The 123978-nt window shown below is 41.8% G+C and overlaps 3 protein-coding genes across 4 annotated transcripts; 2 read left to right on the forward strand and 1 right to left on the reverse strand.

Annotated features, from left to right (window-relative positions):
• The first annotated feature begins 11882 nt into the window (after positions 1-11882).
• ZCCHC10 (zinc finger CCHC-type containing 10) lies at positions 11883-33820 on the forward strand. Of its 2 annotated transcripts, none has more exons than XM_045028816.1 (4): positions 11883-12012; positions 23102-23263; positions 28112-28153; positions 31826-33820. In XM_045028816.1, coding segments are annotated over exons 1-4 (474 nt in total). In that variant the 5' UTR covers positions 11883-12010; the 3' UTR covers positions 32094-33820. The 2 variants fall into 2 exon arrangements, with proteins under 2 accessions (XP_044884751.1, XP_044884750.1); XM_045028815.1 differs by lacking the exon at positions 11883-12012 and adding an exon at positions 15450-15594.
• Positions 33821-38714: 4894 nt separating this feature from the next.
• Positions 38715-113359, forward strand: AFF4 (AF4/FMR2 family member 4). Its single transcript, XM_045027022.1, has 23 exons — positions 38715-39126; positions 61262-61355; positions 61854-61980; positions 66232-67026; positions 68540-68584; positions 69237-69323; positions 75606-75642; positions 77656-77704; positions 85086-85106; positions 85610-85664; positions 86951-86988; positions 87388-87550; positions 88212-89126; positions 91996-92084; positions 94240-94477; positions 96715-96812; positions 99551-99614; positions 99755-99891; positions 100316-100387; positions 102431-102524; positions 103709-103752; positions 104866-105086; positions 108058-113359. Exons 3-23 carry the CDS (start codon positions 61858-61860, stop codon positions 108174-108176), a joined length of 3504 nt encoding a protein of 1167 aa, XP_044882957.1. The 5' UTR covers positions 38715-39126; positions 61262-61355; positions 61854-61857; the 3' UTR covers positions 108177-113359.
• A 691-nt stretch (positions 113360-114050) lies between these two features.
• LEAP2 (liver enriched antimicrobial peptide 2) lies at positions 114051-116621 on the reverse strand. Its single transcript, XM_045027023.1, has 3 exons — positions 116467-116621; positions 115855-115994; positions 114051-114325 (listed from the first exon to the last, which is right to left on the reverse strand). The coding sequence occupies exons 1-3, from the start codon at positions 116521-116523 to the stop codon at positions 114289-114291; spliced, it is 234 nt and encodes a 77-aa protein (XP_044882958.1). The 5' UTR covers positions 116524-116621; the 3' UTR covers positions 114051-114288.
• Positions 116622-123978: the final 7357 nt, after the last annotated feature.

A 123978-nucleotide genomic window follows, 5' to 3' on the forward strand; every position in this document is an offset into this window, starting at 1 on the left:
ACAGCAAGCAGCAATAACTACGGGGATATTCTTTTCGCTGATGTCCGAGCGAGTCAGTAAGCTCCGCCATCTCCCCTTGAGACGTCCGAAAGCACACTCCACCACCATTCTGCACTTGCTCAGCCGGTAGTTGAAGAGTTCCTTCTCTCTGTCCAAGGCGCCTGTATAGGGCTTCATGAGCCAGGGCATTAGCGGGTAGGCTGGGTCCCCGAGGATCACTGTAGGCATCTGCACATCCCCAACCGTTATTTTGTGGTCCGGGAAGAAAGTACCTGCCTGGAGGCGTTTAAACAGACCAGAGTTCCTGAACACACGCGCGTCATGAACCTTGCCCGCCCACCCAACGAAGATGTTGGTAAAACGTCCCCTATGGTCTACCAGTGCTTGCAGCACCATTGAAAAGTAGCCCTTTCGGTTAATGTACTCGCTGGCCTGGTGGGCTGGTGCCAGGATAGGGATGTGAGTCCCATCTATAGCCCCACCGCAGTTTGGGAATCCCATCGCGGCGAAGCCATCTATGATGTCCTGGACGTTTTCGAGAGTCACTACCTTTGAGAGAAGTTGCTCAACGATTGCGTGGGCTACTTCAATCACAGCAACCCCCACGGTAGATTTGCCCACGCCAAAGTGGTTCGCTACTGACCGGTAGCTGTCTGGCGTTGCAAGTTTCCAGAGGGCTATGGCCACTCGCTTCTGCACAGTCAGGGCTGCTCGCATCCGGGTGTCCTGGCGCTTCAGGGCAGGGGACAGCAAGTCACAGAGTTCAAGGAAAGTGCCCTTACGCATCCTGAAGTTTCGCAGCCACTGTGATTCATCCCAGACCTGCAGCACTATGCGGTCCCACCAGTCCGTGCTTGTTTCCCGGGCCCAGAATCGCCGTTCCACACCATGAACTTGACCCATTGCCACCATGATCTCCACGGCGCGGCGTAACCTGCTTTGTGAGAGGTCTGCGCCACTCTGTGAATTCCTGTCCTCACCGCGCTGCCGGAGCCTCCTCGCACGATTTCTCAGCAGCTGACTGTGGAAGAGGTGGACGATAAGGTGCGAGGAGTTGACAACGGCCATAAGTGCAGCGATGATCGCAGCGGGCTCCATGCTCGCAGTGCTGTGGCGTACGCGCTGTAACCGACAAGAGAAGGGCGCGAACAGATTTCCCGCCAGAGCTTTCAGGGAGGGAGGGCGTGATTGACGGTTCAATGACAACAGTTACCCAAAAGCACCCTCGACACATTTTTCCCCCAGGAGGCATTGGGAGCTCTACCCAGCATTCCAATGGGCAGCGGGGACTGCGGGAACTGTGGGATAGCTTCCCACAGTGCACCGCTTCCAAAGTCGACGCCAGCCCCGTTACTGTGGACTCAGAAATTCGAATTAGTGTATTTACTGTGGATACACAAATTCGACTTCATAAGGTCGAATCCACAAATTCGACTTAAGTAGATTCAAAATAGTCTTGTAGTGTAGACAAGGCCTTAGATAAATAATAGCCTACAAATATTATATAGCAGATTGAGTGCCCCCCTTCATTTTCCATAGCCTGCAAGTTCAACAGATACTTTAAGCAGAAATATTTATATATTGCAAATCTGCCTCTGTGCCCCAGACCTTGTTTACAGTGACATGCCCTGCAATTCACTAATGCAGGCCAAACATAAAAATCAATATGTTCTTAAAATAAGTCAGAGCTAATATCAGCCATAGACAATCCTTGAACTGCTATAAATAGTCTAAGCCTGTCATCTAATGTGTAGCTCATAGTGCTATTCTGGGACATTCAAACACAAGTGGAGTTTGCAATCTCCTGAATTCAGGGTATCTGGAGTATCATGTTTCCCTGCACTCTACTATGAATCATATATTGCGTAGAACATAGTTCTGAGAACATCCCCACTGTTTGTGATATAAAAGGTTACATGGAAGTCTTTTTCACCCAGTGCAAGCATCTCAAGTATTTGTAGGTAAAGAACCGTTGTAAAGATATGTTTTCTCTTACCCTGGTTTCTGTAAATCTCCTTCACACTTGAAAGATGCTTATGAATTATGTTTTCACATTTTATAAAATGTCAAGACTGGATGACCCCTTTCTCAAGAAAGAAAGAACTGTGTAAAGTAGTGAGTATTGAAACAATAACTCCCAGATCCAACAGCTACTGGAGTACTTCTAAGATGCCTGTTCTACTTCTTGATATTTGCTTGCTATATAAATCATAATTGTATGGTGTAAGGCCAGTTCACGGGCCAGGGCACCAAAATAACTCTCAATAGTAGCAGAATTTCAATCCCTTTTGTCATAGATGCATTTATTTTTCAAAACAGAAACAGTCCAATATGCTCCCTATCCCCCCTAAAATCTCTGCTTCACTGCCTCTGCCTACACAGCAGGTGTCTTCCAAGTCTCTGGCATTGAGAATCCCCTTCCAAATCCTTACCCCTAAACCTGGGCCTCTTCCAGGTTTTTCCCCTAAATGAGCTGCTTTCTGGCTTTGCTCTGAGGACCAGGTGACCTGATGGCTCACCTGCCCTCTGGCCTCAAACCCATAACCTGGCAGCTAATCAGGCTCAGTGGGGCTAAACCCATCTCCCTAAATGGCCCATACCTCCTCATGACACATGGCTTTTCTGTGACTCACTGATCAGTAAAGAGATTGGAAGGCAGAAAGAAGGAACAGTGTTAATTCAGGGGTGAAGATTGCACTATTACTGTACAGTAGTCAAGCATTTGCTTATATCTCCATTTTAATGAGATATGTATTTAAGCAAAATGCAAGGTAAACCTACACAACTCATCTAGCTCTGGATGATGCAGTCTATAGATTATTGTCCATCTAGTCCAGCATTTCTCAAGTGGTTGCATGCGTCAAACGGGTTTTTCTTGCGGCCACAGCCTTCTGGGTGGTGATGGGGAGGGGGAGGGGGAGAAAGCAGCAACCCCTCTTCTGGGACTGCCAGGAGGGGTTGGGCCCTACCCCCCTCTGGAGCCACAAACACTGGAGGAGCAGACAGCCAGTGAGAGTTCCCCATCTTCCTGGGGTTGGTGGGGCTCAGGCTTCTGGCTTCAGCCCTGGGATGGTGGGTGGTAGGCTCTGACCGCATGGCAGTGGGCTCCTGCCATGGGCTCTGACCACAGGGCTTTGGGCTCTGTGCTTTGGCTGCGCAGGCTTGCAGTGGTGGACTCCATCCCCGGGCTCACCACCCACCTCATAACCCCTGTTGCCTCCCTATCCACCTTCCCATCCAACGCTTAATTTGTCCCCCAGCTTGCCAGGGTTGAGTAAGTCTGCTGTGAAAAGTGATATAGACGCCCCCCAGATTACGCAAACCCGACTTACACAAATCCACACTTACGGAAAAAGTTCCATAAGCTAGAAATAGGAGGGGGTTTTGTTTTTGTTTTTTTTGCATCATGGTCTGGTATATGTTTCCGACTTATGCAAAATTCGAGTTACACAAGGCATTCTGGAACAGAATGCTTGTGTAAGTCGGGGAGTGTCTGTATTTGTACATTTGTTAATATCACTTGTGTCTGCCTCTCACCTAGCTAACAAGTCTGCTGTTGTGAAAACTGATATTAACAAACATTCAAATATCACTTTTCACAGAAACAGACATACTAGCTAGCAAGTCTAAAAAAATGCAACCAAAAAAGCAAAAGAAACAATAAAAAAATACAAGAATGTGCAAAGCACCTTATTTGTATTTCTATTCTGTTTAAGTCCAGTAAAGAATAGACAACTCTATGTTATTTTTATTATTGAGTCTGCAAAAAAAAAACCCTACATAAATATGCACATGTGCATGTCCAAATCATAGTTATTTTTTTCCTAAAGTTAATTAAGTGTTTTAGGAAAAATTGTCTGAGCAGCCCCTGGCAAGAGTTAGCTTTCTGACGCCACCAAAAAAATTGTTGTGAGAACCCCTCTAGTTAAGTGACAATGTTCTATATATTTTTTTAACATACTCAGTTTAAGGCTTGTAAAGACAGCCCTGGAGAATCAATTTTTCTCTCTCTCTGGCCTAGCCTGAGTAGCCAGGCTGCGATCTTGACAGATGCCACTCAGTGGTTTAGGGTGAGGGAAGATTCCTTCCTCCTGTGAATCCCCATGGAAATTCACTTCACATAGCCCATATACTTGGGATGTGCATGGGTTCAAGGATGGGGTCCAATGAGCCTTCATGCTGAAGTGAAGGGACCATGTTTTGGGATGAGAGGAGAGGTCAATCCCTATACCCATTCAGTCCTTACTCCCCGCTGAGACTGACAACACGCATTCCAAATGTTGCAATGATTTCTGTGGTGCAGGGACCTGTCCAGTAGGGGATGAGTGGAAACCCACCAAATTCATTTCATCTGGGCCACCAAGAAGCCACTGGTAACAGCTTTCATTCACTACCAACCAGGGCTGGATTTGAACTAATGAACAACACATGAAAGGTTCTGCATCCAGTTACCAATCCCTAACCTGAAACCTGTAGTACCCCACTAAGATGCTTTTCATGTATTGCATTCTGCTGGCTTTATTCCAGGATAGACATGCTTGTGGACTCATTTTAAACCAATTTAATAAATTCCAGTGATGTATTTAATGATGTAAGCTTCCACAAACAGCCCACATTACGTCTTTGCTACGCTGACATGCTTCACACTCCAGTGGGAGACATTTATGAACTGTTGACACACAAAGATACTTAGCATTCATTGAAATGTGAGCTCAGGATCTAAATATATCACAAATTTTTACAGGCCGATGCTTGGAACACTCACCGCACAGGAACTCAGAGAGGAAACAGTTAGAATGGCAACAATACGTTGGCATGGGAACATTACACCAATGATGCCCCCTCTAGAAAATGATATATAGTGTCAAGTTCACAGGCACAGTGTGAAAGAGATTTGAAACCTTCAGAAAGAGAGAGGGTGATCTTCAAAATGACAAGTGCACATGTATAAAATGCTGTTATTTTCCAAATAAAACATTTGGCTTTTCCTTTTTAAAGAATCCTGCCCTCTCCCAGCATTTTCAGCTGTGGGTATCTGAAGTTATGACAATAAATCCAAACTTAGCCACCTAAATAAAAGAGCCTGATATTCAGAGGCGCAGAGACCAGTGATTTCAATGGCAGTTGTGGGTGGTCAAAATCTATGAAAATCCAGCTACTTTAATTTAGATTGTATGCTTTTTGTGGCAGGGACTATCATTTTCAATACATTTGTACAGTGCCTAGGATAATGAAGTGCCAACCTAGTTGAGGTGCCACTGCAGTATAAATGTTAAATAATAGTAATAATTTAGCTACCTAATTTTAGGGATTAGGGTGACCAGATGTCCTGATTTTATAGGGACAGTCCCAATTTTTGGGTCTTTTTCTTATATAGGCTCCTATTATCCCCCACCCCCGTCCCAGTTTTTCACATTTGCTGTCTGGTCACCCTATGGCATCCACGTTTTAAATTATTGCTGGTAATTTGTCACCCAGCTTCCTTTCCATGTTAACATAGCCATGTAACCATGTGGGCTGTTTACAAGGTGTGTTCTGTAGCAATCTGATGTTACACAGGCTTGGAATTTTAACACATGGGTCCGTTTCCGCTCTCAGAGCTTCTCTAGATGATAATTTAATGCATGGCAAGCTGGGGTGCAAATCTACCACACTCCAGCCTGCTGTGCACGAAGTGACAGTGTGGACCCTGTTGTCATGCACTACAGCAATACATCAAAGTGCACTACAGGATTTTTAATATGTAGCAGCATGATTTACATGGCCACTTTGTGCATGGCAGGCCAGAGTGATGTAGATTTACACCTGGTTTGCTCTGCATCAAATCACTAAATAGACATATCCTCAGTTACATCAGTGTAAATCTTGGGTATCTGCGTTAATGTCACTAGAATTACTCTGGATTTACTTCCATGTAATTGGGATCACAATCTGGTTTACACAATATTCTGTGGTTTTTGCCAGATCTTCTATTACTTGTTGAATGATCAAGTGTGAAATTTTCAGTAATTTATTATGAAATTTCTAAAAGGGGATGCCATGGTCCCAGGTAAACAGTGTGTCATAATATATTTAGCAAAATATTATGCAACTCACAATAAAATATACAGAAGAATGGATGGGAGAATATATTACTTGCCTGGGAAGTTATGAAATAGAGAACAAATAGTTGTATGTTTTTTGCTTGTTTGTTTTTATGTTTGTTTTAGGGGGGAGGAGGGAGTGCTGGGGTTTAAAGACCTCACACAGAGACTGAGGGAGTAAAGGAGCAGTACTGGGCCAAGAGCTCAAACCCAGCTCCCCTTGAACATTGGGGAAGTCAAGATCCAAATCCAGATTTTATGGTTGACCCTCTCTCTGTAATGGTCCTGAACTAAAGTTCCAGATCTGAATGTTTTCAGGGCTCTGATCTAGGTTTTGACTCCACTGCTGGCTTTCTTTCTATAGGTAATTTGGTTATTGGCTGGAAAAACAGGGTAATCTGATGCACAGACAAAAAGAATCAAGTCACCTTTACATGGTTAGGTAACTCGAAAGTAGGAAAGATATTAATCAGAAAAAGAAAATGGTGGAATTGCTGACCCAGGACAGTTTCTGTCAGAAAATACTGATTAAAGGAAATAAAAATGTTTTGCCTGAATGTATCGATTTCATGAAAACTTTCCATGAAAAGTTACTGAAACATTTTGATAAGGCTGAAGAACTTCATTTCAATGTTATCATTTTGATAATATAATATAGTTGTCACAAGGTGAAAGGAAAAGCACCTGTGACCAATTGTCTGCTGTCCAATGGAATTAAAAGGAAGTTACCTGGGCTTTATAAGGCAGGGAAGGGTGGACTGGCAGGCAGGTAGGAGTATCCTGGGAAAAGGCAGTCAGAAGAGGAAGGGAGGTGCTGCTGGAGACAGAAAAAAGCAGCTTGGGAGTGGCTTAAGCTCAAGGGAGATCTCCTGAGAGACTGGAAACTGGAAAGTAGTTGTGGAAGCCTTCAGAAATGAGCAACCTGAGATTCCAGAGAACATAGTCCCATGGAGAGGGGTAATCACATGATTCTAAGAGGGAGAGTAAGCCAGTATGGAACAGTTTGGGAGGGCTGAAATCCTGTGTTTAGCAATGAACAGTTGAAGCCAGACCTCAGACAAGAAAGGCTATGTTTGAAGCTACAAAATGAACCTCAGAAAGAAGGGTCTGTGCCTGGAGGGAATCTGGAGTGAAAGAGATTGTGTGAAGCTATTGTATGTTAATAAACTAATCTCCAAGGAGGGGTATTATGTGACTCAGGCCTCTGTGGATTTATTGAGAAACTCCTGGGTGAAGGGAAACTGAGGCTAGGGGGCTGCAGAACCATCTGAGGCAGAAGGAGGTGCTGTGGAACAGGTGTGCTTGTTTACAAACATCAAACCAATAAAATTAAAACAATGTGTTTCAACTTTATTAAAATAAAATGTTTTAATAGAGTTGTTTTGATATTCCCAATTTTTTTCCACAAAATTTTAACTTTCTATTCCATTTGGGAGAGAAGAAAATTTCAAAATGTCAGTGTATTTAATGTGGAACGGAAATTTGAAGTTTTGAACAACTCTAATCTCTGACATGTTTGTATGATGAAAAACCTGGATAAGGGAAGGCTGTTCCACCACCAAAGAGAGGAAAAAGTCTTATTTACCTACAACAACCAGAGATGGATGACTGGTTAGTTAGTCAATAATCCTTCCAGACAGGGGTGAGGCTCAGATACATGCATGATGTGCTCTTCTGCTTTCCTAGGCAAACAGGGCCTGATTCTGTTCTGATTTACACTAGTGTAAATAAGGAGTACCTTAATTGAAACCAGTGTGAAACACTAGTGTAAAGCTGAAGTAAAATCAAAAATAGGCTGAGAGACTTTCTAATGTGAAAACCTACCAGTTTAGATAAAAAAGACTAAATTCTCCTCTCAGCCACACGGGCATATATCTAGAATAACTCAATTAAAGTCAATGACGTTATGCCAGTTCTACACAGCTCTGACTGAAATCAGGATCTGGTAAGGAATTTAATGTATTAGCTTTGTAAACTCCAATAAAGCTACTCAAACTTGTGACCGAAAAGACCCCTGTATTCACATCCTACACAATTTCATAGAATCATAGAACTGGAAGGGACCTTGAGAGGTTATCTAGTCTAGTCCCCTGCACTTGTGGCAGGACTAAGTATTATCTAGACCAGTTGTGGGCAACTTGTGGCCCGTCAGGGTAATCCGCTGGTGGGCTGTGCGCGAGACAGTTTGTTTACATTGACTGTCCACAGGCACATCCACCTGGAGCTCCCAGTGGCCATAGTTCGCTGTTCCCTTTTTATCCTGTTAAATTGTCATAATAATCTTTGTACAAAATATGCCTTGTGAGGTATGATTTGAAAACTAATAACTTGCTGATCAATATCATCATGAAATGCATATAGCAACAGTATAAATAAAGTATGATGTTAGCACATATTCAAAACTCTGCTCTGCCTCGGCAAAAGTTGTTAAACAGGCCTATCCTCAAAAAGGAATGTGTGTTTACCTCAGTTTACATATATCACTAGTAAACAGGGTCCTCAGAAAAACAGGGGGAGGAGATAGCAGGACACAGAACAATTTGAATTTCAGCAAACACAAAGCGGGGAAGAAAAAACTTTGTGCTTCCTTCGCTACCAGACTCCATCTCATCTTCTTTACCGATTGAATAAACTTTACTTTGAAGGGTAACCCTCAGAAGAATCTTCTTCAGAAGTTCACTGGACTATAAAAGAAAGGGCCAGAGAACTGCAACTTATCTCTCTTTCACCTAAGAAGACAAAGGTACCAACACTTTTGGGCTTCTGGGAGAGATCCTGACCAAGGAAAGGGTCATTCACCATCTTGCTGGAAGACTGGGGGTGAGAAAGGCCATCGTAAACAAAGCCTTGAATAAAAACTTACTAGATCAGGTTTTAGACTTTAGATGTGTGTTTTTACGTTTACTTGCTTGTAATCATTTCTAACTTTATCTCTTATACCTGAATTAACTTAAAATCCTGTCTTCTTTCGTCAATAAACTTGTTTTATATTTTAATCTAAACCAATCCAGCACGGTGTGTAAATTGAACTGTTTGGTAACTCCTCCAGTTAAAGTAGCAACTGGTAAATATTGACTCCTTACAGGAGCAACAGATTTGAACTGTCCAGGAGAGGCATGACACCAAGGTGTGAAAGAAAGATATATTCTCCCCTGCCCCCGCAATCCACAACTACCAAAAGCTCCATTGTTGTGTTTAGTGCCTCAGGCTTATAACTTCTTTGTTGTGTGAGACTCCTCTCTCTTTCTCTCCTTTTCTCCCTGTATTATTATCATCTATTGTCTGTTTGGTGACTTTAAGAAAACAAAATTGGTAGGTCTCAGTTCAAATCCTAGGGGCAGGCATCCCTGCCACTAAAGCCATCACCACACTTGGAATTAGTATAGGGCAGTCTTGACAAAGGAGAGATGGTCTATGTCTATGGAGACTTAACCACCCTTTCACGTTTAGATTTGGTCCATCACAGGCTGTGATGGGAAACGTGTACTGCTGCTGCCCAGGCTGTTCTAGTTCTGTGATAAACAGAAGACTCTAGTTTCACGGCCATTAATCCGATATTTTGCTTTCATGAGAAATAAATTTGCAGAAAAAATATGGGAGGGGCAGTTGGGGTGGGGGGCGGAAGAATGCTAAAGCTTAGACGGACTCACAGCAGGAATATTTGCCTGTTCCTTCTGATGAACTGCCATAGAGCTCAATGTTCATGTGATTGGCAGCTAAAGATACTTTTTCAAGGCTTTTCCCCCAACTTTGTGCCCAGTCTCACCTTTCCAGACAAAGGGTGCAGCATTTTGGAAAGCAATTTTCCTGCCAGGTCCACTTAGAAGTACGTTAATGATACTGCAGCTTTAAATAGCAACCTAGCATGGTAAGGCGGGATTGATGTGCACAGCCAGTTCATTGAGTAGAAGCAACTCCCTTGAGCCATCCTCTTCCCTTCAAATGGCCTGAGTGCTGTATAAGGACGCTGCACATTTAGTCTGGGTTTTGGATGATGTTTGTAATCAGATTCTTGTATTAATCAGCATGTCAGTGCATTAACTCTGGTTTTGCTGTTCAAGAGGCAAGTCAGGTCCTAGGCAGCTGCAGACCCTGAAGCCAGGGCCATCAGTGGAAGAAGGATGTAAAGTGGAATGCCCTTGTAGAAGCTGCATAATTGAAGCATCAACACAAGTAAAACCCCACCATGCTTTGGAAACAAACAACATACTACGGAACAGCTTGGCATGTGAGTTTCCTGTACAAAGCCTGCACCCTGTAATCAGAGGCCCTTTATACACTCAATTTTAGAGAAATCTCCTGCTGTTGCACTATCATTGGTGCAACTCCACTGGTGCTAGACACAATGGGAGCATTAGTAGAGCCAAAGGACAGGTGCTTTTACCATTGTGTTGTCAAGACCTCTCTGAACAGGATTAGATGAAAGTGGTATAAAAACTGGCAGCAGACAAACAAATTATAATAAATTATGGACTGTTACAAATATATGTTCTCAGCTATCTTGTCTTAAGGGAGTTTCTTAGCTCAGTCCTGGGACAGGAAGTTCTCCTTCCTTACTTTCACCATGAGAAGTGAGATACCACCACCAGGATTCAGGCTGAACACCAGGTACTGGCAGTAGATTCAGTAAACAAGAGTCAGATACTACAGAAGATAATTATGAGTGAAGTCTCAGATATTGGACATCAGAAATTAAGAAAGGTGCAGGAGCCAGATGTGAGTAATCACAGGATTAGCACAAGGTATCACCCAAAAGGAGACAGGGATTAGAAGCCAAATAAAGCCCCAAATACAGTATGACACCCGAAGCACAGGGCAACAGCAATCAGCCATTAGACATTATAGTTGAAATTTTTGGGGCTGGGAACTGCCATTAGATTCAGGAATGAGCCATACAATAATTAACTCTGATGAGCTGGAAATGTTTATATATAACAAAACCTTTTACTATCTTATCAGCCATAGGCAACATTTAATTGGTTGCCACAGTATCAAGAGGATGCTGTTATTATTATTAGAGCACACATTGTATGACTGCTGCTGGCATAGCTGGGAACTCCATTCCTTTTGGGCCATATGGAGTGGGGCAAAAAACCTGCCTCATGATTCACCAGAATTATATTTATTTACACTTAATTATAGAATTTGTGGATTTAATATAGGTAAATGTGGCTTATTGAAATGAAATATTCCCATTAGAGAGATCACTATTATTTAATATATTATGGACCCATAATCATGGCTCCGTATTTGAGGCAGAGTTTAGCTTTTTGGTTGAAATAGGGGTATTCGTCTTTCTGTTATGGAGAGATATAAAAACTGGGCCTGATAAAATTAACGTATACGCATGTAGGGGTGAGATGGTATTTTGGGAAAGTTACAAGTAAATACTTTGAACTGTTAGGATTTCTAATGAGTTAAATGACTCCTTTTTTGAAATTTGAGGACTGTCTGATGTATGCTTGGATCTCTCTAGCTCAAAGCCAGAGTGTTTCTACAGCAGCAAATTTTACACAAATTTAAATTTCCTTGTACATTTGTGTACAGGCTAGTTTTTAATTATTATGAATTGTTATGTGAGGAAACTAGGTTCTAATATTATGAATTGTACCAAACTGTATGGTTACAGTCACGCATCTGTCAATAACTCAAGTAATTCAAAGTGGTGGCATTTAACATCAGCAGTACTTCTTTGCCACTTTATTTGTATACTGCAATTCTATTGGTTGAAATGAACTGGTAGAGTGAAGGGCTTGTATGTGTGTCAAGAGTTCTTATTGGTAGATTTAATCTGCAAACAAACGGAACACTAGATTGGCTCAGAGTTGAGATGCATTCCTAAATTAGTTGTATATATTAAAAAATATAACCAACCTAAGAAAACCCAGCAACCCACAGGAAGGGTACTTCTTTGTCCAAAATATAGCATGTGAGTATGTGTGAAATATGTTATATACATTTATACTGACAGTATCTCTAGAGCCTAACTTAGCAACAAAAACACAAAGTGGTTACACTGGTTTATGTAACTGCCTAGCATCACATAGGAACTCTGTGGCCAAGCCAAGGACACAGTCAGAACAAGCACTGGGAAACAAGACCAGTTGTTACACCTTATGACCTGAGCAGTTATCCAAGAATTTGGAGTCTTGTCCAGTTAGAAGGGGAAACTGGTGATGGAGTCAGGTATATGTTTGATGCAATCCTATTGATTTACAAAGTCCTGTTTCCCTGAACACAGCAGGAATCAAACAAAGTGTGGAGTGGCAAGCAACATGACCTTGATAAAATTGGGACAATGTATCTATTTTTGGTTTGTCTGTAGCACTCATCACTATGGTATCTAAGCACTAGAAATCCCAAATTGGACTGTGACTCCAGGGAACCTCTGCTCCTTTGGGATTATTTAAGTTTTAAAGCCATTTAAATTTATCATTCTTGTGATGAAGGATTTTTTCCTCTCTCTAATAAATGTTCCATCCAAACTAATCCAGGAAAGAATGAGCTCTACCACTCCAAACTCACTCAGTTCAGCAGTTCCCTGAAATGAGGGTGTCTGGGAGGCAATAAAGGGTCTAACTGAACCCTGTTGAGCCAAAAGAATCTTCCCCAGAAAAGGAGGGGAAGACAGAAGGAAATATGGGCTTGTGAGAAGGGCCAAATGGGGCAACCCCATTGGGGGAGGTGTTCACCGTGAGGAAAAAGTAATTAATAAGAGGATGGAGTTGTGTATAGGGATCAGGCCTCAATGGAGAACATACCTATGGGGGAGGGGGAGGGGCCCAGGCCCAGTTGTGGGTTTAAGAAGGCCCAGAGTGAAATGAACTTTGACCACTTAGGATTTAAACCATGGAATCATGTGCAGATCATATTGTTCTCAGACAGTTATAAAACAAAGTGTGGAGTGGCAAGCACCTCTTGTGGTAAATCTTGCAGACTTCCAGACAGCTTTTAACAGGATATACAGAGACAGTCTTTGAAGAATTAGGGCATATTAAAGAACACCAGCAAAAATAATTAGACTAATCAAGGATCTGTATGATAATGCCAAAAGCACAATCTGAGATGGTGACAACATCAGCCAACAGTTTGCAGTGAATTTTATGTTTTTGAATGTTGTTGTTGTTGTTATTGTCGAAGAATTGCGACTTTTAGGTCTGTAACTGAGTGTCCAGGGATGTTGAAGTGTTCTCCAACTGTTTTTTTAATGTTATAACTCTTGACGTCTGATTTGTGTCCATTTATTCTTTTGCGTAGAGACTGTCTGGTTTGGCCAATATACATGGCAGAAGGGCATTGCTGGCACATGCTGGCATATATCACATTGGTAGATGTGCAAGTGAATGAGTCCCTGATGCTGTGGCTGATGTGATTAGGTCCTATGATGGTGTCCCTTGAATAGATATGTGGACAGAATTGGCAACGGGCTTTGTTGCAAGGATAGGTTCCTGGGTTAGTGTTTTTGTTGTGTGGTCACTGACTTAAAAAACAGACTCCAACGACAAACTGCAGAACTGGAATTAATTTTCAAACTGGACACCGTTAAATTAGGCTCGAATAAAGACTGGGAGTGGATGGGTCATTACTAGGGTGACCAGATGACAAAAGTTAAATATCGGGATGTGGGGGGGGAGGGGGCGGAGGCCCCTCTGCACCAGCTCGCCTCAGGACCCCTTGGAATCCTGAGGCATAGTCTGTGGGCCTCTGGGGACCCCAGGTTGAAAACCACTGCTGAGTTCAGCCAGCCCCTCCAACCGCACCACAGGTGTCAGGGGAGCCCAGCAAGGGACAGGCATGATGGGGACCACAGCCGAGCAGCACAAGGAGGAGCAGAAACGGGGTCCCAGCTGCGGAGCTGCACCCACGGAATTCTCCAGTGGTGGCTGCAGTGAGTGACAGCCAGGCTGGTGGGAGTTGAGCCGGGGGAGCAGCGGCAACTCCCTGCAGCCCGGCTAGACCCCATGCAGCACTAGATGGGGGGCTGGCGTGCCTGCAAGGCAGAGACTTCTTGTGACGGCCGCTGTCAGGCGGCACAGCCCCATCTCCACCCGACTCTATGGTGGCCGCAATAGCTGAGCGCGCCCTGGCCTGGAGCTGCCAAGCCCATGTGCTGCACTAGATCCCCGGGGCAGCCTGGCTTGCTTCCCGGCCGCCCTCCCCGCCCGGGCCGGGCCAGGCCGCTCCGTGAGCCAGGGGCATGGTGCAGGAGGCCCAGGCCTGCCTCGCCTTCTAGCGGGGCTTGGGTGGAGGGAGCTGCTGCGGGATCTCTGCCAGGCCGTGCTTGCCTTCCAGGAGAAGCTGGACCAGTTCGCAGGGTGAGTGCTGGGTGCCACCCCTTCCCTCCAGCCCTTGCGCAGCCATACAGCTGATCAGCGCAAGCCTGGGAGGGAGGAGGAATGCAGTGTGCTTGGGGAAGAGGCGGGGCCAGGGTGAGGATTTGGGGAGGGATCCAATGGGGCAGTGAGGGGGCAGGGCTGGGGGCAGGGCCAGGGCGGGGATTTGGGGAGGGATCCAATGGGGGAAGGAGGGGGCAGAGTTGGGGGGACGAGAGCCCCTCCAGCTCCACCTGTGCACCGAAGCGGAGGGCAAAATTGCTTGTTTGTCCAGTGTCCTGACCGAACATCGGTTGGGACGCGGGACAAACAAACAAATATTGGGACAGTCCCAATAAAATCGGGACGTCTGGTCACCCTAGTCATTACACAAACTAAAAACTACTTCCCCATGCTAAATTTTCCCCCTACTGTTACTCACACCTTCTTGTCAACTGTTTGAAATGGGCCATCCTGATTATCACTACACAAGTTTTTTACTCCTGCTGCTAATAGCCCACCTTAATTGATTAGGCTTGTTATAGTTGGTATGGCAACCCCCATTTTTTCATGTTCTCTGTGTATATATATTGTCCTACTGTATTGCCCACTGCATGCACCTGATGAAGTGGGTTTTAGCCCACAAAAGCTTATGCCCAAATAAATTTGCCACAAGTACTCCTGTTCTTTTTGCTGACACCGACTAACACGGCTACCACTCTGGCAGCTAAATCCATCAATGTGACACGCAGACGTGTGAAGTGACCAGCACAAGACTGAAATGACAGGCAGCAACTGGGGCCTATGCACTGGGGGTACAGGAGGGTAAGAGGGGGATGGACCGCCCAGGGGCCAGGCATGCACATGGCCCAAGGAAGGGCGAGAGGCCCCTGGGGAGAAGGAGACTGGGCAGCAGCGGAGCGGAGCAGCAGCCACTAGGCAGGCAGGCCGGCGGGCCGCCCTCTCCCCACCCCCCGAAGGAGTAGAGCTGAGGTGGGTGACGGGCCCCAAGGCGCGTCCGCTCTAGCCGCCTGGCTCTTTGTGGCAGGCAGCTGCCGGCTTCTCCCCCAATGGGGAAGGAGGAGGAGGGCGGAATTGCCCAGCATGCAGCGCGGTGGCCTGTCGTCGGCTCCCCTCACTTTCCGGTCAGGGGCTAAGATGGCGACTCCCATGCACCGACTCATCGCTCGGCGGCAGGCGTGAGTGCGCCGGGCCGGGGGCTAAGGGAGGGTCCCCGGTGATAGCGGAACCCCGAGGGGCTTGGCCTCATGTGGCAGCCCGAGAGAAGCGGGGTCCCGTGGGCAGGGGAGAGGAGGGTTGTCTTGGAGGGGAAGCCTCAGAGACGTGGGCTCTCCTGGGAGGGGGCGCCTCGGAGGGGAGGCCCGGCGGAGTCGGTGATGCCCGTGTGCGTGGGGAGGAGAATTGCTGCCTTCACCCAACCCGGAGAGCCTGCAAGTTGGGTGTGGAGCAAGCCCTTCGGGAGGGGGGCGGGTAGCGCTGGCTGGCCGTGGTCTAGGCGGTGAGGGGCAGTAGATAATGCATTGCATGTGTACAGGCTCTACAGCTCCTCGGGTGTCTGGCGTGCACCTTGCAGCACTGGAGAGTAGCCTGCCCGCCCACCCTGCCCCCCCCCCCCCATAGGGGGACAGTCCTACGGGTAAAGGGCCGCAGCGTGAGAGCCGATTTTTCTTCTTTTAAAGTTAGGTTGTAAATCTTGGCGTGGATAATGAAGTACTGCCTCCCAGAAAGAGCTAATTTCAACCCTGTCTGTGAACTGGGACAGGCCTGCTGCTCACTGATTCCTAAAAACAAATTCTATAATAAAGTTTGGAAGATTAAAATTTAACCATGGTACAGGCCGTTTCTGGAATAATAAATACTCTTCACCTCTCTAGCTCCTTGCATCTGAGGATTTCAAAGCTCTTTACAAATGTTAACAAACTAAGTGTTTCACTATCAGCGTGAGATAGCTAAGTACCATTACAGATCAGCCCCCTGATAAACAAAGAAGTTAAATGGGCTTTTTTTCTCCCCCTTTTCAAAAGTTCAGAAAATATTCTGCTTGTTTTTTACACCAGAAATTCAGAACATGTGTGTCTTGGCAGACTATGGTGATTGAAGAACTAGAGAAATGATATTACAGTAGTCAAGAATGAAAGCTGAATGACTGAGAGGGGAAGAAAAAAAACAGGAGTACTTGTGGCACCTTAAAGACTAACAAATTTATTGTAGCATGAGCTTTCGTGAGCTACATGCTACAATAAATTTGTTAGTCTTTAAGGTGCCACAAGTACTCCTGTTTTTTTTGCGGATACAGACTAACACGGCTGCTACTCTGAAACCTGAGAGGGGAAGGATGTTTTAGTCCGATTTTTTTGAGTAGTTGTTAACACCAATGTCTAATTAATCAATCATGGCATTCTTTCCACAAAATGTTAAAGGTTCAATATGCCCACCTTTCAGTTAAGGTGTGAGAGCTCACAATACACCTCTCTGGGAGAATTATGAGGTCCACAAGTAAACCAGGGAGAAAACACTATTTTATCAAAAGAAAGGCAGAAAAAAATCACATCAGGTCTCTTTTATTAACACCTCTACAGCAATAAAAACAAAAATGTAGGCTTGTGCTTTTTTGTGTGCAAGTTATGCAGGTCACCTTAAAGTAACTTGGCCAAAGTAATTTCAAATGAATTTTTGTTGTTGTTAGGTGTTTTTTTTTTATAGCCTTTCAAGCCAAGTGAGCAAAAGATAAGCCTGGGGTACCAGTAGATAAAGTACATCAAACATCTGGTTAGGGTTTCGCTATAGTTTTGGGAGTTCATTCCCTGTAATGATTTGTAATATTTGTCTGTTTCAGATGCAATTAATGGGGCTGGATAGTGTTCTTGCATTTCTTCCTTTTTCCAGGATTACATAGTTTTTCCTTGCTTTTCAGTGGAAAGTTTCATAATTTCTAATGATTTATGGAATAATTATTTCCCTTTCATTTTGGAACAGTCTCTCCATTTCAACTTATCCTTTTACATGTTGGTTGTATGTGTTTTGCATTGTGCTACTTATCCCCTAGCTTCCATTTATAGTTTATAGTTAACTGATCCCATGTTCAGTATGAGCTTGCCTTAGGCCTTGTCTACACTAGAGAATTTTGTTGACAAAAGTTATGTTGACACTCAAAAAGCACTATAATAAAAATCGGTATTGCATGTTCACACTCACTCCCTCTGTCAGCAGAGTGCATCCATACTTGGGGCACTAGCATCAACAGTGTGAGTAGTACACTGTGGGTACGTATCCCACAGTCCAGCTCGACACTTTCTGCTGCTAGGTTTTGTGGGAAGGTGGTGCAGATCGTGGCGCATCTTGGGACTGGGCTCAGTGTCCTGTGATGCATTGCTTTCTGTCCCAGCATTCCATGGGCTTCTGGCTTTCTTTTGCGGAATTTTTAATGGCCTTTCTTTGCTGTGCACCCTGGCATCTTTGTGGATTCTGCACTGCTCTCTTATGTTCTGATAACTGTCATGAAGACATCATGGATGGCAGTGCAGTTAATTGTGAAGTTCCTAACTGAAGAAGACTCCCAGTAGCCTGACATGTTGTGTGAAATGCATAGGAGCAACTTTAGATTGCTTTTGGCATTTACAGAACAGCTGCAGAGGGTGGACCATTGCTTTTGGGCTCAGGAAACAAGCACTGAATAGTGGGATCGTATTGTCATGCAGGTGTGGGATGACGAGCAGTGGCCACAGAACTTTTGGATGCGGAAAGCCACCTTCCTGGAACTATGTGCGGAGCTCTCCCCAGCACTGTAATGCAAGGACACCAGAATGAGAGCTGCCCTATTGGTAGAGAAGTGTGTGGCAATCATTGTGTGAAAGCTGGCAACTCCAGACTTGCTACTGTTTGGTTGCGAATAAATTTGGAATCAGAAGGTCAACTGTTGGGGATGCATTAATGCAAGTGTGCAGGGCAGTTAATCACATCCTGCTATGAAGGACCGTGACTCTGGGAAATATGTGTGAAACAGTGGACGGCTTTGCAGAAATGGGTTTCCCTAACTGGAGGGGTGCTAGATGGCGCACACATTCTAATTTTGGCACCAGACCACTTTGTGATGAAGTACATCAATAGGAAAGGGTACTTCTCCATGGTGTTGCAGGCGCTTGGGGATCACCAGGGGCGTTTCACTGACATCAACGTGAGGTGGTCCAGGAAGGTGCATGACACACGCGTCATTAGGAACACAGGCCTGTATAGAAAGCTACAAGCGGGGACTTTTTTTCTGGACCAGAAGATTACAGTGGGGAATATTGAAATGCCCATAGTGATCCTGGGAGACCCAGCGTAACCCTTACAGCCATGGCTCATGAAACGTTACACAGGAAACCTGGACAGCAGTAAGGAGCAGTTCGACAGCAGTAAGGAGCGGTTCAATAACAGGTTGAGGTAGGTGCCGGATGACTTTGGGATGTGCCTTTGGCAGATTAAAGGACCTCTGGCGATGCCTTTATGGCAGGTTAGACCTCAATGAGGATAATATTCCCATGGTTATAGCTGAATGTTGTACATAGCGTAATCTTTGTGAAGCTAAGGGTGAAAGGTTTGCTTAGAGGTGGAGTGTTAAGGCAGACTGCTTGGCTGCCGATTTTGAGCTGTCAGAAGGGCCCAGAGGGGGGTAATTTGAATCAGAGAGGCTTTGAGGGAACACTTTGAAAATGAGAACCAGTAATGTATATCTCTGTGATTGGTGCTGCAATGTTACATTACATGTAGTTTTCCTAGGAAGCAATGGTGACATTTTGGGTATTACGTTCCAGTAAGCAAATGATTAAACTGCCTGTGTATGTATTGGTAGTGCCTGGTATCTCAATTTGTAGGAAACAAATAAAGATGAGTTACTGTTCAAAAACTTTGCTTTTATTGTACAAGAAACAACACACACTCACACAAAGATGCTTGGTGGGAAAGGAGGTACCAGGGAAGAGCAGACATTCAGAGCTGTGTGTAGGTCCAGCTATCATTTTTAAAGTTGTCCGAGGGAGTGGAGTGAAGGGAAACCGAGAAGTCCAGGAAAGCAGAAAGGACTCTGCGGGCAGAGTTTGGGGAGGGGTGCATGGAAAAAAGTTCTCAGTGTGCTGCAGGGGAGGGCAGGCTTGCATGCATCTTCTCAGTCTGCAGCATTATTAAGGACTTCAGCATCTGCATTTGCTCCTCCATGAATTTAATCATCTGCTTAGTAGCATCCTTAACAAACTTCTGATTTTCTTTTCTGTCCTGCTTTTCGGCTTCCCTCCTCTCCTTGCATTCCCTTTTCTCTGCATTGGAGAAGTGCAATACCTCCTGGAACATGTCGTCTTTGCTCAGTCTTGGGCTGCCTTTTGTCGACAAAACTTAGTAGTGTAGACAAGGCCTTATACAAGTGAAATGGACAAGACTGAGATTTGCTATTAGGGCTGTGCTTAGAAATCTGTAGAAGTCTAGTTTGTTTGATCTTTTTTCCCCCGGTGATTAGACTGCATTTAGATTTAGATTTTATTTTGGTTTGGGTGGAATTGTCTGCTTTTTTGGTCAGGAGATGAGTGGCGCTGGGACCTGGAAGTGATGGTATGTTTCTGTTTGGTTGTACTATCTAGTTTTCTAGTGTTTTCCAGTAAAGAAGATATGTGCTGGTTTGAGTTGGCACCAAAAGCTGAATGTTTGTTTGTGTTTGTGTGTTCATTAAGTGGAGGAACTGTGCTAGTTCTGCTCACATATGGCATCTGTGGCAGAGCCAGAAGTCTAAGGCCAGGTTTTGCTTAAAAATTAGATCATCCTAGCTATGTCGCTCAGGTCTGTGAAAAGTTTTGCATCCTTAGTTAGGTCAACCTAACCCACAGTGTAGATGCGGCTACGTTGACAAAATAATTCTTCCATCAACCTAGTTACCTCCTCTTGGAGATCCTCTTGGAGATTGAATCCAGGTTTGTTTGTTTTGGTCAATGTAGTCAATGTACCAAACTTTCTCTTCCTCTGAGCTTCAGTTGAGACAAGGCTGATTTCTGTAGGAGTTGATGCAGTGAGTTGATGCAGCAGAAAAATCTTCCCTCTCTACTAATCTCCATGGATGAATAGGCAGGTGGCATAAGAATCTTCATCTATCTCTAAGCATGTCTAAAACATATATTGCTACAGTATATAGGTGTTTCAGCCCTTCTTCTTAGTGGGGGCTGGAAGCAGTATCTTTCCATTAGTTTGGATACCCCTCCAGCACATGGAAGGTTTTTATGTTACATCCAAACCTATACGGTAACATTTTAGTAGCAAAGATCTTTTTTAATATTTGTCTAAGTGTCATGTACCACAAAATATATCAGTGACAGTTTACTGGCTGTTTGGGGGCTCATTTTGTTTACAACTCCATGTATTCAGTAATCTAAATACACCTAGTTAGCCTTCAGTTATTTTTTTAACCTTTGTAAAATTTGAAGTAGAGTTATATTAATGGTCAGCCCCCCATTAGCCTACTGAGTGCAACATGTGTCTCAAGGCAGTTCAGTATTCACAGACATTCTCTCGGTGGAGTCTAGAAATGGAGCTTGAGAAAATAAAACTTCTAAAAACCTTTCAGTAGCCCTAGAATCTTGTTCAGCCTACTTACTAAAAGTACTGTTCCCTACTGAAATTAAATTCTCAAAGTTAATTGTGTGTAATTAATTGTGAGTCTTATTTGTTCCCTTTTGAATCTAAATTAGCACCATTTCTCCTTACAAGAAGCCAAAGAAGTTTAGTCTCAAAAAGGTGTTGGATGTTCTAGACAGGATGACTATTAGAAACTTGATAGACCTGGGAGCCTGAGTAAGTGATGGCAAAGGCCAGTAAACCATGCCATTCTTCTGGACCTCAGTAGGTGACTCATAGTTCCACACCAAATCAAAACATCCATCAATGCTAATAGCCTCTCTCTCCTCCTTCCTCCTCCTATTCACTGTGTCTAAATGCTAAATATGCAGTTAGGAATTTTCCTCTTTCTAGTAGTATATGGCTGTTGAGTGGCTCTGAATGGACTCCGAAGTGAGTCTTTCAGTTGAGGGAAGAGGGGTAAAAGGCAGAGTTGAAAGGCAGCGTGGTGCAATACACTGAGCAGAAGACTGGGAGTCAGAAAATCCTATTTTTAATCTTGGCTCTGGCACCAATTTGTGATGTGACCTTGGGTGAGTCACTTAATATCTTTGCTTTAATTTCCTCATTTGTAAAATGAGACTAATACCTACCTCACGGGAGTGTAAATATGAATCACAGTAAAAGTGCTAAACATTTTATTTTAAAGCTAAAGAAATTAATGAGGAGTGGTAGGGAAAAATAAAACAGAGGAAACAACTTTAGCTCCCTTCCTGTGTCAATGAAAAGTTGTTAGTGGGAACTCCCTTCTACAGGATGAGTATATCATCAGTCGCCTTTAACCCATATTAAACTGAAAGGAAGCTTTTTTTCCTCTGTGATTTCTAGCAAAGTATTGCAAAACTCTGTGACTATTTACCAGTGTGGGCTCAAAATTATTCACCCATGTTTACTTTGACGATGGTGAAAAATTAATAGTTTACACCTTCTCAGGAAGCAGGTGAGTAAAATTTTGCATGGCTAACTCTAGTGAATTATGCACACAAGACAGCCAGAATCAGGTTATACTTGGGATGGACAGAGTAAAATGTTACCTTCGAACTTCACATGCTTTAGTTGCATCTTTTGTGATAGCAGTCATTAACTGGCTGCTGAAATTGTAGGATCGCTCTTCAATTTCCCACAAGGAACACGGTGTCCTATTTAGTCTGACATTCTGTTCTGCCTCTAATCATTAGACTCTCATGATTTGAAAATTAGGCTGCCCAAAATATTGCAACAAACTGACTCAATGGATAGGAACAGGTTTGTAGGTGCTTGTTTGAAAAAACTATGGAGGCAGGTGCAAATTCTTCGGAGATTGTAACATCGGGTACAATTTACTAACATTTATCTATGTTTATGTAACCATATTGCCCGCAGTTGGTGCAGGAATATAAAACATGCTGCCAAAATATTTGCCAGTTAGTTTGGGACAAGAATTGTGTTTTCAATAATTGAATTACCTTTGTTCACTGGCTGAAACTTAAGAATTGCTCCACTTCCACTTTTCTTCAAACTCTTTAATAGTTGCTTATGAATTTTAAATTCTGAAGGGAATGGGAAATTATGAACTCCAAGCAGAGTGAGGAAAGATTGAAAGAGAGACCAACCAGTAGGAGTTACTAAACTAAAATGCTGGCCACACACCATTTGCCAATGTGTCAACCAAGAGCGAAGTGTAGTTTAGTCTTTACCATTTCAGCAGAAAGAGAGACTTGAGAGCTCCAGTTCTGGAATAGAAAAGTGTGTTTATGTTCATTCTGATAAATAACTGATACAGGAACATTCCAGTAATCACAAAGGACCCAATCCTGCCATTGACTATATGCAGGTATATGCATGTGCTTGTCTGCCCCAGTGAAATGCAGGATTGTTCTGACTTGAGAAAAGCTAAAGCACCAATAAATACAGGTAGACAGTTAAAGCTCAAATTAAACAAGACAAATACTTTGTCTTAGGACTGGTATGCTAAAATGCACCATGTAATTTTCAGTCGATAGTGTTGATTGTGCTTAAATATCCCAACTTTAAATACAAACCTGCTCTTAAGCAAATTCTGTATTTTTGTAGGGAGGCAAACAAGCAGCATGTGAGATGTCAGAAGTGTTTAGAGTTTGGACATTGGACCTATGAATGTACCGGGAAAAGAAAATATCTACACAGACCATCAAGGACAGTGGAATTAGCGAAAGCTCTGAAAGAAAAAGAAAACAGACTATTGTTGCAACAAAGGTAAGATCAGCCAGTCTAAGGCTTAAAAGCCATTAGCAGAAGTACGTATAGACTGTGTTTGGGAGATTGTAGTAGCGTGGTCAGTTTTCTTTGTGTGGTTTTTGTGTTCATTCTCTTCAGTCTGTATGTGTAACTCCCATTAACATTAATAGTTACTGTGCGTACATCAGAGGATATACACATGTATTTGTATCCCACAGTATCCACAGGTTATTTGGTCAGCCTCTCCCTGTTGTAACTTAGGTCAAACAGGTTTTTTAAACAAAAATAGGTCACTGGAATAAAGTCAAAATAAGTAATGGGGCCTTTTTGTAATGGGGCAATGTTTTCTGGACATCTTGACCACTTATCTTATTACATGTTTACATGGGGCTTAGAAAACCGTTTGTGTTCATCTTTCCTCGTGTGGGGACAATAAACATAGTTAGAAAAGTATGTGATGTGTCATTTTTATAGTCTCACCATAAATGTGTCCACCAACAAAAACATAGGTGCTACGTTAACGGTGTATCAGGAGCATGGTTTTTCCCTGTATTTAGTTTGAAGAATAAAAAGCAAATAGGGGAGCAAGATATGGATTCATATGTATTGCCAATTCTTTATTCCTAGAAATATCGGGGATACATCTTATTGGATTAAAAGAACTACATGCTTTGCAGTTTTGACATCTGAGACACCTAGTCAGGTGATACCTGCAACCAAGAAGAAATCTCCAAACTGGACTTTGCCTTAATCTGAAGTGTGACTTCACTTAATTCTTCTGGCCCCTAGATAGAATTTTGTTGTTTTCTCCCAGTGAAGAAGAATTCAGCACTCAAACATTTCATCCTTTTAATCAAAAGTGCCTTCAGAGAGAAAATGAAGTCATTTAATGAACTGAGAAGCTTTCCAAAATGTTGAACATAAAGGGATATTTCATATAATTTTTATGTCGACCATCCTCCTAGCTGTTATCATATACTGAGTAGCAATGGTAGGAACACTAGCATAGGGAAGAACTAATGGCTGCTGATGTGTTGAACCTTGTGTTTTAAGTAGGGTTAGACAACACAGTGCTTAATGCCATTGGCCAAGTGAAGCCCAAGAATTTAAGGTGTCTTAAGCATTTTCATTCTAACTTTATTTTTCCCTTTGTCAGTTGCTTATGACTTTCCGAATCTTTATTCTTTGTGGGGCTGAAATTTTCTATGCAAGTGTAACATAGACAGATCCCGGTTGTCAGCGGGGGGGACCTTACACAAGGTCTCCACCTAAGGGTTAATTTTCAATTAAAGTCTGAGCAAAAAATGGTTCGGACATTTTTAAAAACGTGAGTGGTGTGGAGGAAAATACTTTATTATAAAAAAAATGTTTTGAACTATTTCTTTTTAAAGGTTTAACGTGGAAATAGTTTGGCATTAGGTGAAATTTGGTATGAGTTTTAGCACAAGCACTTTTTAAATAATTATCTGTTTTCTAGAAAAAAGGGGGATGTGATGGGTGTGAGGGTTTTTAAAAAAAAAAAACTTGATTGGTGTGCATAATTACAGCATAATGAGATTCAAAATCTGTTTCACGTATGTTATGACCTGTGTACATAGTGATTTTTTTTTTACTTCTTAAAAAAACCCAACAAAAATCTATGACATTCCATATAAAAGCCTACGTAGAACAATATGGTTGTAAAAGCAATACACATTTACAGGGGCCAAAATTAAAGCCATTGTGTCAGTCTTAACATCTTCATTTTCTGACAGATGTAGTTTTTTAAATGGAATAACTACATATCTAATATAGCCTTGCACTGGCAAACAAGTCCAGTTGTCCAAGACTAGGTAATGTGGCAAAATAATTTTGCATTATGATCCTTCTATTTTGTTAATAGTTCTTGACTTAGATGGAGGTTGTGTGACCTAAAATTGAGGAACTTCAGTACAAAGTAATAATTCTGATTATGAAGCCCTCTAAGACATAATGACTGTGTGCTTTTAGACACTAAAATTTATTCAAATTTTGATGCAACTTTTGGGACATATTTCCTTGTCCCTACTTGTTAGGTGTCAAGTACTGTACAATAGCTGGGGTGAGGAAGGGAAGTGATGTAAGAATGAAATGTAGATATACTTTAAATACTGCAAATAATGTTCTTAATTAAGACAATGGAAAAAGCACTTTAAAAGCTTCTAAAATTCTAAAAAAATTGTTGTAAGATTCTAAAAGAGTAAAACTGAATTACTGCTCGTTTAAAAATGTAATACGTTTTACGTAGTACAAAGCTGAGACATGCAGTACCTCCTCAGCATCCTGAGGGCAAACACCCTGGCCTTTCTGTAGTGAATGATGACATAAGTACAGTACCAAATGGAGGATTGAAAGGTTTAATTCTAGTAGCTGCCAAATTTTGGGCAACTCTGTGTGATACATGCAAATTACTTAATTTTTCATATTTGTAACTCTTTTGCATACCAGCACAGACTCCAGCTCTGTGATTCTGCATAGGGGAGGAATGTGAATTTAATGCTCATGCATCTGTAGAGAATTAAGACATTGGTTTATCTATAGGGCAGCAGCAAGGCAATAATAAAACAACACAGGTTTGATCCCACAATCTTCAGATTTATGCCAGATTTGTCCCCTACTGTGGCAACTATAGGAATAACTGATAGGGGAAAGCTTACTGTTATCCCCCTTATGGAACAGATTGTAGAGGGGGACATAGCACACTTTATTACTGGGTTAGACAACTGCTTGTGAATGTAGCGTATGAAGATTCCTGATTTGTATTGCTGGCTCTGGGAGCCGAGTATGGTAGAGTAGAGATTGCATAGCCAAGTGTAATAGTGTCTCTGTTTGGATCATCTGCAGAGTTTGAACCTGGGAGTTATGGATTTAAGAGTATGTACCACTTGAGCTCCAGGACAATACACATTCGTATGGAGGCAATAGCAGACTCATAAACTGTCTTGGTTGGCCACTAGAGTGGGACAAAGAATCCACACTCTGTTATCATGGGTTAGGCTAACACATAATCTAGGCCGTTTCTTCTGAAAGGCATTTTGGCAAATTAGAGACCAGGGTTCTATTCGCAGCTTTGCCTGATGTAAAATGAATGAATGAATAAGTGCCTCCTCTAAGGTGGCACATGAGGCCCTGATTAGTGAAGGTTGTGGAAGGCACAGAAATAGGGAGAACAATTAGTAAAAGAGTTGAGATTAGAATTTGTGAGGTCCTGGTTTGTAGTTTAGTGAACCCTCTGCATGGCAACTGGGGATTATGTGAGGAAAGCGCTCTCATGCACACAGACCCAGGACGTTTTACCAGTTGTGTGGGAATGCTTGACACCTTGCAATATGCTCATTCATTTTGCAGGTCTATGTGATGGTAGGCAAGTCTGCATTGGCCTCGATGTTACCCAACACCATTTAATTAAAATACTATGTTTTAAAAAAAAAAACCTATTCTTTCAGAATCTGTATGGATGAGCTCTGTTCTCTAAAATCCAATGCCGCTCATCTTTTAAGTGAAATGTGAGCAACTGAACTGTAAAAACCAGGAATAGTTTTTGCTTCTATTTATCTAAGTTTGCTCCTAATAGTAGGCCTTGATTAAGGAAAGAATCCCCTTTTTTGGAAAGGTCTTAAATCCACTGGATGCCAAATGGGACGTAAATACAAGCTTAAAGTTAAACATATGCTTAAATGCTTTCCTGATTAGTTAAGTCAAAGTTCTCCGTAGCCAATGGCTCATTGGGCTGCTGTGGTTATATCAGTTTCATAGCCAACAGTATACAAGGGAGTGATGAGGCCATTATCACCTCAAAGATGGTCAGTTGGGTGACTTAGAGGTAACCTTTCAGTGTGAAGTTGACTGACACTCAAACTCTATGCATCTGAAGAAGTGGGTTTTTTACCTACGAAAGCTTATGCCCAAATAAATCTGTTGGTCTTTAAGGTGCCACCGGACTCCTCGTTGTTTTTGTGGATACAGACTAACACGGCTACCCCTCTGATACTTGGTACTCAAACCCAGGATCTTCAGGATTGTAGCTGAGGACCTTAACCACTCAGACACTGCACCTCCCCAAAAAGGGATGGAATTAATTACATACTTAAATACTATGCAAAATAGAGGCCTCATGTGGTTTACCTTTGCTGTTGGCTGAGAAGGTGATATGGCCATATGAATCAAAAAGGGAACAGTCATGGCAAATTTGGCCCAATACTGCTACTTTGTGGAAAGGTTTTTCAAAAGTTAAGACCAACAGAAATCTCTCCCTGGGATTTCCTTTTTAATTCAGAAGGAAAGTATTTTGTTAATCAAGCATTTCCCTGCAGTGTTTGAAACCCAAACTTTCTATCAATGTGTGAATGCATGAGGACTGAAAGTGAAATAGCTAGATGATATTAATAAAAATGGACTCTTTTTTCTTTCTATTGCACAGGAGAGAAATTCATGAAGAGCGTAAATGATGAAAACGAATTTAGATTTTGAAAATTTAGTTTTAATATTTTGAGATATTAGGTAAAGAAAACTTGTACACATCTTCTTTTCACACTGACAGTGTCATTTTAATGTAGAGAACCCTTAGCAGAAGGTAACTGAGAGTGTGGGATACTCAAATACAAAAAATGTTTGAGGGTAAAATACAACAGCTTTTTTTAAGTTATAGGGAATGTCTTCCTCTTGGGTTGAAAAATGGCAGAAAGTGAATGTGCCAAGTGAACTTTAATTATAACAACCCATTGTTTACTTTTCTGCCAGTGGGATGATGATTTTCTATTATAAATCTCAACTCCACTGTGCATCTGTTTATTTAATTTTTCCCACTGCATTAATCAAAGCCATTGTTTTTCCCCTCCCCTTAATTAGAACTGGAGAAAGTACTGCAGAAAGGAAGACCAAGAAAAAAAGGTATGTGGGAAAAGATTAAAAGTGCAGCTATTCCAGTGCATGATGTTGCACTCACTGTGGCAGAGGGTAATTTGAAAGAGGGTGTGTGGGATACTGGAAGTAGAAATTGCAAATATAGGATTGTGTTTGTCGCCTTTGGCCTCCTCTAAGTAGTCATGCTATGAGCATTTGAAGTTTCTCCAACCCCTTCACCTTCTAATTCTTTGTCTTCACTTTTTCCTCTTTGATCTTCCCTTCTCTACATACTCTTCCCTTTAGTAGAAAAAAATATTCCTTCCTTTGGCTAGAAGGGCATTATTTGTATTTCAAATAATTGCAATAATTGACTACTGTTTTCCAATTAATAATAGTTCCTTCTCCCCAGCTTGCTGTTCCTTGTCTCTTCCCCATTCCGAACTGCCATCTCCCTCTAAAAGTTTTTCTAGCGACTGTAAACAAAACAAAACCAAACCCAACCAAACAAAGCTATCGACACTAAAACTGGGTCTTATGAAGCAGTGATAGCGCTGCTGGGAGCCCACAGCTAGGCCAGTTTAATTATTGTGTTAGTATAAAAAAAACTAGTAGAACTTTGTTATAAGGTTGTCATTGGTGCTGTCATGTGCTCAGTATCTGCAGGCAACATTTTTGTGTGACAGTCCCTAATGGAAATATGGTCTAACTGTCTTCTCCCACTTCTAGCTTAATGTCTCCTTTATTGCTGCTCTGCTGATTGGAACAGCCACCCACACTCCATTTCGGAAAACGCCTTCTGTCTCAAAATCCTTCTTTTAAAGGAGACGTGCATAGGATTTTTAAATATTGGTCAGGTGCCCTTTTCTTTGCATCTTTATGATATATGTGGCCAGAAAGGCTTTTTAAAAAAGCCTGTATTTACCGTAAGGTATCAAGAATGTCAAGACTGGTTTTACTGGTGGATTTCTTGGGGCTAGTCTACACTTACCAGCCGGGTCGACCCGGTGAGTTCGACTTCTCGAAGTTCGAACTATCGCGTCTAATCTGGACGCAATAGTTCGAACTCCGGAAGCGCCGCGGTCGACTCCGGTACTCCACCACTGCAAGTGGCGGAGTCGACCTTGGAGCCGCGGACTTCGATTCCGCGGCGTCTGGACGGGTGAGTAGTTCGAACTAGGGTACTTCGAATTCAGCTACGCTATTCACGTAGCTGAATTTGCGTACCCTAGTTCGACCCCGCTTCTTAGTGTGGACCAGCCCTTGGTGAGCTCTCAGCTCAGCTGAAGAAGCAATGTTTTTTATTAAAAACATCCTTTTAGCAAAAAGATTTGACTTTATTTTTACATTGACAGACTCGTTTTTTTCTTTGCAGATCACCTTTAAAACATTATGTATTCTTGGTTTGAATTGTTTTCTCGCGTGTTATAGGCCTCCTCAGATCGAACCACAGTATTAATTTATTTGCATGTATGGCATCAAGTACACTTACTATGTATTAGGAAGAATGAAATACAAAAATACTCAACACAGCATGTTGTTGTATACTTAAAATCCTGAAGTTAAGAGATGCAGAAGTTAAGGTTCCAGTAGCATTGCTAGAGGCTTGACCAGAAAAATACGAAATGACAAAACTCCTGCAATTGTGCCCCATAACTTTTAGGTTGCTTTGAGCTTTCTTGTGCCCACACTAGCCCGTACCATCTCCCTCATGGCACTCTTTTGGAAGGTAGATTGCAAACTCCAAGACACTTGTTCTTGTACTCTGGCTGATTCTGCCTCCTTTGATCCATGAGTCTACTGCTTATTCTGAGGCACTTATCTGTATCTAGTGTGCCGTATCAGAGATCTGATTGAGGTTGCCTTAAAAAAAACTCATTAATATATTATGGAAATGGAATTTCAAAATCAATGCATCTATTCAGATACTGCAGACAGCATCATACCTTAGTGAGAAAGCTTGTGTTACAAAATATATATAAAAAAGTCTAGAGCATGATCTAAAAGTTACTTTTCTTACTCTACCTAAACCATGTGTGTATCTCTGCCTGTTCCAAGGAAGTAAATTTCTTCATCTGTCCCAACAATTCATCCCCCTTGTGTAACCAAACCACAGACTATGTATTATGTAACCTTCTGAAAGCAAGTACAGTAGAACCTCAGAGTTACGAACACCTAGGGAATGGAGGTTGTACATAACTCTGAACAAAACACCATGGTGATTCTTTCAAAAGTTTACAACTGAACATTGACTTAATACAGCTTTGAAATTTTACTATGCAGAAGAAAAATGCTGTTTTCCCTTTATTTGTTTAGGAGTTTATGTTTAACACAAACATAACATGTGGGTTTTTTGTTTGTTTGTTTGGTCTCGTTTCTGCTGCAGCCTGATTGCATAATTCCGGTTCCAAATGAGGTGTATGATTGACTGGTCAGTTCGTAACTCTGGTGTTTGTAACTCTGAGGTTCTATTGTAGATGACTTTCTGCTTCCTATCCCTGGCCCTTGCCCTCTCCCCCAAAATCTTCCATCAAGGGAATAGCTATTAGGCATTATCTGCAAATACCCACTCTACTACCTATGTATGAACAATGAGGCAGAGTTAATGAACAATGAGGCAGAGTTAATGTAGCTGTTATAACCTTAGCTTATGAATTTCCTGACTTAGTGATTTTCAGCTAAGCACCCTTAATCTTATGTTTGCATTTAATGTCCTTTTTTTCTGGAGAAAAGCAAACCTATGCTTAATATTTCTAGCACTTTACACAGTACCAGTTAGGAATGACATTCAGTTGATTGAATGGAATGAGAGCAAGGTGAGCTAACACCTTTGGTTTTTGGCTGAGGTATTTCTGGAAAACCTGTGTTGTTCATTTTTGGCACTTAGTAGCATTGTCCATACCAAAATCTCAAACTGCTTAGGAGTGGTAGCACATCTGCAATAGCTGCATCTTAATGGGAAAATGACTGATTTTTAAAAATCAAAATTAAAGCTTGGAGTTTGCAGAATATGAATTCAGAAAAATGGCAGAGCATTCAGGACTTCATGATATTTACCCCCATATTCATGTTTCTCCTTGCCCTTAATAAAGCTATTTTTAAAGGATTTGTTTTTCTGAAAGTTTCACTGAGATTATTAAAATCTCCATCTCACAAAATGTTACTGTAGTGGTGGGTACATTAGATTCCTTCTCCATCAGTAGCTTGGGAGCAGCATCCCTTGGGTGAAATTCTGTCCCACTGAAGTCAATAGTAAAATTCTCATTGACTTCAGTGGGGCCAGAATTTCATCCAGGGAGCACGTACAATAATGTGTCAAAGGAACAGAGCTTCATTAAGCTTTTCTAAAATCTTAGTTGTTGTCCAGTCACTTTTTCCTATCACTTAAAACTTGTATTCCCTCTTTCCCACTCTAACCAAACAAAGACCCCAGTCCTCAGTAAGGATGATACCCATACCAAGTGTCAAACCTTGGCTTTTTCTCCTGTAGTTCTGTTTTGTTTTATGATGGGGAAGTATGTATTGCACTGTCCCATTACTCAAATGGCTGAAGGGTATTTGTTCAAAATAGAATCAAGAAAGCGGGGGAAATACCACCTTCAGACAGGGTCACGTCTAGAAGATTGTAATGAACATTGTTTTTTGTAGTTGTACCTTCAGTTCAGTGACCACTGTACTGGGAAGAAAATCTCTGATCTGTCCTTTTCATGTTTCTTGCAGGTCTAAGAGCGTCACCAGTTCCAGCAGCAATAGCAGCATCAGTTCAGCTAGTGATTCTTCATCTGAGAGTGAAGATTCCTCTACCTCTTCTTCTTCTGATGACAGCGACAGTGACGAAAGCTCCTCCACTTCCTCATCCTCCCCATCTTCAAGTAGTTCTTCCTCTTCCTCAGACTTCGAGTCAGATTCTAGTTCCTCCAGTAGCAGCAGCACCAGCACAGACAGCAGCTCTGATGATGAGCCACCGAAGAAAAAGAAGAAGAAATAGTGTGGTGCCATGTGCTAATACAATGTAGGACTGGTATTAGTGAACGATAATGTCATTCTCTAAGGAGGTTTTGGATACATTATTGCCAAACAGCTTAACTGGTTAAAATTTCTACAGTTTAAAACTTTCTAAGTGTTTTACATATTTGGTTATAGGACATAAAAAGGTATTACATGGCAAGTGAGACTTATTGAAAGAGTATTTTTGTGGTTAATCCTTTAATGGGAAATTTTACTTTTTTAGTTTAAAAATCTGTCATCAGATTTGTTTATATGACCTAAAGTCCAGTAACCCTAATGTTTACATGCCAGAGAGCAAAACCTTCTTGTTTCAGATTGTGCTGTATACGTCATATACTGACCCTCTGTTTACAGCAGCTTCATTTATGTCTTAGAAAATCCTGTAAACTAGTTAGGGGGGAAGAGGAATAAGAGCTTCTGACACCATTGGCTGCATAGTACTCAAATAGCATTACCATTATCTGGCTAAACTGAATGCACAGTATTGCTCAGAGGGTGACTTCCGTCCCTTTGCTGAGAAATATATTATACTTTGTTGCTCAGCTTTTCTCAAATGGCTTTTCCTGAGATTTCCAGGTCAAAGATTAATTGCAACATAAAACCTTTATTAGTGCTAATTTGTTAGAGATCCATATGCTGTTTGTACTGTACAAAGGCTTTAGCTAGTCTTTTCAACTTTGCCTGTTTCCTGAGTTCATGGAACTGTAACATTCTCTGAGACAAAGAATGTCTCTTGCAGCAGTAGCATCGGAATAAGACGAGGGTTACAGGCAGGGAGTGGGTGTGGGGCGAATCATAATAACTGATGCTGCTTAGGAGTTTCATCTTTGTGCCTTTTTTATAAATGTATCCTAAAAAGAGAGGGACCATAGTGGTTCTCCCCCCCCCCCCGCCCCAACCCCCAGACGCTTTTAGCTTTCCACACAGAATATGAATTGGATAAATGGTAGTAAGATAAATATAATCGAGGCATTATTTTCAAAGCAAGGACAAAAAGCTATTTTCATTGGAAGTTTGGTAAGAAAAAATGAGTCACCTTTAAATATAGTTCCCAAAAGGAAGATATGTCCCTTTTGCTATTTTTGCAAAATTATTGTGTAGTGTAAGATTGTCATTTTATGTTTGTTGGGCACATGGTACCTGGCATTATAGTCTGTAGTATAAAATGATTATTTGGCTCAATCCATTATTTTTACATGACAAGTTTGTGCACATTTGTGAAAGAAATGAAAGAGGCATATTAGCCAAAAATTCCAGCAAACAAACATCACAACGCTGCATACTGCAAGATGTCTTTTGCAAGTTGCTAAATAGAACTAATTTGCTGCTGTGGTGAATTTAAGCAGATGGCATTAGTCATTTAATTTTGTGATGCAGTCTCCTTTTCAATTTCTTATTGATGGAGTTCCCTTTTTTTGGGAGGGGGCATCATATGTGAAAGAAAATTCTTAGATATCCTGGTTTAGGTAAAATATAGTAATTAAACTATTTTTTATATTTTTATGGAGAAAGTAGTGTGTAGAATTACTTTTGAATAAAATGTGCTTCTATTTAAATGTTTGAAAATATGTATGTTGTGTGTTTTAGTCTGTAATCATTACTGAGTTTTACAGAACATCCTGAAGACTGTAAATAAAATTACCAGGAAATTGTCATCTTAGCGAATGTACCATTTAATGGGAAAAGTCAATAAATTATTAAACACTGTTTGCTAATTTTATTTTCATTGGAAGTCCACTGAACTGCAAATTTACTGATATGGTAGAGATTGAGGACAATAACTTTAGAAAATGGGCACACTTGCCGATCCAAGAAGCTGTCTGCAGGAGATAAGATGAAACAATACAACTGCTAAAGCGATTAAGAAAACCTATGTTTAACTTCTGGTCTATTGGTCCCTGAGCTGGGAGGTCTAAGGAGATAGTATGCTATTTCTCAGGACACTTTATATCATTCAGTAGTGATTAAGCGATAGGCCATGAAAGGAACCTCTTCCAATATTTTATAGCCAGAAACATAGTGGCTTTTTATTTATTTTAATTTATTTATTTTAGATCACTTGCTCTCAGATGAGATATTTCTGCTTAATTTTACATCCATGCTCCGTTCTGTTTCATTTATCCCCAGCCTTTTTATCTTAGAGGGCAAAACCCCCCTGCCTGACCAGAGCTTTCAGCCATCCAACTCTTACTAGCTCAACTCCTCATTTGCTATTAAAAGGATCCTTTATTTCACTTTGATTTTACAAGGAAAGGTATTTCTTTAATCACCATCTTCCAAAGCTCTAAATTAGGCACAAATGATCATTAATTTAAAAAGATTACTAACTAGAAATTGTTACATTTACTCAGTAGTTATTGAGACCTGTACTGCTTTAAACTGGCTCAATTTAATGCCTCCCCATTACAAGTAAAACTGCCATTGCTAATTGAACTGAAGCAATTGATGCAGTCTAGTGGAAGAATAGCCTGGGGAGAAGTGTCATATTTCAAGGGGAAACATTGCTGACGGGTGGAAAAACAAAAGGCACAGGCAACTTGATTTTCTAGTTTGGAGTTTTATTAAATCAAACGTTCATGAGAGCTGGACTTCAGTTTTTGGTGCCCTAACTGAGATCACGTAAGAGGGCTGTATGTGAGATGGATTTGTAGATAGGAGTTTCACTCATAAATTGGAATTTCTCTAATTTAAGAAGTTCACTTTAAAAAGAAATGATACTGAACAGCCTATCCTCATTCATGGGTCAAACTGAGTTTATAAAAAAAAACAAAAACATTCTCCTAAGCCCTGTTCTCCTCTCACTTGAGATGCCACTCAAAGCTGCTTGTGCAGATCTTCACAAGTTAATTTACTCTGAACTTTCTTGTATGGTTTGATCAACAGTAAAATAATCAACTTGATTTTTTGAAAAACAAAGGATTTAAAAAGGGGTATTCTGTCAAGGTGAAAACTTTTATTTTTTTAAAAATAAAGGACTGCAAATTTAAAAATGCTTCCAGCTTTATTTTGCTCCTCTGTTGATGTTTATAATGGTATTTTCATCAAAGGAGAAACTGTGGATACACAAAGTGCTATTAAATGCACAAAGTAAATAAACTGCAAAAATAGATTTTTTCTTTGCAAGCACTTTTAAGTTATAGGAACCTACGGGGTTACATTTAACTATAGATGTTACAAAATTTTCAGGCAATTAGGATTTTGTTTCCTCCTTGATAGTATTTTTGAATAATGTTGATATTTAAATTATAATAAAGCCTCAGATTCAATACCCTATTGAAATGCAGTTCACATATCTCAGAGTTATTGTGTCAGGGTGGCAATAGACTTGGGCAGACGTTCTTTTTACATTCTGCTCACAATTTGAGGGGTCTTTGCAACAGTACGGGATAGAATAATAATTTAATTTTAAATGAAAAGTTAGATTCTGGAGCTTAAGATAACATTTACTGAAAAATACTATTGTGCTGGACTGCTGCCACTGGAACACTGGAGGGGCACCAGTTGATGTATTTATTTTTAAATGAAATAAATATTGGATCATACTCATTGGCAGAGGTCTTAATCTCACTGACATGAAGTCAAAGACCTGGAACTCTGCTTCAATATTTTTTAAAAATTAAACAGCAGGACTAGGAACTGTTTAAAATGTAAGACCTTATGCAGTAAGGAAGAGGACTCTGAAAGAGCCTCTTCTTGCAATCTGTATTAGGAGGACACAATACTGGTAAATCCACACAAAGTTGAAATTTTGAGCCTAAGTACAAATGCTATGTATGTTTATGTATGTATGTATGTTTTAAGAAAAAACCCAAAAAGACCTGTAGCCATATAACCAACCTTACCATGAATGTGAAGAAAGAAAGGAACATTCAGGATCCATACACACAACCATTGTGTTGGGTTGAGAGGGGGGGATTTTTATGAGCTGGAACAGAGATTGAATCCTCCCCTGGGATACTGAGCAGTAGTAGATGCTTCAGAGCTTTGACGTTGCAGTAACCACTGTGGCTAACGTGCACCTCCTTTTAATTATAAGTTTGCTGTTATGTTTATGCCAGACTAGTGCAGAAGCTCCTGCAGGCCACAGTTACCTACTGTGCAGGGGGTATAGACCTAACCACCTAGTGTCTAAATAAAGATTGCTGTTTTAAAGTACTGTAATTAGCTGGCTACTATGTATCTGCACTTTTGTCCCCTGTTGGGTGGAATCAGACATGCACAGCTGTACGCCTACCTCCCAACAGTGTTTGTCCTTTAGCTCAAGGAGTAGGGGGCCTGTGCTTTTGCAGCAGGAGAACTGAATTCTATCCCTGCTGGTACCATAAAATTCTGAGTGGCCCTGATGTCCAGAGTAGCAACAATGTGTGCAATTCTAGATGGATTTGTTTTAATATGTATGCAATAAAATGTCATAGAAACAAAAACACTTCATTAGCTGAATTGGGAAAAAAAGGAAATACAGAAAAACAGCTTTAAAATAGATTACACAAAGGAATATGGGTAGTTCAGGAGCAGCAGCATTACAGCAAATACTCAAATCAGCACTGGTAATTCATGCATTGATGATGATGGATTGGCTTTTTCTAGTGCCTTTTATGAGAGGATCTAAGAGGGTTTACAAACAGTGTGATTAACAGTCTCAACAGGAAGAGGGTCCATACTTTTCTGTGCATTCAACAATGTAACATGCTAAGTATAAATATTTAAACAGTAGGACCTCATCTGAGTAGCACACAACTGTATAAAATCAGAAAGCAGTTGTAGATGGGTCAGGATTACAAGGACACCTAAATCGATGCTGTGTACCTAGATTATGCTGCCGCCACCATGAATTCACTTAATGTCTGAACTAGCAAATATAGGAATAATGCTATAAGCAATACCCTGTGAACATATGTCAAAAAATAAGTTTAATATTATATTTGAGATTTTAAGTAGAAAGAAGTCCAGAGCAGAGGTTACCTTAATGACTTTTCTCTTGTGCCATATGCCTCCTAGATGAAATTCATCCTGGGTTGGCAGACCTGAAGTACTCCTGCATATGTGGGTATGGAATCTAAATGGTGAGGATGATGAAGGGGAGGGATTTTGGATCCATGTTTTCACTGATGTATTAAGTGACTGCTTCACCCAGTTCTTTACACACAGAACCTAAGTAGATATGACATAAGTAGGTAAGGAGCTGGTCCTTCAGTGACTTTTAGTTAAAGCATTTTGAGATCTTCTAAAAAGTGCTATATAATAGCTAAGGTGAATCTTATTTTGAAGTTAAATGTATACATGTGTAAGTATGGAAAAGGAGTCTAAAACTGCATGTAATCTTTTGACAAATAATAGGGGGAGTCCTTCCTTCAAACTATTAACTACAGTTTTGGTAAGTAATTATTGCACAAAGATCAAAGGAAGAAACCAAAGCAAGGAACAAAGTCAACAACAGCTGATATACTTGTCACAAATTGTCATTCAGCCACAAGTGTATTTCAAGTCTAATCTCAGGCATCAGACCAGGAAATACATCTCACAGATGTTGACAAATTCCTAATGTCCTGTTAACTCTTCAGTTTAACACTGCCATCTATTCACTGCCCAAAAACTTCACTAATATAGAGTCAAGGTTGACTAGCACTGCCTCCTACTCTTCTACACTAGCAAGTTCACTGATACTTAAACCACTAAAATCCAGTAAATATAGAGATATGTATGCACCAGCCCTGCCTTACAACCTTAACTGTGCCGTGATTGAGTGATGCTCCAACCTTCCCTGATTGATGTAACACCTTATGCTTTCAGATGCTATATAGTTCTGTGAGGTTGCAGCACATAGGTACAGTAGGAAAAACTGTCAGACTGTCCTCACAAAAGCAGGAGTTGCATTTACGGTAGTATGAATGTTGGCAGCTATGTACAGTATGTCTGGCCTGTCCTTGAGCACTTCATCCACTCCGCATAAACTGCTGCCAGCTGTCACCAACCTTAACGATTCGACTGTGGAACATCACCTGTGCTTACTTCTGCCCTCTAATCTCTGCATCAATCAGTTCAGATAGCCCTCATTCTGTGAAGGGCAGTTGGGGAACATATAGATGACAGAGGATGCAATTCAGGGGGATATACCCCATAAATGACCTGTTTATTTAGTCAGTGCTTACGACAGGGCAGCCCTGGCTGAAACATAGAGGCAATCAGTGGAGGCTCTTACCAGTGCCAGGGGGCAGAGTTCAGGTGGCGGGGCAGTGCATTCTGCATTGCCTGGTGTCTGGTGGAGAGGAGCACTAAGTGTTCTGGGTGGGCAGCAACCAAGCCTGGACAGCCTCAAAAAGTTTTGGGCGCTGAATGTTGGCAACTGCATCTCAGGGCCGCAGCGCATCAAGCGGGCACCTCTCCTCCGGCAGGGGGAGCCTAAACTCCTCCCCCTCGCTCTGCCCCTATCACGTGGCGGGATCCCGCGCCTTCCCTTGAGAAGGCGGAGCTTGTCTCGGTTGCCTTCGCCCGGGTCACATGGTGGGTTCCCCAGGCCGGGCCTGGGGGTCACGTGGCCGGCGGCGGGGCTGTGCGAGCGCGATGGCTGCTGGGTAATCCGAATGCCCGGCTGCGGGAGGAGCCGGGCTGGAGTCGCTGTCTGAGGAGCCAGCCAGCGGGACCCGAGACTGCCGGGCCGCGCCGGGACCCAGCCGCACGCCCAGCCCAGCCCGCAATGGAGCGGCGGGACCCCCGGGGAGCCGCCGCCGCCGCCGTCTCCCACCGCCTGTGACCCGCTCCCGGAGCTCCCCCGCCTCTCCGGGTCCTGCCTTCCCTCCCCCCGGGGCCCCCATCTCGGGGCCCGAGCCCGCTCCTGGGGCCTGGTCTTTGTGCCCAGCTCCGGGCCCTGCCCTGCTGGCCGCGCCTCGGTCCCCTTCTCCTCCTGGCTGTCGGCTCCTCAGTCCCCTTCGGGCCTCCTCGTCTCCCGCCCGGCGGGCCGGCGGCGGCGGCGGCAGCCGGGAAATGGTCCGGGCCTAGCGGAGCAGCGAACGGAGGTAAGAGGCGGGGGGTGCGGGGCCGCTCCGGCTCGGTCTCGCTCCCTGGGGCTGGAGGCGGGGGCTCCCGGGTGTCTGTCTGGACGAGGCCCGTTCGCTGGCGGTGGGTCTGTGTCCTCTTCCTCTGGAGGTACCCGGGCTTGGGCGGAGGGAGGGGGAACGTCTGCCTCCCTTCCGCCCCCGAGCATGGGCTGGGGAAGAGTTCCCCGGAATCCGCCTCCCCCTTGAGGGGGCCGTAGTATCTCCTGGGGGTGGGGACGGGAAAGATCCAGTTCCCCGTATCTGCCCCCCCGCTTATTCTTTAACATTTCCCCTCCCCCAAACCTGCCTTTTCCAACTATCTTCCCTCGCTTGAAACTCTTTCTGTTGCCCTTTCGGTTTTAGTACCCTCTCCCTCATGGACGGAGCCTCCTCTTGGTCTCTTTGTAAACTTCTGCCCACTCCTTGCCTCCCCCACCCTCTGTCCCCTGCAGCTCTGGATGGCCTCTTTCATGTCAGATGTGACCTGCTAAAAGAGGCATCAGTCCCTATGCTGTCTAGATTAATACATGGGGATGAGCAAGCCCACTTTTCCCCCCAGCACTCACGGTTGGGTGGATGTGTAGCCATACACATAATCTCTACTGAGATGTGCTGGCATTCCCTCTTTTCGAGAAAATGCAACTTACATGGCTCTGGGTAAATGTGACTATAGGTTGTTAGGTTTTTCTTGGTGGTGGTTTTGCTAATGAGGCCGCCTCCTCTTCCTCTCCTGGCTGTTAGATTTAATCCTCCAGTAATTGACGTCAGTGCTTTGTTCCTTCCACTTTGCTGTGTGTTTTAGGCACCAAGCAGTTCTAGGGATGGATCAGGCAAAGGAGTGGTGGGGAGGCCTAGGCTGTGGCTTCCTTCATATTGAACAGTTTTTTGTTGTTGTGTGGGTTTTATTCATTTATTTATTTTGTGGTAATGGGTGGGGTAAGAGGAAGTCAGAGTTTCTGGCTTATTAGCTGAGCCACAATCAAATCTTCCTTCTGAACCAGTAGGTGATGTTTTGTTGTTCAAAGCCACTTGGCGATAATTGAATTGCCCCTTGGCTAAACAGGGTACAACAACTTAAACAATATTCCTTGAAGTCAGGACAATGTTCTCCCTTTTCTATTAACAAAAAGCACAAAATACTTTAATAACTAAAACACAGATGGTTACATTTTCAGTTCCTATATTCATTCATTTATAGGAATGAAAAGATGACTAATTTTAACATAGTTTTGAGCCAATATACTAAATTCAGGGGTAATAAAGTAGCAATGTTTCTGATCCAGTCCAAAATAACTGAATACACAGTGTGTTCATAAGATCTACTGGTTAATGAAAAGGTGCCTGACGTAAGAAGTGTGGGCCCTTTAAATTTCCCAGGCTCACCTCCTTCGTTAACTACTGTATCTTTCAGTCTCTTGGTTTATCATGAAAATATCTGAGTGTCTGTAACATCCACATGATAATGTGCCTTGTCTTGCTTCATCATGTCAGTTAAACCTCCTGTTTACCTCAGTGGGTGCCGATCAGGCCCTTACTCAGCATGTTAGTCTTTGAAGTGAAATAGGTTTGTCCAAATTCCAGTTCTGTTTTTTAATTTATATTTTCTCCTCTATCAGTATGGATGAGTTCTCCAGTTTTCTTTCCTTTTCTTCTAATATTTCTGAACAGTAATGGATTGCCAGCTCAGAGGAGTTATTGTGAAATAGGGCGTAGTTAAGTGAATTGATGGAGTAGTGGTTAGCCACCTGATTTGTCAACTTACAGAATTTTCTCCAATGAAACTTTTTTTTTCTTTTTAAAAGTCAGATGCTACCATGGGTGCCATATATTATACCCTGCTGGTGTAACAATATACTGTTGTTTCTGTGGGTGATCAACATTCAGCATATTATTTTAACTGGGATCTGTGGAATGACTTGTATAATAATATTGCTTCTTTTGACTTTAATTCTTGCTGTTGATACATTTAATTACCCTATTAGGCTTTAAATATATCAACACTTTTTAATATTAGGATTCCTTTTCTGGTCACTATGAACATGCCTGTAACATTTAACATAGAAGTGCAAATTCTTTGTTCCCATTTATTTTGAATAGTTACAGCTAGTCTTAAAAGGATAGTCAATGTCAAATCTAGAATTAAAAGTAGCATTTCAGATGCTGTTTGTGTCCTTCAGTCTTTTTGCCAGTTTAGTTTAGTCACTTTGTCTTGTATCTAAAAGGTTGCAACAGGGAATCTGATTGTAAAGGGGAAACAGTGTAACTGACTACAGAGTGCTGTTAGATGCACAAAATGAAGTGCACATTTTTTATTATTTTCCTTGAATCTTTTCCAGTCACAATGATCTTGGATCAATAGTTAGAACTTCAGACAAGTGTTTTTTTTTTTAAAAAGGTACACTATTAGTATTTTATATTTATCTGTAAATCAGCGTGTTGAGTTGAGTGGCACATAATGGTCCCTTCTGATGTTAAAGTCTGAGTCGCTATCAAGATCCAGATATTTCTACTTCTAAATGTATATCCCCAAACTGTGGTAAATGACTTAAACAGCATTTTGTAAACTGTCTGACAAATATGGAACAGAAATTTTATATTAAAAAAAACAACAAAACTTCATGGAAACCAGAACAGTCATAAATCATAGTTGATGAAATAGCTGAATGATGAGGAAAATCTTGCTATGTTTAGGAGCTACTTAAGTCATAATATTTGCTTTATTCAAATGTTTGTAAATAACAATGTTGAAATGAAAGTCTCTAAACTTCTTGAATGGTTAAACATTAGCAAGTGTTGTATTACTTAGTTCCTTCTTTTTTTTTTTTTTTTTCTAACTAGTGGCTTCTTGCCAGGGTGCTCTGGCTTTCTTTTAGAGTTATAGTTGCTGTTTCTTGAATATGTCAGAGGTGATCTGTGACATGTGGCCTATACCTTAGGGACTGGAGCAATGATTCCCAACACTTCTGTGTTAGTTTGGATGGCAGCTCCCCTGCCACCACATATTCTTGTGCTATGGCTCCAGAACAGTTGCCACAATCTTCCCCCAACATCCCTTTCTGCCCATTTCTTGCTTGTCATCTTTTTTTCTGTTTGTTTCTTGCGTTAACTGTGGTTTGCTACTCTTCTCCTCCCCATTGCTTCAGCTCAACAGAAGGCACCATGCTGCTCACAGTAGGTGCAGAAGTATCAACTGGTGAGACCCATGATTGAACTTGAGTGTTGTGAGCAGAGACATGAAATTGAGGATGACAATTGGGGAGCTCTCTGAGCTGGCCAGCAGAGAGAGATGAGGGAATGTGGGTGCTTTTCAAGAAGCCACCTGTGACAGCAGAAGATGATTTGCATCAGGGAGAGAAGAGTTGATCTTATGTCATGTAGCTTTCCCGGCCATACTGTTTTGCCCACCTCCCTTCAGGACTAGTTTAATGTGCCCAGATAGAGAAAAACTGGTTGAAGGATATGGGAAAAAGCTTCAGATTTGTTATTGTCAATTTCTTGTCCTTACTACAATAACTGCTCTCAGCCAATTAATTTCAAACTGTTGTTTGTTGTTCATGTGGATTTGTTTCAGAAGTATTGTCTTATCTGGTGCAGGAATATGTGCTTGCAACTATCCTCAACATAAACACAAAAATATCCTTAGTATACTAGTCTTTTGTTTTGTTAGATTTAAATGCCAGTTTGGTAGCTTATATCAGGAGGATACCAATTTGGATGTCGTCATGGCTATAAAGAATAAAATATTCCTAAGTTGAAATGCAGAGGCATGTGATTGTGTAAGTATATTTGTGAAGACAACTTAACAATTTTATTGTCTTACAATGCCTGTAGACGGGCGGACTCACCCCGCGGCGCCTCCTGCTGGTGACTTCTGGGAATTAGCTCGATTCAGCTCTGGAGCGCCCTCTGCAGGCCGGTGATCCGCCTGTCCTCTGCGCGCCCCCCTCCCCCCCTCTGGACCCGGTGCCCTTTTCTATGGGGTGCTGCCCCCTGGCAGTAACCCCTTTCTCTCAGGGTCTCCCCTCTCCAGGGAAACCCTCACCCTCTATCCCCACCTCGCCTCAGTATATGGCTACTGCCAGTCATTGTCTAGCCCCTGTGCCCTGGGACAGACTGCAGTATCAGCCTACTCATCGCTGGCAAGGTTGAGGTTGGACCTACTGCCTTGACCTACCCCTGGGCTGCCCCCTGCAACTCCCAGTACCTCTTGGCCTTATGCTAGGCCGCAGCCAGGGGCTTTCCTGGCTGGAGCTCCCCAAACCTGCTTCACTCAGGTACCCTGTGTCTAGCTCCCTGCAGCCAGGCCCTTCTCCCTCTACAGGCAGAGGCAGGCTCCTGGCTCCCAGCCTCTTTATACAGGCCAGCTGTGGCCTGATTGGGGTGTGATGACCCAGCTGCAGCCACTTCCCAATCAGCCCAGCTTAGTAGCACCCAGCCACAACCTTCCCCCAGGGCTGTTTTAAGCCCTTCAGGGCAGGAGCAGGGTAAGCACCCTGCTACAATGCCCTAAATTAAATTCTTCACTGTTAAAGTATATAAAATACACTGATTTAATTGATAACTGTATTAAAAAAAAGTCTTGGATCACAAAATCATGGAACTAGAGATGGAAAGAAATTGTCTAGTCCATCCTTCTGCCTATGTAGGATTGTTCCTATTATGCAGTTACAAAAGTCCTGTCCAGTTCCTCTTAAATAGGCTACACTATTCCACAGACTGATGATTCTCCCTGTCAGTAAGCTTCCTTTCCCCCACCCCAAATTGCTGAAGTATTCAGACTGAATTATTCCTTATTTTCATAATATTACTGCTATATCCCTTGTACTATGTTTCCTCACCTCAAGGGGGCACGTGTCATGGGGTGTACTCACTGCTAGGGCACTGATTCATTGTTTCATGTATGCTTTAATTGCTATACATTATAATTGTCACCACTAACCTTTTTGGCAAAGGTTTCTTTATTTTACTTTGTCTTAATAAGCAATGTTTATTTTTCAGAATGGCCTTTTGTAACAAATGGGTATGTTTTTTTTTTCTTCTTCTCAGTATTATAGCACAAGATATGGCTTTTTTTTTTTTAAGCCAATGAAAATAAATGGTGGTGAATTTGGGATATCTTCCTCAATCTCTATTTTTAAGTGATATGCCTTAGTTCTAGGCATTATAACAACTAGGTTTTATTACTAGTCATATGTGCACTTAATTCTGTATGGCAGGGATCGGCAACCTTTGGCACGTGGCTCGCCAGGGTAAGCCCCCGGCGGGTTGGGCCGGTTTGTTTACCTGCTGCGTCCACAGGTTCGGCCGATTGTGGCTCTCACTGGCCGCTGTTCGCTGCTCCAGGCCAATGAGGGTGGTAGGAAGCGGTGGTCAGCACATGCCTCGGCCCGCGCTGCTTCCCGCAGCCCCCATTAGCCTTGGATGGTGAACCGCAGCCAGTGGAAGCAGCGATCCGCCAAACCTGTGGATGCAGCAGGCAAACAAACTGGCCCAGCCCGCCAGGGGGCTTACCTGATGAGCTGCATGCTAAAGGTTGTCGATCCCTGCTGTATGTGTCTATTTAAGGTAGGACAAATAATTGTGCAACACTTTTTAAATGGATTAAATATACTTAAAAGCTACCACTCTTTAGAGAAAAAAATGTATTTACCTTAACTCCTCTTGATTTTGAGTTTTCAAGATTTGACAGAAGTGACCTTTACATTTTCATGTTTGTCATACCTTCTTTAAAAGTCTCTGTTTTAGGAACTAGAATATGAAGTAATAGTACCTGTCTCAAGTCTTGTTAGTTTGGAATTATTTGTGTGTGTGTGTGTATTTTTAATGGAGGAATGTACCATATCACTGAATAACTTTAATACAAGTAATGAGGTCTTTCATTGGGAAAAATGGTTGGGTGTAGGTGTGTGAGTGATTCCCAATGTGAAATTATATGGTGATGGAAATTTTTTACACAAACAGAATTTTGGTAGTCCGTCCAAAGATCAGTATTCTGAATCTTGCTGCACTTCCAAGTTGTTAAACTCTTGTCTCTTCTTTCTCCCTTTGTCTTCCTCTCTTACTTAAACCCTCTTGGTTTTCCTGCTTAGGTGGAGAGAGTACTTCAGAGATCAGGATTATGATAAATTAAAACATGACTAAGGAAGGAATACGATGGAAGGAACTAGTAGACATTAAGGGCCATGTGATTCAAAAGTAGCGGCCAACAGTTAAACCTGAGTAGGATGGTGAATTGCCTTACCCTTCTAGCCCAGGGGTTCTCTAACTACATTTCACCGCGACCCCCTTTCTGATAACAAAAATTACTACACAACCCCAGGAGCAGGGACTGAAGCCTGAGCTTGCCCACCTGAGCCCTACCTCCCTGGTGGTGGGGGGAGTCCAAAGCCGAAGCTCAGGGGCTTCAGCCCAAGGCGGGGGGCCTGTAATCTGAGCTGTAACTTTCAGCTTTGGCCCCAGGCCCCAGCAAATCTAATGCCAGCCCTGGTAACCCCATTAAAACAGGGTCCTGACCCACTTTGGGGTCCTGATCCACAGTTTGAGAACCACTGTTCTAGACAGATCTCTTTGGTTTTTTATTAGCAAGTACAGCACTTAGATACAATGGTAGTAGATACAGTGAAATGTCTATATATAAATAAAATCCCTAAAACAACTCCCCTAAAAGAAGCCAGTATAAAAATGTCTTGAGTGGTCCTCCACCAACAGAAAACCTGGAAATAATAAAGGCTGCCATATATCAGGAAATACTTGTGTAAAATTTGTTTACCATTACATCGAGTGTTTTATCAGCCATGTTATGGGTTACATAATTAAAATAAAAATTGTCGGGAAATACAAGAGTCCAAACATGGAAAATTCAGCCCAAAAGGCTGTCGTGTATTTTCACATGAAACTGAGCATGTAATAATGTGGGGGAGAGGGATTTAAGGGACACTGTTTTACATAATTACAGCAGATACCACCATGCTCCAGCCGTAATGAAACAGAGTAGCATTTAATGTAATGCTAGTCTCTCTGATTGGTTGGCAAATAAAAAAACAAAACAGTTGCCTGTGAATTTTTTTCTTGTCAATTTAAAGGACCTTGCAATGTAGCACATAGTGGAAAAGTATGTTTATCCTGCCCTCAGTCTTTGTAACATAGGTTTGTTGGTATGGATTAAGGAAATGATTTGATCACAGATTCTGTGACTTTAATAGATCCCCATGACTTTGGCTCAGGCTTCAGCTCACCGCAGCAGGGCTTGGACTTTAGTCATGCCCTGACCAAACCCTAATTTTTTTTGTAGATTTTTACCATGACTGCTCCATGCATTTTGACTAATTTTACCATGACAAAATTGTATCCCTAATCAGGACAGCTCTGGGGGGGAGGGATAGCTCAGTGGTTTGAGCATTGGCCTGCTAAACCCAGCATTGGGAGTTCAATTCCTTGAGGGGACCATGTGGGGTCTGGGGCAAAAATCAGTACTTGGTCCTGCTAGTGAAGGCAGGGGGCTGCACTCAATTATTGTTATATCCATACTAACTCCCTACTGAAGACACAGCTCCACTGGTGTAAACCAATTCCTCAAGTGGCATAAAATAAGCTATAGTGGCAAAAGGACATTTTTGCTGGTACAACTGTGCCTACAATAGGGCTTTTGCTGTAGAGCTTTGCTGGTTTGGAGTGGTGGTGGTGGGAGGGCAATCATCCTGACATGGCCATGTACGTAAAACTTACTCGTGTAGACCAGGCCTTAGTATCCACTTGTATATTTGAGACATACAGAAATTAAACCGAGACATAAAGGTTCCCAACATAGATACAAGCTGCTAAATCACTGTTGGCCCTCTCTTTCCACTTGGTGTTCTAGTTCAGTGTTCACCATGGTTGCACAGGCTAAGTATCTCAGTAATTGCACTTATCAGTTCCTAGCTATTTTAATACTCTTAAAATGAAGGCTGTGCATACTACTTTGTCCAAATCTCTTGGGCCAAAAAAATTGACTTGGTCTTTATAGGTGTATCAGACAAGTGTAGAATTTGTATTTAGATCAAGTTTCTCTTATTTATTTTAGATATCTGTGAGAACAAGAATAAAGCATATAACAGCAAAGCTAGTAAACATATAAAGGTTTCAAAGAAAAATTGCACAGTATAAGACTGTTTTGTAACATATACTTATTCTTTAATTAGAAACTACAGAAAGGAAATGTCTGCTCTTATCTCTGCCTTATCTAATCTGATTGGCACAACTAAACAGAACAGTGGTAGCCTATGTCATTTTTAGAACCCCACTGATTCACTTCCTTATGACTCTCTTTCTGGGGTTCCAAATGTTAAGTTGCGCCTCAGCCACATTGCTGGAATAAGTTAAACACTTATTAAAAATATTGATTTACCAGGGCAGAAAATAAGTGTAGTCAGTGAGTGAAGAAAAAGAATAAAAAGGCAGTTCCTAGAACAGTGAATTCTTAGCCTATAATATCAATACCAGGTATATTTAATTAGAAAAAATACCGGTAACGCTTCACTTATACACACCCAAACTCAGTACTCTACCGGAAATACATTTTACCAGTGGAGAGTTTTAATAATCACTTAGTCCTAAGTGTAAATCAGCTTTTCATTAGCAAGCTGCTCAGAAAGGATTTTTCTTTTCTCCCTCTCTTTCCTATTTTCTTGCAATATTTTTCTTAATAAAAAAAAAGACTTGCATTCTCTTTTGGCTGAATGATGCAAGGTCTTATACTCAATCAGCATTTATCAATAGCCATTTTTAGAAGGTTTCCCTCACTTACCTATTTGCCCAAACAACTTTATTTTGTGTGTGTGTGTTTAGGGGCAAATCATGCCCTTAATGCCCTACATGCCTGCAGATGAGGTGAGTGAGGTGGAATAAGTGTTTCTTTTGTGTGTAGGGATGGGTGAGATAGGAGGAGAATGTAGGACTGGAATGGATTTTGAAACACAGTACCTATATAGTGTGAGGCTATAGTAGCTTTGTGTGTACAGTCTATTAATGGGACCCCAGTCCTGATCAGGAGCCTCTGGGTGATGCCATAATACACAAGATAAAATAACTGTAGGATAATGTATGGATGCTGGGTAGTGCCAGGAATTTTTACTTAGGCTGTAAACCCCTTGGGGCAGGGACGATCTTCTTGGTCTAATTGTATGGTCCCTAGCAGAATGTGCTCTTCCTGGCCCATGAATAGGGATCTTAGGTGCTATGGTAATACAAATAATTGCATTAAGGTTGGGATTTTTAAAGGACTTAATAAAAGCCAATAGGAGTTTGGTGCTTAACTCTATTAGGCTCCTCTGAAAATTCTAGTCTAAATATTCACCTCTAGAAGGTAAAGGTAACATGAAAATTATTTCACCTCACTTTAGCCAGCTCTCTAGTGGGATGTTATCCACTGAAGAAAATCTACTGCTTACTTGACTTTCCAAACACCATTTTCACTATGCTATTAAACACAAACTTTAAAATTATGAAATGGTCAGCTGTTGAATATTTATGCAGTACAAAACCAATATTTCAATAAAACTCCACAAACCTTACTAAAAATCTAATTTAACCAAAAACAAAACTTGCCATTCAAGTATTTCATCTCCTCATACCTGCATACTACAGCAAGGTGTAGGTTAGAGCAGCTGTGAGGCTGTTCCCCAGTTCCTGCATCTGGTTCAGCTCCCAGTGTAAATTGGGAGTGTAATGGCAACTGTGGCATACAGCCACCTTTGTGTTCTCATCCAGCTCCTCTAGGCATGTTTTGTGGTAAGCACCATTTTGGCTAGATCAAAGGATTGACTGGTATCTCCATAAGAGTGTGTAAATTTGAGTGTCTTCTCACAACAGACTGTAAAGAATTATCCTCTGGATCATTTCAGGGTGGGAAGAAATACTTTTTTTTATGGCTGGCTCTGGGAAAATAGAAAATCTAGTTTAGTCTGGAACTCAACACAATGAGAACCCCCAGGCATGTATCAGTCAGGGACTGAGTGTTCTCAACTCCACTATTGAGGGTGTGAAGAAATTAAGATAATTTGGTGATGAGCACTGTTATAAAACTCTAGGTAGAGAATAACGAGTGTATCATTATAGTTGAGAACCTTTTCCAGTAAATGGCAATATAACTTTTTTGAAACTGGGTTGATTGAGTCTGCCAATAGACCTAATTTCCTTCTCTTTGTTTACAGTGGAGAGCCCCTTATGTCATTCTGACTATATTAATTTAGCATGGAAGTTCAAATAATGCCTCATGCTGACCTACATAAGACACTAGAGACTAGACTATATTTATGGTCTTTCAGTGGATTGCTATTTATAGGTTAAGCGAGGCATTGCTTGTGAAGCATTTTAAAAAAAAGTTACCACTTGATATCAAATTATATATGTGGGCTGGTCAAACATTCTGACATTAACTTGGCCACTGTTATGCAAATTACACTAGACAGATTATTTCTTTGAAACTTCACTTCATCATTCTAGATGAGTGAATTGCATTTAGCAGTGTTTGTCTTTATTTAAAGATTGCTAGTGATGGAAGAACCTGCATTTCTTTTTTGCTGCAGGCATCTTCTGCTTCCTTTGCTGATCTGTGAAAATCTTTTCTTTTTTTGGGTGTGATGGTCTTTAATACCACTTCTTAAACAAGATAACTATGTACTTTGGTAGTCATTTAGACAGCATTTACGGCTTAAAGGAGCATTGTTTATACAGCTGACATCCGGGAAAGAAACTTGTTTGTTATTCAGTAGTTTATTTTGCAAATATTTGATTTTTCCCATTTTTGGGGCATAAAACTTGAAAACATGACGACCTTATGGTAAGTCTGATAAATTTGTTTAAAAGATGGATCTCCTGGGTGGAGGGAAAAAGTGAAACTAAAAGGCCAGTAGTGTGTAGGCATGTTGTGGTGTTATGAATTGTAACAACTCAAGTATCTTGCTGAGCATATAGGAATAAAATATTTCTGTAGAAGCAGTTAACTTGTGTGAAAGCAGAGGTGATGGGAGTGGGGAGGTAGGTATAGGAAATGCAGTGCCTTGAGAAATGTTGCAAATGCTTAAAATTGAATTTTTGTATTCAGAAAAGCTTTATAGTGAAGTTCACATTTTTATTACAAAGTTGATTAAAAATATTCTGTTAAGTATAAAATGACGATGTGCAGCTGTTCATCCTTTAAAGCATATTATTTATTCCCTTTTTGTAGCATGTATCTCTTTAATCAATTAAACATTTAGTTGCTCATCTTTTATAAAGCTATTAGAAACAGGATATCCGAAATAACTTGATTGCTTTCCTCTCCAGAATGAGAGGAATGAGTGCACTTTGTAGAATCCACTCTGTGATTGCACTTGCCCCTACACACTAATCTTGTGCTGGAAACAGCAACTTGAAGCTGACTAGGTAGCATGAATAGTCAATTTCATGTGTAAGCTGTGTCTGAACTAGAAATGGAGCTATTTTTGAAATAGCCAGCATCATTTTTGACACTCTGTCAAATATTGCGCCTCAATAATCATAATTAAATGCAGTTTGTAAGTTGATGTACACAGAGGCAGCCAAGGCCTGTAAAACACCAGTGCAGAAAGCATATCATGCCAGTCCCTCATGCCAGTGGGACATTCATTCTGTTTCAGGTCCTGAACATATTTTGGCCCTGGCAATATTAGTGGATAAACAATATTGAAGCAAATTGAGGGTATATCCTCAGGGTGCTGTATCTGCTTTTGGGTGCCCCATGACTCATTTCCTCCTGCAGAGGAACACCAGTTTGAATGAGACCATATCTCCTGGGAGAAGAGTGAGTTGTTCACTAACTATCCTTACAGCTTCACCACCTTTAAGAAAACTTGAGACAATGAATGCTGTGAAGAGCTGAGTGAGCTACGTAGTGTTCAGTTCACATTTATCAAAACTGAACATTGTTTTTTTAGCACAGTATCAATAGGATGCTTGACAGTGAAATACAAATTGAAATTCAAGATAGACACATAATGGAATGTCTCATGAGAAATTGTGAGAGGCAGTATCTCCATAATCCAAGGGAAGTGGAAGTTAAATCCAGATGTGTTTGACAGACTTGCTCTGTTCTGAGATTTGCTATTTTGTGTTTACTGTTCAATACTGTCCTTGTAAGGTCCAGAGAACTGGTGAGAGCAGAGGAGAGAGGGTGAACCAGTTGTCTGAAATAAACCTTGTTTTTTCCTTTACATCTCACCTGGAAGAATATGGGGTTATATTCCTGCAAATGATTTGACTAGACCCAAAGCTGATGTATACTGGTTCATGTCTTGTGTTAGAAAAATATAAGGAGGTTCAAAAGTCAAAACAGCTTACTGGGGACTTCATGAAAAGTCAACTCCTTTCCTAACCCCAGTGCCACAGGATTCATAGCAGTAAATGTGATGCTTTCAACTGAAGTTGTATAGTGTAAAGAAGTCAAAGCCATGTTAGTCATATTAATGTTTGGTGCATAAACAAGCTTCACATAATTAAACTTAAATGTTGCCTTGGTTCCAGCATTTGAAGCAAAAGTTAAAGACATGTATAAACAGGACTATGGAGACTTAATACTGCTTGACTTAAACAGCAAAACTTTGTTGGGAGACCATGTTATAACATGGCTTGATCTTGCCTTTGTGGACAGGACCTAACCACATCTAAGAATCTGACTTTAGAGTTTCTTTCCATTGTACTTAATTATAACAACCACTAGTGACCTAGAATTGAAAAGATGTGGAGAATTTGATCCTTTGGTTGTAAAATCCAGTTGGCTTTAGGTCTGATGAATTAAGATCCATGTAAAAAACTAAATCAGGTTGTTTCAAGTATCTGTTCACTTACAAAAATCTAATTAGAGTTAAGGCTTGTGCTTCACATTTGTCTTTTTTCTTCCCATATTCTTTTGGACTGTAGGACTTAGAACTCCAAACTCAATTGTTAGAGAACAAAGAAATGCCTAATTAAGGTTCCCCCACATATCCCTGAAAAGAATGTAGTCATGTTGCATAAGTCACAAATATGCAAAAACTAGCAGTACAGTTAGTGTGCTGCTTCATTTGCCACACAACCTTAATTCTGCCCACTTTTTTCCATTTTGATCAGCAGCTAGTACTGCCTGGATCAGTGGAGCTACAAACAGCACATAAGGATCTATTGGACTTTATGAATAGGAGACCTGATCTGGAGCTGTAGTAGGCATAGAAAAAATGGCAGTTTTAGTAAAGAATGTGAAGTACTATGATTTCTTTCTGGCATCCCCACAGGGGGAGAGTCAAGGTCGTGTGGTTGTTCCCGAAAGACATTCTTCTTCCTCCGTCCTCCTCTTCCCCCCAGTGGATTTATGTGGGTGACAGAGGGTGAGAGCTGATAGCTGAATGGCTCAAAGGCACACAGCTTCCAAGTGACTACCTGGGACAGCAGTCCAAAGAGAGGAACTGGTAGTTGTGCCCCTCAACTGTCAACTCTTCTCTCTTTCTTAGTTCCTTCATGGCATCTCTTAGGCTTGAGTGGACAAAGGGTAGAGGAGGAACTGTCAGTTGAGGGGCTGTGAATGTGTCTGCTGCTCCTCTTGCAGGAAGTGCAAAGCTAGGAACTCTACTTCCGGGAGCCCTGCAACTCTTTGCTCTGCCTGCCCCACAAACATACCAACGGACAGGGAGCAGTCAGAAAAGCGAAGCTCATAGCTGTGGGTTTGTTTCATTTGGAGGAGGCAGTGGGAGGAATGAGAACCAGTGCCAGCTGCTCTCAGGAGTATGGCTACCAGCTGCTCTCAGGGCTACTAGCTCAGTTGAGGAGTCTCAGCCTGCAGAGCCAAGAATGAACTGCTATATAGAACTGTTTAATTTTTGGAGCTTGTTCTTGGTACTAGGCACCAGGTATCAAGCTGATGCCTCAGTGAGATTCATTTGTGGAGCCACAGCTGCCTCCTCTCTCCCCCAACACCTGCACAAGGTGATAATTTTCTGATTTTAAGAATTTTGGTGGGTGACCTGTATACTGCGAACCCCTGGAGCAAATTACTTCAAATTTGCACCATAAATTCTATATGGATATACTAGTTTATTAAACATTTTTATGTGTATTTTTGGGTGAAGATTGGAAATTTGCCTTTAAACAGAAACCATGTTGCAACCTTAACTCTGGTGCTGCTAGAGCTGCCCCATAATTTGACTTTTTACCCCCCCCCCCAAAATCAGATTTTTAGTGTTTTTTAATTTCCTATAGTTTGGTCAAAGTGTAATCCTTGCTTAGAATATCACTAGTCTTCAACATGTTAGAATGTATACCCATTTCAAGTCTGAATTGCTGGCTTAATAAAAGTAGTACTATATTTATATGGCCTCCTTTTTTCTAAATAATCCAAGAACCCTTTACAAATGGGTTGTATGATGACAAATTATGTACAAAGATCACTTCATCCACCACTGAGATGCAGAGGTTTCTGGGGTAAAAATGATAGCTGTTTAATAGTGCACTGTAATACTATATAATGGTTAAGGGAAGAAAGTGATGAATACCACATCCAGTTGAAACTACAGAGCAGGATGTAATAACCCAAACTGTAATTTGGCCAGGGCACAAGAATGAATACCCTGCTACTGCTAACTTTACTTGGCCAAAAGTGCTTAGGACCATTCTGTCTCATCTCGGAGTGAGCATCTTCAGCATTACAGTATATCCTTTTACCATTCTGGAATATTGGTTCAGAGTTAACTTGGAGGGAAAATCACCACACAGCGAATCACCACTTTTTTGTTCCTTGGAAGCTTCTCATTCAAATATTGACCAGGCCTAACCCTGCTTATCTTGAGTGCTGACAAGATCGCAATGTGTTGATCAGTGTGTTTGCCTCCCACTCTTTCTTTATTATATGCCGATCTCATGGCGGAACGTACAGTTTTAGTTCCTTTCACATGAAGGATAATGTAGAACAAATATTAGATTCCTTTATATTCAGGGTTTCACTGCTGAAGTAGCCTGTGTTTTGCTTGACTAATATTTTTCCTCAGAGATATTTATGGAAGAGGAGATCCCTCCTTGTTAGAGGTGGAGTTTAAGTAAAAAGAGGAGTGTTTCTTCCTTATCAAAGTGAATTTATGGGCTCAAGTCCTCTTATGACCAAGTGTGAATATGATCTCTCTGCATGTGTGTAATCACGAATTTATTGCAATCCTTGAGTTATAACTTAAGAACTTATTTGGTATAGTAAATTCCTTCCTTGTAGAGCAAATAAAGCTCATAGTTGGAGGTATCCCAATCCAAATAAGATTCCCCCCCCCCTACATGGAATACAGCTTCTATATTTATCAGAGCCTAGAGAAAACTGCAGCCCTTTTGTTAAGAAATACGAGGGAAAGGAATGTGGAAATAAAATGGGGTATTTTGTTCTTTGCAAAGTTAGCAAGATTTACTTTTCCTGCGGCTTTAACCATATGTAACAATATTTTCAGAGTTCTGTGTAATTTATCTCTGGCTCTTAGTTACTTGGTGTTGCTGCAATTTTAGCTACCAGTTTTAATAACCTCTTACTAATCTTATTTGTGAAAACCATAATACTTTTAACCAAGTGTAGGATCTTCATGTCTAGGATAACTTTGCGCCTAAAGTATTTTAATGGATATTTAAAAAAAACGAACATCATCAACAAAAAAAACCCTCAATCTGTAAAAATGAGTGGGTTCAGAGGATCCAAAATCTTCCTTTTCTGTCTCTGTGATTTCCTGTCAACGCTTCTCTGTGTACTTTAGATAAAGTTTTCTGTTTGTACACACTACATTGTGCAAAGCTGCTTTGTGTACAATAGGCCTTCCCTTTCACAATGGAAGGGAGTGTTTTACTTACTGTTTTTTCCCTGGCCAAGAAAAAAAGAAATAGCTTCAAACTAAATGTTACCTTTAATACCTATTTAATTGAATCCATCTTGCAGTAATTTGCCAAGATTTTGGTTTACCTATGCATACCTTGCATTTCCAGTGCAATGAAGTCATGTGCAGTGATGTCACTTTAATCACCTTTTAAAATCATTTTTACTCACTCATGGAATGCATTACCGTAGTAGATAGGAGCCAGATACAAAAAAACAGATTGCTTTAGGCTGGTCTGTTAAACCATACTTTTCTTCTTTGCATCAGATAATTATTTCTCTTTCGCTCTCCTGTGTCTGAAATAACGTTGGCTTGTTCTTCAGCATAATTATTGGGGGAAGGCTCTTGTGAAAAAGCTGATTTGCATCATTCTTTGAAAATGTCCAGGGTTGGGCTCAGTCTTTGATCTCTGAAGGAGATCTACAGTTGAGCACCATCCACTAGATGTGCTTCACCTAAGGCACCATCACCTTTCCATCAAACACTGTTGTCTTGGTGGGTTGTGAAAGGAGAGGAGGTTTCATGGAGTATGTCTACACTGCAGTTAAAAAAAATCTGTGGATGACCCATGCCAGCTGACTCTGGCTAAGGGGCTATTTAATTGTGGTGTAGACATGTAGGCCTGGGCTCTAGGACCCTGCCCAAGCTTGAACATCTAAATCGCAATTAAACAGCCCCATAGCCCAAGTCAGGTGGCATAGGCCAGCCATGGGTGTCTAATTGCAGTGTAGATATACCCTATGATAGCAAATTAATACAGCGCTTGGCTATCAGTTTTCTGTAGCATTTGTAGAACTCTTATCCTGACTACTCTAGAATATATTCTCTCATGGGTTTTGCAGATCTTTTGGGTTCTTCAGTTTGGGAGTACTTGTGTTGCAAGTTGATACATTGTAGCATTTTAGCCTGTGCAAAGAACTTGGTGGCAAGTTTTGTAGTAAGTTGCTACACTTCCAGTATTAAGCCATGGGAGCACGTGTGATCATTAATCTGCTGGGCTGTCAATGAAATACAAAAAGGATTCCAGTTTTTTTTGTTTTTTTCCCCCTATGTCCGTGTAAATAATTTGTGAAAACAGAGTGGGCCTCTAAAGTGTAAACTACAGGATTCTGGGGTGTCGTTCTACATCTTGAGTATTGCGAAAGAGGACAGAATTTTCTACTTTTCTATTTGAAATATAGTGAAAAATGTCTAATATAGTTGATGAAACCGGGTGTGTCCAACATGAAGAGCTAGATACTGTATGTGTATTCTCTCTGAAGACTGTTTATCGTTCATGGCTAAATGTTGTCAAACCAGATTTTGTTGTTTCATCACAGCCAATTAAGCAGCACTGAATAAATGAATGGCTATTGCTTCATCTCTTGCTTTATGAAACCAGTTTTAGAAAAAGAAACCCTTGAGTGCAAATGAGTACTTTTGGAGGATACAAGGCAAAAGTGTTGTAGACATGCTTTAAAGACCCACTAATGCCTTGTTGAAAAGTTGGAGTTAGGGCTATCTTTCTGTATGGAATGCTGGGTGTGGGATTACTTGGGCACCCAGTTTTGGCAGCTATGTCTTTTATTGCTACGTTAATGGGTCTAAGAAAACTGAGCAATGCAGCTGTCAGTGAGGGAGCATGATGAACTTATGAAGGGATGGATTCTGAATTAATGAACTCTTTGATTTCTGTGATTTTTTTTTTTTTTAGTAGGGGGAGACATGGTGAGAAGAGAGGATGTTAAGCCTATCCCTAGACATGCGCCTAAAAAGAGATTTCTTTATCTTGATGTCTTTCATAAGAACAGCCATACTGGGTCAGACTAAAGGTCCATCTAGCTCAGTATCCTGTCTTCCGAAAGTGGCCAAGGCCAGGTGCCCCAGAGGGAATGAACAGAACAGGTAATCACCAAGTGATCCATCGCCTTTCACCATGTTGCCAGTAATACTTGGGTGGAAAGGGTGCCTACTTCCTTGTCTTCGCTTTATTCCTGTCAGATTTAAGATGTGTGGTTAATAAAAACAGCTGTTCGTGATTTAGTGAAAGATGAAAGCCTCCAAGACTTTGCACCACTTGAGACTCAGATGGGTTACTCTGACTTGCTTTGCATAGCTGTCTTTAGTTGGTGCACCATGAGCCAGTGGAAAAAATAAATACCAAACCTTTTCAGAATAAGTGTGTACTCTGCTTCCTCATCATTGTCTCTAGTATTGTATGAGAAACTATACTAGAGACATTTCTTAAGTACTGATGTAAGAAGAAATGGTTCTCTTTATAACATGGCAGCAGGGATTTAAGTAACCCTCACTTCACCATTCTCATGATGATTTTATAATTCTGTCCTTGTATTTTAAGTTGAATTTAGAGGAAAGTTTGAGCGTACAGAGAGCACAAGTCTAGAAAGTCAGCATATCTCTTGTTGTGTCCAGAGTTGTTGTTGTAGCTGTGTGGGTTGCAGGATACTAAAGAAACAAGAGGGTGAAGTAATATCTTTTATTTGACCAACTCTCTGTTGGGGTGAGAGAGAGAAGCTTTCAACCTACACAGAGTTCTTCCTCAGGTCTATAAAAGGTAGTGTCACAGCTAAGTACCAGGTCAAATAGATACTGTAATTTAGCATAAGTAGTTAGAACATTTTCTGTTTGACCTTGTATTTAGCTGTGACACTAAGTATCTTTTATAGACCTGAGGAAGAGCTCTGTGTAGCTTGAAAGCTTCTCTCTATCACCAACAGAAGTTGGTCCAGTAAAAGATATTACCGTACCACCTTGTTCTACTGACAAGAGAGAGATACTCCATTATCACAGTTGTTTCTACTTTTAAGTAATAGTACAGGGGAAAACGCTGGAACCTCAGATACCACTGTGGTAACTTGATGATGATCACCGCCATCATTTATAATAGTGTTTTAAATATAAAAAAGTGTTTTTAATTTATAAAGGGAGGGGTCACAATCAGAGGCTTGCTGTGTGAAAGGGGTCACCAGTACAAAAGTTTGAGAACCACGGCTTTTGAGTTTAGTGATGCTTTCAACCCAGCTATAGCCTGTGAGGGGTTGTGAGTTAGAACCTGGGGGCTTTCACTTGGGCTGGTAACCTGTTCACTGTGCAGTAAGGATGCAGGCTAAAGCACTTGTGTGGTGATAGTCTGGCAGTGACTGTCCACGGTTCCCCTTGTGTGCCCAGAAGAGACCACATTCTCCCACAATTAATTGGGCAGCTCAGCTTACTGCATTGCATAGAACCATGGGATATGCTCCCAGAAGTCCTAAAGAGATGCAGGGGGGAGTGCTGTACCAGTAAAAACATGGTAACTTGGGTAGCGCTTTGCAGTGTAACTGCTCAGACCCAGACTAGGCTAACGTGTGTACTCACACCCTGGTTTACGATCACCCGGGGTAACTGCAGTGAAGTGAAGACATACCCATCTCACACTAAGGAGGACTGTGAAAATGAGAAATAAGATGTTGAGTGAGAGGGTGGAGTGAGGTGGCAATAAGGATATCTTTTAGATAAAGATCAGCTGGTAATAGGTTTCAGCTTAAAACAGTTTCTTTTTAACATAAAACCCAACAACTGGACACAGCCGGATTCAGTGTTTAGTCAGTGTTTTTTTTGGGTTTCATGTGATGTCTGACTATTAATGTGCTTTCTTAGTGAGACACCCCCAGGTTTTCGTGTGTGCTCCAGTTCTTGCATTTTGACATTGGAATTGAGGAAAGAGGATCAGAGCATAGCAGAATCACTTTTGGTTGTTATAAACTTAATGAACCAACTGTGTAGAATATTTAATTTTGATGAAAGTCATTTATAGTTTTTAACTAGTTTAAAAAAATAATTAACTGAGAATTATAATTTGGCTGTAAAAGCCTTAACCTAAAGGAGTTTGCAAAACTAGTTAATTAATAGCAGTACTGATTTTAATAGACATACCTTTGTCATTTGCTTTTTAAAGTATCTTTGCATCTTGCTAGTTTTGTTTGAGCATAGACCTGCATCTGTTTCTCAGGTGATCATCTTGTAGCTGTATAGTGCCTGCCCATTGTTCAACCAGGGAGCTGAGATAACTTACATAGTTATGAAAATCCACCAAACCAACAGCCCATTAGTTTAATCTATTAACATAATGCCAGTATGCAAACTTGTAATGATTTTAATGGCTGTTATTCACTGGAAGTACTGAAGTTTTATCTGATTTTTTGAATCCCTTTTAAACTATTGGCTTCAGTGAAACAAATACAATCCAAATCCACCACCTGTGAAGAAATTTTTCTTTTACTATAATGTTTAAGATGGGGGTTAGTGGAAGAGAGAAATTCAGGTAGCTTGTCTAATATTTCTAATTACCCATTCTCCATAGATTTAGTAGTGTGAGCTGAGAGAGCCAGTTTAACTCCAGTGTTGCCCCTGACTGAACTCAGTTCCCAAACCAAGATTTCCATCTTTACTGTCTTTTCACCTGAAGTTGTTGCACACATTGCAGTCCCTCAGTGCAGTAAAAGACTATTTCCGTTACTTAGTTTGGATAGTCCTAATTATTAATGTAAGGTTGGAAGATGCTCCAGGTCTTCATTTGTAAAAGTTATTGCTGATCAATTTTTTCCCCTCATTATTACATTACGAACACTATACCATATTTTTAAATAGCTGCAAATGTTAAGTCTGCTTAAATGTTAATTAAACTTTAGATGTTTCTAAACTGTAGTAATTGAATGTCTTCTAGGTGTGCCTAGATTACCCATATGGATAAAGTATTCTAGGATAAGCAACAAAAAGTAAAGCCGAAAGGATTAATCAAAATTTACATTTTATAGTCAACAGGCACAGAAGTTAAATGCAGCTGTTCTAGGTGGCTTTTAACTGAACAGTCTGTATAATTAAATCTGAGATTCGTGTTGTCTATAATGTCTTTTTCTTTCAATACATTTTATAGGAAGACAGGATACTAGCCCAAGGAAGGATCTTATCTCTCAATTCTATATCCATGATCAAGTTGAAATGAATTTTCCAGGTTCCGTGTATCATGTGTATTGTCTCTCTTTTAAATTAAAGAATCCCTTATCTTTCCTTTGTCACAAAAACCTTAAATTAGTAGCCATTTTAAGAAAATTTAGTTTATTTTTTGCTGTTCAGTTTGGACAATCAAAGTGAACTAGTCAGTTTCATTTCCCAGGTGCCAGTTTTTATAGGGCTCAGTCTTGAAGAACAGATAAGCTGAATGGCTTTCAATCATTTTATCAGAGCTTTTTGTTCATGTTAACATTCCTGAAGATGCAGAGTAGTACATTCAAAGGTTTTCTAGCTGACAATTTTGTAGCCTGGTGTTAAGCTACCACAATTAAGAAATATCGTTTTTGCCCATCAAGACATGGTCTGAACGGACACACACTCTTATTCTGTTTGCATTGTAGACACTGCTGGGAAATACTTAAGTACAACCAAAATCTATCAATTTTCTTTTTAAATTGAATGTTTCCACTAATCAAGCTTAAAACTGTATTTTGGCCCTAATCTACTTTTTCAGTATCTCTTAAAGTTCATTATACTAACATAAAGTATGAGACAATCCGAATGAAGCTAAATATAGAGAAAAATTACAGTGAAAGTAAGCTAAAGTAAATATTTAAAAGGTTGAGTAATAGAAATTGAAGACGACTAATTTATTTAGAATAGAGTAACTGTTTTATCATGTAGATTTAAAATAGAATACTTCAGCAAACATTTTGAAAATAATTGGGCAGTTGTCTAAACTGTCAAATAATGGTCTCTTGAAATAATGTAACTTTTTATTTTGTTTGATCTTTAGACTGTAGCATCTTTCAGAAACCACTAATTTCTTCTTTGAGTAAAACACCTTGCATATGTGGTGCTACATAAATAACTGAATGTTGATTTACACTTACGACTTTTGTAGAAGAATAGTACACACAAACATCACTACTAGTGCCATCTTATTCATAGTCTTGTTTCCCTAATTACTTTGTCTTTATGCTTTCTCAAGTTCAAAGAGACACTTTTTAGACATCCTTTTTTTTTTTTTAATTTGGCCTTAGTGCTTATAATTAAAGCAGTGTGTCAGTTGAAGCAGACATCTCCTAAGTTAGATTTCAGTAAACTTTTTCTTAAAGAGAAATTTCCAGTTTCTTAACCCATAACGATTAGTGATTACTGACTATATGACAGGACAGTGGACGAGAGGCTGCAATATTGCTGTAACTGAGGTGTTTGCTGAAATATGTATTTAGAGCAGAAATGTCGTTTTTTAGGGAACCTAGAAACAAGAGCAAAGCTGAGGTCTAACTACGATAGAGGATGGACACCAAAGAAGCTGTGTTGGGGACAAAAACAAAGCAAAATAAGGTAGAGCAAAAGTAGAGGCCAAGCATTGGACACGGGAAGGGATGGAGTGTGGGTGGGGGTTGTATACTGAATGGGGGAAACACTCAGGGGATATTAAAAGGAAAAAAGTGGTGGAAGCTTTTAACAGTGAATGGCAAATCATACTACTTTTTTTAAACCAGCTTATTCTAACTTAAAATAATTATGCAGGTGAAATGGTTTGGAGGAGTAGGGGTTCGTTCACCTATGGATTCTGTGTGAATTTTTCTATTTTTGATCATTGCCTAAGCTCTACCAGTTTTACAGATATAAGCTAGTTGCTGATTGCAGGTTATAGCAAATACAGATGCCAGCTGTTTTTTAATTAAACTTCTGTTCAATTTTGGATATCTCCTGCTGTCATAAGGGGATTCTTCAATTGAACCATTCTGTTGGCAAACTGCATACAATGGAACTAGCTCTGTTCACTTTCATTCCTCACTTCTTTTCTGTGATCAGAAATTATGTTTTTGTTCATAGCAACATGAACCGTGAAGACCGGAATGTGCTGCGTATGAAAGAAAGGGAAAGGCGAAATCAAGAAATTCAACAGGGCGAAGAAGTCTTTCCACCTAACTCTCCTCTCTTTGCTGAACCATATAAAGTTGTGAGTTTATGCTATTATTAAAAATGCAGTTCCTTGTAGCAAAAGCCATATTTTTAATTATTTGGTTTCTAGACTTTTTTATGTGAATTTTTCTAGTGCACAGTTCTTGTGACAGTGATAAGAAGCAGGGCTTGAATGTGAGGATGGATGGTTACTAGGTAGCAGGACTAATAGATGCTCAAAATATCACTGAAGAATAAAGGCACTGCTTTATTTGAAAGGATGTGCTGAAAAGGATAATGAAACTTCAGCTAACTTTTCAGTTTCCTTCTGAATTTGTTCCAGCCACCCAAAACATTTCAAATGTTGGTCAAGTCTGTTATGGTGGCTAGCTTTTTTTTTTTTTAAATGCTTTTTAGCTTATTGTTTAGCATACTAACCTTCATCCACAGTACTCTAGCTACAGGTAAACCCAGGAACAGGAAGTTTGACTAGCAGGTTGATTTTTAAATACAAAACTGCTTAATAATCTGGGGTTACCACAATTTAATATAGCCAGGTTCCTTAAAATTAATTGACTATTGTGAGCGTAATTCAGGGTTTGGTGTAACTTTTTTTTTCTTTTCTTTACGAACTATTTAAAGTCTCTACCCATGACTTTAAACCCACACTAAAGTCTCTCCCAAGGATCTATTTAGGCCACACTCAACACCTATAGATGAACAATATTTGTGTCTGAGGCAGAAACTAATTTTGGAAGGGTAAGGTAATGACATCCATGATTTTAATTCTTTAGTATTCAAGAACCTTTTTAAAAAAAATTCTTTCAATGTACTCTCCTCTGGTAAGTGAGGAAATGAGACTTGGGTCTTGTCTGTATTAGACAAGAAAGTTTTGCTGCTTTAATGTTACTGTTATAGTTAAAGTGGTTAAGCCTCCTAGTATGGACATAGTTATACTGGCAGAGAAGTGCTTATTCCAGTTTGGTAAACAGAATTGGTATAGCTGCACATTAGGGCTCGGACCAGTAGAACTGTATCAATAAAAACAAAAATCACACCCTTAACTGACTTAATTCTACCAGTATAACCTTTTTAGGGCAGACTGGCCTTAAAATTCACTTAAGGGCTATTAGAGAAATAGCCTCAGTCTGAAAGATTAGTTCAGGGATTGCTTTTTTTGAACCCCTGCTATCTAGTCTACTGATAGTATTTGAGGTTCTTAATACTATACTCCTGAGGGCATTCTGCATGAAAAATTAAAAATTCTGCACATCATATTTTAAAATTATGCAGGTTTTATTTGTCAATAAATAAATGCAGAGGCTCCAGCATGGCAGTGGGGAGCACAGGCCACTGGCTGCCTGAAGGTGGGAGATCACCCTGCAGCCTCCTCACGGACTAGGTGATGAGGCTGCACCGGACCCTGACACAGCAAAAGGCCTGGGCCTGCCCCAGAAACACCCTGGGGCCCTGCCCCTCTGCACAAGGTGCACAAGGTGTGGGGCAGGCAGGCTCAACCAGGCAGGATCCAAGTGTGGAGAGGCTCTGGGGCGGGAGATCCACTTGCGGGGTGAGAGGATTCTGTGTGGGACAATCTGGGTGCAGGCAACTCAGTGAAGGGCCTAGGTGTGTGGGTGATCTCAATGCATAGAGGCTTTTTTTGGTGGTGTGTGGGGGGGTGTTTCCAGGTGCAGGGGCAATGGGACTCTGCAGGGACTTCCAGGTGAAAGTGCTTGGAGCTCAGTGGAGGGATCTGGGTGTTGGGGGAGTGGCGCTTGGTGGGGAGTGGGGTCTGGGTGGCACTTGGTGGGGAGGGGGGTCAGTGGCATGGGGATCTGGATGTGGGGGCTCAGGATGGTGGCAGGGGTTTAAGTGCAGGGAGCTCAGTGGGGGGTGGTCTGCGTGCAGGGGTAGGGGCTGGAGGCAGGGGGTTTGGGTGCAAGAGGCTCCAGATGCAGGGGTTGAGGTTCAATGTGGTGGGGTTTGGGTATGAAAGGGTAGGGGGGTTCTGGGTGTATGGGGTGAGGCTTGGTGGGGGTGTCTGGGTGTGGGAGGTCCGGATGCACGGGGGTTAGGCAGATGCAAGAGCAGCTCCTCATACAGTGACCGCTCCCCCTGCAGCTGAGGAGCGATGAGGGCAGGAAGCAGAAGAGGATGCTGAGCTTCCTGCAGCTGGGGTTGGGTCTGACACAGCCCCAGCCACTCCTTGCAAGGGAAGAGAAAGTCCTGTCCTCTTCTGCCTCCAGCCCAGCTGAGACTATCAGCTGATCCCAGCTCAGGGTAGGAACCACTAGCTGGGGTATCCCCAGCCCTGCGGTGATTTACCTCTCTGCCGCCTCCTCTGGTTGCCTGAAACGATGTACCTGTGCAGCTAGGGAGTGGTGCATGACTGCTTTTGCAGCTTCCCTTTGGTTCCCTGTCAGAGTGTCATTTTTCTGCAGGGAAGCAAAGAAATCTGCAGAGGACATGAATTCTGCACGCATGCAGTGACTCAGAATTCCCCCAGGAGTAATATCACTGGTACAATTGTTCATCACCAACCTAAAGCTATACTGTATAGAACTCATGTCTTTGATAAACACAGCCAAACTTTGGCCCAGGTTCTAGAAACAATTCTACTAGAAAGATACTTAAACAAAACGTCCACTGCTGTGTTCACAAATGAATACCGCAAAATTGTGCTAGAGCATGAATGGAGTTGACTAGAAACTGACTACAAAAACTAGTTAAATAAGTGGTTCGTTTTCCTTGTCCAAACTGAGAAGTGCATAAGTAAGAACTGCATAAATAATAATTAGATTCTTTCTTTAAAAGTGCCAGTGCCATTTTTGTGTGGCCAGCAATACTTCCTCACAACTCTCTTCTATAAGAATTTTGTGATCCTAGCTCAGGGCTTTGAACAAAACATTCTTTTGAACCACCTACCTTGTTCATATGGCTAAAGGAAAAATAATTTTGTATTTCCATAGAATTTTAGCAGAATTCAAAAGGAACTGTGGCATTAAGGCTCTTTAAACCTTTCCATTACATTTTTCTTTCTAACTGTTGGCTTCTTATTTCCTTAAACTACTTTGGACCATTTCCCCACAAGCTATCAAAATAAGTGTGCATGGGCCTCTACAGGGTGGCCTAGCTGATATATATATTTTTTCCCTCTGTACCTGCTGTGCCAGTAAGGATGTCTGTCATTAATGTCTAGAGGCAGGCAGCCACAGTCCATCCTCTGCTGAAAGAATGGTGGCTACTATGTGAGATTTAAAGCCAGGAACTATATGGAAACATCTTGGCTCAGTGAGGGATGTGGAAGACTGTGTGGAAGGGGACACTGAATATCGAAAATGGCATATAATAGCCCATCTTACCTATCTGGCAGTTGAACAGTCGTTATTTAAAACAGCTGAACTGGCCTCATATTAATAGATAAGGTTGGTTTTGTTTGTGCCAATCTCTAATCGTTTCTAACACATGAGGCAAAATTTTCTCCTTGACTTTCTAGCCAGTCAGTTGTCTTGTCTACTTTTGATAGATCTTGGTTTGTGTGGAAGATTCTGCCATTACAATATTACATGTTTTCCCCTGCACTCAGTCCATGATATTTCATAAACTAATATCTGTAATCTAGCTACCATTTTTTGGTAATAGGAAGCTGCATTTAATGTTAAACTCGATCAAGCTTTATGGATATGCTATTAGTTATATTAGCCCACTGAAGGCTGCTTCTTAGTGGTGCACAGCCAAATGGTCTTTTACTCTGTGGGATTTTCAGCCTTTAAGAATAAAATATGTATAGTTTGAAGACAGACGAGGGAGAGAGTAAAGATAAAATAATTTAAAAGGATGAGTGAAATCTTAAAAATAAGATGACGAGCTTTATAAATCAGAAGGGAATAATAACTACATAGTTCTTTGTGTATTAATTAGGAGAATAACTTAGTACTTCTCTAAAAATTTTCATTGGGATTCCCAGTCACCAATAGGAGCTGAGTGCCTAGCTCCGTTTGACAACACTGAAAAATCTCAGCCTCTTCCTGCTCTGAACTGGTATGCAGAGTCCATTTATTACTACTTATGTATTAAACTTAATAAATTATTTATTTAAATTGAAAGGGATTAAAATATTAAGAACAGGAGGTGAAACTGGGATGGATGCTAACTTAAGTTCTTAATTCTGAAGTTTGGGTTTACTACTCTAGTTTTGTGTCAAGTCAGCTTACATAAGCCAAGTTGTGTATAGTTTAGATTTAGGAATCTCATTTTAAAAATACTTTTTAAATGTATTTTTAATCTTATATTTGTTAACTTTGCACAGACCAGCAAAGAAGATCAACTGTCTAACCGTATTCAGAGCATGCTTGGAAATTATGATGAAATGAAGGATCTTATAGGAGACAGATCTCTACAAAAGCTTGTTGGTATTCCCAAACCAACAGTACCATCAACGCCAGATGAAAAATCAAACCAAAGTTTCTTTGGTGAACAGAGACACAGTACCAGCTCTCATCAGAGTAGCAAATGGACTCCTGTAGGACCAGCACCTAGCACTTCCTCCCAATCGCAGAAACGGTCCTCAGGTTTACAAACGGGGCACAGTAGTCAGCGGAGCAGTGGCAATAACACTAGCAGCAGTGGCCAGAGGCATGACCGTGACTCATATGGTGGTAGTAGCAGCAGCCGCAAAAAAAGCCAGCATGGATCAGAACACTCTAAATCCCGTTCTTCCAGCCCTGGAAAACCACCTGCTGTTTCTTCATTGAGCTCCAGCCATTCCAGGTCTCATGGAAGTGATCATCATAGCAAGGAACATCAGCGCTCAAAATCTCCACGGGATCCTGATGCCAACTGGGACTCACCTTCCCGTGTACCTTCATTTTCAAGTGGACAGCACTCTAACCAGTCTTTTCCTCCTTCACTAATGTCCAAGTCCAGTTCAATGTTGCAGAAGCCCACTGCCTATGTAAGGCCCATGGATGGACAGGAGTCTATGGAACCAAAGTTGTCCTCTGAACACTACAGTAGTCAAACTCATAGCAACAGCATGAGTGAGCTGAAGCCTAGCAGCAAAGCACATCTAACCAAGCTTAAAATACCTTCTCAACCACTAGATGTAAGTTGGTATTAAGTTTTGGGGGTTTTATCTTTTTTCAGCATCAATGGCTGGGATTTTCAGAGGTGCTTAAGGGAGTTGGGTGCCTAATTTCTATAGGCTCCATTTAAAATCCCAGCCTATATGGCTTCCATTAACTTACTATAAAAATACAGGACTTCCCATTGGAAAGGGAAGCAACTTTGTAGTTTGTCAGTGGGAAGTCACACATTTTTCTTTTGTATTTTAAGGAGAATTTTGTTTATTTCCTTCTACATCCCCAATGTGCATGTTATGGTTTTTACATAATTGCATACCATGTTGGAGCTTTTATGGTCTCTGGTTGTTTCTGATGAGTTGTATGTAATGGACTTTACTCTGTTATGTTCGATTGTGGCATAAACCAAATTATCTTTTGAAGTGTAGTAATTGTTGTGCATCTACAGTTTTCTAAAAACAATGTAATAGGTTTCAGAATATAGGCAATATTTTTTTTCTCTGTATAGGGCATATTTAGCTTAAACATGTTTTAGTGGTTTAGCTACTCTCGGAGTATTGAATATAGGTTGCCTGCATCTGCACAGCCATACTGGGGATCAATGTAGTTTAAAATTATTTTAATAAGATGCTATTGCATCTACTCTTAGCCACTTGAATAGCAATACACCTCTACCCCAATATAATGCTGTCCTCAGGAGCCAAACAATCTTACTGCGTTGTATTGAACTTGCTTTGATCCACCAGAGCGTGCAGCCCCTCCCCCCCCGAGCACTGCTTTACTGCGTTATATCCAAATTGGTGTTATATTGGGTCGTGTTATATTGGGGTAGAGGTGTAGCTAGGAGTCTTTTAGATATCCCAAATAAATGGCTAAATAAACTGTAGAAAAATAATGGCCATGATTACAAATCATGCATAAGGAAAGTCATCTATGCCACGTATTCACAAATGTGAGTAATTTATATTTTACACTAAGACAAGCAGTATTGCAGCTCTCCCCCCCTCTACATGTATTAGGACAAAGGTACAGGGAATTATTAAAGTACAAAACTGTAAGTAGCCCTTATTATGCTCTAATTAATAATGCAGTTAATGAGAGAACTTGAGTTTGGATAGTGGCCAGTGACTTGCCTCATGAACTTATAGTTTAAAAAATGAATAAAGCCAAACTTTCAGATGTTTGTAAGACACTGGCTTGTTAAAATCATGTTAACATTTAAGTTAGGAATACAGGTAAGGGATTAGAATAACATGATATTTAAGATATTATATCTGTGGGTGCCAGTGCTATATGAAATCTAGGATTTCTGCAGTTTTGGGAGATATGTGATCCTAAAACTATTGCTGGTTCTTTAGTCTAGCAGTGCTACTTCTCTCACTGATTCTGGATGAATATCATCAGGACTTGGGCCACAAACAAGTGTAACTTTAAATCCGGTGTGTTAAGGGGTAGCGGGGAGAAGCCTTAAGAGGTAGCGGGAAGAAGCCTTAAGAGGTATAAATGTAATAGTTAATCCTGAACTTTGATTCATAGGCATCAGCATCTGGTGACGTGACCTGTGTGGATGAAATTCTAAAAGTAAGTTGTCTTTTCTTCCGATTCTTGACTTTATTCATTAAATAAACACTGCTAAAGGGGGAAAATGGAGTACTTGCCCTGCCTACACATGAGAGAAAATCAGCAGTGTCCCAAGAATGTCACTTGCGCTACCTGACTCCCTAAAAACCATCAATGTGCGAAGAACTTGGATTCAAGTTTATGCTGCAACTGCTGTTAACCTTAAACCTGTGGTGCCCTTCAGTTTCTTAAATCTTCTTACTAAGTATTGACACAAATTGACATCTCTGTTTTAAACTTGCTGGTAGAAGTTTTGGAGGAACAGAAAGCAGCTTATCAGTTCTATGTATTTTCTTTATTGAATGTATTTTAGTGTCCATTTTCATGGACAAATATTTTTTTAAAGAATTTTCAGATTTCTCTGCAAAAGTTTTGTTCATTATATAAGCAGAGAATGGAACTGCATACTCAAAATGCTGTCAAATGGATATAGTAAACAGAAAAAAACAAATTAGTCTCTAATATTAAAGTAAATAGTAAATCTTAGGTTTTACGTCTAATGATTATAGGTAAAAATATTTCACACAGAAGTGTGTATAGCTTTTTGAAGTTGACATTTTGATGTGTTTTAACCTTTAACGTAAAATGGCTTTGCTGTTTGGTTTGGTTACAGGAGATGACCCACTCTTGGCCTCCACCTCTGACTGCTATTCATACACCATGTAAAACAGAGCCATCAAAATTTCCTTTTCCAACTAAGGTTAGTGACTGACAAACCTAACTTTATATCTGTTTAGTAGTTAAATATTGAGTGACATTAAAACTAGAGAAACTCCTTTTAAAGATCAAGAATTGCACTGCAGGGTTTTAAAGCTCTTGTTAAATTTAACTGTGCATTGTCATTTGGGGTTTATTTGAATACATGCTAACCCTTTGTCTGAAAATCCATCCTGGCTTTGCAGCAGTACCCATGATAGCCCTGTAAAGAGCACAATTCTGTTCTTTCCCCATCTGCATTCACTCAACTGCTGTATCTTCCTGAAAGGAACACAATTGGGAGGCAGTATCTGGCTTCTGTGGCTTCAGTCCCATTGAGAACAATAGGAAATGACAGCCATTTCGAAAGAGCAGTTCTTCATTGATTTTTCTGTAAATAATGTTATTTTCCAGCAGCAGGGGCTGAAGAAGAAACTTTGTTATGAAGAGCTTTGTTGTCATGACCATTGATCTTAAAAGGTTCTTTTAAAAAAGTACCCAGATCTGTTCAGTTGGGAAGGAAGGAAGGGAAAACTGGTGTGTGTGCATGCGCATGAGAATGTGGGTAGGATTAAGAGGGAGAGGGGAAACTGGACAGTACATTCTGGCTGCTTTGTGCTGGTCTGTAGTGGGGTATGCACTAGTAGATCTGGCCCTGAAAGTTTAAAAAAAACCTTATTTATTTAAGTTGATAGTACATATCTTCAGATCATTGGAAATATCACATAGTAACATTCTCTTTTAGTATTTATGTATAACATATTTAATTAAAAACAAAATAAGATTATTTCCAGATGAAAACTACATTAAATTGGCATTAAGGTTGAATACGTGTCATAACTTAAAAGCATCTAGGGATCCTGTAATTATCCCCAAAGTCAAGCATCACAAATGCAGGGAATGCGAAGGTATGGTTAAGCTTACAAGAAATTTGGACATATAAAGTATGGTAATGCACAGTTACGCACTTAGAACAGAGGTGGGCAAACTACAGCCCGTGGGCCATATCCAGCCTGTGGGACCCTCCTGCCCGGCCCCTGAGCTCCTGGCCCGGGAGGCTAGCCCCCGGCCCCACCCCTGCTGTTCCCCCTCCCCCACAGCCTCCGCACGTCCCGCCACCGGTGCAATGCTCTTGGTGGTGGGCTGCGAGCTCTTGGGGCAGCACAGCTGCAGAGCCTGGCCTGACCTGGTGCTCTGTGCTGTGCAGCGTGACTGTAGTGCTGCCAGCCACCGGTGCTCCAGGCAGCATGGTAAGGGGGTGGGGGGGAGGGGGTTGGATAGAGGGCAGGGTAGTTCAGGGTGGTGGTAAGGGGGTGTGGGTTTGGATAGGGGTCGGGCGGGGAACAGGGGTTGAATGGGAGCCGTCAGGAAGGAGGGAGGGGTTGGATGGGGCGGCAGGGGGCAGTCAGGGGACAGGGGAAAGGGGTGGTTGGATGGGGCAGGGGTCCTGGGGAGGCCGTCAGGAATGAGAGGAGGGATTGGATGGGGTGGTGGGGGGCAGTCAGGGGCAGAGGTTCCGGGGGCGGTCGGGAACAGGGTGGGTTGGATGGGACAGGAGTCCGAGGTGGGGAGAGGATCCAAGGGCGAAAAGCAGGGGGGTGGCGGGCCACGCCCCCTCCCCTAACCGGCCCTCCATAGAATTTTCAAAACCCGATGTGGCCCTCAGGCCAAAAAGTTTGCCCACCCCTGTCTTAGCACAATCTTAACTCTGCTCAGTTGGCTTTTTCGTCCCCTTGCCCCATGGTATCATTAATGTAGAATTACAAATACTGATTTTTAAAGAGAGTCAATGAAATGGTCACACACTAATAACAATTGTATGTTTGTTAGCCCGGTGTCACTTTCCAGAACAAGGCATCACTAGAAGAAGACAGTGCTGCTCTTACATCCCTCTAGCTTACATCTATACCTCCTTGTTTCTAGTGTGTGATCAACAGTGAAAGAACATTGCAATATCATTCTGCTCCAGAGTTAACACACCATGAAAATGGATTGGGGCAGTCTGCTCCTCCCTTGGCACTCTTTCAGCATTTACAGGCTCAGCAAATGTTACTTCATAAATAAGCTTTATAATGTTAACTGAATAATCTTCAAAGTCATAAGGGCTAGACTTATTTTTTGTAATGAAATCTGAGATTTTGGAGCATTGCGGGCAGACTCCAGAGGAAAGTAAGAGCCCACTGAATGACCCATTTCGATCCCTGATAGGGAATTGTTGAGTTATAAGTATATTTCACTTGAACACAGAAAAACAACTGACAAAAATAAACTTCATCTACTTCATTCTTAACATCTTATATCACTTGCTTTTTTTGGGGGGGAAGGGGAGGGTGGAGCACTGTCCTCTATGTAATCTCCAAGATTAATGTAGCTCCCTTGAGCTGTGGTGAAAATTATTAATATGGTTCTCTAAAATGCTCTGGCCAGGTCTCATGACAGTCCATGGACATCACCTCCACGCCTCTGCTGTCAATACATACCCACAAACAGAGACCCATCCTCCCTGAAGAGAGCAGCATGGGGGACCTGCAGAGCCCTATACCTGTCTTTCCCCTTTGAACTGTATGTTCTTGTTTGCTGCTGTCCAGTGAGCTGAGAATTTACAAAGTATTCTACAACAATTCCTAGATTTACTTCCTGATGCAAATCCAGAAATGAGTCTCATTATTTCATTATCTATTCCCTTTTGGTAATTACTGATCTTATCAGTGTAATGACAGATCTAAAAATCTTGCACACGCTAATTTCATCCAAGCTTAATTTGCTGAGTGATATAAAATTGGCAACCCAGCAGTAATACTTAAAATATTTGATTGTTAAGAGAACTAAGTTAACTTTCATAATATTCATAACTAGTAGGTAATAACCCCAGCATGCTTGAAGAAGAAATCTGTTTCTTTACAAAATGTTTTTTCTCTATCTTGCAAACATGTGCCTATTTGTTATTGTAGGGTTGTTTATGAATTGTTTGGTTTGTGGGCCTTTGACTTGACTTTCCTCATAAGCATATATATTGAATCATTTGTATGGGGTGGGGGAAAGAAGCTATATTAGATTACTTGGCCTTGCTGACATACAAGAACAAAAAGAGAGGTCATATTTTTGGACATTTATCAACCTGGATTGTGTTTCTTAAACCAGCTTGCAAAAAATTCCATTTATGGCTTCTTCTTGTCTTCTGACTTCTAGCCAACTTTTTTATTCCATTACTATGCATCTTAGATGAGGAACTCTGTTAAATACTCTCTGCGGATCCAAAGCTTATAATTTCCTCTGCCATGTTGTACCCCCGGTCATTCTTGGCAGGAATATTTTCCAAGAATTCCAGCAAATTAGTGAGCCATGGGTTTGTTTAGCCTGAAACCATAATGGAATGTAGAAAACAAAACAAAACAGTGGTTTACTTTAATCAAGCTATACTGTCCTAAGAGGACTTGATCTCTTCAGAAACTGTACTTTCTTCACACGTAATATGCTGCTAGGTTTCACAGCATTCTACTTGTGTGCTAACACTTGGTGTGTTTCGCATACCATACGACAAACGTAAGCACTTTTCAGTGGACTAATGTGTCAGCTTAGATAGTTAGGGCAAGGACTGTCTGTTTGATGCAAATTGTGCCTAGCCTGGTGGTCTCAGATTCCTGATTGGGCCTATTGGTATTACCTTAACATATTTAATAATGGTAAAGCAGGTCCTAAGCAAGAACAAAGCTGCATTAAATTGGCTTCCTTACAGGATTACCCTGTAGATCTTTTGTTGTAAGAAATCTGGGTAAAATTTTTGATGGAGCATAGGACCCTGAATGCTTAAGTCACTTTTGAAAATTGTATATGCTGTCATTTGGTTTGAGCCATGGTCTGAGGCTTGAGGTTACTGCTCCAGCCTCAGGTAGATTTCCGGCAGATGACTGTCAGACTCCAAAGCCAGAATATTGGTATTGTATATAAAATATCTGTCTGTGTTTATATGCGTAGATAGACACATACCACCCAAACATCTTAAGAGCCAAGGGTTTTTTGTACGGGTGAAAGTTGCTCAGTTGTGAGTCTGAGACTGAAGTCTGCTCTCCACAAACCAAATATTATGGCAGCATTGTAAACTTCTGCCCTGGAGTACCTCAGCTGTGACCTAGAGGAGGGATGGCTAAGGAAGGGAAGGAGAGTTTTGTTTCCAGGTTTATTTGGTCGTTGACCTCTCGGAGAGTATCAGCAATGGCATCGATATAGGGTTGATTGTGCTGCTGCTAAGTTAGTAATATGGAAAGTGGAATTGAGACTACGGTCTCATTTCAAATAGAATCCAACAGCCATCAAATGGCAACCACTTTCAGTCACTGCTACCTGGACTAGAGCCAAGTTGGCAACCTACCTAAGTACTGCATTACCATTCTGCCCAATTATATCCAGTCTTCCCTCTCTTTGCTTTTTATGTCTAAGTGCAGTTTGCTTTTGCTTAAATCTCTTCATTGCCTGTCCTGACCAGTCTGTCTGCTGTTACTCCCAGTAGATTAATATGGTCTCCTTCCTCTCCATTGTTTCTCATTTGTCCTTTCCTAAGTAGTCCCCAGGGAGATGATACTGCTGGAAATAACTTTATAGCTGTAAGCTTGTGCTTTTACTCGTCTGAGTTTCTTAAAGTGAAATGTGTTCAAAACCAAAATAGATTATTGGAAAATGGATTTAAAACAAAATATATCTTCATCAAAGTGCACCCTCAGGGAATGCTATGGTGTGACTTAAAAACATTTAAGTGACACCAATGGATAATTGCGCAGACATTGTTTTATAGCAGTCACAATGTGTACATAAGGAAGAAACAGATGTAAATTGCTATTTGTATGCCTGCCCCAGGACGGCAGCTGTCTACCAGTGCTATTGAAATTAGGCAGCACAATAATTTTCCCACTATGCTGTCTTCCATTTTGAATGATAGCCTACCGCTTTTGGCCTGCTGACTACTTTTGGCCAGGGAGGCAAAAAGAAACCAAATAGCAGATAATCATTCTGACGTTCAGTATGTCTGTGAAATATAAAAATCCCTCATTGCTTTAACCTTTTCCTTTTTTCTAAAGTTTATCTGGTAATTATCTATTGAAGCTGGGAAGATGTCACAAGGCTTCATTTTGAGTTAATTTAAATTTTTACTCTTTTCTTTGACTAAAAAAGCAATTTTTAAAATAAAACATATAAAACAAGATATCTTTGGGAAGAGGGATGTCTTTAGCAGGACACAGTGAGCTTTATACACTGCAGTGAAGAACTCCAAAGAAATAAAACCTCATGTATTACTGCTTCAACAACTTACCCATCTGCAATAAAAATTTGAAAAGCTGTAAAAGATTTTTAAGAACCTCTAAACATGTTGTGTAAAGCTCTTGTTCGTTCAGAATGTTTACAGATACCATTATGTACATGCAGCACTTCAGTGAGCCACTTGCTATGGGAGATCAGTTTACAGGCTTATTATAGAAGCTACAACCCACTATTGGTAGATTACTTGATTCTTCTTGGCAAACTAGTGAAAGAGTATTTCAATGAAGTATACTAGATTCAATTTCCTAAGTAGTGCATTTCAAATTGAGTCATGTATTTTCAGCTATTTCATATTTTTAGGGCCAAAGCTGGACTGCTTTAAAACAAGGTTATGGTCAGAAAAGGTGACTATATAAATATGGCATTCTTATTTGGCAGTCTGCTCCCTGTACCTACTCAATCAGATCTGTTTATTTAAGGACTATAAAACAAGCTTTTGGTTTTTTTAAAATTATATTTAGCAGGATTGAGTTTGCACTACTGTGTGGGGGAGAGCTGGATTTTCTGGAATTACTTCTGGTGCCAGAGCCTCTACTGCTGATGTCAGAGCCAGAATGAACATGGCTTGATTTTCATGGTTAGATTTCCATATAATTTGAGTATGTAATTTACATAAGCGAATGAGTCTAACTTGTGAGCACTGCTAAGATAATTGTACACGAATTAGTTGCATGGGTAACTGGAGGGACAGATGGGGTGATGTAGGAGGGGAGTATGGGCAGGTCTAGCGAAGTAAGTCCCTGCGCTAAGACCATGTGCTTGGGCTTGGAATGTCTTTTGGGATAGGTGCAGGGAATTTGAGCCCAGAGGAACAATCAAGTACCCTCATTCCTTGCTTTTGCTTCACTCTTCTACTTAAGTCCTAATACACTGCAGTCATTTAAATGAATTGGGGGCAATATGACTCAACCTTTACTTTCATCATTAGTTCAAACTCCCTTTTGAAATCTTATGTAACTTTTTATTCCCTTAGGAGTCTCAACAGTCCACTTTTGGCACTGGAGAGCAGAGTGAGTATTTAAAGTCATTTCATATATTTTAAAAAATATTTATATAAAATGTCTTCATGTTATGATTAACATCCCAAATGCCTCTTGGGCTTCTTGGCTTTTTTTAATCTAAATCTTCCAGAGAGGTCACACAGGTTAAAACCCCAAGTTAGCATTTCCATATTTTCTTCAAGTCTTACTCTATAAAACAGATAATTGGCTTTCTTTTACAAGTCCTGTTATATGAACTGAAAGGTAATGATTAAACTGCATTGTGGTTGCTGGCTTCTAGAGGAAATACCTAGCCTGTACCCAGTCATACTACTGTAATCCTCTGAAAGATGCTTTCTCTTTAGAGCTGATTGAAAATCATAGTGATAATTGTATGCGAAAACTCAAACCCCAGTTTCTGAAAGTCTGATGTCCAGCAGGCAAATTAATGTGTGTAGTAGAATAAAGCATAAGGTTTGTCTTAAAGCTGGGACAATAGCCATTCCACACTGTAGCTTCCCCTTGCTGTGGCACTCCATGCTCACCTTATTGGGCATAATTCAAAATGGAGAATATGGTAATATCAGGAACTCCAGGGTATGATTATGCATATGCTCAATCTCCGCTGCGACCAGAGCTTTTTTTCAGAATTTGAACAAAAGCAACAAAGTTCTTGTTGAAATGTCTTTTTCCTTTTCCACGAGAATTACTCAAATGGATTATTTACAGGTAGTGCATTTAGTGTGATTGAAACACAGCCCACACTTCTTCACTTCCATCAGGCTTTACCCTTCATACCCCAAATAATTAATCAGATTAAGTAGTAAAAGCAGAGAGAGGCTTATTCTTATATATTGACAAGCCACTTACTCTGAACACACAATAAAGAGAGGAATTAAGGAAATAAATTCAAACACTTAATTAGAAAACCCATTGCTGTGGTATATGGGCCTATCTATAAATGCTTCATGTAGAAATGCACTGTAAAATGGAGAGAAGCCAGCCTGATCAGAGGCTAGGAGTAATTCTCAACTCCTAAATATTTCATTGAAAACAAAATTATGACCACTTCAATTCTGACTTCTGTTGTGGTGCCCTGGACAGAAGTTAGGAATTTCAAGTGACCTACCTTGATTGGCCAAAATGGTGGGATCCTTACTCAGCTACTGCAGAGCTGAGTAGGGATGATGCTGAAGCTAATTTTAACATGACACTACCGGCTGAGTAACTCCACGTCTCTGCATGCAGAAAGCAGTATAATTTTTTCTAGAACAGTGTTTTTAACTGAGAGAAGGAAAACAATTTCTTTCACAGCATTCAAAATAAATGAAACTTACTGCTGTCTTAAAAAAAAAAAATCACTTGAAATCTGGTCCAGTTTTGTATATTCAGGGTATGTGTACACAGCAAAGAAAAACCCATGTCTGGGCTGTGCCTGCTGACTTGGGCTCGTGGGGTTTGGGCTGCGGAGCTGTTTCGTTGCTGTGTAGACTTCCAGGCTCAAGCTGGAGCCCAAGCTCTTGGACCCTGCAGGGTGGGAAACAGCGCTGCAGGCCCAAATTGGCTGGAATGCCAGCTGCAGGTTTTTCTTTGTTGTGTAGACATACCCTCACTGTTCTTGTTGGTGCAGTTTCCTGCTGTGCTAGCCTTTCACCTCTGGATCTTCTAGTTCAAATCTAGGTAAGCTGATATTAGTGAAATAATTCTATTAGTCCCATTCTAATTCATGTATAACTACACCAAGCAAATAGAACAATTCAGCATGATTGGCTCTGCTTAAGAGAACCGTAAAGCAGGCATAGAATGGGTGTATTGCATGTCAGAGTTGAGGTGCATTGATGGAACCATGTGGGAAGTTTGCATAACACCTGCTTGCATCGTATCTGGCTTAAACCAGTTGTGTTAGTCCTTCCATTCTTCAAGTGCTAAATTCACTCAACTATTCTTGCCTCCAAGTTAATCTAGGATTTTTATTTCTTGTAACTTTGAAGTGTCTTATTTTGCTGCTCTTTTTTAAGGAGTGTTCTTTTTTCCTCCCCCCAGAAAGATACAATCCGTCATCAAAAACGTCCAATGGCCATCAATCGAAATCGTAAGTTGCCCTTATAAAAGGATTAGAACATCCTCTCCAGTATTTCCCAAACTACTATTTCTGAAGTGTTTTTGAAGGATTTTGTCCCATTAAGATGACTATAGCCATTTCTCCACACTTTAACGTGAATATAACCGTTCTTCAAGTGTTGGCTCATGTCCATTCCATGTTAGGTGTGTGTGCTCGCCACGTGCACTGGTGCCGCACTTTTTCCTTTAGCATTATCTGTAGGGAACCAGCTCTGGTGCCCTCTGGAGTGTCGCCCACATGGCGCGGTATAAGGGGCACTGCTGGCTCCCTCCATCCTCAGTTCCTTCTTGCCACCAGTGACTGTGCTGGAAAATCTGCTGCTTCGGCTAGCGTTGTTTCGTTCTCTGTTCTTGCGAACTTTGAAAACCTGTAAAATAGTTTGTATATAGTTAGTAGTTTCTTAGTTAAACCCTTAATAGTTGTGTTCAACTCTTCATTAGTCCCGAACGGGACTCAGCCAGGGGAATGGACATGCCCACTTCCCCAGGCTTTAAGCCCTGTGATCATTGTAAACAGCCTATGCCTGTCAGCGATCTGCATACCAGCTGCCTAAGGTGCTTAGGCAAGGAGCACGTAAGTGACAGGTGCTGTATCTGCAAGTCCTTTAAACCTAGGATGAAGGAGGAGCGTGAAACTCGTCTAAGGGCGCTCCTAATGGAGTTGGCACTCACTCCAGCACCGGAGCAGCGGTCCAACTCCACAACAAGCACCGTGGCTCCAGTCATGAAGCTGAAGAAGGTGAAGGGACGATCTCCTACAAAGAGAGGGCTGGAGCTGAGCCACGACCCATGCTGGGCAGCTCAACACCCCCTTCAAGAAGTCGGGCTCCAGCTCAAGTCAAGCAGTGCAGCCCATCCCATACTTTGCCTGCAACTTTGGATAGCGGTGCAGGACACGACCAGCTTCAGGTGCCATCGATGCCCAAAGCCCTTCAAGCAGCTCAGGAAATCCTGATGCTACTGGTGCTGCCCACACCGGCTCCAGTGGTACCCCGGTCTCAGGGAAAGCCTGCTTTGGGACCTATGCGTGTGTCCCTGCCTCAGTAGCACTGTTCCCCATCGAGAGTGACCTCCCGCCATCACTCGCCCATGTGAAGTTTTCATGCTTTGGACTAGAGAGGCAGGCTCAGCAGATCCCCCTTTCCCACAATGGGGGCACTGATCAAGGGAGTTGAGGTGTTCCTCGCTGGTGGATTGGCGCAGAGCCTCTGGGGCACATGCCACTCAACAAGATCTCTGGGACTGGCCCCGAATGTCTCCAAGGGCCTGGTACTGATCACTGGACCGATCGGGAAGCAGAGACCGCCGATCACCTGGTCGTCAGCACCTGTCTACTAGGAGGAGATAGGAACCTCCTGAGAAGGGCTCCCGACAGCTGGCCCGTAGTGGCTCCCAGTCCCGTTTGACATCCTGGTATCGGTCGAGCAGCGAGGCGTGGATCACTGGGTGTCTGACGCAGATACGCCAAACAGTCTCCAAAATTCTGACCGAGACGTCTGACTCGCTCAGACAGGTCAGCTTCGGGTCCCAGCAACCAACGCTGGTTCGGACAAGAGCCACCAGTCCGCCCGTTCCTGGTCGCCCAGTACCGACCGCTCTGCTTACAGCTCCGGTACGGAGCGATGTTCCCTGACTGCAGGACGAGGCCTGATACCTATGGTGTTGCCGGCATCAACGGCACCAAAACCAGTTCCATGGCCCCGAGCGCAGTGGCTGGCGCCATGGTACCTGTGGAACCCTTGGGAGTTCACCCAACCATCCCAGGCTGCCCGATCGGTGTCAGGAGCCCCGGAGAGGCCAGCGGCCTCGGTATCCCCTCCCCCTCTGGTTCTCGAGGCTTTGGGGAGTAAGACCCCACAGGTTCAGGAGTACCAAGGGAGCAAGCTGCTGGACCACCAATGGACGTGGAGGTTCCCGCATCACCGGCATTAGCCTTGTCTGGCAATGACGAGGACATCTCAGGGCCTACTCACCCAGTTCCTCAGGATGATGCTAAAGCACACCAAGAACTTTAGAAGAGGATCACTTCCAACCTGGTGCTTCAGGCAGAGGAATTGGAGGAGCTATCTGTTTGATGTCCTCTGTTCCTCGGCTCCCCGAGGCTTCCAAGAAGGAGGTCCGAGTGATTCTCGATTGAGGGCATGACCATGGCCAGGGAAGCCCTCCAGGTGGCATCGGATGCTGCTGATGTTGCTGTCTGCACCATGGCTTCTGTTGTCTCCATGCGGCGAGCTTCCTGGCTGCTCCTCTCTGGGTTGTTCTCTGAGGCTCAGCCATCAATGCCCTTCGTCCGAGTCCTATTTGCAGAGCAAATGAACAGCAAGTTGCATGGCCTCAAGGACTCCTGCACCACCTTGAAAACCCTGGATCGGTACATCCCAGCCCCAATGCATAAGTGGTTCAAACCGCAGCAGCCTCAAGTCCAGGGGAGCCAGCCTTGGCAGGACCAGCCCTACAAATGAGCCAAGGGCAACAAACGATGTCCGAGCCTCCACCCTCTGCCCAGTCGGGCTCAACCCATGCCAAGCAAAGGGCCAAATGGTCATTCTGAGGGTGCACCCGAGGGCGACCTACCAGACTATTCTCCGGATCCATCTGTCCCAGTGTACTCCAACTGCCTTTCCCTTTTCTTCCTTGCTTGGACCGCTGTAACCTCAGACCAGTGGGTCCTCAGCACAGTGGAACAGGGTTATGCTCTCTAGTTTCTTTCTTCTCCCACCCACCTTGACCATCTCTCACAAGAGTCTCCTCGCGCAGGAGGTAAATGGGTTGCTGCAGCTGGGTGCAGTGGAAGAAGTTCCTCTCGAGTACAGGAACAAGGGGTTCTATTCCTGGTACTTTTTAATCCCAAAGGCCAAGAGCAGTCTATGGCCCATCCTGGACCTGTGAGACCTCAACAAGTACCTAAAGAAGCTAAAGTTCCACATGGTCTCCCTGGCTTCTGTTATCCCCTCCCTGGATCCGAGAGACTGGTATGTCACCCTTGACTTGAAGGATGCATACTTCCACATAGTGATCTTTCAAGGACCCAGATGCTTCCTCCAGTTTACAGTGGGACCTCACCACTACCAGTTTGCAGTCCTCCTGTTCGACCTGGCGACAGCACCGAGAGTGTTTACCAAGTGCATGTCCATGTTAGCGGCTTACCTTAGGCGCCGGGGCATCCAGATCTACCTGTACCTTGATAACTGGCTTGTCAAGGGCAGTTCCAGGTCTCAAGTCCAAAGGAATGACATGGTGCTTCAAGCCACATGCTGCTCTCTGGGCCTTCTGATAAGTGACAGAAAATCGACGTTTGTGCCAGTGCAGAGGATAGAGTTCATTGGAGCGATCCTTGACTTGACCTGTGCCAGGGCGTTCCTGCCACGGGACAGGTTCCTCGCACTGACGAACCTCGTTGTGGAAGTCTCCACGTTCCCGCTGACTACACTGGTTTGGCACGCTTATGAGCCTGGCAGCAGGTCCTCCCTGGCCCCTGCACAACCAACCAGACTTTCTGTCACAGGATCACGGTTGGCTCCTATACCCCAACCTCGAGTCCATCCACCTCTCGGTGTGGATGTTGTGTGGCTGAACCTGGAGGACCAGAAGGAGTCCAACAGGTCCTCCTGGAAAGTAGGAAGCCCTCAACTAGACTGACTTACCTGCCAAGTGGATGAGGTTTTCCCATTGGGCATCTGAATGGGGCATCTCTCCCTCGCGTTCCTCCATACAGACTGTCCTGGACTTCCTGTTCCATTTGAGGAACCAGGGCCCGGCACACTCTTCCATTAGAGTGCATCTTGCGGCCATCTCTGCTTTTCACCCACCAATCCAAAGACAATGTTTTCCCATGACATGATGGTCAGATTCTTGAGAGGGCTTGAGAGAGACTTTCTGCAGGTATGGGCCCCTGTCCTGCAGTCGGATCTTAACATAGTCCTTTCTAGGCTCACCGGCCTGCCCTTTGATCCAGGGTTCCTGCTCCTTTTCCCACCTGTCGTGGAAGGTCGTGTTCCTGGTGGTGGTGATGTCGGCGAGACGAGTCTCTGAAATTAAAGCCTTGATCATTTATGGTGTTTCTGAGGTCTTCTACAAAGACCAGGTTCAGCTGTGGCCCAACCCAGCCTTCCTGACAAAGGTGGTATCAACCTTCCATATGAACCAGGACATCTTCCTCCTGGTGTTCTGTCCCAAACCGCACAGGACCAGTGAAGAGAGGCGTCTTCACGCATTGGACTGCCGAAGGGCCTTGGCTTTTTACTTAGAACGTGTCAAGCCTTTCTCAAAATCAACTCAGCTCTTCGTTGCTATGGTAGACAGGATGAAAGGCCTTCTGGTGTCCTTGTAGAGGATTTCCAATTGGATCACCTCGTGCATAAGGACCTGTTACGACCTGGTAGAGGTTCCGCCGCCGATTGTCAGAGCCTACTTGATGAGAGCTCAGGCATCTTTGGTGGCCTTCTTGGCACATATCCCTATCCAGGACATCTGTAGAGCTGCAACGTGGTCCTCTGTTCACATGGTCATGGCTCATTATGCCTCACTCAGCAGGCCAGGGATGACTCTGGGTTCGGCAGAGCTGTGTTGCAATCTACACATCAGCTAACTCCTACCCACTTCCAGGGGTACTGCTTTGGAGTCACCTAATATGGAATGGACATGAGCAAGCACTTGAAGAAGAAAAGACAGTTACCTTTTCCGTAACTGGTGTTCTTCGACATGTGTTGCTCATGTCCATTCCACAACCTGCCCTCCTTCCCCACTGTTGGAGTTTCTGGCAAGACGGAACTGAAGGTGAGGAGAGCCGATGGAGCCCCTTATACTGTGCTATGTGGGCACCACTCCAGAGGGCGCCAGAGCCGGTCCGCTATGGATACCACTAAGGGAAGAACATCCAGCACCAGTGCATGTGGTGAGCGCACACACCTAATATGGAATGAACATGAGCAACGCATCTCGAACACCAATTACAGAAAAGGTAACTGTCTTTTCTTATGTCGAATCTTAATTCTTGTTGATTACCAGGAAATGGCTACCCAAGCTCATGTGAAAAGAACACTTTCCAAGATAGTCTCAAATTTTGTGTCTACCAACTGCTGGTTCGCAAGGGCACATGTATGCATGTTGCTTTTTCTGCTCTCCTTTTTTTGTTGCACACTAGCAGGATATTTAAATAAGATTTCTATTCTTGGGATTGCTGTATGTTTCAGTACTTTTGACAAGAATGAGGAGGGCAGGTAGGGTAGAGGGACCTTTTAAAATAAATGTTCATGGTTGCAGAGAAATCCAGTTACTTGGGTTGTGAAGTTATGATCTACTTTAAGCTGCTAACACAGGGGTCTCAAACACACGGCCCGTGGAGTTATTTGCTGTGGCCTGCCAAGCTCCTCATGCCCCCCCCCAAGTTATTTGCTGCGTTCACCAAGCTTCCTTCACCTGCCATGCTCTTCTCCCCCCCCCCCCACTCCAGTGCTCTGCTTACCTCCAGGTGCTTCCTGCTGCCAAACAGCTATTTGGCGGCGCTTAGCACTTTCCAGGAAGGATGAGGAGGACTGGGGAGGGACGTGCGCTCAGGGGAGGAGGCGGGGTAGGGGTGGGGATTTGGGGAAGGGGTTGGAATAGGGGCAGGGAGGGGGTGGAGTTGGGGTGGGGACTTTGGGGAAGGGGTGGGGGAGAGGTGGGGCAGAGGCAGGGCCTCATGGAAGGGGTTGGAATGGGGGCAGGGCCGGGGGCAGCAGGAGGGGTGTGTGTCAGTGATGCGGCCCTTGGGCCAATGTACTAGTCCTTATGTGGCCTTCATGGTCATTTGAGTTTGAGATTCCTGTGCTAACAGTTACAAAAATGGTTTAGGGAGCTGTGATGTTTTGTAGTCAGAGGATATTGTATGGAGTATGCTTAAGGAAGCTTAAATTTTGGGCCCTGTCTTCTGCTTGAATACCAAACATTTATCATACAGATGTTGTTACAAATGTGACAAACTATATTACAGTACCTATAGACTGAACATTACACTTCATCTGTCTGCTACACAACCATAAAAAACAAAACAAAACTGCAGTATAACTAGAAGCTTCTTGATTAGTGTTTTTTTTCCCCTCATAAATTTTTGGTGACTTTATTCTTTATAATGAGCAAGTTGGGTGGAAATTTGACACCTGATGCCCAAAGGTTAATTGTTCCTAGAAAACGCACATATGTACACCAAAGTAAGTCTTTAGTGGCTGGCTGTATATTACTCCTGGGGGCATTCTGCGCCAAAGAATTAAAAATTCTGTGCACAATATTTTAAAATTCTGCAAATTGTATTTGTCAAAATAACACTACATAATCACTCTAGTTTCAATTATTTTGGTAATTTTATTTCAAAATGTCTGTCAGCAAATATGCCTGTAACCACACACACACTCTCTCTCTCGCTCTCTCTCCTCTCCCCCCCCCCACCAGAAGTAGAGTTAAAGAAACCCCTATGACAACCCAGTTCCTGTTTCTCTGCCCCCTTCCCGAACCCAACCACGGGGTCCTCCCCAGCCAATACATCTCAACCCCCAGAGCCCAGTTGCAGGGCACTCCTTGCTCAGATACCTACAACATCTGAGTTGACCTGGGTTTTTTCTTGCTTATGCATCATCTCCAATAAATAACATTCTGCAAAACAAGTTTTGCCCTCAGTTATACCAATTCAGTTGCAAAGTCTTCAATTAGCAGTTCTTTTACTGTGTAAGCAGAAATAGAACCCAGTTCTTTCTCCCATGCTTGTCCAGGCTTCACAGTGCTAACAGGAGTAAAAAATCAGTAACCGTCTACCCCTCTGAAAAACCTACTGTTGTCTCTGTGCCTAGATATGACTTTGAACACAGCCTCTTTACGCAGTCACTTTTTAAAAAGATGCGTACCCACACTAAGTGTAAGAGACAGTAACAGAAGGATTACACCCTTCATTTTTCCTTTGCTCTTTTGTCATAGCAGTATTTCAACAATGCTATACTTATGGCTGGAGCTGGTATTTTTGGTGGGTGCAGAAATCACCTATGGGGGAATTGGAGCCATTTCTGCAACTGAGGGCAACTGAGGAGATCTGTGGGCTACTGCGGGAAACCCCCATTAGATTCAGGTGTGGGTGAGAGCTTGAGAGTTTATTGCAATTAATTTATACTGTCTTAAATAAAATGATAGGACAAGATTGCACTTTGTGTAGTCAGTAAACTTGTTCTTTTGGGGAGACAAACATTAAATGACCTTTTCTGGGAGGAAAAGATATATTGGGGATTAGACCCAAGATGTCAATGTTAGGAATTTCATTAAAACAGCCATACTGCAAAAGTACCTGCGTGGGAAACTTATTTTTTAACTTTCTCATTTTCTTCCTCCAGATGTGAATCAAACCAAACAGAGTAAGATACTGTTTTTATATACACTAAAGCCTTTAATTGCAAAAATAAAACAAAAAATAACAAAAACCGTAATGAATGTATTTTTCCAGTATTCAGACATTATTCTAGGATTGTGAAATATATTCAGCTATGTTTCAGTATACATATCTAATGTGACAGCAGTGAAATAAAATATGACAGAATTCTAAGTGTCACTCTCTAGCCTCCTTAATTCTGTTTAAACAATACTCTTAATCATTTGCATGCAAGAAGACAGTCCTGTAAGTGGTCGCTTCTCCTTTCACACTAAAATGTGACACAAAATATTTTTGTATAAGGGATTCTTATACTTAAGCATTCAACATTTTAGTAGTGAATTCTGTGTGCTCCCACATGCAACGAACTCTGTAAACAAAGGACAATTCCTAGTAACATTTTAGATCAGTTTATAGCCTAACACCACTTTGGAATTAATTTCTAGAGTATATGAAAAATTTATTCCTTTCTTTCTTTCTTTCACTCAGTATGTTGAAAGATGACTTAAAACTCAGCAGCAGTGAAGACAGTGATGGTGAACAGGTATATACCATAAATACTAAAGTTTTAGAAAAGTTCAGCAGACACAACTGAAGTGTTCAATACTAAGTTTCTATTTTAAAAACCTGCAGTGCTTGGCTGGTTGCAAATTGAACATTTGTTAGTAAGCATTAATTAAAAAGCAAGATTTTTCAAAGTAACTTTAGTTACACTTTTTGGAATATATAATCACTATTTGTGGGAGTCCTTGTTTCCAGTTTTGCCTTTAGACTTCCAAATCTCACTGTATAGCAGTTTCATATTGCTTTTTCCTCAACATAAAATGGAACAGAATGTACTCAAGAAGTATAAACTCTTTGTGACAAGACGACTTTTTCAGGATTGATTTTCCCCAACCCCATGTGATGGCCTGCCATTTAAGGACAGCACATCTTCAAAATAATATGTGGCCTACATTTTTCCACACACCAGTAACTCAGGATTGGGATTGGTGGTTGTGTCTAATGTATGTGAACACTCGCACCAAATTTCCTTTTTCTGTTTCTACTTCTACAGTAGCATCTTCACTCTAGCTGGGAAAATTTATGCTCCCTTATTTGCTATTAACCCTCTGTAATACAAATTGTCCTATCTTTGGCACTGATCTTAGATAATGCTAAAAATAGCCCTTTCAGGAACCTAGATGATGGTGATTGCCTGCACTGCCATTTAGTATCCCAGTTTCATTTTCTGTTGTTGTTTCCAATCCCAGTTGGTTTTTTGTTTTGTTTTGTTTTAAATCTGGATAATACTGATGAGGCATTTTGCACAATTGCTGAGAGCACGGGAATAGGGCATTCCGTTGCTGAACATCAGCCCTTTGGGAAATTGAGGAATAACACTGATAGACCCAAGTTGTGACCAGTCCTCACACAGAAAGATGAATGATACAGGGCGATGAGTAGAGAGGAATTGGAACTCTCAAAACCATAGTAGAATGTGTAGGACTCTTTGACTTTGCCATTTGTTTGCTGTGTGAATGTGGCCAAATAATTTAATCTGTCCGTTTTCCCTCTCTGAGGATAATATGCAATTTTGTTAACTATTCCAGTGTGTTCAGATGAGAGATGCTATATATGCTAAAAAGCAACAGAGTCCTGTAGCACCTTATAGTCCAATAGATGTATTGGAGCATAAGCTTTCGTGCTAAGTATGTTCATGTTGTTGGTGATGAGGAAGGAGTATTAGAGTTCTATTTTTGTTTTCGTCTCCATGCAGTGCACAATGCATAATATAATTTATGAATGCTTCTTCCTCACCCTGGTTTTATTTATTTTTTTTAATTACAGGATTCTGATAAGATAGTGCCAAGGAGTACACCTGGAAGGTAGGAATTCATAGCTGATTTTTAGCAGTTCACGGCAAATGAAGTAACAACACTTGAGCAGATGAATTTTCCTAATTTGATCTCACTGCTCTAAAAATCCATGTCTGACACTGTAGACTTGTGGCTTGTGCTAACCCAAGAAGTGATTAGAACTTGATCATTGGTTAAACAGCTTTTCTCCTCCCACATGTAGATACTTAACAGCTTGAAAAATAAAGCAGTAATTGTTTATATAAGTAATTATCATTTCCCAGTCTATTTGCTATACTCAATTATGTAGAATTTTCTGTTAGATAATTAAGTCAGAGCCTGTTTAATTTTTCTGTTGCAAATAAAAATTATGTGAAACTTGTACGTCTTACATAGTCTTGATTATTTTACCTTTTTGTCTTTCCCCAGTAATTCTGAACCTTCACAACATAATAGTGAAGGAGCAGATAATTCCAGGGATGACTCAAGCAGCCATAGTGGATCTGAAAGCAGTTCTGGATCTGACTCTGAAAGTGAAAGTAGTTCCAGTGACAGTGAGGCTAATGAGCCATCCCAGAGTGCATCTCCAGAAGTAAGATTTGATATCTGGTTTGAGTTATAATCCATCTACAATAATCCCTGAGTACCATGATCTTCGCATCAATCTTGACAGTTAAGAACAGAACAATAGTTTGAGAAGATGCTAAATAAAGTGTAAAACTGACAAACATTTTGGAATGATTTTCAGCAGCAGTTTATCAGATATGCTAAATGAACTGTTTAAAAAAACACATTTAGCACTTTACTTTGACATGTACTTCATGCCACTTGGCTCTGAAAGCTTGGGAGACAGACATGCTCATACAGTAATACTACAACAATGAAAAAAGTAGCTTAAAGCATGGTATGCACTAACTTCCATTTAGTCATTCATGTAACTGGTGATATGGCACAACGTTTTGGGTCACACCATGATGCTGTGCTTGGGCCAACAGCATCTGCTGTGGCTCTTCTCATCCTCTGCCAGCAATCATTTGTCACTGCTCTGTGTAATCAGCCTTTCTTCACAGGGAAGGTATAAGAGCTGTGGCTTTCACACTGTATTTCAACACATTATACTTGGTTCATTAGCACCATTGGCTTTCTGCATAGCTGTTACCTTGGTGTACAACACAATGTTGCAGCCTTTGGAGGGAAATGGGGGAGGAAAATATATAGTGTTTAATATTCCTCCCTCTTTTTTTTTTTTTAAGCCTGAGCCACCACCAACAAACAAATGGCAACTTGACAACTGGTTGAACAAAGTGAATCCGCATAAAGTGTCACCAGCTTCTTCTGTGGACAGTAATATCCCATCTTCACAAGGCTACAAAAAAGATGGCCGAGATCAGAGCTCCGGGAATGGGTATACAGATCAAAGTGGGTCTAAGGAATCCATTTCCTCCACTCCTGGGCGAGATTCCAAAACCACCCAAAAAGGATCGGAGAGCAGTCGTGGCAGGCAGAAGTCACCTGCACAGAGTGATAGCACAATACAGAGGAGAACTGTTGGTAAAAAGCAGCCCAAGAAGGCAGACAAGACAGCTATTGAAGAGCCCAGAGGAGGGCTTAAAATAGAAAGCGAAACCCCTGTAGACATTGCAACAAGTATGCCCTCAAACAGGCATAAGGCAGCCACAAAGGGCTCTAGAAAACCCAACATAAAGAAGGAGCCCAAATCTTCCCCTCGGCCTACAGCAGAGAAAAAGAAATATAAGGCTTCAAGCAAACCTTCCCAGAAATCCAGGGAATTCATAGAAACAGATACCTCCTCCTCTGATTCTGATGAAAACGAGAGCCTGCCTCCTTCATCACAAACCCCCAAATACTCTGAGAGCAATAGGACTCCTGTTAAATCTTCCATGGAGGAGGACGACAGCTTTTTTCGGCAAAGAATGTTCTCTCCTATGGAAGAGAAGGAACTTCTTTCACCGCTCAGTGATCCAGATGAACGGTATCCACTTATTGTGAAGATCGACCTGAGCCTCTTATCGAGAATACCAGGGAAGCCTTACAAAGACACAGACCCACCCAAAGTGGAGAAGAAAAATGTGCCAGAGAAGCATACAAGAGAGTCCCAAAAACCAGCCTCAGACAAAAATTCCACCAAGGGCAAAAGGAAGCATAAGGTAAGTGATCAATTGAAAACTTATCTAGTCTCAATCTCTTGATGCCTTACTTCTGAGGTGAGATGGATAGCCCAGTGGCAAAGAGAGAGTGCTCAGTCTTAGGGACTCCTCTAGCCAATTAAGAAGTGGTACTGTTTCTTTTGAAGGGAATCTGTCTAGGCTTCAGGGTTCCTTGGACTTTTGGGGCAGGTGGGGGAGAATTGGCGTTTCTGTGAGAGCTTGGTAGGCATTGTAACTCCCGTTGTCATGGTGAAATTTGTGCCGGGAAATTCAGACTCTTGTGGGATCATTGGGTACTGAGTTGGGTAAATAGTCTTTTCTTAGTGACACCAGCACTGGCTCTAATGTTTCAATCAGCAGAGTGCCAAAAACTCTATTATGCTGGCCTTTGCCTGGTAATTTTTTCAATTATTAAGAAAATGCAGGGATGCTTGTTAGAAGAGTGGACTGAATGATCTATTGGGTTTTCATCCATATGTGACTCCTGCAATTCTGTGAAATCATCCATGGCTTTGGGGAATGAGAAGCCCTGATTTGGAGCCATAAGAGTATGTCTACACTGCAGTTAAACACCAGCGGCTGGCCTGTGTCTGCTGATTCAGGCTCATAGGGCTCAGGCTATGGGGCTGTTTAACTATGGTGTAGACGTTCAAGCTCAGGCTGGAGCCTTGGCTCTGTTACCCTCCCTCCTCACGGAGTCCCAGAAGGCGTCCTTGCCTCTTCCCTCCCCCATGCTTTTAGGGCATTTCCACCACTCCTGGCTGCAGCCATAACATCCACGCTTTCATTTTTAGCATGCTAATTCGAGTTGAGCTAGCATGAGTCTTTCTGCCCAGGCTGGGAAGCTTACTCCCATCTACAGTGTAGACATATTCTTAACTGTTCCTGGCCTAGGCCCTGCTTAAGGAATGTGCCTGCTCCAACCTCTCTTCCAGTTCTTTGTGTCAGCCTCAGGGCAAGCCCATCACTTTCACCGCCTTTCTGCCAGGGGTATCTTTTAACAAGTCAAGGCCTCTTGATATTTAGCATATACCAACAATAGCCCCATTGTTCTCTTAACTGCTCTGAAGGTGTGTACCTGCAGTTTTCTGTCTTATCTCTGGTCTGACTCAGCTCTTTGAATTCAAGTGGGCAGCAATAGAAAATTGAATAAGGAAACACAGTCAAACATAACGTAAAAATAATGCAGATATCTCCCAATTCGCCACAATATCGAAGGGGCACTGGTGGCATAAATGCTGCTGCAAGCTCCCTTCCAAACAGTTGCCTTCAACTGTGCCAGCTTCCCTGCTGAGCAACCAAGAAGTAATCTCCAGTCACTCTTGGAGTATGGTCTGATGAACTTGACATGACTGAAAACAAATGGATTCCTCCATTCTTAATCCAGCTCAGATTACCTCTTTGCCCTGTGCCAAGTAATGAAAGTAAGGTGGAAGGGTTTCTTACCTGAAAAATGGGGATAATACCTACTTTACAAGGATGTTGTTGTTTGGTGTTTGTATAGCACTACTATACAAGTTCTAGCACTCACTTGAATGCACTCAGTCTCTAATAGCATTAAACCTAATGGCCCCCCTCTTATTTGGCCAGTTGTTCCTTGCAAAACAATATAACAAAAATGGTGGCTGTTATGGACAGAAACCAGCATAAAGAGCTGTGCTCCTACATCAGGAACAGAAGGCTTTGGGGAGACCAATTAAACTTGGGCTGTATCTCAAAGAATCATCTCACTAATCATCTTCAAAGTCCTGAGACCATACCTATGCCTAGTGGTGCAGTCATGGTGGACATGAATATGTTTCTGAGGCAAGTGGGAGAGGCAAACTATTTTTCAGGCCTACCCCAAAATACTGAGGCAGGCTGTATAAGAAATTCTGCAACAATCACTTTAGAAATCCAACAGCTGACAAATGTCAGTTGCTTACATGTTTTTTTGATCTTTGGGTGCTGGGTTGTAGCGGTTCCGTAGCCCAAGAGCATTCTATTACTGCATTGCATTACAGTAAGATTTATTAATTAGACCTTAGTCTCGAGCTGAGTTGCTCATTAGAATTATTATTTTACACTTGTTTTTCTGCTGCTACTGCTTATGATAGATTTGAAGATTAATGAAAGTGTGTAGGCAGTTTAGAAATTCACATTCAAAACCTTTTGCTTTTTACAGTCCACTATTTTATAAAGCATCAACTCTTATCAAAAGTAATACACCTCTACCTCGATATAATGCTGTCCTTGGGAGCCAAAAAATCTTACCGCCTTATAGGTGAAACCGCGTTATATTGAACTTGCTTTGATTCACCGGAGTGCGCAGCCCCACCCCTCCAGAGCACTGCTTTACTGCGTTATATCCGAATTCGTGTTATATTGGGTCGCGTTATATTGGGGTAGAGGTGTATTGACGAATGTTGAATGAAGCTTTTTTTTAAGTGTTTTTTTTTTAATCCCCTATGGTCTAGCAAAAACAAAATTAATTTCCTACTCTTATTGGGAGACCTTCATATATCAGCCTAATGAGGTGTAGATTGTCTTAACCTAGTTGATTCCAGACAGTTTTTTGTCATCACATTTTAAGTAGTTCAGTAATTTCAGCAGCCACATTTCAGTCCTGCTTGTACTGGTAGATCATTTGACATTCACTACATACTACTGCCTTCTGTTTGGGACAAGTAATTCCATTGTGGTCAACTATCTTAAGGCATGGGCTAGATCCCACCAGGGAGTGATTTTCAGATCTGCTGTAGTGCTATTGTTCCATATGTTGTAAAAGGTTTGCTACATTGTCTTGACAAATGTAAAACATTATGAGGGACAGTTAACCTGTAAATATCAAACTTTGTCCTGATAGCTCTCTTGTGCTTGCTTTCTTCAGAATGATGATGAAAACAGAGCCGGTGAAGGCAAGAAAACTAAATTGGAAGAAAAGTCTTCGTCAGGCCACAAGGCCTCCAGCAATAGAGAGTAAGTGCTGTGAGAAAATTGGCTGTTTTTGTAAGTCTATAAGACTTAGCATACATTAAGGGGAAGATTGGCACCCAACACCCTATCTACACTTACAAATCTCCCCCTAAATACCTGCTTGCCACCACTTACAAAGGAAAAAATCATTGCAGCTCACTGTTCATGGGGCAAGATTTCATGTGCACCCAGTCTGAAGACTCTGTCCTTTTACCTTGACTTTGGGGTTTTCACAGTAACTAATCAGAATGCAGGTACTTCCCAGAACCAGTCATACTGGGACACGGTTCACTCCTAACATTGAACAGTTTGTTTATTTAACAACTTTACTTCATTATTACAAAATAGTTTGTTCAAAGGTCATTTACCTTTGATAACGGGGTTGGAATAGGCTGGGTTTATTTCCTTCTGGGACTAATTTTCCCTAATTTTTACCTTAACACAGGGCAGTGTTTAAAAATAGGTGAGCTGCATAACACTAACATATGTAAGATTTACACAATCTGCACTTCGCCTAACCACACGCACAAATTAATCCACTCCTTGTAAAATGGGTGATTAATTCTCCATTCAGCAGATTTGGAAACTGCAGATTTCAATTTTTTTTCCCCCAAGTTATGCAGCAAGCCATTGATTTGTCAGAATTAGAACTCAGGTTGCGTGACTTCTACTCCCATCCTTCAACTATTGGATCATTTTTAAAAACACACCGCATTTTTAAAAAAAATTGGCTGCATTTATATTTGTGATTACCATAGATTAGAACTAACCTAAAACTGGCAAAATATAAGCCTTCCAATCTTATCCACACATACAATTAATTTTGCAATGAGTCAGGATGCAAATTAGCAAGGTTCCTAGTGTACTTTTAATCAGTTGCAAGTTTGTTCATTTTTGTGGATTTTCTTTTTCTTAAAATATGTGCTACTTCAGATTACACAATAATATATAACTGTGCACTGGACCACATATTCCACTGTAATGAATAATCTGAAGAAACCTGTTAGGCCACTGTGAATTACCACAGTGTAACAGAGACAAGGTAGGTCAGGTAATATCTTTGATTGGACCATTAAAAGATATTACGCGACCCACCTTGTGTCTCTGATATACTGGGACCAACACAGTACAATAATACTGCATACCACAGGGTAACACTCAGTTTCATTGTGTTCAATTGTGAATATTAAGATTTTTCAGAGCCTCTGTAAAACTGATTTGCAGATTCCTCTGCTGGGGCTCTTAAATTTATTCTTACTCTGATATTTGTCTTCTGTCAGCAAAGAACCAAATGTTCTTTAGATTAATAGTATGAAAAGTGTTTAATTTTTCTTTGAACAATTCATTACTGTGCAAATAGCTGTCCAAATGCCTTATCTTCCCAACTGGAAGATGGGTTAGCAAGCATGAGGCTTGCCGTTGATTGCCAATAGTAGTCCTTGAACAGTCAAGGTGAGGACGTGGTACATATGTACAGGATGGCTGAATTAAGGGTAGCTTTCCCTTTTGATTGGGCAAATAGAATACATGCCTATACCATCTCTTAGTCTAGACATTGAGAACAAAGTCTCCACCTTAACAGTGCTATAGACAGGTTGGCACAAATATTGGCATTAACTTTTCAGGTTGTAAATGTTTGGTTTTTGTTTTGTTAAACAAAAGTGGTTTTCTGGCTAGAACGGGTAGGCAACCTATGGTATGCGTGCTGATTTTCAGTGGCACTCACACTGCCCAGGTCCTGGCCACCGGTCCGGGGGGGCTCTGCATTTTAATTTAATTTTTAAGTAAAGCATCTTAAACATTTTAAAAACCTTATTAACTTTTCACACAACAATATTTAGTTATATATTATAGACTTAGAGAAAGACCTTCTAAAAACGTTAAAATGTATTACTGGCACGCGAAACCTTAAATCAGAGTGAATAAATGAAGACTCAGCACACCACTTCTGAAAGGTTGCCGACCCTTGGGCTAGAATCTGCTGCCTTTTCAAATCAGAACAAGATCAAATGGTAAAAACAAGCTCAATCTGGTTTACCCAAAAGCCAGTTATTAAAAATGAGGTGAAAAGTAAATAGCCCCATATACAGTCATGTTAGGTCAAAATAATTCTTGTCACTGTATCTAGAAATAAGCTGTACTTATTCATTTCATGCAGGTCTTCAAAGCAAAGTGCAGGTAAAGAGAAGGATCTGCTCCCTTCTCCTGTGGCCCCTGTCCTTCAGAAAGATCCCAAGCAAGATCATGGGTCCCGGAAGAGAACAGTCAGTCAATCTTCTTCCTTAAAATCAAGCAGCAACAGTAATAAGGAGAGTAGCAGCAGCAGTAAAAGTAACTCATCTTCCAAACAAAAAAAGACTGAAGGGAAGGCTTCTAGCAGTGCCAGGGAAGTCAAGGTAAGGAGTTTATTTTTGTAAATGCTTTCCTCTAATATTCACTGTTTCTCTGTGTGCAGTCTGGCATGTCAATGTGTAATCCAAGCAATAATTTGTCAGGCTTTGACTTTAAGCTTAAATGTGACTTAGTTTTTAAAGGTGTTTACTCCTTGTGGTAGTGCACAAGTAATTGGGGCATAAGGAAGCCTGTAAATGGAAAACAACTCAGTAGCTATTCATTAGAATTGTAGTATCCTGGGGGTAGGTTGGTACTAATGTTAAATTTACAAATGTGATTAGTGTTCTTCTAACTACAGTGGTTGCTTATTAATCATTGAATTTTATTCCAGTGACATTTTTCAGAGTTTTTAATATCAAAGTAAGATAGAACAATATATTTTATATGCAGTTAAATAATTGAGCCATTTGTGATTTTAGCAGATTGTACTTCTAGCCTGACTATAAAGGAAAAGACAGTTCAATCCTCCTCTTCCCCCTTCCCTCTCCCCTCCTCCTCCCCCCCCCCTGAGGTGTTTCAGGATAGGACCCTTCACAGGGCTACTGCTGACTTGCCTTGGCTGCCAGACCAGGTGGATGTAATTAGCTGCTATCAGGAGAATGAAGAGGTTTATGTTTGAGTTGGGGGAGAAAATAGGGTGGGACAGGAGATTTTGAAAATTAAAATCTCTAGAAACTAACATCTTGGGAGGAAGTTCAGACTAAATGTGTTCTTGTGGCATTATAGTGTGTGTGTGTGTGTGTGTGTGTGGAGAGGGGAATTAGGGATTCTGCCTGCTCACACCTATATAAATGGATACTATTGGGTGGTGCATAACATCTGAGGATGTCTGATAAAACATGGCATTAAACCTAGCTGTATTATAAGCTGTTCTCGGTGACTGCTGTACTATCAAATGGCAAGAACGTAATATTTCAAAGGTGAAATGTGACTATAATTCACAAGCTCTTGTAGTGTGTTGGTGCCATCTTGTCTTTAGGCCTCTGCAGCAAACATAAGCTCAAAGCCTAATGAGGCATTAGGGATGTAATTGGTATGTTGCAGTACTTGGCAAATCTTATAAATTGCTAACTTCAGTAATGTCTGAAGAAAAGGTTTGAAGCAAAGTCAGATAAACTAATCATGACAGCCAAGTGTGCAGATTGAAATAACAAATAGACAAGAACTGAGAAAAATGTGACTTGGTGGTCAAGAATAGCAAACAAGTGAAATACCTAAACTAGGATTGCAGACATCCACCTCAGATGCTGACTTCATCAGATTTTGTAAGGCAGGCAGGGTTGGTCTAGTCAGTGCATGTGTGGGAGACTTCCAAGGAGCCTGTAGGTCCCTCAGGGGATTGTATTGTAGATTCACTGGCACCTTTTTTTTCTTCCCTGCATTAGCACTGAACCAAGTCTGGCCATTTTTTTTTATTTGGGTAATTAGTATCTCCTTATAGTTTAATTTGGTTTTAATTCCTGTCTTAAGTTAGTATAGTCTTGTCGTTTGCCACTGAACATTTGCTACAGCTGGCTGTATTTCTTTTCTGAAGTGACTGCCTTTTGGTGGTGGGTGAAGGGAGATTATATATTGCTGTTTTTTTTTTTTTTAAGCAGTCAGAAGTTGGTCAAATAAAAGATATTACCCCGCCCACCTTGTGTCTCACTGTCATGTTGAGCTGAAGTTGTATGATTTTGGGGGCAGGAGCCATGTCTCTTTGGAAGGCTCCTTGAACATTTTGGATGCTTGAAAAATAGAATGATCACTCCACTTCTGAAATATTAAAGCAAAAATCATGCTACAGAATTGATTCTTCTAAAAGGAATAGAAAAGCAGAAAATACATGCAGCACCTCTCCTAGGCGGACAGTAAAATAAATGGATGTTAGCCATTACTAAGTTGAGGAGGAGAATTCAGTTGTGCCTGGAAACCTTTTATCAGATTCATTCTAGCAGAGATCCATTTGGCCCATCAGAGAGGGGGGCTTGTAAGGGAGCTGGTTATGGTTCCTTGATCCTTGGTCTGGCTCCACCCCCAGCATATATTGGAGCACCAATGAGGAGAGAAGCCTTTGAGAGTTATGATGTGTAAGTAGTAAATGTGAATGGCAATTAACCTGCTGCAAAACTGACCTAGCTTGCATTTAACAAGTGTGAAACCACTAGGAGGAACTTAAATAGTGAACAATCATCTCTTTTTAAAACAGATTTCTAACTGCTTTTATAATTACTAATTGTGGCAATTTATTTCTTCTCAGGAAAAGGTTCTAAACAGTTCATCAAACTGCCCTCCTGCATCTACCCCAGCTACAGACAGCTCAAAGTCCCGAAGAGCAAAGCTTGTTTTTGATGACAGGTGAGAGCAGTGAGAGGTGCCAGGCACATTACATTTCTTCTTCCCTAAACAGGGCATTAATTTCAGTGTGTAACTTGTAAAATGTATAGTAGCTTTCTATGTATAGGGGATGTTCTTTGCCATGCATGTACAGTATTATTCTGTGGAGATCTGCATGCTGTTCGTGTAATTGTATGCCTGCCTGACACATGTATCACTAATTTGGCCGACGTCTCAGCCACTACCAGGAGCCATAGCCTCCTTTGTTCATTCGTACTCAGCCTGAAACAAGCGAGCAGTAGATTTGGACAGTATGTGATTGTCCTGTGTCCATTTTTAAGAAATACTAGTCTCCCTTTCTGCAGACTCACTTCACACCTCACCAGACCAGTCTGCCTGTCCTCTTTGGGCTGAGTTGGCACCCCCCCCCCCCCCCAAGTCAGTGACTGCTCTCAGTCATGGAGAGGATCCTCTGCCTCTGGAATTGCTGATTCACAAAAGTGGGATCATGGAATCATTTGGTCCTGTGTTATCAAAGTTATCAAAAAGTTATCAAATTTTGAAGAATGTGAATCAGTAAAATATGTTCCCGAATTCACATCAAGATTATCCATTCATGCAATATTTCATGCAAATACTTGAGTGTTCTTTACAGGGGCTCAGTTCTAGTTTTATCAGCTACTTCAAGGTTGATTTAAAATAATTGCTTTTTGGATTAAGTACTTTTAGGGGCCAACATAAAGGACCATATGCAAGCAACCTGATTATGGGAGTGGTTTGCTTTTCTTCTACTACGTATTCCCAGACAAAATCAAGTTATGATGGAGTTAAAGTTCGGAGCACATATCTGTAGTTAGAGGGAAGTTGTAGTTATCCACAAGCCAAATATGTTAAAGCCAGGAAATTCAGAGTTAAGGATAAATTTAAAAGAAATCCAAATATATTAGGTACGGAAATGCATAATTAGGGCACCCGGGTGGCTTTGACTATGCCCTGCAGTGACACCATGCAGTAACCATATAATTATAATTAGACGTTTTAGTATTTGTGGTTTTAGATTACAGTAAACTGATTTTTAAAGATGTTAGCTTTTTTTCCTTTTATAGTGTCAACTAGTGCCTCTCTAAGAGGAGGGTATGATGAACTGTTATAAAATGCTGACTTTAAATGAAATGGGGTGTGCCCAGTACTTCATATTGTGGTGAAATAGGGGAAAGATTAACTCCAACTGTTTGTATGTTTGGAAAATCTTGTTCAGATTTTAGACAGTGACCTTGTAAATACAGCATTTAATACAGTAAAATAGAAAATTAAAGATCTCTTGTAATTACTCTTTGGAGCAGAGGTGGGCAAACTACGGCCTGCAGGCCACATCTGACCTTTGGGACCGTTCTGCCCAGCCTCTCTCCTCGCCTGGGAGGCTAGGCTCCAGACCCTCCCCTGCAGTCTCAGCTCGCCCCGCCGCTGGTGCAATGCTCTGAGTCGTGGGCTGCGAGCTCCTGGGCAGTGCAGCTGCAGAGACTGGCCTGACCCGGTGCTCTGTGCCGCGGGCTGCCTGGCTGGCTCCAGCTGGGTGGCGCAACTGCCTGGCCTGGTGCAGCTGGGCGGCACGGTAAGGGGACAGGGAGTGGGGGAATGGGGTTGGAAGAGGGCAGGGGAGTTCTGGGGGTGGTCAGGGGCTGGGGGTGTGGATAGGGGTGGGGGAGGTCAGAGAGTGGGGAACATGGGGGTGGGGGTTTTGGGGGCGGTCAGAGAGAAAGGGTGGTTGGATGGGGCCTGGGTCTCGGTGGTGGGGGGAAAGGGGAGACAGTCAGGAAGGAGAGGGGTTGGATGGGGCAGCAGGGGACAGTCAGAGGTGGGGGTTCCAGGGGCAGTCAGGGGACAGGGAGAAGGGGATGTGGATGGGGCAGGGGCCCTAGGGGGGGCAGTCAGGAAGGAGGGAGGGTTGGATGGGGCGGTGGGGGGGCAGTTAGGGGCGGGGGATCTGGGGGCAGTCAGGGAGAAGAGGTGGTTGGATGGGGCAGGGGTCCCAGGGGGCGGGCAGTCAGGAAGGAGGAGGGGATAGGATGGGGTAGCGGGGGGCAGTTGGGGTGGTCAGGGGACAGAGGGTAGGGGAGGTGGATGGGACGGGGGTACTGGGAGGGGGGGCCATCAAGGGGCGAGAAACGGGGCGGGGGTCAGATGGGGGCAGGGGCTGGGCCAGGCCTGGCTGTTTGGGGAGGCACAGTCTCCCCTAACCAGCCCTCCATACAATTTCTGAAACCTGATGTGACTCTCAGGCCAAAAAGTTTGCCCGCCCCTGCTTTGGAGTTTGCTTTAGGACATGCAGCCATATGTCACAGATCAGCTTGTATGACCCAAGTTCAAAAATAACAATGGAATCTCCATCTGAACATGTCTTGATTTCTTTTGAAAGTTTCACATCTGGTTAATACTATCCTTTGTGATCTGCAGACTGGGAACTCTGCACTAGCACATGTCAGATAACTGACACCTCTGCTAACATGTCTAATTTGCTTGGCTAGGGAATGTGGAATAAGTTGGCTAAATCCAGTGACTCTTAGCTGTCATAAAACAATAGTTGGAAGTAACTAAATTTAACTGTTGAAAGGTCGTTATGATAAAAATTATATGTGCTGTAACTTGAGGAAGGAAGAAAAAGCAATGTCAAAAGATCCCACAGTTACAAACCTTGACATGCAGAAAGGGATTCAATTTTCATCTTATTAAATTCATAATTTCTTTTTTTTATGTTGTAGGATGTACTCGGCCGATCATTATTTACAAGAAGCAAAGAAGTTAAAGCACAATGCAGATGCATTGGTAAGTAGAACCCAAAACATCTATCTGGTGGTTGCACATAATGTTAAGTTGGTTTAACTCTTCTGAACCTGTACTCTTCTCTAGTACTGTAATTCTCTCCCACCTCTCTCTTTTTGTTTTTAACGCTTCATTCTCTTCAGTCTGACAGGTTTGAGAAAGCTGTTTTCTATCTTGATGCTGTAGTATCTTTCATCGAATGTGGGAATGCATTGGAGAAAAATGCTCAGGAATCCAAGTCCCCGTTCCCTATGTATTCAGAAACTGTGGAATTAATCAAGTAAGCTTTAATAAAGCAAGTAGTAAGTGAAGGCTAGTGGTCACACCCCAGGAACTGGGAGCAGGTGCCCAGATTCTGTTCTTGATTTTGCCACCAAGACTTGCATTCTCTCATCTGTAAAAGTTTACCCACGTTATCCATATTTTGAGGCTTCATGTTGTTATTTTAAAAGGACTTTTAAATCCTTTCATCTAAGGGTCTTAATGGTAGTGCAAATTGTAATATAAAAACAAAAAACATTCCAAAACTTTCCTCATCCAGACTTTTGAGTAAATCATCTATGGATCTCTGGTAAAATATGAGGGCAGCTGGAACTAAGCCTTAATAGTTTTCTTAAAAGAATATTAAATGAGAAATGGCAACTGAGAAATGACAACATCATGCGTTATTTTATTTGTCATTTACTTGATGTCTTTCTTTGCAGATACACTATGAAACTGAAAAATTATTTGGCACCAGATGCTACGGCTGCAGATAAAAGGCTAGCAGTGCTTTGGTACGTACATTTTGGTTTAATAAAACATCTTGAGTCAAATTAGTGAGTGCACCATGTCCAAAGGTTACACACAGTGGTATTTTTAACTATTTTGTGTTTAACTGAATTGTAAATTTAGTACTCCAAGGTATTTGAAGTTTTCATTGAACCTTAGAATGGGGGTTGTGGGTCACCTTCTGAGGGGTGCAGCTGGGGCCCAGGACAGCCCCCACTGGGGGTGGGGAGGGAGCACCACCCAGCTCTGCTGCTGGCCACAAGGCCTGGCTGAAGCTCCACTCCCACCTCCGCCCCCAGCCGTGGCCCCTTTACCCCGTCCATGTCCCTCCCTGTCTCTGAGAGCCAGAGCCTCACTCCTGGCTTCGGCTCCAGGGGCCGAGGGTATGCAGATGGGGTAAGGGAAAGCACAAGGTAAAAAGTTTGGGGAACACTACCTTAGGTAGTTAGAGTCAGCGTAGCGTCTCCCTTTCATATCTGTCATTAACCTTCCTGTGTATTTGAATATTGAGGGAATAAAAAGGAGGCATTTAAGACAAAAAAATTGTTTACTTTTTAGGTTTTAGTTTTACGATTGAAGTGATATGAATAGTGCCAAGAATCTGTTCTTGTTTCTCACTTATAAACTTAGTGAAAGGTGAGCAGTCAGCTAATGCTTTTGATGGGAGTCTGATTTCCTTGTGATATCTGGTCCATCTATGGCAGTAGTCCCCAAACGGTTGGGTGCGCTCTCCTAGCGGGGCTCGGAGGAAAGCTTGGGGTGGCTCAGCGGGGTCTGGGCCAGCCCCAACAGGGGCCTGGGAGGGAGTGCTCCTGGCCCCTGACCCAGCTGTGGCTTCAGCCCCTGCTCATGTCCCCGGGAGCCACAGCCCTGCTCCTGACTGTGGCTCCTGGGGCGAGGGTCGTTACATGAAAAGACTGATCTGTAGCTATGACCAGCTTAATGGTTAAAACAGACAGACAGTTTTTGGACTACTTATTATATGCTTGTGAATTTTTGAGTAGTTAGACTACGTTACTAAAGCTGCAGCATCAGTGTGTCTGTAGCTCTGCTTTCATGCTCAGGCTTATGCGGATGTGGAACTTTCCTGTTATGAGAAATTGACAGTGTTGCTGTCAAGTTAAATGTAATAGGTAATAGGTAATAATTGGAGATATACCAATCTCCTAGAACTGGAAGGGGACCTCGAAAGGTCATCGAGTCCAGCCCCCTGCCTTCACTAGCAGGACCAATTTTTGCCGCAGATCCCTAAGTGGCCCCCTCAAGGATTGATCTCACAACCCTGGCTTTAGCAGGCCAATGCTCAAACCACTGAGCTATCCCTCCCCCCACTGCATATTTCTCTGCCATTGTATCTCTGTTCTGAGAAGCTAAATATTCCATAAAGCATAGTGGTTGCATTAAATAATTTACTGACTCTTCTGGAAACAAGAATATCAACATTTATTGCTTAAAAGATAGAGGTGCTATAGCACAGATTTGAGCCTCTGCCTTGCAAAGGTGGCCTTGACACTGAACTGCACCACTGACCCTTAGGGTTGAAAGAAGCAGCAGCAGACGACTAGGGAAGATGTTTGGGCTCCCCATCGTGTCCACCTACTGATTAGTCAGCTTGGGGTATATGTCAAAGAATCACCTTGCGAACACTCCAGATTCTTCAGGCTGCTGAGTACAGAGGGGACAGGAATGTGTGTGTGAAATGTGATGTCAGACTCTGCATGTTGTATCAGCACATCCTGGTGTAATGGGCTTCATTTATTTTTTAATTTCTTTCATTTATTTGCTAGTCTAGGAGATGATTTAGGGTTGTAGTCTCAACTCTGGTTATGTAAGTAAAGACAATGAAGATTGTGTATCTAAAGTCTTGTGCTCAAGCTTAGACTATCTTTAGTTTCTCTGACGAATGAAACATTGTTATTAGTGATGGAAAAACCAACTCCATACCTCAGAGAATATGTTGAAAAACACACAGCTGCTAGCTGTTTACGTGCATTATTGAACCTTGTAAGCACACACTCGTAAATGTGTTGCCATTTTTCTTTGCCTAGTCTTCGGTGCCAGTCCCTGTTATATCTAAGGCTTTTCAAGCTGAAGAAGGAGAGTGCATTGAAATACTCTAAAACACTGACAGAACATCTAAAGGTAAAAAGTTCCTATATTATTGAGAGAGTCCTTTAAAAAATAAATATAAAAATATGGAAATTCCAAGGTACTCTCCTGATTTCTCTAACACGTGTACTTTGATATGCCCCTATCTGGAAATGTGGCTCTTAAAGTAAACTCATGTTCAATGTTTTAGAACTCTATTTTTTTGTTACTGCAGCATGACCACAATGTTGTCATAACCCTACTGGTCTTAGCATAATACCTTTCCATTTATAATAATTTCAGCTAGCTTTTGTCTGCTTTAAAGAATAAACAATTCAGCAGATTTCAGAGAGGATAAAAAGTACCTCTTCCTGGCTACAGACATTACAAAGTTGAACCTTCACTTTCATGTATGATCTTAAGGAAATTCTGTTTCTAGTGGTACATTTTATGACTGTTGGTGTTTGAATAAATAATTTTTAGCTCATCTAACAGCTTTACCAAAGTTCCAGAGGCAGTGCTCTTAGCCAGCTTGCCTGAACTCTCATATACTCCCATGAGACTTTCTAGAATTTTCAGTAAAAATCTGTTTTAAATCTGATCTGGTTTAAACCTACTACCAGAGGCTGAAAAAAAAAATCCTCCTTTTACTCACTTATTTGAATCTAAGTTGTTTCAGATGAGGTGCTCAGTCAGGACATTTAAAACTTGGATGAGCTTGCTTAATCTGAATTTAGGCTGGGATTTTCCAAGGAGCCAATAGGAATTGGGTATCTTATTTGGCAGCTTGTAGGCTTCTTTGGAAATCCTAGCTTTAAATAGAGAAGAGCATACTAATATAACTTGTAGCTATTGAGGAAAGATTCTAATTGCTCAGTGCCAGTGTTAACAGCTTTCACATTGCTGTTAGGAGAAGATTGGAAAAAATATGAAACTTGCCACCAGAGGCAATAGAGTCTAGTGGTCAGTGGAAGGAGTTAAGTTAGGAGACCTGAGTTCTAATCCCAGTTATTTTGCTGGCTTGCTATGTACCAAAGACAGATCAGGTAAATTCTTGGTGCCTTAGTTTGTCAGCAGTAAAATGGGATATTTTGTCCAAATTTAAAGTGCTTTGATTCTCCCATACTGGTTCAGACTTTTGGTTAGCACAAAGAAATGTATCCATTTGTAAAACCTGTTTTAATAAGCAATTAACATACCCTTGGAAATCACCCCACAAACTTATTTTTCCCAAACAGAATTCCTATAATAACTCTCAAGCACCGTCACCTGGCATGGGAAGGTAAGCAGCTTTGTAACTCGTACATTTTAACTACTTTCCTTCTTGATTTAGACATTTTTAAATCTTGTGGGGGAGAGGGAATGGAATAAAATCATCTGTAGGAGCTGAATTCAATGATTATTAAATTAGCTAGATATTTCCTATATCTTAATTTATATACAATAAAGTGTCTATGTAAGGTTTATAAAGTCACTGTTTACTCATGTTATATAATTTTATCTGAAGTCTCATTAGCCAATTGTACTGTTGCAAGGATCCAGGCTTCAGCTATGTGTCGGATGAACTGTTAAATGTGTTCATTTAATTGTTCAGATAAATATTTTAAAATACTGCTGTCCTTGAAAGCACTCCAAGCATGATTTTAAATAGATCTCTACTGCAGTAAGGAGTTATGCCCTCCTGTGTGGAATTAATACACAACTCTAATTTCAATGGGTTCTTTTCAGATACACCCCCCCCCCTTCCCTCCCAATATTAAGAGGACAATAGACTTCCTTAAATGCTTGGAACCATTTGAGCTTGCAACAATATGTTCAAAACACAACTCCTCCATGGGAAAACATAGGGAGCAATTTACTTGTACTGTTTAAACCCTCAGAATAGTATTCTGATGTATTTATCTGTTCTGTGTAGTCAGAGAACATATACATCTGAAGTAACCTACTAAAACTTAGATTTTCAAATTTTTAATAAGTTGAGAAATTTCAACATGTATGGCAATATAGCCCTTTCATATGGTTCTGATTTTGTACAGAGGTTTCTTTTAAGTGTATTCCTTAAAACTTACATTTATTAAACATTCCTCTATAAAAATGATTAAATTAAATGGTGAGGAAATTTGATCATAAGGTTAAACCACAGAACTCGAAGCCTTGATGCTGTTCCCAGCTCTGACACAGACTTCATATGACCTTGGGCAAGTCATTTAAACTTCTTGGTTTCTTTATTCAAATGTAAGTAAAGAGAGATCCCAAGATGGAAGGGCCCTATAGAAGTACAAACTATTATAATTCCAGATGAATAAATTATGCAGCTTGATGTGTCAGAATACACACACATTTTGACATTTTGTATTTTAAAAATCATGCTTTTTTTTTTTTTTTAAATAACTAGCAAACCTGTTGGTATGCCATCTCCGGTCTCTCCGAAGCTGTCTCCAGGAAATTCAGGGAATTACTCTTCGGGGGCAACCAACCCTTCAGGGAGCAGTTCTTCTGTGACTATTCCACAGAGAATCCACCAGATGGCAGCCAGCTATGTCCAGGTTACATCCAACTTTCTCTATGCCACTGAAATTTGGGACCAAGCTGAACAGCTTTCTAAAGAGCAAAGAGGTAAGACTTGGCAGCAGGGCCGCCCAGAGGGGGGGGCAAGTGGGGCAATTTGCCCCAGGCTCCGGGCTCTGCAGGGGCCCCCACGAGAACGGCTGAGGCTCCCTCCCCAGCCCGACCCAGTCTCTGCCCCTCTCCCGGAGCCTCAGCGCATCCAGCAGCGTCCCTGCACAGCGGCGCAGCGTGGCTCCGGCGGGTCCCCTGAGCTCGGCCCCGCTCAGAGCCGCGTGGTAAGGGGGCGGAGCTGCGAGCTTCAGTGGGGCCTGAGCTCCCTCCGCTCGGCCTGGAGCTCGCAGCCCCGCCCCCTTGCCATGTGGAATGAGCAGGGAGGAGCTCAGGGGCCCTGCCGGAGCCACGCTGTCTCTGTTGAGGAAAGCTCCTGGATGCGCTGAAGCTCCAGGTGAAGGGGGAGCCGGGGGTAAGGGACCGGGGGTGTTGGCTGTGGGGCAGGAAGTCCCAGGGACAGTCAGGGAACAGGGAGGGGGCAGAGGTTGGGTGGGGACAGGGAATGGGGGGGTTTGGATTGTGGGCATTCCAGGGTTCTGTCAGGACTCAGTGGGGAGTGGGGGTTAGATGGGGTCGGGGCAGTCAGGGGACAGGGAGCAGGGGTGGGGTCCCTGGGGTGGTAGTGGTGGTGGGGGGTTTCTGGGGGATGGTGAGGGGAGAAGGAACAGGATGGTGAGGGGATTCTGAGGGGGGTGGGCAGTTGGGGGGCAGGGCCAGGCTGTTTGGGAGGCACAGCCTTCCCTACCCTAAAGCTCATTCAGCAGTTTGAGGCTTGCAGAAGAGCCAAGCTGTTAGCTTTTCCATTAGGGCTGCCATCCCTTTCACTTCTCAAATGCCAAATTACAGTCTATATTTAATTTCAGTGCCATAGGGAGATTCATGTCAGGGGAGGGTAGCTGCATTTAAAATTAGCCATTGGGGGAGGGATCACATGAGAAGAGCAATATCCTTCCCAACCCTACCAAGGGAGACCCCCCCTCCCCTGCATTCCCTGAGGCTCCAGAGGGGTTAATTCAGTGGTTCTCAAACTTTTGTACTGGTGACCCCTTTCACATAGCAAACCTCTAAGTGTGATTTCCCCCCCCCTTATAAATTAAAAACACTTTTTAATATATTTAACACTATTATAAATGCAGGAGGCAAAGTGGGGTTTGAGGTGGAGGCTGACAGTTCGCGACCCCCAGTAATAACCTCATGACCTCCTGAGGGGTGCTGACCCCCAGTTTGAGAACCCCTGGGTTAATTTAATTTTAGCACCTTGTGTCCATTCACATGCATGTCCTATTTTGAGCATTTCAGTTTTCACAACATAGGCTCATCCCAGATTCTGGAACAAGTTCAAATGCTCAGTTCAGGGAGTATGTACATAGTCTATACTAAAGACAAACCCACAGTAACCGTCTCCAGTTTGTGAGGGACCCCATGGAGCCAGTCTCTAGGAAACAGATAAATGCATGGAGGTTAAGTCCATTAATGGCTATTAGCCAGGATGGGTAAGGAATGGTGTCCCTAGCCTCTGTTTGTCCGAGGGTGGAGATGGATGGCAGGAGAGAGATCACTTGATCATTACCTGTTAGGTTTACTCCCTCTGGGGCACTTGGCATTGTCCATTGTCGGTAGACAGAATACTGGGCTGGATGGACCTTTGGTTTGACCCAGTATGGCTGTTCTTATGTTCTAACCTAAATGAACCCAAAGTTATGGAGACAGATATGAGTCAGGGAAGCCAGCAGAGTATCAGAAACCTGGAAGAATCTCTGACTGGATGGGCTCAGGCGTTTGGTCACAAGCTGAGGTGGTTCAAAAGTTTTGGATTTTTTTTAAGCAGAATTTTTGTATTGTTTCTTTAAACAATCAAACACAGCAAGCAGCAAATATTTGGCTACACACTTCTGAAACCCCAAACCATATTCAGGTTTTGGCAGACTAATTTCAGCTTTTCAATTAAAAAAAAAAACACAACAAATTTTGAAGGAAAGCAGACATTGTCCGTGATTTTTTTTCTGCTTTTTAAAAACCCCTAGTTTTGATCCAGAAAAAGTTTTGACGGAAAATATTTGTCCAACCCTTTTAATGAGCTTTATGCCTTTTAGCACTAGCTGATGCTGAGAACCAGTGATACCTTGTAAAGAAGTTTTCTCAAAACTGGGTTTGTGCCAAGATGCAGAAGGTTTATTTTTCCCAGGGCCGCCTGTGGGGGGGGGGAGCAAGTGGGGCAATTTGCGCCGGGCCCCGCAGGGGCACCCACGAGAATATAGTATTGTATAGTATTGCAATTTTTTTTTTATGGAAGGGGCCTACGAAATTGCTTTGCCCCAGGTCCCCTGAATCCTCTGGGCGGCCCTGCTTGGCAGAATCTGATTGTAAAATCAAATGTGTTGAATTGTGCCATAAATGCTAATAGATCTTTCACATTGAGAAAATCCACTAATAGTACACCAGGTATGTTTTGTCAGTTGTTTTGCTGTAGGGAAAGATGGATAATTATTGCATTCGAATTTCAGTAATATCTCAGACTTCTCCTATGATCTTGATTCTGAATGTATAAGTAAGCCTCACACTGGCAATATATAGCCAGATATAATTTTGGGGTCTTGATATAACTTATAGTTTACAATGATGGACTCAGATTTCCATTTCTAAAAATTTATTTAATGAATATGCAAATTTCTTTGAGAGGGAACTCACCACTTCTGAGAATGTTTAACTTCAGTGCAAACCCTTTTCCACTTGTTCCTATCAATCATTTTATTGCAAAAATGTTTAGGTTTCTATTGGAAATAGTCTTTTATCCCTGTACCATTTTCACCTCCTTCCACCTCTTCTCTCTCCTCTGGTGTCATCTGTGAGAGATGTGTAATATTTGTTAGTATATCATAGGTGGATTCCTCCTCAGCACCACATTCTACAAAGGGAAGTCAATGTGAGAGTGTATGTAAATAGTTTTTGTTTTCTTGTGTCATTCTAGAGTTCTTTGCTGAACTGGATAAAGTTATGGGCCCTCTGATCTTTAATTCGAGCATCATGACAGACCTAGTGCGTTACACCCGACAGGGATTACATTGGTTGCGTCTGGATGCTAAGTGATATCTTGAACTGAAGGAATCAAAAGTAGAACACACTTTTCTTGCTGCCTCTGATTTTCTCCACAACACTGTGTCATGTCAATAAGGAAGACTGCCATAACACATTGCTTAGTTGACACTAAAAGCAAGGAATGCTTTCACGTCTCCCATCCTCTTCTGTGTGTTTAACCCCAAACCACATCATGTTAATGGACTTCTTCAGTATTCTCATTTTTAAGTTATTTAAATATTTTAAAATCGGCTTCATATTAAGATATGGCTTCTCTGCTCTGTAGTGGGATTGGAATTCCAGTCAATAATACATAACTAATCAGTTTTAAATCCTATTTATTTTCATTTGTTTTTAAAAATTTTTACAAAGCCCAGTTATGGGCTCTTTTAAGACTTAGCTATTTCTTCCTATAAACTTACCCTATCAAGTACTTAGCAGAGATTAAATGTAGACACTTTATTTAAGTACTGCGTGAGCTTGTTACTCTGTAATGTCTTGTGGTGATAGAGCTTGTAAAACAAAATAAGGGTTGATAGGTTCTAAAGTGTAGGGCCACCAAGTTTTTCATGCCTATGACTCAAATCTTAAATAAGTACAGTTTTATTATTACAGAATTTGTACTAAATTTTAAAAGTTCAAGAGATATTCTTCTACACATTAAGATATTTCATTTAAATGAAAATATAAGAGATGTATATGGAAAGATTTAGTTATGTCTAACTTGGGTTGTTTTTTTCAAGACAATTTCAGAAAACTTGGTTAACACTATAGCAAACACAAAACATTACAGTAAACTTGCATTTAATGCAATATGGAAGTGGTGTGAGAATGAGCTTCTGTCTCTGATAGGTGCATACTGGAAACGTTTCATAAATGGACAATCTTGTGCTTTTTTTATCTCTCCATTTAAAATAAGTTTTGTCTCCTTGTTTGTCATTATTTGACCCTTATTGAAGCAGCCAACTTAACAGTTGAAAGAACAGATAAATAATTCCTATTAGAGCTGTTTGTATCATTTCCATTGACTGGGAAACCAAAAATCATAAAAAGCGATTTAAGATCCATCTTTTCCTTTTGGGTCTGCTAATTGATGGACACTATCACGTGATAATGGCCATTGTGGGGTGCAGAGCACATCTTTCACAGTGATATTGTGAAACTGTTCTGATGTAGGATTTATTTAAAATGTCTGTTTACCCCCATGTTAATGGAGGCCCCTATTAATGTTAGATGTTTTAGGGGAGCAGAATATTCACTTTAGAAGTATGTTGGTGCAACAAGAATCCTGCATTGAGTTCCAAGTGGCTGCTTTTAAGAAGTTGTAATCCAAAGTACCTTTCCACATAAGATTATTGTCTGAGTAAAAGGTTGAAAATTATATTCCTTTCAATATTGCTTAGTGCCCCTATCATGTCTGGTGTGCCTTATGCCTTACTTTTAGATGAAGATTTTATGAACTGTTTACAAGATGAAGTTTTACAGCAGGACCATGTATACTGTATGGAGTTGGTCTTCTGCAGTACTTTTGGTAAAATTCCATTTCTTTTTCATCAGTCCTAGTGTGTGTCATAGAAACTGACTTCCTGTTACAGTGGTCTCCTTTTAAAGAGTCAAACTCTGAACCCATTAGAGTGGTATTGTGGAATGCTGCTTTGTTTTTATCTTCCATTGCCCCCCCTTATCCTGTACCAGATGTGAACGTGCATGTTCAGGAAAATTATTGCACTAAATTTGTGTGTAGTTGTAGTTAAGTGCCAAAATGATGGCAACCTCAAAAGAAGGAATAGAATTCTACGCTACTTAGTACTGCAGTATGTCCTATGGGCTTTAAGAGTTAAGAAGTTTTGCAAATTAGTTACTTCACTAAACTGTAGCTGCATATTCGTAGAGCTTCCTTTGTGTTCCAGCATTATTTGTACTTCCAGAAAAGTTTGCTACATGCAAATGGAGACAGTTAGTCAACCTATAACTCCCCATTATACTTCAGCCTACGTTCAGGTCTGTTTGATAACTCTTTTTATTTGAATCACTATGTAAGTTAGTTTCTCTGTTTGCTATTAGAGATGGAACTTTCTCTACTCTCAAACTCTGCATCTTGGTTAATGGGACACTGTCAACTATTTTTCCTTTAATACTCTAAAGTGCCTAGCACACTTTTGACGCTATATAAAAATACCTTCTTAGAAGCTGCATTGTTTGTATTTTATTTTATTTTTTTTATATAGGGCTGCAGTAGCCAGCATGGCTGTTTCTAGCTTGCTCCGTTATGTGCACCGTTACCATTGCTGTAAGCAGGAATGGTCTCATCTCTGGGAATATTGGTTTTTTTTCTCAACTAGAGTCTCACCAATATCTTTGGGTGGTACATTTTTCAAGAGACCAGTTTAGTGTATCCCTCAGCTCCAGACCAATGGATTCTAAATGTTTGTCTAAAAAATCTAGAAGACTCTTTACAGTCTCTCAAATAGTATACATTCTGATGAAATCCTTCTGGAATATTGTCCCAGGTTTTTATCTATGTAAGACATATATGCAATGGTCTTGTTAAAAACAAACTCACTCCTCCCTCAATTTAGGCCATTTCAAATGGATTAAACTCAGATATTCCAAAAGCATATCTAATTTGGGATTTACCCATTGCTTCAGAGAGAGAGAGAAAAATTTATTTTGCCTGATAGAGTAGTTAAAACAAAATGAAAATAGTTCATAAGTGTCCATCTCTCTGCCAAAATGCAGGCTAACAAAACCTGTCTCTTTTTAACCTTTAAACAGCAATGTGGGAAATACATGTCATTTGAGTGCTAATGCAAGTTGCACTAGTGTCTTACCATGAGGGAATCCTTAACTCCTGGTACTAAGGGTTCCCTATGTGATTATATTTTAACACATATCAGTGTTGTAGTTTTTATTCATCCCTCCCCATTCTTCCCTCCCCCCCAGTGGTGAACCTTTTTTTAAAATAAAAAAAGGCTTAATAATCAGACTAGGCTTGCTCAGACATGAACATTATTTTGAATTTGCTGTCAAATGTTCAGGTTCCGAAATGACAAGTTGCATCATTTATAATTATAAATGAGCCTTCAGGACACCAGAACAAAATAGCCCATGATTTATTTTGATTTGAAATATTAACCGTAAAACAGAGCACATTGGATGGCTCTTTTTTTGTCTTTTGACGGCAGTATGCAATTTGTATTGTATGTGTCTTTAATATATATGTCTGTGTGTGTATATATATATATATGAACTCCGTCTGTCCAAAGTATGTTATACTTGTTTTTAGATTATAGTGCAACTGATTATATTGATATATTATTTATTAAACTGAGTGCTGAATCACCATCTTACTGGTGAGGAATCTTGATATTATACAGGAGTGCAATGTATATTCTTTTAGATGGCTGAGGCTTGATTGCTGTGATTAAAAAAAACAACACCCTAAAATGTATTTATGAATGACCCCAACATATAGAGAGTCAGTACTTTATGAATATAATTTTGTACTTGCCTGGGGCAAGTGAAATAAATCTTTAGGCATGCAACTGTGTAGTTTGCCAAACTAGTAGAAAAGAGACACTACCTTTGCTTTATTGAATATTTCGTTTACCTAGCAGAAAAAGTTACTGTCATTGCAGTGTTGATATTAAAACAGTTACAAAAGGGCCTGAGCAAGTCAAGTTTGAATTAATTTACCCATTGGGGAGCAAGTAACTTCCAAATCATTGGTTAGCGCCCTAACAAATATTTCATAAATATTTCGGTTGCGGATTGAATTACTTTAGGTCTAGTGAATCAGTATTATGGAAAGCTGTTTATTTCCAACAACAAAGCTAATCTTAGATCTCTTTAAACAAAGAGTAGCCAAAGCTTTTGCTAGCCAACTCTGTTAGACAAACACAGACTCTTCTAAGAGGACTGAGTTCCTGGAGATGGAAGTACATAAAGAATCATGTTGTCAAATCGCATTATTTTTGAAGGAGTTTTGTCTGTGATGCCATTTAAACATAGCAGTGTTAGGAGGAAAGAGCAGGGGTAGCTATACAAATAAAACTATATTCTTCTCTCATTGTGAGGATGCTAGTTCATAGAACAGTCTTTGAGAATGACAGCATTAGCTCTTTCTCTATTCTAATATTCAGCTGAGATTAAATTGAATACACTATGTTGAGCAGTTTGAAGTGCTGCTCCAGGATAGTTTATATAGGCTGTCCTCATGTAAACTTTTTTACCTGCTTTAATTCCATCTGGAAACTTAACAGAAATGCATCCATTCCAATTGATGTAACTCCGTATTTATTAATGGAGTCCATACTGGCAAATTGGAATGAAATGTTCCCCGTCTTGAATTTTTTAGATACAACCTTAGGAAATCATGCAGTTATGTACGCAAGGATTGTAGCCCGTATTTGTTGGCTGCATTGGCATTAAATATCTGAAAGTTCAACTACAAGGACCAGACATGACTTTTTCAAGCACAGTTACTGACGTTTGTATCTTGTCCCCCCTTTTAAATGGTTTGAAGAAATTTTGTATATGGAGGATAAAGTGCTTATATATTTATTAAAGATCCTTTATCTTATTTGAAATTATTATTATTTGGTGAAGAAGGGTTGTGTTTTCTTTTGAGGAGGGTTGGGTAGGGCAGGGGAAGGTAACTTTTAACCTATCACTTCAAAGCCCTTGTTAATCATGCAGAAAGGTACTGTTAATGACGGGATGTCTCTATCCTATGCTTTGTACATGACAAGTCCATGTTTTACATTTTGTTTCTAGGCATCAGTCTTCAACCAAAACTTACAAAAACATAAAAAAACTGTGATTTTATTTGTTGCAATACATTTGAAATTTCAAAGGGTACTTTGAGGCTCAAAATTATGATTTCTAAGTCAGTATGTGCATTTCACGTAATAAAGCTGTTAATGGTGAGCAAAGTATTATATACTAACTAGATTTTTCCACATCTGTATAGTATATTCTATGTATTTTGTGCTATTGAGATTATAGAAAGTTTAGTGTCTGAAACATGCGTTTAATGTGTATTTTTAAACAAATTTATGGCAATTAAAATATTTGGAGAAAAGGGTATCACATTTCAATTTGTAAAGATCTTTTTAACTACTGTGTCATTAAAATGCTTTGTACAATGCAAAACTGTAACTGGAGAAACTAAGTTTAATAAATATCAAATAGATTTTCTGTATCAAACTTTATAAACAGTGTGCTTGTATCTTGTGTAGGGTTCCCCCCTCAGTGGTATTCCATCTTTCAACTCAGTTCTTTTGGGTCCTCGTGCCCTCTCAATATCTACCTGTGCCATGCACGACAAGGGAGAAGAGTATCTGTTATGCAGGTGGCACCTAGACTTATTTTGATATTTCACTTGATTCAGTTTCTTTTAGCCCTGTTGATCAGCATGCAAAGGTGATGGTCACAGAAATACTTAATTAAGCTGATCAAACCTGAAATAGTTATTAAGTTAAACTTATTCTTACTTGATTTTGAGCAGTTTGGCAGCAATAGATTTGTTTTCTTCCAAATACTGTTAGAAACACTGGAGTATTGAAGGAATCTGCTATTTTGGGGCTCTTGTTTAATAAGATTGCTCACTCTGTTCCCTTTCTCAGAAGGGCTGCTTGCCCGAGAACTGCTGGCTGGTATCAGTGGGAGGAGAGATGATTGGTTTATGCACTCACCTGGCCAAAGGGTAAAATGTCCATAGTCCAGCTGCAAATACACACTCTTTCGGGAGTGCCTCCCCAGACTGCACCCCCCACTGTGACTTTTTGTTCATTGGACACAAGACAGAGCAAGTCTGTTTGCTAAATACAAATTGTTGTTTCACATATAGAAAGCTATAGAATGTGAACAATTAAAAAAAAAAACTGAGATGCAAGGTCTTTTATTGAGCTTGTCATCAGAAGGTGCAGTCTAGACCAGTGCATGCTTTCAACTTTCATGAAACACCCTACATCATTTCATACAACACATTTGTCTGAAAAATATTAAATATATGCAATTGTATAATTCAAAGTGTCCTAACTTAAGGATAGTTAATAAATATTGTATATATAAGGTTGAACATTGTAAGAAGTAACAGTATTTTCTTCTCCTTAGTGATAGATCACTCACGGGAAAATCTTATGGAACAGTGATTCTTCCTGCAAAAAAAGACATGGTATCAATCATTAAAGGCCTGGGCTGACATAGTTATGTAGGTCTCAGTCCAGTGTACACATGCACATAGGGATTGTTCATTTGGTTCAGCTCCCTCTAACTAGAATTTAAAGTAAATCTGGTGTAAATAGTTCTCAAATCTTACTTCAGCACATCCTGAAAGCACTTTTTAGGGAAAAATGATGCTATCAATGACTCACGGCAGGAGGGATTGTTTGATTTCTAGGGTGGTGGTCTTTCAAAAATGTATTGTAAAATGTGATGACCTGAAACCAGTTCCTCTGCAGCTGAAATGCACAAGGTTTGGTTTGCCTTGCTTGGTGGGTGTGCTTTATTGCTGGGCATGCTGGCTCAAGAACACCTGCCTGTCCGTTTCACTACACCCCGATGACAATGCTGAATGCCTTACTGCATCCCTTTTTCCTTCTATATGCATCTTTCTGTACCTGCTCTTGCAACTCTGAAAGGCTGAGGGGCAACATACTAGCTTGGTTAAACAGTGGTCTAAAACAACCTCTCACAAATGCATCTAAAATAACAATTTGACTTCTATTATCTACTAAAGGTACCTCTTCTATTCACTTACCATTGTGAATGCAGTGTGCACTGCCTCAGCACTATATCTCTCTCTTCCTAGATTGGGGGTGTAGGGTGCTGGGCATATTGCCACCAGCCTGGGCTCTCCTGTATGAGTCAGTCTTCAGTTATTTAGTAGTAATTTAGTTTTTGCTGTCTTTGTTTAGATGTAGTTGGAGGCAATGAGAAAGGGAGGGCAGCAGAGAGGCCCCGTTCTGTTTGTGTCTAGTAATGTGGACTAATTCACATTCAGACTTCTGAGCTCCTTATCAGTCTCATCTAAATAAAAATGTATCCATCCTTTATTGTGAGATGCTGCTTTTTAATGACACCACCTGTTTGAAGGGGGATTGATTTTAAAACTAAAAAGCAGGCATCACTCAAGTCTGTCCTGCAAGAATGGTCCCTTAGAATGTGTTAACTATTCATGCTAAACAATCTGTTCCACCTTGTATTCAGCTGTGCCACTGACTACCTTTCCCCTCCTGAAGAAGAGTGCTGTGTAGCTCAAAAGCTTGTCTTTTACTGTCAGAAGTTGGTCCAATAAAAGATATTACCTCACCCCCCCTCCCCTTGTCTCTCTAACATCCTGGGCCCAGCACGGCTAGACCAACACTCCAAGCTTCTAAATTCCAACTTCTTTATTAGAAAAGATACAATCTTTGTAGCACAAAGTAAAAAAAAAAAAAAAAAAGTGCCAGTGCTCCTAACATCGGACTCCTAGGAACTGTTCTGCATGCAGTTTGCACTGAGAAAATTAATTTTGAAAAATGGCTGAATCTATTGTTCTAACCCTTGCTGCAGCTATTCTTTCTATACAGAATAAACTTCATCTCCAGTATCGTGATAATTCAGTGAAAATTCCCCCTGCACACTGTGGTGTGAAACATTCCTGTAACTTTATCCTTCCCTTAAGCATGTGGGAATGAGTAGTTACCTGCATAGCCTAGAGACACATTCATTATCATCCCTGCATATGGCTCCTATGGGTCTGAGGGAAATCCCTCTCCAGAAAGGTGTCATCCTCCTTTGCCTTGTTAGGTGAGAGCTTGGGTGATGCAAGGAAGCACAGTGTATCTGAAACAAAATTAAAATACAATTGCCATGAAGGAACAGTGGCTTCCTGCCAGTTAGTGTGAGCTTGGGTTTAATGGACGGCAAGTAACTTATTTACAAATGCTTCATTTGGCAGTCAGATCATGACATTATTCTTATTGAAAGTATACTTGCTTGGTACATTTGTAAAGTTCTATATCAAAAGCAACCAAGGTTCTCCAGTACTCTGGGACGGAAGCAGCCATCCTCATTCTCATAGGTAAAGAAACTGATGCAGATGCATTAAATGACTGGCCTAAACTGACAGTGTCAGCATCAGAACTGAGAATACTTCAGACTACTGGCTTCTGCTGTCTTCACTTGCTGAAGTAATGGCAGTGTGTGTCTCAGTTAACTCTAAATACTGCACAGCATTTTATTGATGCAAGCACATAAACTTTCATGTTAGTAATTACCTGACCATTTAAATTAAAATGTTTCCTCCTGCTCTTACCTGGCTCAGTAGGGCTGCACAAAGTAGTAAGACAGCTATAACTTTCAAACACTGCATCTTCTTTGGATAGGCTGCCAGTCGCTAGTAGCATTTGTGGAAAGTGCTGGACTCTTGAATTAATTTTCGAAACCTTTCAGCTAGACTTTTATAGCCTCAATTCCCTATCCTTGCATCAGCTGCCAGTTGTCACAGGGACAAAGTTCCTCTTGGAGACCAGGAGAAATTTAATAAGTTAATGTCTACTAAAGTCACCGAGTTCAAGGTCTATCCATCTGGCAAACTATATTTACTTTTCTTACACGTGTACTTTAGTATGTGGGGAAACTGATCCTACAAACTGTTACTTTTTTTTAAACCTAAGGCTGTGAACCTGCCAGCAAAAAGGGTTGTTGGCCTCATTGGCCCCAGTGTATTCACTGGGGAGCAACAGGTGTAACCTTTTCACTTCCATGGCTGCAAGTACTTAAAATGTTGTGGGGTTCTTAAATAGGGGAGGAAGCATTGTCTAATAGTTTTAGCTTGAGAGTGGAAGATGGAAGTTTGATTCTGCTCCTCACTTTTAGCATTAAAACAGCTTGAGCAAATTATTTAACCTGCGTGCCTCAGTTTCTCCCCATCAAATATTATATACCACCACCCTCCCAGGGGTGTTTTGTGTCCTTATATTAATGCTGAAAGGCTTTGTACTTCATGATTTTCACTTGAAATTTATAATGCAGAATTATAAATGTTAGTTTCTGGGGCGTTAATATGGACCTATTCAAAGGTAATGTACATGGTGCTGTATGTATATGAATAAAAGTAATGATAGTTGTTGCTTCCCCAGGAGGCCTAGCACAAGTGGGTGTTTAATTGGCTGGAAGAGGTGGCAGCGGCAGGGTGGCTTCAAATTGCTGTCAGCTTGACATTCAGCTGTAAACTACTACTAGCAATATCTGCTGCTGAGAGCGTAAGAGTGCGTGCTACTCAAACGGTGGCAAGGCCTCCCACTTTCTCACACATGGATTCTTTATATATGTAAAATATACTTTTAAATAAAATACTGGAGGTGAAATGAATGCAATTGGGTACCTAATGTATCTTTACCAGGGCCCTGTGCAGTGACTGAAATGAAAACCTCAGCAGTGGAAATATTCTACCTCCCACTCCTGTTGTTTCTTTTTCATCTAGACTTTCCCTGATCAAAACTAGCATATGTATAAGCTGGAGAGAGTGGTGTATGTTTATGACAATTAGCTTTGAAAGAGCCTGTACCACCACAACGAGGTCAAAAGCTGGCAGAGTTTATCCAGATCCTTTATGATGAACTACATGGTTTGAGGTCCGGCATATTTGAGATGGATCTTTCAGCTGAGACCATTTAATACTAAGCTCCAGTCCTCCTTGTATGGACTTTAGGATTAGTCTTTCTTCTACCACAGCATTTCTCAAATGGGGTCTGTGGACCTCTGGAGTTCCCTCCAGGGGGTCTTTGGGTCCCACTGATCAACTCTCCCCTTCCCCCCAGCGCCTCCTTCATGTTCCCTGGTGTGAGGGAGGGTAAGGAGCGGGGACCCTGGGTCTGTGCTGTTCCTGGAAGCAGCCAGCACATCCCAGCCCAAGCACCGACTCTGCAGCTCCCACTGGCCGGGAACTGTGGCCAATGGGAGCTACGGGGGCAGTGCCTGCAGGCAGGGACACCATGTGGAGACCTCCTGGGCCCGTGCCTAGGAGCTGCTGCAGATGGATGTGCCGGTTGCTTTTAGGAGCTGCCTAAGGTAAGCGCCTCACCCCTTCCTGCACCCTAATTCCCTGCCCCAGTCCAGAACCTGCACCCAAACTCTCAGCCCGGAGCCTGCACTCCGATGTCCCCAATAGTTGCACAAGGCCAATTAAAGGGTGCTATGTTGGCGGAAAGGGCTGTCTCAAGACTTTTCTAGAATGAGTCCTGACTTGCAAGACTATACTGTCTTCCTCCTATGACTCTCACTCTTTGCTGCCAGCTCTCCCATCCACACCCTCCATGTGTACTCTAGAACATCTGGGAGATCACCCCATCAAAGGGGGCTGTACTGGGCTGACTAGCAGCTTGTAGGAAGCTATCTGGGGCAGGTAATAAAAGGGACTGCAACAGGAAAGAGAAGAAAATGAAAGACAAGTTTCTTCTCATTTACCCCAAAAATCTTTCACTTTGGAGGCAAACAGCTCTAGGAGCTTGCTTTTGTGTTCTTGGCCTAGTAGTATTTTCCTCTCCTTCATGGCCTACTGCATAGGAGATGTGAAAATCTTGAGTTTATTAAGACTTTTAACACATTCATAGAATTGTAGGACTGAAAGGGACCTTGAGAGGTGATCTAGTCTAGTACTCTGCACTCATGGCAGGACTATTATCTAGACCAATTTATTCCAGTGCTTAACCATCCTCACAGGAAGTTTCTAATGTCCAACCTAAACTGCCCTTGCTGCACGTTAAGCTCATTGCTTCTTGTCCTATCCTCAGAGGTTAAGGAGAACTGTTTTTCTCCCTCCTTGTAACAACCTTTTATGTATTTGAAAACTATTATGTTTCTGGAGAAGAGAAGACAGGGGACTTAACAAACCCAATTTTTTTGATAATCCCCCGTAAGTCATGTTTTCTAGACATTTAATCATTTTTGTTGCTCTTCTCTGGACTTTGTCCAATTTGTCCACATCTTTCTTAAAATGTGGCACCCACAACTTGACACAATACTCCAGTTGAAGCCTAATCAGTGCGGAGTAGAGTGGAAGAAATACTTCTCAGGTCTCGCTTACAAGGATTTGGGTGTTATAGTAGATCACAAATGGAATATGAGTTGTCAATGTGATGCAGTTGTGAAAAAGATTAATATCATTCTGATGTGTATTAACAGGAATGTCATATGTACGAGATGGGAAGTAATTGTTCTGCTGGACATGGTACTGGCAACGCCTTAGGAGTACTGTGTCCAGTTCTGGGCCCCACACTTTAGGAAAGATGTGAAACTGGAGAAGGTCTAGAAGAAGGCAACAAAAATTATAAAAGGTTTAGAACACTCAACCTCGGGCATGTTTAGTCGGATAGTCTTCCAAGTATGTTAAGGGCTGTAAGAGGACTATGATCAACAGTTCTCTATGTCCACTGAAGCTAGGACAAGCAGTAATTAGCTTAATCTGCACTAAGGGAGATTTAAGTTAGATATTAGGAATAACTTTTGAACTATAAGGTAGTTAGGCTCTAGAATAGGCTTCTAAGAGAGGCTGTGGAATCCCCGTCATTGGATGGTTTTAAGAACAGGTTGGATAAACACCTGTCAAGGAAGGTCCTGTCTCAGCACAGGGGGCTTGATTTGATCTTTTGAGGTCACTTCCAGCCCTTCCTGTCTATTGTGCTTGTGCTATGTCTATTGTACTCTGTACCTGGCTCCCAAATCTACTCCACATATGGTTTGAGTCCCACTGAGATATATCTAATGAAGGGTTTTAGAGATTACAGGGCTAGTGTAGGAATGAGTATATTTAGTCCATTCCCTTACACTTACTTTAGGAACACTGAGGATCTGTAGAGCATAGTGGCTATGAAGTATTCGGAGTTCCTTTGAAGCTACTGTATAATAACGCAATACAGTTAAAATACAATTGATGTAAAAAGCTCCAGTGCAGAAAGCTTTAAATGATCCCTATCAAACAGCCTCAACATAGAAGGGTGTAGGGTAGTTTTCCATAATTACTTAATGTGCAGCTACTTGCTGATGCCAACTCGGAGGGAGGAATTTCAATTATAATGCCATGTTGTAGGACTGATGCCCCCTAAATAGGCAAAGAACAGCCCTTGCATTTATCTTGTAGCCAATTGGACTGATGTTCAAAATAGGAACATTACTTAGTGTCAGACAGATTTTCTGTCTTATCCCCCCGCTCCCTCTATGCTTCTGGCTACCTCTGTACCAGCTCCCTGCAAGCAAGAATGAAACCTTTTGTACCCCCCTTTCTGGGCCGGCTGTTTAAGATGGAGATCAGTTGGTAGAGTACAGCAGGTCAAAAGGGCTGAGCCTGAAGTAATTACTTGTGCTAATGAGCCCTTTTTTCCTTTGCATCATGTTCTCCATAATTGAGGAACCCTAGTACATTCTCCAGCCAGTCTCCATATCACCTACTTAGCAGCCCTTACCAACAAGCAGAGATGAGTACAAGAAGCAATTGTCAGCCAGCGCTTTAAGCAGGGAGCCGGAAAGGCTGTTAGAATCTCAGCTGGCACTGTCCTGTACCAGTCACATAACCTCCTCTGTGTGCCAATTTCCCTGTTTGTTAAATGGGACTTGTGGGTTGTGTGGTGTGATAGTTAATTTGTCTGGAGTGGACTTTGAAAGTCTGATGAGCTGTATAAACCTAGCTGCCCCCTTCTTGGGAAACAGTAGCTTCCAGTTTAGAAAGCAGCACTCTCCCTAGTTTCTTGCTTATGCAAGTCCCCTCTTGTATTTCTTCTGAACGGTGAGTATCACAGCAGTGGAAGTCACTCATTCACTTTCCCCAGCCCTGATGTGAAAGGACATCAGATGTGGGCTGTCATTCAGATGGCATTCTTTACCGGATAAGGATTAACATGACGGATATGGATACTAAGTTTGGGAGGAAGGATGTCTGTGTGAATCAAAGAGCGGGGTGGTGATGCACTGCAGCAGAATGCAGCAATTTGCCCAAATTTTAGCTCAACAGCTCTCAGCGCTTAAAATAAAAAGCAAGTAAAGCAAACGCCATAGCAAAGTGCTTTTGGTCTGCAGCAGAAAGAATGCTGGTGTTCCCCAGCTTGAAGAAAGTCATTCTCCAGGGAAGACATCCATTACAGGAACTGATACAGAAACTATACTAGTTCAGTAAAATCACACTGTAGATGGTTGTTTGGGGGAGGAGAATGTTTTACACCTTTCATTAGTTTAAGCTTTGAAACAGATGAGTTTGATTGGGGGGGGTGGGGGGGAGAACCAAAATCTCATAAGTTGCTGAAAGCTTGCAAAGGAAGCCTGTCTTTTCACTAACAATGATGAGCCTTATACTGTGATCTAGTATTATTAAGTCTGCCTTTGATGAGCTTTGCCACCATTCTTACAAAAGCTATCACCTACCACTATGTTTGCCATAGTGACTTGGAAATTGTAGCTGTTTCAGTACACTAGGTTTAGGCTTTGATGCCACTGAAATATTACTCCTGAGGGAATTCTGCTCCAAAAAAAAAAAATATGTGCACATTTTAAAATGCTGAACATTTTGTCAATAAATACATGTGGCTCCAGCATGGCAGGGGGGAGCACAGGCCACTGGCTGCACTGAGGTGGGAGATCACCCTGAAGACCCCACCTCCCCCAGTGCATGGATTCGGCAATAAGGCTGCACCTGACCCTGACACAGTGCAAGGGCTGGGCCTGTCCCAGAAACACCCCGGGGCCCTTCCCCTCTGCATCAAGTTTACCGGGTGTGGGTGGGCAGGCTCTGCCCAGCAGGATCCAAGTATGGAGGAACTTAGTGTGGGGGGGATCCAGGCATGGGGTGAAAGGTTTCTGTGTGGGGCAATCTGGGTGTAGATGGCTCAGTGGGAGACCAGGATGCACAGGGGCTCGTTGGTGGGGTGCAGGGGCAATGGGACTGCAGAGGATCCAGGTGAAGGTGGTTTGGGGGGGGTCTAGGGAGATGGGGCTCAGCAGGGGTGGTCTGGGTGTGAGGGGCTGTGTGGTGGGGTTGGGGTGCTGGGGGATTGGGACTTGATAGGGTGAGGGTCCAGGTGGGGCTGGGTGGGATAGGGCTTGTTGGGGTGAGGGTTCGATGGGCTTGCTTAACAGAGGAGTCCCAGCTGCTGCCACATGCCAGGCTCCCACTTCCCCCATCCCCTCAGTGCCCCATCCCCTCACTTCCATATTCTCCTCCCCCTGCCCTATTCCACCCCCCTTCCTTCCCCACTGCCTCTTCATCCACTCCCCTTCCCCCGTACCCAGCCCCACCACAGGCACTCATTGTTGCACAGAAACAAGGAAGCTCCCAGCAGACAGGGAACATGACTGGCATTAGAAAAAGGCAGCCTTCAGCTGCAGCGACAGCAGAGCTGAGAGGTAGCCTCCTTCAGCTTGGCAATTCTGTGCTTGCAGAAATGGGAGGGGGAGCAGCATGTAACCCCATGTGTCCCCCCATGCCTTGCCTTTGGGGGGAAATCCCCCCCCAAACTGCACCCATGCTCATCCCCCTGCCTTGCCTCCTGTATGGCTTTCCTGTCATTTTTTGCAGGGAAGTGAAGTAATTATGTGTGTGTGGGGGGGGCATTTTCTGCAGGCACACAGAATTCCCTCAGGAGTAAAATATAACTCAAACCAACAAGGTGACTAATTTTTCATTGACATAGGATGAGCCAACAATGTGATTTAGCACTGGAAGGCTACTTGCATTATCTTCAGGATTTTTTAAGTGCTTGGCAAACATTTAAGATGGGCTGATGTATTCCAGAGAAAGCAGTATGAGCTTCTTCACTTCAGTTAGGGTTAGACTATGCTAAATATGAAGGTATTAAATGTAACTAGTGTTCCTACATCTGTTAATAAAATGGTAAGCAGTCTACAAGTTTCACTTAAGATTCCTTTAAGTGCCTATCAGTGGGGTCTGAGAGAAGCAAAGCCAGCCCTTTCCATATCCGTCTCGCTCCTTGAAGATTCAGGCCTCCAAGCACAGTGATAGTTATCACAAAAGCAATATGCATTCAGAGAAAAGAATTTCACTCAGTCTCCCTGCTGCGGACATGCCATGCACATTCTCAGCAGCTGCCCGAGGAACAACGTGGCAGAAGGTTGCTTTTCATCCTAGATCTAGGCAAAGGGTAAATAAGCCAAAGGGGAAAAGCAATTGGAACTAGCTGTTTGGCCTGAGAAAGGTGAAGCCCTTTTAGCAGACCCTGGCAGAGTCTATGTTGACATTGCCCATGAAAGAAAATAGATGTTCCGCTTACTTTTTAGAGACAAGCTGGAAAAGGAAAAACCTTGGGTATAAATATAGCTCTACAACAGCAGTTACAGACAGGCTTCCACTAGGGTATATTTAGATAATTTCCTATCTCAGGTATAAAGATGATTTATCTTACAGGGACCATCCCTGAACTGAGAAACAGGTCTGGTCTATGTTGGTAACACCACTACCTAATATATCCCAGTGGCCAATGAATTAGACACCTCATACAAGAGCCAGCTAAATAAAACCATTATTGTGTAATCATTTTCACAACAGGGCAGTGGTTCCTAAACTTTTGAGGGTCACATTCCCTTTACAGCTGTCCGTGCCCCCCTGGAGCCACACCTTGGGGGAGGGTGGAAACGCCAACAGGAGTAAAGGGGCTGAGGCTGGGGGCAGAGCTGCAGCTGGGCCTGTGGCCAGGTGCAGCTCCATTCCCAGCCCTGTTCCCAGCTGGGAATGGAACCACGGCCAGCAGCTGAGGCTGTTGCAGGGCTGGGAGCGGAGCCATGCAGAGGCTAGGGATGGGGCCAGGGATGCAGCTTGGGGTAG

The sequence above is a fragment of the Mauremys mutica genome, chromosome 8, assembly GCF_020497125.1.
Source record: "Mauremys mutica isolate MM-2020 ecotype Southern chromosome 8, ASM2049712v1, whole genome shotgun sequence".
In the NCBI taxonomy this organism is placed as follows: Eukaryota; Metazoa; Chordata; order Testudines; family Geoemydidae; genus Mauremys; species Mauremys mutica.

What these genes read in the sequence shown, in the direction of transcription:
- ZCCHC10 (XM_045028815.1), top strand. Translation starts at nt 15,500, where the DNA reads ATGCAGCGCGGTGGCCTGTCGTCGGCTCCCCTCACTTTCCGGTCAGGG. An exon ending in CTCATCGCTCGGCGGCAGGC is followed by an intron (nt 15,595 to 23,101) that starts GTGAGTGCGCCG and finishes GTATTTTTGTAG; the next exon opens with GGAGGCAAACAAGCAGCATG. An exon ending in AGACTATTGTTGCAACAAAG is followed by an intron (nt 23,264 to 28,111) that starts GTAAGATCAGCC and finishes CCCCTTAATTAG; the next exon opens with AACTGGAGAAAGTACTGCAG.
- AFF4 (XM_045027022.1), top strand. Translation starts at nt 61,858, where the DNA reads ATGAACCGTGAAGACCGGAATGTGCTGCGTATGAAAGAAAGGGAAAGG. An exon ending in AAGGCCTCCAGCAATAGAGA is followed by an intron (nt 92,085 to 94,239) that starts GTAAGTGCTGTG and finishes CATTTCATGCAG; the next exon opens with GTCTTCAAAGCAAAGTGCAG. An exon ending in GAAACTGTGGAATTAATCAA is followed by an intron (nt 99,892 to 100,315) that starts GTAAGCTTTAAT and finishes CTTTCTTTGCAG; the next exon opens with ATACACTATGAAACTGAAAA.
- LEAP2 (XM_045027023.1), bottom strand. Translation starts at nt 116,523, where the DNA reads ATGCAGTGTTTGAAAGTTATAGCTGTCTTACTACTTTGTGCAGCCCTA. An exon ending in GTGCAGCCCTACTGAGCCAG is followed by an intron (nt 115,995 to 116,466) that starts GTAAGAGCAGGA and finishes ATTTTGTTTCAG; the next exon opens with ATACACTGTGCTTCCTTGCA. An exon ending in TGTGTCTCTAGGCTATGCAG is followed by an intron (nt 114,326 to 115,854) that starts GTAACTACTCAT and finishes CTTTTTTTGCAG; the next exon opens with GAAGAATCACTGTTCCATAA.